This window comes from Nuphar pumila, chromosome 11 (genome assembly GCF_984573655.1).
Source record: "Nuphar pumila chromosome 11, dmNupPumi1.hap1.1, whole genome shotgun sequence".
In the NCBI taxonomy this organism is placed as follows: domain Eukaryota; kingdom Viridiplantae; phylum Streptophyta; class Magnoliopsida; order Nymphaeales; family Nymphaeaceae; genus Nuphar; species Nuphar pumila.
The window spans coordinates 37,602,903-37,747,081 of record NC_143259.1 but is presented as its reverse complement, the minus strand read 5'-3'; the positions used below and the strand labels follow the sequence as shown (position 1 = coordinate 37,747,081).

Here is a 144,179-nt window from a genome sequence, read left to right as displayed (position 1 = left end):
TGGAATCCATACTCGATTTTCATTTCTAAACCATTTTTTTTGAAGGATTTTTCCAAAGAACAACGTTAAAACTCTTGAAAAACCCTTCTTCTGTAAATATTTTCAAATTTTACAAAATATTTCAAAAATCCTTTTGTTTTCTCATAAATTTCAGAGTTTTATCTTGAAAACACCAAAAAAATAGGAAAATGCCAAAAGAAAATCCAAAAATTAGAAAATGTGAAGTTCAAAACCTCTTTTTGAAGCTTGTTTCGCTAAAAACCTCATTTTGAAAACCATTCCATGAAAAATCTTTTTGAAGAAGTCTCTTTTTAGGAAATCAATTTTTTTTTCTTCGCACGCAAGTTTTCCAAAGTTATATTTTAAATGCACAAAGAATCAGGCATGTGCTATGAATTTTCAGAAAATGCACATTTTGAAAACATGATGTTTGCTTTGAATGATTGAAATATTTAGAAAATGTAAATCTTGAAAAATCATGAATTGGGATTTGAAATGTACTTCTGAGAGAAGTAAAAATCAATTTCTGAAGAAATGTAAGGATTTTGTGAAAATCGATTTTGAGAAATATGAAATAACTTTGGAAAACTTGATTTCTTTGAATTCAAACTTTGAAATTGAAAATATAACTTGGAAAATCGAATTTGGAACTTGGGAAATACTTGAAATATCGACGAAAGCAAAATGCAAGAATGAAAGAGTGATGGCCTTGTCGCTCTTAAGGGGCTGATGAGCTGGTTGCTTTATCTTCTTCTTTGCCTTCTACAAGGATATTTTTATCGATATAGTCTTGAATAATATTCCTGAGAACGAAACAGTACTCGGTATCATGCCCCATGGCCCGATAAAACTTACAGAATTGATCTTTAAATCTTCCCCTAGTGATAGAAGGATTATCGACTCTTGGGAGCTTAATCATCTCTTTGGCCAACATATATTCAAGGATTTCTTCACGCGGTTGATCTAGGGGAGTAAAGTCACGTTTAAAACTCCAGTTGTTGTGCTTCGACTTTTCTTGAGGTCTCGACCCTTGCTCAAAAGATCGCTGAGGTTGCTTATCATACTGGGGAATCGACTCACCTTTTTGCTCATTTTTGTTGGGGTTTGGTCCCCCTGGGCCAGAGCTGTGATCTTTCACATTTCCCTTATAATGGTTCTTGTTGTTGCTGGTAGAGTAGGTAAAATGGGTTTTCTTGTTAGATTCCTGCTGACTGCTGCTTTTGGTGAATATGAAACCTTCATAAGATCCATTTTCCATACTCAACTCAATCCATTCAGCTCGTTCTGTCAGTTCTATGAAGCTCTTCGATGGAGATGTAGAAATCAGTCCCCTCAGGGGTTGCGAGAAGTTGCTCAGGATCAAAGATAGTGCGTGTCCTTCTGCTATTGGCTCACGCATCTTATTGCAAGCGGATCTCCATCTGTGAATGAAATCCCTGGCCTTCTCGTTTTCCTTCTGCCTCAGACTGCAGAGATGACTGAGAGTCGGGAGTGCTTCAACATTGAATAAAAAGCGCTCAATAAACAATTTGACCACTTTATCAAACTCTTTCAGCTCTATGGGATTAATATGCTCTGAATACCATTTTGCTGCAATACCCTCCAGACTGCGAGGGAAACAAAGAAATAAGGCTTGGTTATTCCTCCTGAACTTGGAACACTCTGCAAAGAAAAGGGCGAGGTGTGACTTTGGGTCACCCGAACCATCAAACTTAATGAATTTCTTGGGGAGGTTATCGAGATCATCATCCCCATCCAGTGCATCATAGAAGTCTTCACTTGTAAAGACTCTTTTGCCCTTGTCACGAGCTTGAAGATCCTTAACCATCTTCATCACATCTTTCAGTTGTGACTGCGTAGGGTCATCAACAGACTGATTCTTGGATTTGTAGGCCGACCCCTGCCCCTGAGTCGACCTTTTGAATTCTTGCTTGTTTTCATACTCTTTGTCAGTATCATCTGCTGATTCTGACTCATCAGACATTTCCTCATGGCGATTCTGCTTTTTAATGATTTTCACATTCTTGGTTGTGTGATCCCTATCCTTCTGTTTGATCTGAGTTTGTTCAACACTGGCTTCAGCTTGCTCTGCCAGCATCTTGGTCATCTTTTTTTTGAACATGACGTACATTTGGGGATCGATGCCATCATCCTCTGCTTGCTGACCCTGACTACGGGGTGAGTCCATTTCCTCTTCTGATGCGACTGAGTACGCGATGCCTTCAACTGATGTGGTTTTCTTTCTGGATCTTGTATGAACCATCGGGTATCACAAATGTTCTCTTGGATGTTGCTGATGCTCTCTGCAAGGTAGGATTGATGGTTAGGCTTCTGAAGGAAGTTTGGTTGGAGGAAAATATTTGTTGAGAATTTTGGTAGACAATTGAAATAATATCCCATTACTAGGGATTGAGTCATCGCTGGAGTTACGACAATTGCGTTGCTATTCTTTGCAAAATAAACAACTGGAAGTATGCCTTGTTACCTAGGCGAGGTCGTCAAACCGAAGTGAAATGTAAAATAAAGGAATTTTATTGAGGGGGAAAAACATGATTTTATCAATAATACACTTGACAGAGGGGAGGGGGACAGACAATTTTCCACCACTCCGGATAATCAGAAGATACACGAGGACCAGGAAAAATAGTAAGACTGACAAAGGAATCTCAGCCATGTCTGGCAGAATGGTATGCTCCGGACCACTGATCTGATGCGAGATCGAATTCTGGCAGAACCCCGGCTAGTGGACGAATCTCTACGCGCTTCTGCCTCTGAGAGAATTGCCTGACACACCACTCTGGATGATAGTATGCGCAGAAGAATGGGCCAAGTAGCCTGAATCGCTTGCCATATGCATAAGTATATCTGGTTGGTGATTCCTGGCGATCAAAGTAGTCCCATACGACCTCTTCCTCCTGAAGGTTGTCGATCAAGAACCGGTATCGCGCAACTGGAAGAAGCTTTTCACCATTGTATCTGAAGGAACTGGCTCGGACTGGCACATGTCGGAGGAACCAAGACTGCAAGGCATAGGTGCACCCTTCGACTAGGATCGACTCTCCGAGTACGAAACGAGTCAACCCTCGGTATAGAAAAGCGAGTGCGGCCATGGCAATGGAGAGGCGGCTGGTTTGTCGACTTCCCCATCTCCTTAGAAGCTGGACTATTCTGATATCCATGTAATTTCGTCCATCTGGAAAGAAAGCTAATCCTACCGTGCACAGAACCATCGCGTGCTGGATTCTCTCTCGAACTGTCCTGGACAATGAGCTGACCTCTGCAAATGTTTCATACTGTTTGTAGATTTCGATCAGGTTCACGTATTCATTTCCATCTTCTTCGATCAGTGGCCAAGACTTACGCCCTATCATGCGAGCTACGGCATCCTTAGGGTCCAGACCCTTAACATTAATCAGAAACTGTTTCTCCAATGGATCTTCAGGCTGACCGGCTGGCTCGGGCAATCCCATAATCTCTGAAAATTCATCCATTAGTACTGTCATCTCGCCCCACGGGAACCAGAAGGTAGAAGTGCTCGGATTCCACCGCTCTGCTAGTGCATGAATCAAGTTGTTGTTGACTGTCTGCTTTCCCACTGCGGACGCCAGTTCCAATCCACACTCGTCCAGATGGTCCGGAAACATACGAGAAAAGTTCTTGAACCATGAATAGTACCACCGGGGAAAGAAGGATCTAGTGATGAGGACTCGATGTTCGGGAAGACTTTGTCGCACCTCGTAGGAGATGTGACCCTCTGGGAAGACTGAATCAAGCTGACTAGATGCCATCGGACTGGAAGACATGGAAATTGGAATAAGACTTGGAAAATACAGGAATTTTGAGGAAAATGCAGGCATGATAAAAATAAAGCAGGAAATTCGAGATCCAGAATATAGGAAAGATGGGAAATCACCTGGAGTTTTGAAGGAAATTAAGGGAAATTTGGAAAATCGTCCAGGGTTTGATGAAATATGGAAAATGAAGTATTTGGAAAATCGTCCAAAGTTTAAAACAGTACATGGACATAGATTGGGGAATTTTAAGAAAACCGTCCAGTATTTTTAGAAAATTGGGGAAAATATGGAAAATAAAAAGGAAATAACATATTCAATCAAATTCTGCATAAACAAGTATGCACAAACAGCATTCCCTAAAAGCTGACTCTAGATGCACAAATTTTAAAATAGCTGTAGGATCTTAATCCTAACTCTAAGTTTCAGATCAACTGTATTCAATCCAGTTATGCCTATATACTCAAGCCAAGGCTCGATGTACGTGGCATAAAATCAATTTCTCTGGTTCTAGGTTCAAGTTTTCCAACATCCTTGAGCACCTGCCGATATACGTTGGACTATGGCCCTTGGTACGTGGCAGGGGGGTTTTCACCCAAATAGGTGGCCCAGTTGTGAGGCTCTGTCCCGAACTATGGTTCTGGAAGAGAGCCCAGCAACGTGAAGACCGGGACAATATAGGTAGGGTGATTTTTGAAATATGAGCACATGCAAGAAAATAGAAGGCTCTAAGTCCTAAAGAGATAGATTTTTGAAATATTTGAAGAAGCAAGCATTGTTTTCATACAATTCCTAAATTAAGGAGTGTTGTATTAGACCTAAGTCTATGTGAGCATGAATAATTCTCCTCAATATGGTCCTACCAAACCATGCCTAGTCTATATGCATTCCATGTCAGCTGGATTCAGGTCTAGGCTCCTAGGTTCACATGATATCATAAAGCAAAGCTGACATTCCATGGAAATCGATTTTGACAATTTGAACTAAGTAGAGCATTAAATTGATCAGGCGAAGACAGGTCCCATCACGGTCGCCAAACCTGTTATCATCGCAAAAATTTTAACTTTTGCAAGTCAAACTGACCTTTGAAAAAAAATTTGAAAATAACTCGCCTCCGTTTTTAAAATGCGGGATAATTCCGAAGAATGGGACTCGTCTGTCGGTACGAGGTTCAACCGTTCCTGCCACCTTTAACAGGGGTAATTGAACCAAGGATCAATCTTATGCTTTACTCTATTCAACTTGTCTAAATCATATTCTAATTTCTAAATGCACAAAGAATCAGGCATGTGCTATGAATTTTCAGAAAATGCACATTTTGAAAACATGATGTTTGCTTTGAATGATTGAAATATTTAGAAAATGTAAATCTTGAAAAATCGTGAATTGGGATTTGAAATGTACTTCTGAGAGAAGTAAAAATCAATTTCTGAAGAAATGTAAGGATTTTGTGAAAATCGATTTTGAGAAATATGAAATAACTTTGGAAAACTTGATTTCTTTGAATTCAAACTTTGAAATTGAAAATATAACTTGGAAAATCGAATTTGAAACTTGGGAAATACTTGAAATATCATTGGCAAATCCATATTTTTGAGAAAATCGATTTTGAATAAGACTTAGGAAATTTTGAAGAATTTGATTCCTTTGACTTGGAATTTGAATTGGAATTGGAAAATTCATGAAATGAATGAATATGATTTTGAGGAATTGGGAAAAACTCTTTGTATTTTTGAGAAATGCAGTGCATTTTGAAATTAGCCTAAGAGTGTAGGCTGAATGTGGCTAATGTGAAGATCATAAATCTGAGTATCATTTGTATTCTGACTATGGCCATAAATACAAATTTTACCAAGTTTATAAACTTCATAGAAGCTAGTGCATGTGCCATTCATGTAGACCATGGTGAATTTGTAAAAATATGCATGAATCATCATCCATCACACATTAAAATTATAAACATAAACTATATGCAATGCTGCCTAAGCTAAGCAGGAAATGTAAATTCTTATTCCAAAGTTTAATTACATCACTATTGAAATTTAAATACATGAAAAATAAAGTCTTCAATGTACCTGCAAAACTAGAAAACTTGGTTAATGAATATATGTTGGCTTTTCTAGATTTATCCAACAATATCAGGAAATTGTTGGATTTTGCTAGATATAAGCCTTTTTGCAATGATTCCCTTATATCAAAATGATAAAATATGAAGAAATAATAAAGGTAAAATATGAAATTTCGAAATTGGGGTCAAAATAACCAAAATACCCCTAATAACAAGACTATGGCCTTGAAATTAGGGTTTTTAGAAAGATATTTTGATAAAATGCAAGTTTTGAAATTTGAATGGAATAAACTAAGCTAAATATGATGTGACATGCTTAAAAATATGAAATTAGGGTTAGGAATTTCGAAATTTAGGTCAAATGACCAAATTGCCCCCGATAACAAAACTATGGCCTTGAAATCAGGGTTTTCAGAAAGAGATTTTGGTAAAAATTTGGGTTTTATGACCTAAATGAAATCAAATAACTACAAAATTAAACCTAAAGTATCCTAAGATGCTTATGAACATAATTACACCCTAAAAATATATGCTTATGCACGAAAATCCAATAATATCACAAAAACTGTGATTTTAGCAGTGTTTTTGGATCTTTCAAGAACTCAGTTTTGCAATTTGCTTAATTCAGCCATCAAATGGATTCTAAAATCCATAAAAATTGGTACCTGAACTTTTTATAACCCTAATGTCGAATTGAAATTATAAAAATAATTTTTTGACATTAAATTAATCCGAAAATTGCATTAAACCCTAAAAATATGCTATTTTTGACCTAATTCACCAACCAGTTTCAATCCAAGACCTGAACCAGGGGACAAATCTCCATGGAAATTTATGAAATTTTACAGAGACTAACTAAGAAGAAGAACAGAGATTTCCCAATTTACAGATCGGAAAAAGCATCTCCGGTTAGGGAGAAACCCTTCCGGCAATCTGAGCTAAAATATATCACTTTTAACAGGGATTAAAACGGCTACTTCAGATTGAAAATACAGGAATAAATAGCAATCCTAAACAAAAAATTCTGAAATTTTAGTGGTGAACAGTAGACAAAAAAATAATAATACTCACTTTTTACAGATCATGAATCAGATCTGTGGTTTGGGATTTATGGCTAACACGAGTCTGATTAGGGTTTTGGTAAACCCTAACGAGTTTTAAATTTAAAAACAGATTCTCTGAAATAGGAAAACTACTAAACAGTAATCAAAAAATCTGAAAATTTCACATCAGACAGATCTACTCAATGTGAATCCATAGCACTTTATAGATCTAAAATTGGATATAAGATGAGAGAAATATCATAACAGCAAGTTACCTTCTTGATTTTAACCACGATTTTAAAACTTTAAAAACCCGATTTGATGTCTGATTTTTTTGACAGGGTTCCCGAGATCCAAAACCTCTGATTTTTCTACAGTAACTCAATAACTCATGCATTCATCACATATAAAAAAATCAGAAATAAACAATGAGTACTTCAATCCGAAATAACATTATCTTTACTGTTCTAAACCTAAAACACACAGAAATGTAAGAAACTTGACAAACCATGCATTAACTAATGTAAATCAATAAAATAAACCATAAAACAGTAAATAAAAATTATTTCTATGCTATAGAACGTAAAACAAACTTGAATAAACCATGAAAATAAAATAAAAACAGGGAATCAATGGCTGAAATTTGATATCACCTTTAAAACATAGATTTAACCCATTAAAAGGGTAAATCATATATTTTATTGATTAATAATGTAAAGAATCATATTAAAATCAATTCTAATGGATTAAAATCCCTGTAAATCATCCAAAACAGGGTTAGATCACCTTCTTGGATCGTTCTTGCTGATTCTTGATGGTTCTTGAGGTTGAATCCATGGTTTAATCCATGAAGGTGATGGTACCAATGGCTAAATCATGCTTAAAACAATGAAAAATATTAAATAAAAACTAAAAATTAGAGAAAATAATTACCTTGAGGTTGCTGCAATGGAGGAAGGACTGAATAGGAGAGAGAAGCTCCAAGAATCCAATAGGAGAGAGATGGAAAAATCGACCCCCCTTATGCATCTATTTATAATAAAAAATTAGGTTTAAAAATTGACAATTTTGAAAATTTTGGATTCTAAAGGGGGGGGCGATTTTTGGGTGAAGTTACCTATATGCCCTTGACCTAAATTATCCTAATTAATCCCTAATTAACCCCTAGCTAAACCTAAGAATCCCCCAAATGTGGCGCCACTTGGCGTTTTTCTACATTGGGTTTTTAAAACACCTTTAAAAACCTTTAAAAACACTAGTTTTAAAAACTAACTTTCAAAAATGAGTTTTTCAAAATGGTTTTGACTCTTCTAAACCTCTAACACTAACCAAGACATCAACTAACCCTAGTCTAGCCCTGACTGACTCGAATATGGCACCACCCCGAGTGGGCCCTACTTGAGTTTTTTACAAAAAGATGATTTTGACACTTGAAATTGAAGGAGTTTTCAAAAGGATTTTCAAAAGTAATCTTAAAATTAGGATTTTTGAAATGGCATAAGGTTCTAACTGAATTAGAATTCCTCTGGATATGGTGCCAACTGAGTGGGTCCACATCGAGTTTTAGAAATTTTGAAATAAACACTGAAAATGGCTTTGAAAAGGGGTTAAAATCGATATTTGAAATTCAAGATCTTTGAAAATAGGGTCTCAAGCGAACTGGAACTCCGGGTTAGAGTCTTGAACTCTTAGGAATCTGAGATTTTAGATTTTAAAAGCCAAATGAAAGAATTTTCAAAAGATTTTATCAAGAAATGATGAAATAAGTCAGAAAACACAGTCAGGGTTAGACTCCTAACTCGACCGAACTCTAAAATAGAATCCTGAACTAACTGGACTATGTAAAATGACCTAAATTTTGAAAATAATCAAAAAAGATTGAAAATGGAAGTAAAACAGACTTAAAAACCAGACTCCTGACCGGATTAGGACTCTGAGACAGAGTCCTGATCGAACTGAAACTTTCAAAAATTTGAGAAATTTGATGAATAGAGGAATTCAGAAGCGACACCACCTCAATGGGTCTCATCTGTGAATTGAAATCGATTAAAATTTGAATTTGAAATGAATCCAGATTGTTTTCTGAGAAAATATTTCGAAATATAAAGTCCTGGGGTTGGAAAATGACAGAGTATTGAATAAAAACCCAGGTTTTGAAATTGATTTTGAAATAAAGCTTTAAAATTCAAATCTGGATTGAATGTTTTGAAATAGGAGTGTTGGATCTCGAAAATGCTATGTAATGCTATGCAGAATACATGCAATGATCTGTAATGACTTATGAAATGGACAAACACTGGATGAGGGTGAAAATTTGGGGTGTTTACAAGCCTTCACAAACCTTCTCCAGAACCTTCCTCCTCCATGTGCGACCTCCTCGACCACCGTTGATCTTCAACGAACACCTCTTCCTCTCTCCATCGCCCTCCATCTTCCGAAGCCTTCCTCCGCCATCGAAGCCTAACGGCACCCTCCTCCTCCAGCCGCTCATCTTCAACAAACATCCCTCTCGATCCTTCCTTCCCTCCCTTTAAAAAGATCACGCATGTCTCTCCTCAAGCCATCCAGCTTCTACCTCTCCATGTGCTTCTTCTCCTTCGACGATCATATTCACCCCTCCATCTCGACACTTATTTTTCCTCTGCTTCTTTCTTCTTTCTCCCCTTTTCCTCTTCTTCTTTCTCTTCTGATTTCTCTGGTTTTTCACTCATTTGGCTGAAGGAAGCCGATCATCCTGGCAGCAAGACTACGTCTCCTTCTTCTTCGTTAAATCCCACAGCAAAGCTCTCAGTTGCCCCCTCTTGATTCCTCGGAATTGGCCAAAGCAAGGTGATTATCCCTGCAGCGAGACCACAAATTTATCTTTTGATCGACCGAAGGGTCTTCAGCTCCGGCAATACAAGCCAACCAGGTAAGAATTTCTTCTCCCTTTGATTTTGATCCTTCCTTTTGATTTTCTTGCTTTATACCCATTAACGCACCATGAATGGCATTGGGTTGCCTGTAGCAATCCCAATACATCTCTGTGCCACAACAAATGGAATTCTATGTTCGAACATATTTTCGTTTCTCTTCTTCTTTCTTTTCTCTTTATTTTATTTCTTTTTAATTTGTTGTTTTATTCCGATTTGTAGTCAATCTATCTCTAATTTTCATTCGTTGTTCCTTGTTTACATTGGAATCTCTCCTCTTCATCCGGTTTATCTCGATTTTGTTTGCTTCTTTATCCTCATGTTCTGTGGTGAGCTTCTTCTTGTCTTTCTTCTATTTTAGTTAGAGGACAATCACCCAGATCCACTCGGATCTATTACGATTTCCTCCCTATGGTTATCTGTCAAACCAGTTTCCCTCTATGTTTTGCTATTTAATTTAAATCTTGCATTCTGGTTTATGATTGAATTTTTATTTTTGTTGCACTTATCGTAGTTTCCATTTTTTCATTTAATTATTATTTTCCTTTTGCTGATTCTGGTTCACTGATTGTCGTCAAGAGATCACCTCGTGTTCAACTGTGAAATTTAATACCAGTGATCCATTATAGCAGTTAGTAATCTGGGTTTGCTGAACAAACGGTTCTGCGCCAATTTACATTTGATCTCGCTCAAACCTTCATAAGCAGTCAAAAAAAAAAGGGAAACAAATAAATCTCAGTTGTTGAGGACGATTTCACTCATAATGGCTCAGATATACCCCAATTTGTTGTAAGAGCCGTTTCATTGATGGTGAGTTCCCCTGTTAATGCCCATGCCTGTGCAATATTACTGGAACACATATATTCCTGTATTTCTCTGTTCATAGCTTGTCTTAAACTCCTTTAGTTTATGCAGTTTAATCATCCCATATATGTATATCGTGAACCACTGTACTTTCTAACTCACATTCCATTTATTGTTCTATGTTCACATCTGATCATCCCTCCCCTAATTGCATTTCGTGATTTTCTTTATCTAGCTATCCTCTGTTTCATTAAAATTTCATGAAGGTTTTCTCCTTTCCACAAGCGTTGATCCCCTCTCCCTGTGTGTTAGTTTCCCCTTTGTCACTGCCCCTGTACATCGTGTTGTTGTGGCAGCGGTACACACATCATCGAAAAACCCTTGAAATGCCCTCAGTCTGTGCCTTCATCATGTTGATTTTCTGTACATCCCCATTTATACTCCTGAATTCCGATAGGAGTTCATTGCACTTACGTTGTAATGTCTGCTGACATCTGCGTCAATCACATCTTCATTTCCTGGTTAATACTTCCCACATTCCTTCTTTTTATTTCTTCAGATCCATTTCTGAGTTGCTTTGATTTACATATACTTGATCATATCAAATTTGATGTCGGATGATATCTCTTTAGACCTTTTTTTTCTTTTCTCTATTATTTTTTTTTTATCTTTATTTCCTTTGAAGCTTCAATTTACTGTTTATCGTTGTAAATCCCTTTTGATTTGTTGCTAATTTTATGCATCATCATCATTTTTTGTAATGCTGTATTAACTTTCTGCAATTTTCCTTTTATGAATGATGTATAGCAAATTTTTTTTTACCACCATTGTTCCATCAGATTAAATGTTGATCTTTGTGGCATTCATTACTTTTCATTACATAGTTCTGTCTAACTATTTTATATATTGTATAGAATTCAAGTTCTATGAGGCCGGTTTGCCTCTACCTTGTCACCCTTACGTGTAATCACAAACAAGTTACATCAATAAGATATTAAAGCCCTTGAGTTGAACGAATCCATTCTGCATAACTAGTCAATTTTAACCCCTCAAGCTCTGCTAAGGATCGACAAGGGGCTGTATTTTAAATCTGGGTCGAATTCATTGTATTTTCAGCAATCTATGTCATCTGTATCAATGTTTACTCGGCCCATAATCGGTGTTTCTGTGAAACTGGATTTTTGTTCTCTCTATTTTTGTTTCCTTTATTTCATTATACTAGTTAGGTTATTCTGGATCATCAAACATCTTTGAAGTCATATCCTACCCTTTTTAGCACATAGATTTTTCTGTATTGCTATGGACTGCCCGAGATCCCTGTACCTGTGCTAAATTTTTTTTTATGAAAATATTGGTTGTGAGCATTCTTTTCTTATGTTGTTTGAGGTAAAGTGACTGGACCAGTGACTTAGAATATGAGGCTCTGGGTCTTCCAAAAAAAATCAATGCTAAGCAAGGTACCTTTATGTTTGCAGAAACCTATGTAACTAAATCAGATTCATCCATATGTAGTGTTGGAGTCTCCGTCTTTACACAGTTTATGTCTTACATTGACTATATTTCTGTGTTGCATGTGTTAGTTTACCTTCATTGCACCTACTGCGTATCTTACACTTGTATATTACACAGCTACCTATACACCTCTTGGGTTGCTGTGATTTCTTGCAAAATCCCTTCTCCAGCATCTTACTTTCCCTACATCATAACAACATTGCTTACACTTGCACAGTCACTACTGTCATTACCACATGTTCCCTGTCACATTATACTCCTCTTCAACACAGCCCATGATCAATTACCTCTTCATCTGCATACACTCACAGGTATCCAATCCATTACACCACTCGTGTGACATGCCTCTTCACTACCCTATACAGCTCACTTATCTGTTATAATTGCAGCAATAATCACTTCACCTCACTATGGTACATTCAATATAGTTGCTGATTATGTTGAGGCACCCTACAGCACCTGTCATCATAAATCAACATCCACAATCATTACATTTGCACTCCCTTCCACATCACTACCCATCTACTATACCATCTTCATCTTTATACCTCATCATTTCAGATGTCCTCAACTACCTACAATCACCACTTCCACTCTTCAAACCCAGTTGGACCCGTTGCTCTTACAGTATCCGTATATCCTCTGTTCTACTCGCTGCAATTGCAGCAACACCAACACTTCATCACACACTGCTCCACTTCATCCAGCTACTAACATCATGCTCATGGCCAATTACGCTTGCATCGGCCACTTTGCCTTATACAACACAACCTCACTGTTGTAGCTGCATCCTTACCACTCTGCATCCTCCAACACAGCCACCTACCACTGTGTTGAACCTTGTTGTAGCCAGCTGCCTTTCCCGCACCACTACTTCACCAAGTCACCAACAGCATAGCTCCATTGAACCCCACGGTGGCTCCAAGTTTTCTGCAAATCCAACTATTCATCCAGCCTTCATTTACAACCCCTCTTTTTCCCAAAATTTTTTGTATTCTTCACTGCTGCCTATTATACCCATTGTCATTGTTGTTCCAGCATCCACCTTGCACCAAATTCCATTTAACTCTTATCATTTCCAGCCACCATCTGTATTAAACACCATATCTTAGCACCTATTACCAATATCCATTTATCACCTTCATCATCATTTTATAACCTCACCTTCACAGCCATATCTGCAATCATAATCACAGCACCACCTGCACTACTTACAACAGCAGCTTGTTGTGCCCTCCATTCTATTCCATCTATGCAGCATTTTGCCATTGTATTCCACCTCCCTTCTCTGATTTGCTTCCAGCATATGTTACACCCACACCTTATACTTCCTTTCACCTGTTACAGCTACAGCTACAACTATTAAACTTCTGTAGTCATCATCAAAAACGCACTTGCATTTCACCATGAATTGGTTACCAGCTAACATGTCATCATTTAGTGTATAGAAGCATGTTCCGACCTATGTTTTCTCGCAAGTTCAAGGCTTCGTATATGCCTTTTAACTGATTAAACTTAGGATATCATATACATCTCACACGTCTGTTAGGGGTTTTATATATAATCATCATTCATATGCTTTTCATTGTTTTTTGGATCGTATACTAACCATGTTTTCGCAGGGATACATGGAAGAGGTTGCTCTTCCTTTTAGTTTAAAGAATTTTTTACTTTAATTCTAATATTGCAATAGCTAGATTGTAACAAGAAATTTACATTTCTTACATTAGAGTAGAAATGTATGGGCATATAGATATTATACATTATTTGTTCCATGTCATATCATTCTTTTATCTGCAAAATTCCACAAATGGGCACACGAATGGCACGTGCACCATTTCATAAAAGGCGATTAATCCTAAGTTGATGATTTACATCAATGGCCATAGTCAGGATGTAAACAAAACTTAGGATTTTCATCTTTTATGAAATAACATTGATCCACACCGGATTTCTTTCTAAAATCATCATATTTTTAAATATTTTCTTCTTTTATCAGAGTTTAACTTTAAATTAACTCAATACATATATCAATGGCCATAGTTAGGATATATTGAGAATTAATTTTATTTTAAACTCTATAAAAGCACCAAAATGTGTTTTTACCTGAATTTAAATATAGATTATTATATAATACATTTAATGACCATAGTCAAGGATGTATTATATCTTCAATCTTATTTTAATTCATTTAAAGAATAAAATAAGGTTTTCGAATCCAATTTCCAAATTCTTTAAATTCATTCATCATATAAGATAGAGCAGCATCATATTTTTAAAAAAAAATCAAAATCCAAGTAATCTCAAATATCTTTCTTCAATCTCTATTTTAATTCATTCTTCTAACTCATTTCAAAGATTTAAATTTCAATTTCAAAATCCAATTTGACTTTGAAATTTCAAAATTCAATCTTTATATTCTTGATTCATTTCAAATTCAAGCTCCAAATTCAAAATCCAATTTGACTTTGAAATCCATTTGTATATTCAAAATTCAATTCTCAAATCAACTTTGAAATTCCAAGTTCATTTTCGAGATTCAAATTCAAATTCAAAACTTCAAAGTTCAATTTAATTTTGAAGTTTCTGATTTATCTTCTTATCTTCAGATTCAAAATCCAAATTTGAGATTGATTCTGAGTCTCAAAACTTGATCCTTCTTAAAATTCAATCTGGGTTTTCAAAAAACCCAGATCCATCTTCGAAAGTCCCATTTAGACTTTCAAAATCCAAATCCATTTTAGGATCCAGAATTCAATTTCCACTTTGGATCTCAGATTTTAGATCCAAATCCATTTTAGGATCCAGAATCCAACTTCATCTTGGATCTCAGACTTCAGATCCAAAAACCCGTTTTAGGATCCAGAATCCAATTTCATCTTGGATCTCAGACTTTAGATCCAAATTTCATTTTAGGATCCAGATCCAAATTCCATTTTAGGATCCAGAATCCAATTCCATCTTGGATCTCAGACTTCATATCCAAAATCCATTTTAGGATCTGGAATCCAATTCCATCTTGGATCTTAGACTTCAGATCCAAATTCCATTTTAGGATCCAGAATCCAATTCCATCTTGGATCTCAGACTTCCGATCTAAATCTCATTTAAGATCCAAAACTCAAATTTCATTTCAAATCCCAGATCTATTTCCATCTCAGATATCAGATCAAGGTTCCATTTCAAATCTAAACTCATCTTCTATTCTCAAAACCAATTTCAAATTTATTTCTCAAGTCTAAATTCGAATTCCTATATCGAATTCAAAATCGATCCTTGAAAATCGATTATGATTCAAAGTCCATCATGACTTTGAAAACCTCAATTCTAAATTCCTCTTTCCATAGATTTATCTCTCCTAAATCCAAGTTCAAAGTTCAAGTTTAAAGTCAATTTCTGACTTTAAAAATTCCTTTCCTTTCCTTTTATCTCATCTTCAAATCATTCTTTTCAAATTCAAAGATTTATTTTTCCAACTCTGATTATTTCGAAAACTTAGAACTTCAAATTAATTTTCCTGATCTATCTCAAGTTCTAAGTCAGATTCAACCATTTTTTCACTCCACTATCAAGTCCATCTCAGGAAAAACTTAGAAATTTTTAAATCATCTTTTTCAAAAGAGCATACATCTTCGCATTGCACAAGCATGATTCTTTATGCATTCTTAGACTTAAAATAAATTCTTAGATAATCTTAAGGCAAAGCAAAAGGCATAAATTCGATCATTGGTTTGATTACCCCTGGTAAAGGCGTCAGGAACGGTCGAACCTCGTACCGACGAGCGAATCCCGTCTCCCAATTTTCCCGCAAATATTTCAAAATGGAGGCGAGTAATCTTTTCAAAAATTAAGGTCAAGTGAGACCTTCGCAAAAGAGTTCCTCTCTCTCTTCTTTTCTTTTCTCTTCTCTTCTCTCTTCTTTTTCTGTCTTTTATTTTTCTCCCTTCAAAAAGGAGGAAAATAGAGGTTAGAAAAGAAAAAGAGAAGGAAGAGAGAGAAAATACTAAGAGAGGAAAATTTTTGCAATGATCACAATGACCTTTTTGCCTCTGGCCCCATTTTCTGAGAAAATAAAAGCAATTTCAAAGCCAAAATTCAGTTATTCTTCAGATTTTCTGAAATAAATTCTATGTTGATGTATCCAACTTGATTTCGGATCTGGATCCAGTGTCAAAACCCAAATCTGAGCCTCGTTATCCAAATTTTCAAATTAAAATTTTAAAATATCAAAAGTAAATTTTGAAAAGCTCATACAGTCCATCTGGTATCCTGTTGGATCCATAACCCTGTATTTCTCAATTCGAGGTTTTAAACCTCGAATATTTCCTAAAAAACTGGATATAAACCCATTTTCTAAAGAAATTTCCCTGAAATAACCTTGAATTCTCAGAAAAACTCTCTTTCGTAAATATTTCGCAAAAATACAAAAAAAATAGTTTTTAATCTTTGTTTTCTCGTAAAATTTTAGAATTTTATTCCAAAAATACAAAAAATAGAAAAACAATACAAAACCAAAAGAATTGGAAAAACTATGCAAAAAATGAATGGTTTTAAGATTTTTAAAATTTGTTTTGCTAAAAACCTCATTTGAGAAAACCACTTTATAAAAAGTTTTTTTTTCAAAAGGACCTCCTTTTTGAAAAAGGAAAATTTTGCAACGGTCTCGCTCTGGCACGCTCTCTCGCCTCAGCCATTGATCATTAATTGCCTTCTTCCAGAATCCTCCTATTCCCCTTTAAAAGGAGGGACGCAGGAAACTCCAGGGATCATCCATTTTTCTTCACATCATCCATCATCGTTAGGCATTTTTTTTTATATCCAAGATCCATTTTCCATCCCGACCTCCACACAGTATCTCCTCTACAGGAGTCTAAAGGAAATCAATCTCACCATAATTGGAAGTAAGCGCCTCATCCACTTCTTTCTTCTTCTTTTTCATCGCTCATTTCTTTTTCGTTACTGCATTTCTCTTTTGTTTTGTTTCATTCCCCTTTCTTTCTCTTTTCAACATTTTCCCCTCTATGTTTTATTTCGTGTCCATTGATGCACACTTTGTAACATCAGCTTATAGATAACAAACTGAGTTACAAATAAGCAAAATCAAAGGGGAACAATCCTGTTCCAACATTCTTTTCACATTTTTTGTTTCTTTTACGATTTCATTTTGTTGAGTTCAGAATATCGGATTCAGTAATTTATGTTTATGCTAATCCCAGTTCAACCTGTCAACTGATCCTTAGTTTTATTTTTTTCTTCTTTCTTTCGTTTTGATTAATTACCTTTTTTTCTTACATCTCTCATGCTTATACCTGATTTTCACTTGTTACCTTGATTCTCTGATTGCGTCAGAATCTGAATCCCATCGCTATGGATCGACTGGGACTTCGATTCTTGAGTTTGTATTTTACTATTTCTATGGGTCGTAATCAGCTATGTATATAGGTGAATTATTTTTTTTACATCCTTAGTATACATTTTCGTCTTTTGTTCGTAATACCTTATCTCTTTTAATCGTATCTGGGTGTCATTTGGTATGCATTACTAGTCAGCATCATCTTGTTCCTTTGGTTTCGTTTATCCATTTTCCAGTGCTTTTCTTTTTTTTATGTTTTTCTCATTCATGATATGGATCTGTATCTTTTGGCTATTGTTAATTCGCTTGTATCCTTTTCCGTCATTTTGTATATATTCTTTTACTATAATATCATAGCATCCCAATCCTGGCACCATGATCGTATGGATTTTATGTAACACTCGGTTCTGCAACTGAATCCTGGCCATCATCTGCAATTGTGTGAATGTTGTTAGGTGATTCATATCTAGGTAATGCTTTTTCTCATTTAGCTCAATGGCCACTGACCTGCCTTACATCATATATAATAAGGTTCTCACACCTTCGGACTACTTTTATATATATCATCAATTGAGATTTTATGGCTCGGCTAAAAAAAGAGAAATACAATAATAAATACAATTGATAGGAAAAGGGAAAAATCCATTTCCCTTAAAGACAGAGCCCTCATTCATTTTCTACTTTATTTTCACTGATATCTTGATTGACATGCGTGGAGTATTCCTGATTCATGGGTTTGATTTTAGAAAGCCAGTATGTTCTTATTTGCAGTATGTGAATAAGTTCCAGTTATCTCAAGAGAAAATGCAGTAAACTTAGGCACCTTCAGTGTTGAGAGATATTTGCTTTCTTGGTCCAGCGAGTTCTCCTGGGAAAATGAAGGATGACACCCCTTTGGGGTTTGAGAAGACCGGATATCCTATCGACTGGGGTCACTGGATCACCTTTTTCTTTTTTCTTTTTTTTTCTTTCTTCAGAAGTTATGCCTAAACACAGATTACCCTGTAGTTATTCCTAAAACTAGACAAATCAGGGAGTAATCCATTAACTAATGGAACCCCACGCTGGCTGGTATGGACGATGAGGTTGCCAATGTCCATTCATTAGAAAGATAAACATTCCTATGGCTATTCATTGACATCTTTTTTCAGGTTTTGGCGTAGTTTGTACCAGGTATTCAGGTTGATTATGGAGAGGGCTCGTGATAAGCTGTAGCATTTAAATCTGGTTTATTGAGAAGGCAAATATTCAATCCAACTTGTTGCAATAGCATGTTCAGTTTGTTGAAGAATTTACTCTGAACTGCGGGTTTAATTCATTGAGTGAATGGGTTGGAATGACAGGCCTGGATTACAGTGAGAAGGTTCATTGATAGCTTCCTTATGTTCATCGTCACTCATTTACATGTACATTTATTCATCATATTTTCTTAATGCATCCATTTCCCTGTTTCATTCCTTGTGCACTATCATTACATTGTTGATCACCCATTCCACTGTATACACTCATTGCCAACTGTACTTTATTGCCATTAGCAAGTAGACATCGGATCCAACAGCAAAACAGAGATTTTGGTGTTTAAGTTACCAAGGTAAATTCAGTCTCTCTGCTGACAGAGGTGGAGGCAGGGAATGAATACTGCCTCTTGGTTTGTCCACTAGAAGGGGGTTCACTGTAGCTCTTTGACATCTATACTGCTGTGAATTTTTTTTTTAACAGGTATATTTTCATTAAGCATTTACAAACCATGTTAAAAACACAACTTTCTCGGTTTGCTGTAAATCATTTCTTTAGCCTATTCCACTAAATTAGGAATCACTTAGGTTGTCTTCTATTGTATTTTAATATACCTACAGCACTGTCTTGTATCTTACCTACATCTCAGCACTCACAAATGCACGCACCTCCTTCATCCCAGCATCATCTCCATCATTAGCATTCACTTTTCCCATTACATCAACCATCTTAGCTTCCCAGACTCTGTAAAATGTAAATCTCCACCTGTACAGCCACATGAGTTATTAAAGTTCAAAATCTATTCATGGACCGTGTATAGCAGCATCCCTGCAGGTGACTGGTGATGGTTGTTCAGTGGATGAATAATTCACCATGAACACAAACTTTTCCCCAGCTGTTATCCCTGATAATCACTACCCAACATCTCTCGGTGGGTTGTCCTTACTAAATTACTGGGCAATGATTAGAGTAGAAGTTGTGAGCAGTCTTTTTGTATAAATTCATAATGGAAGGTTTTTGCAGTTTTCATGATACAGGTGTCCATCACATTCATTTGTCCCTTCATTACCATGGATTTATGCTTTATAAACACTTGACACAGTGTTTCTCTCTTGTTTTCATACCATGCCACCGCAGCCATGGCTGGTGGGGGGGTCTGACATGAACACGGCTTCTCTACAACAACTTTCCTCTGTTGTATTCCTTTTCCCAAACACCTGTAAATAGCATTGCAATATATCAATAGCACCTCTTCCCAGACTGTAGATGCCAGCATCACTCTCATCCATCTATGTTGCATGTATGTCACCTGTGGTGTGTGTGTTGAAAGTGCACTAGGATCGAGGCAACGAGCACTAGAGGGGGGGAATAGTGCTTTTAACATTTTCTTGCGGAATATAGAATGATTCTGCAAATCTCAAAGCAAACACACAAAGAACACAAGATTTTATCCTGGTTCGGTCTAACCCGACCTACATCCAGTCCCCAAGCAAAACTCGCTTGAGATTTTCCACTATCAACCTTGTAAACTACAAGATCACACAGACAATAATTGGTCTCACTTTCAGTAACAACCCTACTGAAAGCAAACAACTCCTTTAAACCAAGGAGTCCTTCTTTTTACAGAAAAGAAATAACAACTTACAAAACAACCTATGAGCCTTCCTTTTGAATGCAAATGAGATGCAATTGGCTTTTGAGGTTGTTGAAACACTCTACTCACGAATTCACTATCTCTCAAAGTGATTTGAGTGAAAAACTGAAGTGAAAATATCATGTGAGTGAGAAAACAAATACTTGAATGAATAGGAGTGAAAAGCAATAAGTAAATGATTCAAATCGATTGAATTCTTGTTGTTTTTTTGAGTGTACAATGCACTCATATTTATAGTTAAAGTTTTCCATACGTTGAGGGTATGAAAGGGTGTCAAAACTGTCCATTTCGAATGATCAAAACGTTTGAAAAATGAAAAGACATGCATTTTTGAAGTTTCAGGAAAACAACAAAATTAGTCGACTGAAACATCAGTTAGTCGACTAATAGTTAGTTATTAGTAGACTGACCGTTATCGTCCGTCGACTGATCTATTAATCAAGCCGTTTGAAAATCTGAACTTCTGAAACTTAGTCGACTTGAGAAAAGTTAGTCGACTGATAATATCATCAGTAGACTGAAAAATCTTTTAGTCGACTGCTGCTAAAATCTTCTGAAAAACAAACATTCTGTTCGGTCGACTGATAAAAAGCATTAGTCGACTGCTGCTAAATTTTTAGAAAACACATGTTCTGTTCAGTCGACTGATAAAACCATTAGTCGACTGCTGCTAATTTTCCAGAAAACAAACATTCTGTCCAGTCGACTGATAAAACCTTCGGTCGACTAATTTGACAAAAATAACTTTTTAGAAAATATGGCGCGAAAGGATTAGTCGACTGGTAAGACTATTGGTCGACTAATAAACATGAAAATTTAAGAAAAGAGTTTTCAAAAAAGATTTTCATGAGGGTTCTTTTTAGAAAAGTTTTTCTAAAGACTTTTAAGGTGAAATGCAACCTAAATATGCACTCTAAGTAAGGCTCTTACAAGAATCTAAGACTTTTAATGAAATAAACATTTGCACACTAGTCTTCAAAGATTCTTCACTGAATTCTTCAATTTCTTCATAGCTTTAGCTGAAATGCAATTGATTCCACTTGCTCATCATCAAAACCTTCTACTTGAAGTATCATGTATGGCTTCATTGTCGTAACAATCTCTCCCTTTTTGATGATGACAAACTTAATCAAAGATAAAGCATTTAGATGCATAGATGGAGATTTTACTCCCCCTATCAATATGCTGCAAAACATTAAAAGTTAGCACATTTAAAGCACATATATCACATATTGATTGGTTTGCATTTCCATTCATCATTTCTTCATGCATTTAGAAATACATTCATTCAAAGCTTTCTTTTTCTCTTAATTTTGCATTTCTCATGCAAGATCTCCTGTAATGTAATTGCTATCATCTTTTTCTCCCCCTTTGTCAGAATCAAAAAAGAGTAAGGGCAGAAATAGCATAAGCAAAATAGAGATACAAGTTTAAAATATTACAACCCATAAAGTATGAAAGTTCAGACAACAAAGATTAGAAAAGTGAGTTGAGCAAATCCTTGATTGAAGTAATCTTAGTGAAAAACCATGTCTTGAAGAAGGTGTAGGAAGAGGAGAACCTAAACCTTTTGCAGATGCAGACTTCGTACGAGGCATGGTTAAAAAAAATAGAGTTACCAAAAACAATGACGACTTCCAAATGATTTTCGGCAGAAGTAGAACGTTGTCCGGCGATGTGAAACAAAACCAGAGGAGGATACAATGGCTGACGGTGAGTGAGAAGTCGGCCACAAGGGGATTCCGGCAATGCACTGTCACACAAGAGGGTTCCGGCGTGTTTTGAAGATGCGCCAGTTACTACAGGAGGATTTCAGTGTTTCAAGATCACGGCCAGAAGATTCCGGCGTCTCCTTGTCACGGCAAGAAAATCCCGGTGAAGATGGAATCGAACGGCACTTCGAGGGTTTTTCGGAAGAGAGAGAGGCAAAAGAGAAAGAGGGGTTTTTGGTTTAAGGGTTTCATTTTTTTTTTTTTAAGAAAAAAAAAAACGAAAAGGTACGAAGTGAAACGATGCCTAAAAAAACGTTTTTTTTAAAACAAATCCAAGGGGTGTCGGGTCCCTTCATTTAAAAATTTAGTTTAAAAAAAAATTAGTCGACTAAAACTTTATCGGTCGACTAAAAAGTGCGACTTATTCTAAAAATATCATCAGTCGACTAGAAATATATCGGTCGACTAATATGGTGCGATACATTTTAAAAACACCAGTCGGCTAGAATTTTATCGGTCGACTAATATAGTGCGATTTTGAGATTTTGTTCAAAAATCAGCATTTTTTATAAATCCAAAAATGAGCAAATACCTAGTTCTCTCCTAATTCTCATAAAATCTTCATTTTTAAGAGGTTTAGTGAAGATATCGGCATGTTGTTCTTTAGTGGAAATAAAATTTAACGAAATATCTCCTTTTAACACATGATCTCTTAAAAAATGATGTCTAACTTCAATATGCTTAGTTTTTGAGTGCTGAATAGGATTTTTCGAAAGATTTATAGCACTAGTGTTATCACAATAAATAGTTGTTGTGGAGTAATTCAAACCAAAATCTTTTAAGGTCTGTTTCATCCAAAGTACTTGTGAACATGCTAAACTAGCCGCTATATATTCTGCTTCAGTTGTTGAGAGTGATACTGAATTTTGCTTTTTACTAAACCAAGAGACTAAGAAATTTCCTAAGAAATGACAAGTTTCACTAGTACTCTTGCGATCAGATTTACTTCCTGCAAAATCTGCATCACTATATGAAACTAAATCAAAGGAAGATGATTTTGGGTAAAACAATCCGAAATCTGAAGTATCTTTCAAATAACGAAGAATTTGTTTTACTGCAGTTAAATGAGATTCCTTTGGATTAGCTTGAAATCTTGCACACATACAAACACTAAACATAATATCAGGTCGACTAGCAGTTAAGTATAATAGAGATCCGATCATACCTCTGTAGAGCTTAGTATCTACACTTTTACCATTTTCATCTTTATCAAGAGAAGTAGTTGTACTCATAGGATTCCTTCTTGATTTCGATGAGTCGATCCCAAATCTCTTGAGAAGTTCTTTTGTATACTTAGCCTGATTGATGAAGATTCCTTCTTCAGTTTGCTTTATTTGAAGTTCAAGGAAGTAGTTTAATTCGCCCATCAAGCTCATTTCAAACTCTTCCTGCATAGCCTTAGCAAATTCTTTACAAAGAGAATCATTAGTAGAACCAAATATTATGTCATCAACATAAATTTGCACAATAAGAATATCTGAATTAAGATTTTTAATAAATAAAGTGGAGTCTACCCGACCAATGGAAAAACCAGATTGTTCTAGAAAATTTCGTAGTCTTTCATACCACGCTCTTGGTGCTTGTTTGAGTCCATACAAAGCTCTTTTCAATTTGTAGACTTTTTCTAGATATTTCTCATTTTCAAAGCCTCGAGGTTGCTCTACATAAACTTTTTCATTGATGTGTCCATTTAAGAATGCACTCTTAACATCAATTTGATATAACTTGAAGTTCATGTAACTAGCAAATGCAAGCATCATTCGAATTGACTCTAATCGAGCCACTGGTGCATAGGTTTCATCAAAATCTATGCCTTCTTATTGATTATAGCCTTGTGCTACTAGCCTTGCTTTGTTACGAATGACTTCACCATTTTCATCCAGCTTATTTCGGAAGACCCATCTTGTTCCAATTACCGGATGATCCTTTGGTCTATCAACTAGATCCCAAACATCATTCCTAGTAAATTGGTTAAGTTCTTCAGACATGGCCAAAAGCCAAAATTCATCAACACAAGCCTCATTGATATTCTTTGGTTCTAATTTAGATATGAAAACAACATTTGCAATATATTTTTCTAATTGCCTTCTAGTTTGGACACCACTCTTTATTTCACCAATAACTTGTTCATGTGGATGATTAAGAACTTCTTTCCAAACTGGTTGAAGAGGAATATTTTCTTGAAAAGTATTCTCTATCAAGGGTTCTTCTTGAAGTATCGCTTCTTCTTCTTCGCTTAGAGGTATAACCTGCTCACAATTCTCATCAAATGCAACATGTAAAGATTCTTCAATACAAGATGTTCTTTTATTGAAAATACGATATGCTTTACTTCTAGAAGAATATCCAAGAAATATTGATTCATCTGATTTTGAATCAAACTTATCAAGATTATCTTTGGTATTTAACAAGAAACATTTACTACCAAAAATTTTGAAATATGAGATCTTGGTATACGATCATAATACAATTCAAAACATGTTTTATGTAAAATTGGTCGAATAAGAACACGGTTTAGAACATAACATGTTGTATTAATTGCTTCAGCCTAAAAGTATTTTGGTAAATTTTTATTTTGAAGCATGGTTCTAGCACATTCTTGCAAAGTTCTATTCTTTTTTTCAACAACTCCATTTTGTGGAGCTGCTCTAGAAAAAGCAAAGTTGTGAGATATACCATGTAAATCACAAAACTTTAGAAAAGATTCATTTTCAAATTCACCACCATGATCATTACGAATTTTAATAATGGATGTAAATTTTTCATTTGTAATTCTTCTACAAAGTTTAGAAAATTCTGAAAAAGCATCATTTTTGCTTTTTAGAAAAATCACCCATGTAAACCGAGAATAATCATCTACTATAACAAAAGCATACTTGCTACCATTCAAACTTTGAATTCTAGATGGTCCAAATAGATCTAAATGTAAAAGTTCAAGAGGACGTTTTGTTGAAACTATATCTTTAGCTTTAAAAGAACTCTTGATTTGTTTACCTCTTTGACAAGCATCACATAAGTGATCCTTTTTATATGGTATTCTTGGTAGGCCTCTTACAAGATCATTCTTGGATAATTTTGAAATAATTTTAAAGTTAACATGTCCAAGTCTTTTGTGCCATAACCATTGAATTTTATTTGAAAAAATAAGACATTTTTCATTAAAAGAGGATAATTCATCTAGATATAGTTCATACACATTGTTTCTTCTTTTACCTTTAAAAATGATCTTTTTAGATTGAAAATCAGAAATTAAGCATAAATCATTTTCAAAAGAAACATGAAAACCTTTATCACATAATTGACTGATAGATATTAAATTACGCATTAAACCATCTACTAAAAGAACATTTTCTATCAAGGGAAATTTTGGATTACCAATATTACCAATACCTATCACTTTTCCCTTGTTATTGTCATCAAAGGTGACGGTTCCTCCATCCTTATTTTGGAGGGTGGAAAATAACTCCGGCCTTCCAGTCATATGTTTGGAATAGCCGATGTCCAATATCCATTTGCTCCTTATGTTGTGTACCTACAACAAAATCAGAAAACAGAGCATTTGACCCCTTTCAATTTTTGGGTCCATGAGAGTTAGTCTTAGGAACCCACATCCATTTGGATTTTGGTTTCCTTTGATAATAAATATTCTTTCTATAAAAGGATTTAGAATAAACATGTCTAGAATAATCATATATAGATGCATTTCTAGAAAGTTTAGTTTTATGAACAAAAGGTTGAGAATAATGTCTTTGATTTTTCACCACATAGTTTGGTCTATTTTGAGTATCAAAGAAGCTATATCCCAATCCGGTTTTATTAACCGAGCATCTTTGAGAACCAAAAAGTTTTTCTAGATTCTTTTGATCATTTGTGAATTTGGTCACTACAGAAAGAAGATCATTTGACTTTTCTTTAAGACTAGATATTTCTTTTTGTAAGAGATTGGTTCTAACTCCAATTTCTTTTATCTCAAGTGCTTGGCAAGAATTTTCCTTCTTGAGATCTTCTATTTCTTGAAGTAACACTTTATTTTGAGAGTCAAGAGTTAAATTTTCAGTTTTTAACTCTTTATTTTTAGAACTAAGACTCTTAAATTTAGCATATAAATCATTAAATGCTTTAAATAACTCATCATAGTCAAATTGACTTACCGAATTTTCTTGTGCTACAAAACACATGTTGGCGACTTCTTCATTTGATTCTTCTACCTTTGACGTACCTTCGTGTGTCACGAGAAGAGTATGCCAGATTTCATTTGATGTAGAGCATTGAGAGATGCGATTGAATTCTACCTTGTCAACGCCACAATATAATGCATTCATGGCTTTGGCATTTAGTGAAGCAGTCTTCTTTTCATCATCGGTCCATCGACTGAAATCAGTTGATGGAGTTTGGTACTTTTCTGAAACAACTCTCCAGATTTCGAGATCCATGGATTGCAAGAATATTGTCATTCTTACATTCCAGTATCCATAGTTTGTTCGGTCGAAGAGAGGAGGACGAACAGAGGAGCTTCCTTATTTGTGCTGAGATGTTGTAGTTGTCATGCTAGATGATGGTCAAATCAAAGTAATAGCAAACTTGTGCTCTGATACCAAATGAAAGTGCACTAGGATCGAGGCAACGAGCACTAGAGGGGGGGAATAGTGCTTTTAACATTTTCTTGCGGAATATAGAATGATTCTGCAAATCTCAAAGCAAACACACAAAGAACACAAGATTTTATCCTGGTTCGGTCTAACCCGACCTACATCCAGTCCCCAAGCAAAACTCGCTTGAGATTTTCCACTATCAACCTTGTAAACTACAAGATCACACAGACAATAATTGGTCTCACTTTCAGTAACAACCCTACTGAAAGCAAACAACTCCTTTAAACCAAGGAGTCCTTCTTTTTACAGAAAAGAAATAACAACTTACAAAACAACCTATGAGCCTTCCTTTTGAATGCAAATGAGATGCAATTGGCTTTTGAGGTTGTTGAAACACTCTACTCACGAATTCACTATCTCTCAAAGTGATTTGAGTGAAAAACTGAAGTGAAAATATCACGTGAGTGAGAAAACAAATACTTGAATGAATAGGAAAGAAAAGCATTAAGTAAATGATTCAAATCGATTGAATTCTTGTTGTTGTTTTTAGTGTACAATGCACTCATATTTATAATTAAAGTTTTTTATACGTTGAGGGTATGAAAGGGTGTCAAAACTGTCCATTTCGAACGATCAAAACGTTTGAAAAATGAAAAGACAGGCATTTTTGAAGTTTCAGAAAAATGGCAAAATTAGTCGACTGAAACATCAGTTAGTCGACTAATAGTTATTAGTAGACTGACAGTTATCGTCGGTCGACTGATCTGTTAATCGAGCCGTTTGAAAATCTAAAGTTTTGAAACTTAGTCGACTTGAGAAAAGTTAGTCAACTGATAATATCATCAGTAGACTGAAAAACCTTTTAGTCGACTGCTGCTAAAAACTTCTGAAAAACAAACTTTCTGTTCGGTCGACTGATAAAAAGCATTAGTCGACTGCTGCTAAATTTTTTCAGAAAACACATGTTCTGTTCAGTCGACTGATAAAACCATTAGTCGACTGCTGCTAATTTTCCAGAAAACAGACATTATGTCCAGTCGACTGATAAACCTTCGGTCGACTAATTTGACAAAAATGACTTTTTAGAAAATATGGCGCGAAAGGATTAGTCGACTGGTAAGACTATTGATCGACTAATAAACATGAAAATTTAAGAAAAGAGTTTTCAAAAAAGATTTTCATGAGGGTTCTTTTTAGAAAAGTTTTTCTAAAGACTTTTAAGGTGAAATGCAACCTAAATATGCACTCTAAGTAAGGCTCTTACAAGAATCTAAGACTTTTAATGAAATAAACATTTGCACACTAGTCTTTAAAGATTCTTCACTGAATTCTTTAATTTCTTCATGGCCTTAGCTGAAATGCAGTTGATTTCACTTGCTCATCATCAAAACCTTGTACTTGAAGTATCATGTATGGCTTCATTGTCGTAACATGTGTGTGTGTATATATATATATATATATATATATATATAGGTATGTACGTATGTATATGTATATAGGTATGTATATCATTTTTTATCTTTTCATCATAAAAATCTTGACATATGAGCATTTCACCATTGGCATTTTGAAATCCATATGATATGAGCAATTCTCTTCTATTCTTTTTCCTTTTTTACTAACCAAGTGTTTTACAGGGAATATGTGGAAAATGTCATTTCCTAAGAGTTGTATTTTCAATTTTAAACATTGTAATAAGTTAGGTCTTAATGAGAATTTACATTTCCAACTTTTAGATAGAATGAATGAGCATTGTAAATATCATAAAATTGCTTATTTTCATGCTTTTTATCTTTATTTTCCAAAATCTCACAATGGTGAAACACGAATGGCACGTGCACCATTTCATAAAAGGTAATTAATCCTAAGTTGATGATTTACATCAATGGCCATAGTCAGGATGTAAACAAAACTTAGGATTTTCATCTTTTATAGAATAACCCTGGATCCACACTGCATCCTTTTCAAAAATCATCATATTTTCCTAAATTTTTTTCTCTTTTATGAGAGTTTAGTTTAAAATTAATTCAATACATATATCAATGGCCATAGTCAGGATATATTGAGAGTTAATTTCATTCTAAAAACTCTATAAAAGCACCAAAATATGTTTGATTCTTCACCTGAATTTAAATGTGATTATTATATAATGCATTCAATGACCATAGTCAAGAGTGTATTATATCATCAATCTTATTTACATTCATTTATAGAATGAAATATGATTTTCAAAATCCAATTTCAAAAATTCTTTAAATTCATTCATCATTTAGGATAGAATTGCATCATATTTTCAAAAACCCAAGTGATTTTGAATATCTTTCTTCAAATTTCTATTTCAAATCCAAATTCTATCTCATTTTCAAGATTCAGAATTCAAATTTTAAAGTCCAAATCGACTTTGAAATTTCCAATTCATGTTAGATTCAAAACTTCAATCACAATTCAAACTTCAAAGTTCAGAAGTTTCTGATTCATCTTCAAAATCAAAACCAAGTTTACCTTCTTATCTTCAAATTCAAAATCAAAGTTTGAGATTGATTCTGAATCTCAAAATTTAAAATCTTCCTAAGTTTTAAATTCAATCTGGGTTTTCAAAACCCAGACCCATCTTCTAAAGTCCCATTGGGACTTTCAAAATCCAAATCCAAAGTTTAGAACCCCATCCCAATTTGGATCTAGATTTCCAAATGCAATCTCCACTTTTTTTGGATCTCAGACTCCAGATCCAAACTCCATTTTACGATCCAGAATCCAATTCCATCTTGGATTTCAGATTTCAGATCCAAACTTCATTTTAGGATCCAGAATCCAATTCCATCTTGGATCTCAGATTTCATATCCAAACTTCATTTTAGGATCCAGAATCCAATTCCATCTTGGATCTCAGACTTCAAACTCCATTTTAGGATCCAGAATCCAAATTCATCTTGGATCTTAGACTTCAGATCCAAATTCCATTTTAAGATCCAGAATCCAATTCCATCTTGGATCTCAGACTTCATTCCATCTTGATTTCCAGACCTTGGATCCAATTCCATTTAAGATTCAGAATTCAACTTTTTCATTGGATCTCAGATTTCAGATCCAATTCCCATTTAGGATTCTAAATCCAGCATTCAATCTCATCTTGGATCTCAATTCTATTTAGGATCCAAACTTGGGATTCGAATTTCATCCTGAATTCCAAAATTCAAATCAAATTCTATTCCCAATTCCAACTTTCAAATCTAATTTCATTTTTTTATTCAAAATCCAAGTTTATCTTGATTCTCAAAATTCCAAAAACCAATTCTGTTTCTTAATTCTATTTGGATTTCTCAAAACTCATTCTGATCCCAAACTTCAAATCTGGAATTCAATTCTATTTTTTTAGCATTCATCCAGGTGAAAAATTCTAATTCAAAGTCTATTTATGACTTTGAAAATCCCTTCTCCTTTTATCTCAACTTCAAAAAATGTTCCTTTCGAGGTCCAGATTTATTTTTCCAAACTCTGATTGTTCCAAAACTTGGAACTTTAACTCTTAAGTTCTAAGTTAAAAACCATTTCTTCACTCTATTCATCATAAACACTTGGAGATTTCCAAAATCATTTTCTGAAGAGCATACATCCTTGCATTGCACAAGCATGATTCTTTGTGCATGTAGACTTAGAATAAATTCTTAGATAAATCCTTTAGCAAAGCAAAGAGGCATAAAATTCGACCCTTGGTTCGATTACCCTTGGTAAAGGCGTCAGGAACGGTTGAACCTCGTACCGACGAGCGAATCCCGTCTCCCAATTTTCCCGCAAATATTTTTAAAATGGAGGCGAGTAATTTTCTAAATATCTTCAAAATTAAGGTCAAGTGAGACCCCGCAAAAGAGTTCCTCTTCTCTTCTTTTTCTTTTCTTTTCTCTTCTCTCTTCTTTTTTGTCTTTTATTTTCTCCCTTCAAAAAAGGAGGAAATAGAGGCTGGAAAGGAAAAGAGAGAATATTATGAGAGAAGAAATTTTGCGATGATCACACTTGGCCACTTGGGAACGTTCTCTTATGGTTCCCACCATTGATTACAGGCCTTTTTGCCATAACTCCTTTGGATCGCTCCTAATTCACGTGAATTTTTTAAGTTGCCGCCACTGCAGCTTGAAAGGTTGAGGGCATGCTTGTTATAACTCGAGACCGCAACCCTTTCCGTAGATCATTGAAATACTTGTCGGCTCTCTCTTGGTCTGTCTCAAACAACAGAAAGCAGTATTGCTCTAGGTTTTGGAATTTGGTGGTATAGTCGATCAGACTCATACCACTCTGCTCTAACTCTAGAAACTCCATCTTTTCCTTGTTTCTGGAATGTAATGGAAAGTAGTTATCCATAAAAATTCTCCAGAAGTCCTTCCAAGGAACAACTTCGAGTTGTGAGAACTGGATCAACTTAGTGGTATCCCACCACTTTCGTGCATTGTCCTTCAGTCTATACGTGCCAAAGTTTGTCTTTTTCTCTTCTGATACTCTCAATATCAGGAAGGCATGTTCTGACTCCTCGATCCAGCTTTCTGCAAGCTCTGGGTCGGCTTTGTCAACGAAAACTGGTGGGTCAAGTTTGAGAAACTTCTCATAAGTTATTTCTCCCAGGTTCTCGTTGCGAGGTATGACTGGTTCTTGTCTCGTCTCACAGATGGTTGTAATTAGGTTGTTGAGCATCTCCAGCAGAAATCCTTGTATATGGGACTCCTCACTCGACTTGGTTCTTTTCGTCATAGAAGTCATTTATCTATTCACACACAAGCACTTGTTTTTAGTTTCTTAATATATATAGGAAAGTAAAACTTTATTTACTTATATGCATTCCATTACACAAACATCGCTTTATATACAAGTGTCATGTCACACTGGTAGACATAGGCGATGAGAAACTATATACATGAGTCTATTGACTTCGAAATATAACCAGTTCTTTAAGAACTGGATTTCTTCGATGTGTGTGAGATCATAAAAGTCCATTGGTTGCCACATCACCTTGGTTTAGGCACAACTAGAGTTTTCTTGGGCGGCACTTCCGCACTCTCAAGCGAATCCTGAAGAGAGATGAGGGATGCTGGTCCACTCTCCCAAACAGTAGTATTAAGACTCGGGGAGTCTGAAATTATGATTGGCGAATAAAAGGAATCTCTTCTTTCATTCGGATCATTCAAGCTCGGCATGTGTGAAGCCGGGTGGTAGCTTGGTGAGCGATTGACTTACCCAAGGAAGTTCAAATCAAAGTCTTTCAATCTTGGTGATTCATCAGAAGTTGTTGGGGTACTGTTACTCTTAATACTTGAGTGATGCAGTCCACTGATGCGCGAAGTCTCATCCTTAAGACTATTTGATGCCTGCCGACCCATATCAGCGGTATATCTCTTTTGGCAATCGTTGGCGGAATGCCCCTCTTCGCCATAATGCTGGCAGTCTTGGACCTCATATGGGCATATCCACTCATCGTGCATAAACTTGCAACGATAGCAATAACCGTGCGAGTCATGAGTTTCCATCTATACAAAAATGCACTCAAATTAGTAAGTTTAAGGAAGAGATTTATACTTACAGTGCGATATCGCAAACATGACAGATCTTGAACCAGGTTTCTCAGACACAGGCTCTGATACCAATTTTGTAACGCCCCGGATTTTCAAAACAAAGCTAAGTTAAAATTTTCATGAATTTCTTTTTTTTTCTTTGCAGCGAAACTTAGAAAAGTTTTTAGCAGTTTTTTTTCTTTGCAGCGGAACTTAGAAAAGTTTTTAGCAGCGGAATCAGACGATAATGAGTCGTCAGTTTTAAAAAACTTCCGGCACATTACAGGTATATAGTCAAGCAACTCATTGACCACCAAAGTGTTCCATTTTATCGAAAACCACATGTTTATTACAACATCACTGCTTGAAAAAGCAGTATAGGTTCAATAAAAGAAGCAGTACAACTCTTTCTAGAGAAACCCTAGAACTGGATATTGCCTTGCTCCGCATATCGGAACGCAAGTCCAACATCTGAAATCCCCATAAAACAGGGTCAGAACCACTGATTGTCTGGTAAGCAAGCAATCACACATCCATTCAACTCAAGTAAATACATTGACCACTCAGGGTCGCAGTTCGCAATAATGATGCTCAAGTCTCCATGACTTAGCGCAAGCCTCTTTCAGGTTGAATGTCGTGCTCAAGTCTTTAGACTTAGCACAACTGTATCTCACGCATCTAAGGCCAGCTCCTCGAGCTTCGCTTAATCGTGTGGATACAACATGGGTCTTTGCTCTATCAGTCCAGTCATATACTGATTATGCCACATTTACAAAGGTTAGGTAGGACTGACTCAATGGTGTTCATTCACTCATACATTCAAGCATCGTTGAACCTAAGCTAATGCTTTGTTTCGATAATTAACCCCTTTCTCTGGACTTAAGGGAGGTATATCTGAGCATCAATGCGACAATCTGGGGGTTGAATATTCTATGTATTTTTAGATACCCCAGAGGCCTGTTGACCCCATCCCCCTAGTAGGACGGTACATCGTACCGGAAGAAGTCTCTACTAGGTATTCGGATGCATCCTGTCACTCTAGGAGTTGGGTTCAATCCTTAGATATTTAAGGATAACCACGACCTTCATACCTCTGAGTGACAGAGGTCATCATGAACTCTATCAAATTCGAAGGTAATATATGTCACTCAAGGTTGCACCATCACCGTCTTCCTCGATAAAAAATTCTGAAGAGGTTTGTCGGTCTGACAAGCTACTTAATGCATGCCTATAGAGCAGCTGTTGAGGAGTATGTACCTGTGAACACCCCAAATTTTTCAAAATTTTGTAAATATTCCCTTTTTGCCCCTAGACTCCATTTTCTAAGGAAATTGAGTCAATTTCAATATAAATTTCAGTTATTCTTCGAATTTTCTGGAGTAAACTCCATTTATATATATCTGACTCGATTTCGGATCCAGATCCGGTATTAAAATCCAAATCTAAGTCTCGTTATACAATTTTCAAACTAAAATTACAAAAATGCCAAAAATAATTTCTAAAAGGCTCAGACAGTCCGTCCGGTATCCATTTGGATCCAGTTACCTACATTTTTCAATTTAAGGTCCAAAAACTCAAATATTTCCTCAAAATTTGGATCTAAACCCATTTTTTTGAAGAAATTTCTAAAAATCAAACTTGAATTCTTTCTTTTGTAAATATTTTTGAATTTTGCAAAATTAGCTTAAATCCTGTAGTTTTCAAAGTTTTTATTTCAAAAACACCAAAAAATATAGAAAGCACAAAGAAAAGAGCAAAAAAAATAAAAAAATAAGAAAATAGAAAAGAAAAATAAAAAAAATTGATCGAGTAAGCCCCTTTTTTATAAAAATTGTTTTTAGTGAAGCCCCTTTTTAGAAATTTTTTTATAAAAGAGCCATTTCTTTGATTTTTATTAAAGTTTCTCAGATTTTTTGGAAAAACCTCCTTCTCGACGTTTCTTCCCCTTTTATAAAAATGGGTACAGGGGAAGGGGTCGGGCACCACCTCTTCACCCCCGCACCCCTCTTCTCTCTCAAGGACCGCTTCTCACCTGGCCACCATTCCCATTTCACGAATACACCTTCTCTCTCTCTGGTATCTCCTGCAAATCGATAAAGGGATCCATCCCACCGCTATCAAGAGAGAAATATTGAAAATCCATCGATCTGATTTTTCCTCTCGATCCAAGTTTAGCCACGAAGAGGACCAATTGTACAAACATAGATCCAAAAGAGGCATCATCCTCTTTCGATGGATCTGTAGCAGGTACCCTTCCTCCTCTTTTCCATTTTCGGTAAGCATCTCTTTCCCTTTACTTTCCGCATTTCTTCATTTCTATTTCTTTTCTTTTTTTTTTGTTCTTCATTTCTTTTCTTTCGTTTACATTGTAAGGCACAACATGTGGGAATCGACCTGCATATAGCCGGATCGACCCACCTGTCGCTATAGCAATGGAATCTTTGATTTCAATACTTGTTCTGCTTCCTTTAACAAATTTTCCTTCGTTCAAGCGATTGGGATATTAATTAATTTGGTGTATCCCTATATTCAGATCTCATTTTCCCCTTTTTTTTCTTTCTTATTTCGATTTTGCTTTTCTTATTTTCCATGATTATTTGTTTATATCGTATTCTTGATTTTATCTCATATACGGATCTATATGCTGGTAGCCGGTGATGCCTCGCAATGGCATCACCGATTCACCCGGATCTAATATATTCCAATAGGCTTTCAGGGATTTATGTTCGTCTCTTTTCCTTTTCCCTTTTTTTTTTGCCTCGTGATTTCCCTGTTGATTCTCGGTCTTTTGTTTATAGTCTAAGTTCTCCCCTAGTTTCTTGATCTCTTGTTTACACTATTAGTTGCATTCATTTTCTATGCTCCTTTGATAATTTCATTTGATTTCCTCTCTTATTCCTCATAGCATTCACCATGAATCCATTGGGTTTAATGGCCTGCATCCCAGTAATGAGACTAGATTCTAGCCTGTGTTGAATTTGATCGATGGCATATGTACACCGATTGTGTTGGTAATATCATTGGCCTAACATCCCCTTCCATATCCAGCCAATCGAGAAAGATGAGAGAAAGTGAGAGGAAAGGCAGATCATGTAATTCCCATCTATATCATCAATGAGCAGTGCTTCATTGTAAAGCTCAAAGCTCTGGGAATGTTGAGGCAAATCCACTTTCAAGTTGGTTGGATTCCTTGGTTTCTCCCAACTTTGGAACAACTCTTTTGATGTTGGTTCTGTCAAATTGCCTTGCTCTGCATCTCTTAAATAGTACGAGCATTTTAAGATGTGATCTCGGTGCAATTGGCGATCCAGAAGCTTTAGCTGCTACACAGGGCAAAGTAGACAACTGGGCATTGCCAAATTTGTTTTAGTTTGATTTATCTTAATACTCACAAGGTATTTTCTTAGCTCATTTCTTAAGCTTAGCCCCTATAGCATAGCGTGCTTATCTATGTTTGCACTCTTTCCTATTATTGTGTATCTTATTTTCATTGATGGTATTTCAAAATTTTGATTTGTATCCATGTTGTGACATCGCCTTCACCTCTTGTATCCCTTGGTATATACATATATGCACTGCGTACCTGTTCATCATTCTGGCAAACTGATATTGTATTTTCATAAGGTTTGGTGGAGAAGACATGCTCCAAGTTCTTTTCATTCGTTACATTAGTACTTGATCCATCCCAGCACCTGACTTAAGCACACAGTCTGTCAGGACTTGTTTGTTTTGGAGTTAGCTTTGAAGACATCTCGTTGGGGGAGTGTCAACAGAGGTATATCGAGTAACCTTTTCATTAGGATTGCGCCTCAACACTCTTATTGGATATCTTGGAGTTTGCTGGTAGATCAAGCTCATATTTTATGCCTCAGGGTGACGGAGTGCGAAAAGGGCCTTCTTATAAAGACAATTCCTCATCCTGGTCGGAATCAAATTCTAGTAAGAATATCCTGTCCACTCCATAAGATGAGATTATCTCGTATGATTTTCAAATTGATGATGCTATCCCTATTAAGATTTATTTATTTATTTTCTTTTGAAAAGAGTTTCGTCGTATAATATATATTCACTTGTTGTATGATACATTGATCACCTGATTCAATAAGGTTTCAAAACCTGATCTTGGGTTTCGCTGAAAACACATTGAAATTATTAGCTTCAAACTTGGTTTTAACGTATCATCAGATATGTTTTGATGATTAAAGTTTCGGGTTGTCATGTACTGCATCTCCCGTGTGTTCATTGTATAAGGCATATCAGTTCGCAACCCAGTCGCTAACCTCCAGCATCCTGTACCTATGTGCCCATTATCTGTAACACCTATCACTAGCCCTCACAAATGCTTAGCTTCAGCCTTTACCTGACTCCCTGCAAAACCCCTTTTCCAGCTTTCTACCTTTCCCACCATGTACCATATATGCATAATACTACTTCACAACCCTCTTTACCGGTCGCACTCACATCCACCACAACCATTTGCAGCCACCACCTGCAAATGGCACTATTCACCAACATTTGGGCACACATCTGTATTTCTACATCACCACACACCTAGGGATGTCAGTCCATTTCATCTCAGCATCATCTCTGTTCATCAGCACAAGCACATGTGCTTTCAGTTTCATAGTTACCCCTTGACATCACCTAATATTGTTTGATAATATCATTTAACATCGGCATCTCTCCTCTTTGGCAGAGAAATTGTTACGCTTAACTACGGAATGGATGTACATCGTTGTGCGTACTTTGCATCTATCACAGTTGATTGGAACCTTGGGTCATAGCCAGGCCATACGCAAATGGCTTAATCTTTACGAAAATGCAGTTTTGCATAAAAAATTGAAGCCTTTCTAATAGAGGCTTCTTTCGACAAGCAGAATCTTGAATGAGGAGCGGTAAAGGAATTGCATCGGCGATTTGGAGTTGATCTCCATTTGAACGCTCATTTATGCACCATATATGTAATATAAGAAGAAGCCTATGCTTTATATGACGACGGCGTAAAGGAAATGCATATACTTATTGTTTGGGGTGTGTAACCAAACGAAATATTCTACATATATATTTACAGAAAGCAGGATCCTTGGCATCATTCAACGCGATGGCGTAAGTAAATGCATAATCAGAAATTGCAGAATTGAAAATGCATAATCGGAAATTGCATAAAGTAGGGAGCCTTGGCATCATACGATGCGATGGCGAATGGTAAATTACACAAGCCTTGGCGATATAAGATATGACGGCCATATCCAGACGATATACACCAAGTTCGATATCCAACGATAGTGATAAGGCGAACGAGTGAATACTGAAGTGTTCTAAAGTGCTCAACTAGAAACTAGAGTGAGATACCATTTTTAAAAATGCATATATTACGTATTCAAACATATATATCCGACAATAGTTACGAGGCGAGCGGTTGAACACTGAAGTGTCCTAAAGGGCTCAACCCAGAACTAGGGCCAGATACTACTTCAGAAAGTATATGCTACATACAAACAAGCAAATACTTGAGAGAGATGAATCAACAAAGGGAACTTACTTCAAATTGTGGAGGAAACGGCTCCGGAAGGCTTCAACTGCTTTGAAGACTTTGATCCTCCTTTGGAATGGTCAAACTAGGTCAGATGAGGTCAACCTAGTTGAGAAAGACGTAGAGCAGGTCAAGCTGCTTAATCCAAGTGGCTTGAACCAAACTGGGTTCAATCCCAATCAACTGGGTTCAGCAGGTTCGATCTTAGCCCAAGCAGGCTAAGTCTGGGTTCAGAAAATGAAACCAGAATCTGAGACCAAAAAGGACCTTGACTTTGACTTCAAGCCAAACCGGGTTCAAGTCAAGTCAAGTGGGTTTAGACCAGGTCAAGTAGGCTAAGACCAGATCAGACAGGGTCAAACCAGGTTAGGCAGGCTCAGGTGGGCTAGGCTAGGTGGGGGAGGTTTAGGAGAGAGAAGAGGATAGAGAAGAGGAGAGAGGGATTGACAATTTTTCAAGGAGGGGGGCTCCTCTATTTATAGGCCAAGGAAGGCAAAGTTTCCTTGGCTTTCTAAAGGATAAGCTTTATCCTTTAAAAGGATAAGGTTTAGCCTATTTACTAAACCACCCCTTGCTTTAAAATAAAGACAAGAGGTTCCCTTGGGTGTGGGGCCCACATGGAAATTCTATGAGATATTTTTGTGGGTCACACCAGATATTTTTTGAGGAATATTTTTGTGGGTCCCATCAACATTTTCGTGGGTCCCACAAAAATTTTGGGTTTTCGGCGATTTTTTTTTCGAAAAATTCTCAGTACGCCATTCTCTTCGTATTGATGTAACTAAGAAAGTTGGCTCATGAAAATCTCTTGATTTTGTTTAGGTAGAAAGTTATGACTTTCAGAGTGTTTGAGCATATATTCGTAAAGCAACGAATATCCTAAGTATATCTGGTTCATGGAAATTGATTCATTTTGCATTTCGAGTATAAATGTTAGTTTCACCGGTAAATACTTCATGAATTTTATTCAGAAATTATACTGAAAAATTGTGGGTCTTACATATTCTATTCTGAAACTCTGAAACTCTACATTCATTTCTCAAAGTCATACATCAATATTTAACAACATTTTATATGCAGTAATGAAATAATTATTTCCATACAGGATACATTCATAATTTAAATTATGTTATAAATCAAGAAACATGTAACATGTATCATCATATTGAACATCAAGGTTATGAATTCCTAATCATGCTAAACAGTTGTTCTATCCAAAATAAAATAAAACTAGTATACTTAAAATACATGGAATCATATTGTAGGATGCCTAAACTAACCAACATATATTTTATTTAACTAAGGAAAAATTTGCAAATGTTAACTTACCTGAAACGCCTAACTTCAAAATCTAAGAAATAACCTCAGTATTCTCGCAAGTTCTAATCTGAAATAGACAATAATTTTGTAGCACCATTTAAAGTTTCGTCTTTGTGAAAATTTATGAAAATACCTTTAGGTTGTAATGCCAAACTCTGACTCTGTTTTCTCAGACTTTGGCATCATATCCTCTGCTAATGGATCCTCCTCAAAGAGAAGAATCCAAGAATCCAAAAATCACTTTAATCCAATATTGGGGTGAAAAGTTACTTGACTGGATCCTGGATCCGGTGCGATCAATCCAAACCTTTTCGTAATAACTTTAGCATATATGTAGCGTCAATGATGAAAAGGACTTGGATTTGAACTAAACTCAACTAGTTCTAATTAGTTTTTATATATACAAGATCTAATCTGGGTTTGAATCCAATTTGGATCCAAACCCGAATCTGACTTGTATTGGGAAAATCAAGGTCTTCACCTTTTCGATTTTTACCCTGTCTCATATACATGTCCATATCCACTTGCATACATGTATATATATACTTATATTCTCATATATATATATATATATATATATATATATATATATATATATATATATATATATATAATTCTCTTCTTCTACTTTTTATAACACATGGCCGACCCGTTCTAGACCGAGTCGGTCTGTCCCGACTCGGTCTGGACCAAGACGGTTTAACCCAAATGTTGGCCCGACTCGATATGGACTGAGTCAGTCTGCCAACAGCAAACCCGACTCGATATGGACCTCATCGGTCTGCCGAAAGCAAACCCGACTTGGTCTGTCCATACCGAGTCGGTCTGCCACAAATATAGATCTGGCTCAGTTTGTCCAGACTGATCCTATCTGCTAAAGAAGACAGACCAGACTCGGTTTGTCAAAATAAATCAAACCCGACTCGGTCTGTTCAGATCAAGTCGGTATGTCAAAACAAGTCAGGCCCAACTCAGTCTATCGTAATAAGTCACACCCGACTCTATCTGTCTTTTAAGATTTTTTTTTCTGGCTCGGTCTGTTCACGCCCAGACTGAGTCAACCCGATGCTTGGGGTCGAGATAAAGTTTTGGATTCTCTGTCTCCCCCTTCTCTGTTGTGTAGTTTCCTTCGGCAACCTCACGGTTGGCGGTGGTTGCTACATGCACCTCCCCCTGTCATGCACATGAATGTGGCAGCACCGCCGACAATCGTTGATTGCTAGCGGTTGTCCGCCCACTGTTCTATTTTTTTTTTTTAAATTGTAGGCCACCGGCAACTAGGTTGCCGGCAATAAGGGCAGAGGGGATGTACCCCTCTGCACCTCCCCAATAAGAACAGCAGGTGGCAGGGTTCATCCCATGTCCCTATCATTTTCTTTTTTCGTCGCCAGCAATCTACCGGCTGTAAGGACAGAGGGAAACCCCTCTAAGCCTCACCATCTTTTTGAGCGACAGGGACAAGGTCGCCTCACTGTCTCTGCGCCTCTGCAATCGCCAACAACCGCTCGATTGTCGGGTCCCTTTTTTCTGTTCAAAAGAATGGGAAAAAGGAAGGTGACTTACCTGACCGACATTGGCGCTCCTTGCCAACCCTGCTCTTTCTCCTCTCCTCCTCTTCCCTCCTTCTCTCAATCTCTCCCTTTCTCTCTGTGTGTCCCCTCTATCTTTCCCCTCTTTGCCAAAATCGACAGGTAGAAAAAGAGGGCACCCATGGCTTTTATAGCCATGGCACCCCCTTGCCTTATTGAGAGAGGTGTTTACCCCCTGCCTCTCCCCCACTTTCCATACGAGGGAGAGGGGGTAACCAGTCTCTACCGGCATTACATCGAAGTTCCAATTCAGGTTGAATTGGGTAACTGACACAGATCCAACCTATTGAAAGGCATAAGCCTGACCCAGCTAACAAGACACATGGGATCAGGTCCTGGTCCCAAGCATGTTACGACCCAGGCTCAGCCCGATGCTTTGACTGCTTCCAAGTTCAAAAGCCTAATAATCATGTGAACTTAGATCCTACTAAACAAACCATGTAGATCACATCACTGCAACGTGCGATCTAAAAAAAAGAGTAACTTCTACTAGGTGGTTATGAACAATTAGTAGAAGATATTTAGCCTTTTGATGCGTGACAACTGATTCCACAAATCAAGCCAGGAGGAGAATAAGACTTAGGCAATACAATATCTAAATGAGCGGAAAACAATATGGAACCCTCATTTTACTCCTACATTTGTATCATGTCTTGGCGTGGTTTTTGTTTGTTAGCTCCTGTCCTCTGTCATCTTTGTAAGGTAGATCCCTCAAAAGGGTTTATTAGGCTCCAATGGATACGTGCACTAAGAGTCAAACCCAAAAACAGTTAGAACGGCAGATTTTGTTCTTTTACTTTTAACGGGGATTCAATGTCATTGCGCATTTCTTGAGTTCTTTACCCTCTGCACATCCCTCACACCTTCAAAGGCCTGTTTGTTTCATACCATTTTCATGGGAAAGTGCCACACTGCAACTCCCTCCCCAGTTCCTACCCCGGAAGAAAGAAACACAAACGCTACACAGGAAAGTTTCACGCTGGACCAAGCAAGTCCCAGCACTTCTCGCTTTCTCATTTCATATGAAAACTTCACCATGTGAAAAGGGCATTTTCAAAGAAAAGCTGAGCTGGCAGAATTTTATAGAAGATCAAGCCCTTTTCTGTGGAAGGCATTCCCCCTCCATAGGAATGAAACAACCGGGCCATTCAGTATGGAGATCCATCCATGTCACAGCCTGTTTTCATCATGAAACATTTAAGCAGTCATAGCTACATCGTGTCTATTTCCCACGCACGCGTGCACACACACACACACACACACACACACACACACACACACACACACACACACACACAGATCATTCTGAGACATTTTCTTGCCCATCTCAAACTGGGAAAAAATAACATCAACTCTATATATACAACAAGCCTCAGAGGGCGACCGAATGTAAAACCCAAAGGGGTTTCCGATGAGAGGGGCCAGACGCCTGCCGGAAAGTGTGTTGGTTTCTGGGGAGGAAGCCTCCCTAAACACATCCCTCACATCACCTGTTTTCTAGGGCAGCCCTGAAAGAAGTTCTCAGGCACCCTTTTTCTCAAGACCTTTAAGCAGCTACAAGTGAGGGAAGGGCTTGGCTTTCATGACAAATCTACAACGGCCAAAAAAAATTAGATAAGATATCAGGTATCATCATCAACTGCCCCAACATAAGTGAGATCTGTCCTCCTCACTCTCACTGCCCCTCTGAGCCAACTACAGGCCTTTAAATTAGAGTTTTCCCCGCCTGCACCCACATTACCATTACTGGTTGCTGGCCAGGACCCAGTCCCATCCTCGAGCAATGTCCAGGGGTCAATCTCCATTTCAGAGTCTTGCGAAGGAGGAGGTAACTTTGGTTTCCCAGCAATACTGGAGCTCATAGACCGGGAAGCAGAAAACTGGTTCCTTTGATGGACTGTGTTTGCCGGCAGAATACCTGAAATTGGGGTGCTAGGTTGTAATGGAAGGCATGCAGCAGGTGACACAACTGGAGGCTGAGATGAAATACAAATAGGGAGAGACGATGGAAGCATCAGCATTGCAGCTTGGAGACGCAAGCGGACAGCTGGTGGCAATTGCATATTATCCAAATCAGCCTGTCAACATTCAGAGAAAACCATCCTGTCATTATATCAAAAGTGTATCGGACAAACCCATAGTCAAGGCAGTTGAACAAGAACCAGTATATAAAAGCCAAAATGGTTACCAGTGAGAATCTATGTTGCTATAACTAAAATGTTAATATGTGAACTGTGAAAACCGTATAAATTCATGTGTATTTGTAAAACCTCTTATAGTAAAAGTCATTATTCAAATCCATCAAGAAATATAAAGCCATGCAAAGTGTAAACCATGCGTATTTGTAAAACCTCTTAAACTAAAAGTGTAAACCATGGTCATTATTCAAATCCATCAAGAAATATAAAGCCAAGCAAAGTACCACATGAAGAGCAGAAACAACAAAATTGGACAGAGCACCGTCCTTAACCAACACATTTTGACTGCAACAATGAAGCATAGCCATTATGAACTCTTTTGGGATTAGTACTGAAACCAGGATGGGAGGCTAAGTGAGATCAAAGTGGCAGGTGTGAGAGTAACCAAAATTAATCCAGGAATATCTTGGGTTTTCATGCAAAATCACTCCATTTGCAGTACTTCAATCTTCGTTCTTTTGTATCTTCTTCTTGTGGATAAGGGCGCTAGTACAACAATAGTACTGTTATACTCATGGTCATGGTATTTAAACAAGGGCACCGGCGCAGAGAATATAATACAATCTATACATGGCACAATGCTGACCTTACATTGGCAAAAAGAAATGGTATGGAGGCTTTACCAAATACCAGCAGGATTGCTTTCACCCAGTAGTAAATAACATTGACATACAACATACATTTTCTTGACGTTGTAGCCATTAAAATTTAAGAGTTGCACATAAAGAGAACGTGTGAACTAAAATAGAGCATGGGCACTGGTGAACCTCCCTTTTAAGTCACTATCAAGTAGTACCGAATACGCGAATATGCTGTAATTTCAACAAAAAGATCAAAAAGGAATAAATTGGTAATGACGTTCAAAGCAAACCTGCATGCTTTCAGCCACTTCACGGTCAAATGCTGAAACATCACGTGGAGAGTTAGCAGTTGACATGGAGGCAGGCTTAGGCTTCAGCCAGCTTGGTTTGTAACTACTTAGCAATCCATGAAGCACACACAAAAAGCAGTCAAAAAGACTTCCCCCAGTGAGCGCCACAAATGTAGCCATTGATGGTTCTGGTGATGATTCTGACTCTCTCTTAAGCAAAAAAATCCTCTGCATGTTTGTGAAATAAAAATCTGCATCCTCGTGAACTACTCTGGCTCCTAACAGACGGAGTAGAACTGATGCAAGCATGTGCCTCATATTACGATTGGACGGTTCCCTACAAGTCCATGCTCAATTCAGTAACAGAAATATGAACAAAATAATGATACAGACAAACATGTCAAAAGTGGAGAAACATGAACAAGAGAAAATATGAGATTAGTAATAAGAAAAGAGTCCTGCTCTAAGAACCTTCATTCTACTGTATTGTGAAGTGCAAATCCATAAAATTTAGTACTATACAATCAAACGAAAGGAGTAAGAAGCAACAACTGAGGGCCATATAAATTAATACAGGCGGTGCATTTTCAAGCTCATTTAACACATGAACAATAATTTGCTTATGGCCTCTCTTGATGTGTGAAAGCGTGTGTGTGTGTACAACGTATTACTCAAACCAACCCTCAAAGTTCAAATGAAAAAGGTCATTATGCTTTTTAATATTAGAAACATTAAGACAACGTATATTAGTGAGGCATTAGAGAGAGAGAGATGCAAAAAATGTCCTTTTTGCTCACTAACCCCACATTAAACATGGGAGTGGCTGTTTGAGATTATACACATAAAATCAAGGTGATTACTTGTAACTTCGGAAGCAAAGCCGTGTCTTTGAAAATACATCAAATGCCAGGCACCTTTTCCTAAATTGTTCATGAAGTTTTTTTTTCTGTTTCTCGATAAAGGAAGAACACAACTTTTTCCCCTTTAAAATAGGTCTCTCTCTCATTCCCAAGGACCATGCATGCAACTCCCTGTAATTAAGTGCCAAATGAGTGAGGCGATATCTCCAAGAGCAAGCATGAAAGCACGCACATACACAAAAGGCACTAATGGGCAAGATTGCAACAAACCACAAAAATGGTAAAACACACAAAATAAGGTGAAAAAATATATTTCACTCACATAAGGCTTCACAAGAAGCTTAAAGAATACATGAGGCCAAGCCCCTTATTTATACACACTAAAGGACCCAAGGAGTCCATATATTTCACTCCCATAGAGTCGTTGGAGCCCCTCCAACGGTCATATTTATGACCGTTGAAGGGGTCCAACGACTCTTTGTGGACCTCTCTCAACCAATAAAGAAAGAAAAGAAAAAAGGTAAAAAGGAAAAAAAGAAAAGAGAAAAAGAGCATATCTTTTAAGATATGTGTTTACAATGTGAAAAGACTAATTTGCCCCTATTGGGTATTACAAAAGAAATATAGTAGATAGACACATAGACATATATATATATATATATATATATATATATATATATGTATAACATATTTTAACACTCCCCCCTCAAACACATAGTGAGATCACCGAGAGTTTGCTAAGGAGAAAGTAGAAACGAGGCGATGGCAAAGCTTTGGTGAAAAAGTCCGACAACTGATACTCGGTAGGAACATATGTCAGGTGAATGGTGTCCCGTAAGAACTCATCACGAACATAATGACAGTCCATCTCAATGTGCTTTGTTCGTTCATGAAAGGTGTGATTTTTGGCAATGTAGATAGAACTCTTGTTGTCGCAGCACAGCTTCGAAGGAATTGAGAATGAGACGCCCATATCTTTAAGCAAGCTTCTTAACCATACAATCTCAGTGGTGGTAGTGGTCATCGCACGATACTCTGCTTCAGTAGAAGAGAGAAACTTTATGTTGTTTCTTACACCTCCATGAAATAAGTGACTCTCCAAGAAACACACAATAACCTGTGTTAGAAATATGATCATCGGGGTTACCCTCCCAATCAGAGTCAGTATAAGCAAGTAAAGTAAGAGGTGAAGAAGAGGGTAAGAATAATCCTTTAGTTATGGTGTTTTTCAAATATCTAATAATCCTCATGACTGCGGCCATGTGAATGATAGAAAGAGCAGTCTGAAATGGGTTTGCACTATGAACCGCATGAGAAATATAGAGCCTGGTGATAGATAAATATGTTAGTGACCCAATCAACTAACGATAAGGTGTGGGATCTGCTAAAGGAGTGTCATCACTGGCTCTCATCTTGGCGTTGATCACTTCTGGAGTCTCTACCTTCTTGTCATCTGTCAGCCCAGACCGGGCAATAATGTCGGAAGCAAGCTTCATCTGAGAGAGTATGCAACTTCAATTCCTAAAAAATACCTTAGAAAATCAAGGTCAGACAAATCAAAATTTTCTTTGAGAATATTTTTAATAAGGTCAACATATCGCAACAAAATTGTTATGTACTCATTAGAAGTTTTAACAAACAAAGCAGTATAAGTATAACACGAGAAAAAACCATTATCGAGAACTACTTTGCTAAAAAGATCATACCAAGCTTTTGGTGCTTGTTTAAGACCATATAAGGCTTTATTTAACTTTAGAATATTTTCTTTACCAATTTCAAGACCTGGCGGAGGATCCATAAGAACTTCTTCACATAGAGTTTCATTTAAAAACGCATTTTTAACATCAAGTTGATATATCGGCCATTGCTTAATGGAGGCTAAGGCAATTAATGTTCGCACACTAGGCATTCTAGCTACTGAAGCAAAGGTTTCTTCATAATCAATCACATATTCTTAGGCGTAGCCTTTTGCAACCAAACGAGCTTTGTATCTTTCTAGATATCCATCACATTTGGTTTTGACTTTATATACCCATCTACACCCAATTACTTTTTTTCTTAATGGTTGACGAATAATGCTCCAAGTTTGGGCTTTGTTAAGATCCTCTAATTCAATTTTCATAGCTTCAATCCAATGTGGATGATTTTTATCTTCTTTAAATGAAGTAGGCTCATGATACGAATGTATTAACATGAGACAAGTCCTATAATTAGGTGAAAAAGATTCATAAGACAAATTTTTGTGGTGGCCTACTATTACGAGAAGATCTCCTAGGTGGATCAATAGGTTCTTCTAAAGAGAAGTCTTGAGAATATCTCTCAAGAGCAGGTTGATGTTCATTTTCCAACCGCCGAGTATATACATTTATATCATTAAGGTTCTCATTTTGAGAAACATTACCATGTTGTGGTATATCATTATGACGTAAAATGCCATCACAAGTATGATCGCAAATAATTGCATCAGAGGACTCAATTCTAGGAGCTAAGTCAATGTCTTCTCCAGATGGGTGGATATCAAAACCATTTTGTTCTTCAAGAAAGTTTACATTTCTTGACACATAGAGTTTATTGTTTCGAATATCATAGCATCCATAGCCTTTTTTATTTTCACCATAGCCAATGAACACACATTCAAGAGCTTTGGGTGATAATTTATCTTGTCCTTGAACATGCACAAAGCATTTACATCCAAATATTCTTAGTCTATTAAAATCTGAAGTAATTTTAAAAAAAAATTCAAAAGGTGATACATTTTTTAAAGAAAAAGAGGGTATACGATTGATAAGATATGTTGCGGTATCGGTCCAAAAGTTTTTAGGAACATTTTTAGAGACAAGAAGTGTTCTTGTAATTTCAATTAAATGTTTATGTTTCCTTTCCGCAAGGCCATTTTGTTGCAGAGATTTAGGACAAGATCGTTGGTGCAAAATTTCATTTATTTTGAAATAATTTTGAAAATCTTTAGACATGTACACACCTCCAGAATCGAATATAAATATAGTTATATTGTTTTGAAATTGATTTTGAATAATAACATGGAATTCTTTAAAATTAGTGAAGACATCCAATTTGTTTTTAATAATGTATGCCCATGTATATCTAGTAAAGTCATCAATAAAAGTAACATAGTAGGAATATCCCTCTTTGAACATAACGGGTGTCGGCCCCCATACATCAGAATGCACAAATTCAAAAGGTCTTTTTGACACAAAATAACTATGCGAATACGAAAGCAAATGAATCTTTCCAAGAATACAATCATTGCATGTAAATGTATTTGTATTACAAAATTTTTCCAAAAAAAAAAAAGAGATACAACTTGAAAATACTAGGATGTCCAAGTCTCTTATCTCAAGTCTCAATATCTTTGGATTGAACATGATTACAAAATGGTTTGGATGGTAAAGACAAAAAATCCATATAATAAAGATCCCCTCTTCTATGGCCTTGCCCAATCCGCTTCCTGGACCAGAGATCCTGCACATCGCAATGGGTAGATGAAAAAGTGACATCACATTCAAAATCGGTAATTTGAGAAACGAAAAAAAAAATTTAAATTAAGTTTTGGAATAATTCGGATTTTGGGAACAAAAAAATCTTTGTTTTGGTCATAAGTTTTCTCAAGATTTTCAATGCCTTCAACATCCAAGGATGTTCCATCGGCGGTGAAAATATATGATTTGAATTTATTGAGACTTGGTTTTGACAAAAGTGATGCATTTAGAGTCATATGAAAGTGAAAGTTTTCCTTTACGATGAAAGCTTTTCTTCACGCTGCACCTGCGATGAGAAAGAGAAGAGAGAGAGAGAGGGAGAGAGAGCAGTTACGGCTGTCACGATTTCAGTAATGAAATCGTGACCTAAACTTAGATATTTAAGTTACATTACAGTATGGGTTCGGGTCTGGTGTATCCAGACCCGATAAATGAAAAACAAAAGTTACATGGTTACGTTACATGTTACATGGATTGGGTACATGGATCGGGTCAGATCCTATGTACCTTTTTCACCCCCCCTCAAGTTGATTATGGTTTTGAACCATGAACAACTTGCTTTTAAGCATCCAAAAGCGGTCCTTGGTTAACCCTTTGGTAAATATGTCTGCAACCTGTCTTTCAGTGCTGACAAACTCAGGCTCAATCTCTTTTTCTTCAACCTTCTGTCTCACAAAGTGTTGGTCGATCTCAATGTGCTTGGCACGACTGTGATGTACGGGATTGAAAGACATGTTGATTGCACTTTGATTGTCACAGAGCAAGGTAGTGTGGGAGATCTTTTCTCCTACTTCAGTAAGAAGATGCCTGATCCATGTGACTTCGGCAGTGGCAGCAGCCATGGATCTATATTCAGCCTCAGTGCTTGATCTAGCGATAGCTTTTTGTTTTCTACTGCTCCAAGAGACTAAATTTCTTCCAATGAAGGCACAATATCCTGATGTAGATCTTCGTTCGTCAGGATCCCCTGCCCAGTCTGCATCACAATATACAGTAATTTGGTGCTCGTCTTGGCCATATGACTGTGGTAAATATATCAATCCATCTCCAATAGTGCCTTTCAGATATCGAAGGATCCTCTTGACTGCTTCCATATGTCCAGTACGTGGCGCATGCATAAATTGAGACACTTGATTGACTGAATAAACAATATCAGGTCTAGTGAATGTGAGATATTGTAACATTCCTATTATGCTACGATACCTGGTGGGGTCATCACACAGATCTCCATCATGAGCGCTAAGTTTTTGGTGAAGTACACTCGGAGTTCCTAGAGGTTTGCAGTCTTTCATGCCTGCCTTGCTGAGAACGTCAACGGTGTACTTGTGTTGAGTGAGTGTCAAGCCATGAGCCTGGTTATCAACTTCTACACCAAGAAAATAGCGTAGAATTCCAAGATCTTTCATTTTGAACCTTTGACCTAATAAGTCTTTTATTTCTTGGATGTAGTCCGCAGAGTTTCCTGTGATGATAATATCATCGACATAAATTAATAATAGAGTGGTCACAAGCGGGCTTTTAAAAATAAATAATGAGTGGTCCAGCATGGAACGTGAAAATCCATGTTTCTGAATCTCCAACGAGAAGCTATCAAACCAAGAGCGAGATGCTTGCTTCAGGCCGTAGATGGCTCTTTTTAGCTTGCATACATGGGTTTTACAATTTTGTTCTTGATATCCAGGGGGTTGTTCCATGTATACTTCTTCCTTCAAATTCCCATGTAAGAATGCATTTTTTACATCAAGCTGACTCAAATTCCATCCATGTTCAACAGCCAGGGAGATGATGATTCGAATTGTTCTCATTCTTACAACCAGACTAAAAGTCTCATCATAGTCTTGCCCAGCTTCTTGAGTGAATCCTTTTGCTACAAGCCTTGCCTTATATCGTTCAATTGTTCCATCTGGCTTGTACTTGATTTTGTAGACCCATTTGCATCCGACAACATTTTTATCAGGTGGTCTGGGAACAACTTCCCATGTTCCACATTCATGCAAGGCTTGCATTTCATCATTCATGGCTTCTACCCATTTCATAGAAGCGGCTGCCTGATAATACATGATGGGCTCTTCGTCCTTATTGATGGCAGTTAAAAACAGTTGAAGATCCAAGGAGAAGTTGTTATAACTGACCCACCTGTCAATAGGATGTCATATGCGGTTTGATTTTCTGGCTGCAAGAGTATGAGAAGGCACAGGATTGGCGACTGAGACATGATCTGAATGGCTTGATATTGTCGGCCTCTGTCTAGAATAGACAATACCTTTGTATTTGCCCGGTATTTGTATTTCTTCTGCATTCTGTGACTCCGACGTCCCAGTGTTCTCAAACACCTCTCCTTCTTGTTGCACACAATCTGAGGAACATGCTTCATTGGAACCAGCAAAAAGTTCTGAGCTCAGCCAAGGATAATAAATTTCAGTTGGCATATTCGTTGTGTCAGCTCTGTGATCAAAATTTTGTTCATCAAAGACAACGTTTCTTGAGGTTCTGATGCGTTTGTTGGTGGGATCATAACACCTATATCCTTTGTAGTCATCTGCATATCCCACAAATCTGCACTTTTGGGCCTTGTCTTGAAACTTGTTTCTCAGGGACGGATCGATATGTACATAGCAGACACAACCAAAAACACGCAGATCATAATAACTAGGATGAGTTCCAAAAAGGCAGTGATAAGGAGACTTATTTTCCAGAACAACCATAGGCAGTCTATTTATCACATGCACGGCAGAATGAAAAGCTTTTGTCCATAAGTTGATGGGAAGATTGCTGTCATGGAGCATACTCATGGCACTTTCAACGATATGCCTGTGTTTTCGTTCAGCAATTCCATTTTGTTGAGGGGTGTGAGGACAGGACACCCTTCTTCCTATACCGTTATTTTGAAGAAAAGAAATAAAATCACGGGATGAGAATTCCCCACCTCCATCACATTGGAAAAATTGAACGGACTCAGAAAATTGATTTTTGACAAGGGAAAGAAAATTTTGAAACAAAGAGAAGACTTCCGACTTATTTTTTATGAAATATATCCAAGTGTATCGAGAATAGTTATCGACAAATATTAGATAGTATTTGCTTCCAGATCCAGAGGCAATTGGAGCGGGTCCCCATACATCAGAACAGATTATCTCAAAAGGTTTTGAAGCTCTCTTATTAATGGAATGAAAAGGCAATACATGACTCTTGCAGGAAAGACAACTGGAACATTTGTGACTTTTCTCATCCCTATTGAGACTTTCTTTTGGAATGAGATTATTAGATACAAGTTTCTCAATAAAATGACTCCCACAATGTGCTAACCGACTATGCCATAAGAATGGCTTATTACATTCAGAAATACTAAAAACATTAGCAAAAGAGGATGAACACGACTTTAATGAGGGCTTTGAATTCAGGTGAACTGGACGAACAGCATGACAAGGAGCTTCTTCAAAGACATACATATTGCCTCGTCTCTTTCCTTCAGCGAATGTTTCCCTCGTGCGTAGGTCCTTGACCTGCACAGAGAAGGGAGTGAATTCAACTGAAGCATTATTATCATCAATAAGTTTGGAAACAGAGACAATATTTTTCTTAATGTCAGGAGCATGAAGAACGTTTGAAAGAGTAAGAGTGGAATATGACATAGGAATGACAGTTTTTCCGACATGAGAAACAGGATGGTGGGATCCATCTCCAGTGACAATCTTACTTTTTCCAAAATAAGGAATGGGATTAGAAATCTTACCTGCATCACCTGTCACATGAGTCGCTGCTCCTGAGTCGACAAACCAAGTACCTTCATCACTCTGCTTCAATTTCAACTCTGACAAGGCAGATATTAGCAGATCTTTAATCTCTACACTATTTGATAACTTCCTTTTGTTTTCTATTTGTGGACCCTTTCCTTTATTCTCTGGATTATGCCAACAATTCGCCTTGATATGCCCCTTTTTGTTACAAAGAAAGCAAGTAGGAATGGTTCTTGATCCCTGCGCATGAGCTGACGTATTTGGAGTGGGAAGCAGACCACGCCCTCCGTGTCCACTGCGCCCTTGTCCTCCTCGTCCTCGTCCTCTACCATAAGTTACTCCTGTGGCAAAAACTTCTTGGGAATTTGTGTGAATGTGAGATTCCTCAGAGAACCCTTTCAGAGTCATCTCATACTGAATCAATTTTGCTCGCAACTCATCAAAGGTAGGAAGGGCAGGGAGACACAATAGTGAAGTGACGATCATATTGTAGTCGGATCCCAATCCACTCACCGCGCATCCTATAACTGCAAGTTGGTCTGTGATAGTCTTCATCTTGTTTAGATATTCCATGATGGTCATGGAATCTTTTCTCAGCATTTGAAATTCCCTCTTGAGAAAAACCATTCGTGCCTGTGAAACTTGTGAATATGTTTGAACCAATTTTTCCCAAAGTTGCAAAGCAGTACAATTGTCGGGAATTGCAACAAGGACCTCTTGGGACAAGGTGGAAGTGATATATGCAACCACCGACTGATCTTTCCTTTCCCAGTTGAGGTACTCTACATTCTTGACATACACAATTGAACTTACTCCTTTGTCATCTTTTTCTTCTCTCGTAACAAATTCGAGTGGAGCGAGAGTGGTTCCATCAAGGTGACCTAAGAGACCTTGACTCCTTATAAAAGGAATGATTTATCTCTTCCAAATCAAGAAGTTTGAGGTAGTTAACTTTTCAGAAACGAGTTGAGTGAGAAAACTTGAAGAAAGATTGGATGAAGAGGAATGAAGATCCATGAAGAAGAGTTTTAACAAGAAAAAGAACCCCTTTTTGTGTTACCAGAGTACCCACAGAATGCTCAGTCTGCAGCCAGAAAGATTTGCCTTTTTTTTTTTACGACGACTGAGAAACTCGAAAATTGGTGACCAGAGGCTGTCAAAAGAAATGCAGACTGTATTCCAAGACTGAGTTTTTTTTTTTTGTAAGGTCGGATATTTAAGCAATGAAAAGAAATTCAGACTGTAATTTTAACGTGGAAGCAATGAGGAACGAAAGAAAAAGAAGAGAAACAAAATCCAGACTGTATTTTCAATGTGAATCCCACTGGTAACAGTCAAAAGGAATGTAATACGAGAAAGGGGTTCTGAGAGTCGACTCAAAAGAAGTTATCACACAAACAGCAGGCTGGACATCAAAGGGATTTAGAATCCCAGATTTGATGTCGCAGATCTGTGCCGAAAGCACGATCAGACTGCGGATCCAGCCCAGTAGAAGAAGAAAAGACTGAAGAGATTTCACGTGATTCCCTTACGTGAACAGCTTAGGGATTCACGTGAGGTGTGAATCCACTAAACAGGAGAAGAAAAGACTGAAGAGAAACAGAAAAAAAAGGAAAAAAAACGAGAGATAGAAAGGGAAAACGATAGATAGAAATTGGGGATGGAGGTAGAGAAAAAAATCTGAAGAAGAAAGGAAGATGGGAGATGAACGACCTCAAACCTTTGATCTGTCGCACCTTTGGAATCCCCTTCGACCCCTAGATGGATCTAATGCTCTGATACCATGAAAGTTTTCCTTTACGATGAAAGCTTTTCTTCACGCTGCACTTGCGATGAGAAAGAGAAGAGAGAGAGAGAGAGAGGGAGAGAGAGCTGTCACGATTTCAGTAATGAAATCGTGACCTAAACTTAGATATTTAAGTTACATTACAGTATGGGTCCGGGTCTGGTGTATCCAGACCCGATAAATGAAAAACAAAAGTTACATGGTTACGTTACATGTTACATGGATTGGGTACATGGATCGGGTCAGATCCTATGTACCTTTTTCAGAAAGGAGGCACCCGATTCAAGAATCCAAGAGGTCATACCTAGAAAAGAGGGGATGGCGACACCGAAAGTGGAGGGTGGGGAGGAGGATGTAGAGGAATTGATCTTTATAAATTGTTGAAGAGTTTCGGTAAGATGAGTGATGGACTCATTTATGTCTTCATCCTTCTTTGAATCTTCATTTGTGTTTGGAGGAATTTCACCAACGGAAGCCCCATTCTTCTTGAATTTGGGGCAATCCAGACGAATATGGCCCAGTTCATTATAATTATGACATAATTTTTCTTCCTCCACCATCATTATTCTTCCAAAGATGGGGTGGTTTATATGATCTTACATTGTTGCCGGGTCTAGACACGGCATGAACTTCATCAACATCTCTTTTAAAGGCCAAACGAGTTTTCTTCTTGACATAAGTCGACCAAAATGTCACTTAGAGGAGTAGAAGACCTATGAAGAAGGGATCCTCTAAGTTGTTCAAATTCGGGATGAAGTCCATGAATAAATTGGAAAAACCTCTATTTTTCCATTTGTTCTTGCCTCATGGCAATAGCACTACCTTCCCATTGAGGTTCGAGAAGAACAAGTTCATCCCATAAAGAAGATAAGGCACTATAATAATCCCTAATACTCATATCACCTTACTTGGTAGCTCTTACCTTTTCTTGTAGAAATGCCTAGCAAGGTCTCTTTGAGTGTACATGCCTTTCATAAAGAACCAAGCTTCATTAGCCTTCTTGAACTTTGCAAGATTTGCATAAATCTTTAATTCGACATTATTTATGAACCATGCTAGAATTTTAGCATGCTCACTTTCCCAATCTTCCATTTTTAAAGAGAAGTCAATAATAGCCTTCTCTTTTTCCTCTTCGTTTAATGTTTTTTCCTCATTTCCTTCAAACTTAGTTAACTTCAATTGTGGTTCTGGAATGGTTCCACACATAACCCCAAAGTTTTTTACCTTTGAGGTTATTTTCCATAGCGGCCGCCCACATTTGGTAATTGGTCCCATCCAATTTGAACGAGAAGTCGATTTTTGCATCCTTGTTGGCCATTTATAGAAAAAGAGTTTGAAAGCAAGAAATATGAGTGATATTACTTGTCAAGAGAGGATCTGATGAAGCTTTCTCAACCTTGCTATGATACCATGTAATGAAGTGTCAAATGAGTGAGGCGATATCTCCAAGAGCAAGCACGAAAGCACGCACATACACAAGAAGCCACTAATGGGCAAGATTGCAACAAACCACAAAAGTGGTAAAACACACAAAATAAGGTGAAAAAATATATTCCACTCACATAAGGCTTCACAAGAAGCTTAAAGAATACATGGGGCCAAGCCCCTTATTTATACACACTAAGGGACCCAAGGAGAGGCGCCCATAGAGTCGTTGGAGCCCCTCCAACGGTCATATTTATGACCGTTGGAGGGGTCCAACGACTCTTTGTGGACCCCTCTCAACCAATAAAAAAAGAAAAGAAAAAGGAAAAAAAAGAAAAGAGAAAAAGGGCATATCTTTTAGGATATGCATGTACAATGTGAAAAGACTAATTTACCCCTATTTTTGGGTATTACAAAAGAAATATATATATTTATATATGTAGATAGACACAGACATATATATGTAATATATATATATGTGTATGTGTCGTAATCTATATATATAGATATATATATGTATAACATATTTTAACACTCCCATAATCCAAATGAATAAACTACATGGCACTAAAATCAAATCAAATTAAATGTGCACCCCATCCTGTGTACATTTCTATTCTAATAAGTGTCACCGACTCACCATACACATGATTATCTATCCCATGCTAATCTTTCCATCATCCACATTCATTTATTGGAGGAAGCTTCCAAACCATATTTGTAAAATTGGTTATCCATAAAACATATAGAAAAAGTTCCCCAAAAAAGAGAAACATATCCTGGGTCTCCCCAAAGCACACTCATCATATCATTATGAATATCCCAGTCAAGAAATGATTGCACCTTACTGACTCTTTCCCTAGAACCAATTATAAGTTCCACTATATGTATTTTGTTACAAACTGGTAATAGAACACCTTTCAAGTTATAGGAATTGGAAGACAACGAACCCTAAGGACTCTTCAGAAGCTTCAGTGCTTCCTCTACATCAAGTGATTTGATAACAAAAGAGCTCTCCAGCCATTCCCATTAGACATTCCTACCAGCATGGCCTTTGTGTGTGCATGTGTGCATATGGAGAGAAGGGAGATAGACCTTGAAAAAAAAAATTCTCGCAAGAGTTTTCATAAAGAGAATTAAAAAGGACTTTCTAGAAAACCACCCCAAAGCCTAAGAAAAAGGAAAACAAAACTATATTAGAAAACCACAAAAAAACTAAAAAAAGAAACGAGTTAATGTTTTTATTCTATAATTTTCAAAATCCTAAAAAATTGGGTATTATAAAAAAAAAATACAGTTAAGATACCTTTTTTAATGTATTACTGGCATGATACAATCATTTAGATTTTTTCCAAATCATCACATTATTTCAGAGATTTTATTGTTTTTGAAAGGAATCCTTTAAAATTCAATAAATTGAATGAAATATGTAGAGAGAGAGAGAGAGCTTAACATGAATTGGACTTGATGCAGCTATGCATGAAAACTACCCCAAAACCAGATACGGTATTCAAGACTTAGAACATCCAAGTGGGAAATAGAACATGCTACACATATCCTAATTGTTATATCTAGTCTTTGACAATCTAATCTACCCAAATGCAAGGGATATGTGATAAAAATATCTTGCTTAAACACAAAAACAGACACATCAATGTTATAAATGTGGAATCATATCATACACTACAATACATCACAATTTCGTGTATACAAGATTACTACACACTCCACACATTTGGAAAATGGGTTATAATGCACTGTATTGGCTTGTATTAGTCGACACAAGCCCGTACTATACTATATCACATGACATAACCTGTATGGCAAGACAAAACTTACCAGCACAGAGATGTTATAGTTTTTTTCTTTTTTGCCATTTTTTGCTATACCCAAAACAAGAGAGGAGATTTTATCAACATCACAAAGGTAGAGCCTTCTTGTAATTTTCCCTAATGCAAACCTTAGAGACCTTATTGATGCAAAAAGCAGCTAGATCCATATGTATTGAAGAGGTGAAAACCATAAGGATGGTTAAAAGAAGGTTTCTATAAAACTAACGATTTGTTATCAAAATTGAGTTATAGAAACCCATCTTAGGATCATTGTGTTCTCGTATATATGAACAATCAGTTAATTTTCCAATGTAAATATTGATAGAATAAGTCACATGGAAAACAACCGAATTAAAACACCATTTAACTAGTACACGGAAGAATGTGACCCTGTGCTCTTAGATTCATCACAATGTCTTGATATTATTGTGAAACTCATAAAGAAAAAAAAAATACAGGATGTTATAGTGTTGAAGCTGGAGATAGTATAAAAAACGGTAGAGCTAGTGGTAATGATGCCATCATGTTCTCCATTAAATTCGTTCAAGATGAGAGATTAGAAAAAGATGTTTGAGAACAATGGAGGATCCAATCCAAGTTCTAAAAGTGCAAAAAAATATTCATTTTAAGTGAAGCAAAGCCAGCATTACACTAGCAGTCACCTAGTACTATATACAAGATGAAGAAAAAACCAGAGAAGAAAGATAACAAGCAATTGTAAGTAAAAGAATCTAGCCTAGAAACTTGATACATATGTAAGGCAGGAAAAAACAACCATGTGGTTTGGTTACTTTGGCTCAAATAACCAAGGTTAGAGACCCAGCATAGATTTGAATAAACAATCCCAAGCTAAGAAATCTTAGGTAGTGCAGCCCCTAAAATAGATGTATACAATTCAGAAACATGTCTTAACATGCCCCCAGAAATGAAATTCATGAACTGATTTGGGATGAATCTGAATTAAAGGAGATAATAGTTGCATGTACTAGACATCTCTGTGGCCATAAACAGATTTATCATTAACACAATAATGTTGTTACTTCACTACGAATGGTATGTCGGATCAACCAAAAACAAAAAAGGTAAAAGAAGCTGCATTCAACAGAACAAACAAAAAATACAAGTGTCCAGCATTCAATCATATCCCATGATTTCATGTTAACAAGAAAATATCCAAAAGGTGTAGAGATCAAGTAAATACTTGTCCGCATAAATGATTGGAAGTAGTCTCAAGAGGAACTGCATCCTCAAACGCATTGATGCCCGTAGTGAAGCTGCAGAGGATGGTGAAGCATCTACAGCCCCTGCTGAGCGCCTCCCCAGTCCAGGGCTACCTCCTCTCATACCTTTCCGTGCATTCCCTTTACTGCTACCACCTTCAGCACCACTAGTAGAGCCTGAAACCTGCTTTCCAGCACCTCGTGAGAGCAGAACAATTTGCTGCTCAATAGTATTCATCTGCTTGATCAAATCAATTGCAAATGAGTTGCGAAATTCAACAGAACTATGATCAAGACAAGGAAGCATCAGTTCTGCAAGAGCCTTCTCAGTTGCAAACTGTTGAGATGGATGGAAGCTTTCAAAATGAACTCCTTGGGAAGTCTGTTTTACATGCTTTTTCATGTCCATAGCTTCATCAACAACCTCCCCTTCTTCAAGAGAAGTAGCTTCCAGCTTTCTCTTATCACTGCCTGCTGCCTCACTACTGCAACTCAACCAACCCCATGGTTTCCAAAACTGCACTTTAGTTGATAACCCCTTATTCTCAGCAATAGATTTAAGGCGCTGCCTGATGGACTTGCGACCCAAAAGAACATCGTTGCCTCCTAAAAACCATTTTGCATTTATAAGCAGTGACTCCTCCAATGATTTGCCAAGTAAGTGAACTACTTCTGAAAAGAGGGGTGCCGCATCAGGCCTAACAAGCAATCTAGTCAAAACTATTTCTGTAAAATTATCTTCGTTCTCGGAACGAGAGCAATTATCTGCATTAGGAGAAAGATACCGGATCGCTTCAGCTAGTGACAAATTATGGGACTCAATCTTCTCGATGAGGACTTGTTCATTCAAAAGAAGTCTCAACTCAACCCACTGCCAGTGAAATTTTGCAGGTTGTAAAGTATCCAACACATGAACTAGCTGGTTCAGGAGCTTCACCTCATTTTCAGCATGCAACTTTGGTTCTCCATACCCACGAGACCAAGTACCACCATCCTGCAAATTTGCAATTTGTGGCATTTTGCAATCAAGAATTGCATTTAGGAACAGCCTTGCCCTAAGAGGAACAAATGCCATTCTTCTCAACTGTTTGTCCAAGTTCTGCAGTTCCAGCATCGCTGCAAACTCAGAATCACTTGTATCAGAAGATAAAAGTGCATAGAGAGAATGGGTATCTCGTAAACATGCATCACGAAGGGGCTGATGTCTTATAGCATCGCCTATGGCCAACGATAATGATTGATACAGTTGAATGTCTTCACGAGTTGCTATACTAGTATTAAGAATATAAGGCCTCCAAATTACCATTGCAAAAATCGAATAGGCAGGAGGAAAGACTAGGTTAAGTGGAAGCATACGTTGCATCCTTGAGAGAGCTAAAACAGATGATTCACCAAGAAATTCTGCAATCAGTCCATCCAAAACTGTTCGACAGTTACCAATCAGAAGCCTGAACCAGTGCAAACAAATTTCAATATTGTCCACCTTAAGAACACCCATTGAACGAGAAATCCCATTGGAGCCAGTTCTCACATTTTTTATAAACTGTATAACATCTAATCGCTCCTTTATTTTTATAGCTGACACCATCCTTTCCAAACTGGTAATACCATGAACTACAAGACCAATAAGCAGTGCAGATACAGCTGCTGCAGCCTTGGTAGGCCTTCCAAGAAATGATTTGGTTGAATTGTTTATTTCATTTGGCAAATTTGAATTGCTATCAGCAGTTTCAGAAGAGTGTTGAAATTGGCTGCGGGAAGCCTTTCCTGCCAAAAGTTCTGCAATAGTAACAGATGCTTCTGTAGCTAGGGCTGACTCAAATACACGGGTGTGCCGCTCACCCAAAGCATCCTTCAAGAGGCAGAGGCAGCTAATATGAACCTGTATGACACGCCGAACACAGTTTAGTGAGAAGAAGCTCATTGCTGAACCAGAAGCAGGGTTGTTACTGTTAGTTGCTTCCAGTATATTAACTGCAGCAAGCCCCACACTACCAACCAAGGCAGACACAGCAGCAGCCACCAGAGCAGGGTCCCCTTCCTGAGTTGCACCACCATTCTGACGAATGCAGTCCATCAAACTTGAGACAATATGCTGAACTGTTTGATACACATCATCCCATCTTTCTAATGCAGAACCCCTTGCAGATCCAGGAGCAAGAAGCCGCCTTTCTTTTCCATAAATATAGTTCACAACTTCTCCAATATGTCTTTGAACTATTTCTTTCATACCTGGGCTCACCCTTGATAGCCTTCCACTAACCTTTTGACGAAAATAATCATCAAAATCCTCCACACCTGCTGGCATCCCAACAACTGCAAACCCAAGGTCAGCACTATCAACTGATCGACCAGATTCAAGTTCACTGAGGAGTCGCTGGTCACATGTTACTTTGAAATTATTTTCCCACTTTGAGACAATGGCGAGAGAACCATATTTCTTCAAGAGATTTCGTGCATAAACAAAAGAAGCTGAGCTGGAAATCCTCCCACTAGAAGGCATAGACGTCATAGCCCGTCGCATTGCAACACTAAGCGCCTCTGGAAGTAGATCAGCAGCTACGAGTACATTCTCATACCTGAAACGAACTCTGTTAGGAGAACAAGAGAAATCATTGTGGCAGACTGATTGCAAAGAGCCAAAAGGCCTAGTCAAGATCATGTGGGGTACAAGCAACAAAAAAGTTTGCAAGTCATAGCATCATAAACCAGATTCCTAGCTGCACATGTCACATTCATGAATGTGCGGATGCAGGTATGGATGTGGGGTGCAAAGGGCGGAAGACGGAAATTTCAAAAAACTTGGGTGCAGGGTGTGGATATATACAAATATATATAAAATAATATATATATATATACATACATACATACATACATATGTGTGTGTGTATGTGTGTACGTATATATGTATTTATTTATGTGATATAGATAAAGCTGGACTTGGTTAGGGTTAATGCAGTCCAGCTTCGAAAAGAAATGGACCCTATGTATGTACCCTATATATACAGTAGAGATTCCTAGCTACCCAATATTGTTAACTGCACCTGGAATCATGTCCAAGTGTCGCACACTCACCAACACAGGTGCATTACCCTTTTAGAAGTGTCAATGTTACATAGCGGCACATTGTTTTCATTTTTTGAACATAACAGCAAATTTATTGCATGAAGTGAAGTTGACATGCAGACAGCAGAAACAAGCATGGATATTTTCATACACAGGCAGGCATGTGTGGGTGCATACATGCACAAGTATGCACACATAAAGTCACCAATTACCTTTGAAGACATAACAGTAGAAATCCTTCTCCCACTTCACAAGAAGCACCCTTACTCTTAGGTAAAGTAGATGTGTTTCTCCCACCATAAACTGCTGAATTTGGACCAAATGAAGCTTTTGGAAGCAACCATAACAGCAACCTTACAATTGAAATCAAGTCAGAAGAAACATCTAACAAGTACACTATGTTAGATAACTCATCTTCACTGAGCTTCCACCGAAAAGCATTTTTATCATTGCTTGAAGAAGAAAATGACCCTGCACCAGAGTCAACTTTGGCAGCAATCTTTTCACCTCCATCAGTTAGCTCTCTGATTACAGCAGTTAACCAGCTTGTGATAGCCCATTTCTCTAGCAGGCGTAGCTGTTTCAAAGTTTTGCCTATTGTAACTGTATCATAAACATGATTTTTCAATGCCCCTTCCCTTGAGAGCTCACTTTCCATGACATTCCTGTGGTGTAGGCAGCTTATTTTATGATCACATACATGGCTGGAAGATGCACCCTGACTTCCCTCAATCCTGGCAGCTGCTAACTGGGCTAAACTTTGGGTTTTACGTACAATCTTTTGTCTTCCTCTAGAAGACTGTTTTATGGACTTGAGAGGCTGATCGATTTTGTTAGACTCTAATAACTTAGTTCCTTTCCGTACCCACCATGTCTCTTCATCATCTGATACATAGGATGAAAGTCCATGAACATGTGGATTCCTCTCCTCATTCAGTTTCTGCCTCTTCAACCTTCTACATTCATCACAGCCAGGTGTTCCTTCCCCCACATCATTTTTTGTGTGAAGTGAACCAAAAGCCCACTCATTATAACCCTCAGAATTAACAGCATGTGTACTTTGCGTCTTGTCCATGAATGTGATGCAGGAATCTGGGAGACGCAGTAAGACAGAAATAGCTTCTTTCAGCTCTGGAACTTTGGCCCTGATTTCAGTACGTCTGATGAATGAAGAGTTGAGCCTTGCTTGAGAATTTCCCCACTGATCAAAAGGTGTGGACATCACACCATCCCTTCCAGTAGTTGAATTGATTTTTTGCTGATGCTGAAACAGATTTATTGCAACATCACCTGAAGTTCTGCAATTCCTGGGTACTCCACTCATAAGCCCATGAAGCACAAGGTGACGCTCATTTGAGTAGATATTTACTGCTTCAGCAAGTATAGGCATTTCAGCAATCTTAGATTCTTTCAAGGCATAAATCAAGTAAGGTGCAGGCAGCTGCTTCAAGATTCTGGTGTGTCTTTTTTGATTGGCAGCATACACTGAAGTCAAATTTCTGTCCATGATTCCACTCACTATAAGCTGCCTTACATAAGCTTGGGGATAAAACATCCCACAACGGATGAGTTCCATGATGAGAACTTGGGTACGCTTAGTACCTTCACCCTTGCATATTTCATGCTGATCTAGCCATGCAACCACTATATCATGCAATGGACCAGGACTTACGAAAATATCTGAGTCAGTGTTTTGTGGAGTAAAATAGGTTAGTGTTGCTCTGCTTGAAAGGTTTTCATGCCGCCTAGAATTCTTTTCTGAAATGTCATCGTCAACCATACATTCACTCTTAATTTTTGATGAGCCTTTCATATCTTCCATCTTTAATCTCAAAACTGAAACAGCAAAATAGATCTGAGACAAATCCTTTGTACCAGAAAATTTTCCATCCAATGGTAAGGAACTGCGAGAATCTCTAAAATCACAGGTTGCCCACTCAAAAAGGAAAAAGACAGCACAAATCTCTGGCATGCTTGCAGTCCCAATCAACTTCAAGCATGACCTTAGACATGGGCTGACTTCTGCGATCCATCCTTCTGCAACACCTTCATTACACAAATTTTCAAAAAGGAAGTTATAAGCACCTCTCACATCCCCTGTCATCACAGCTGTGTCTAATGCTTGTGCAACTCTAGCTTCACCATGACCCAAAAAATCAGGACCAGAACCCTTTGCAAGATCGGCAGCACGCTTTTGGATAGAAGAAACCACATGATGAAAGGACAAGAAGCGGTGATAAGCATCTTCCATTTCCATGTAATTTTTAGCACCAGACTGGAGACTTTCTACATTCTCGGATGATAGAAGCATGGAAGAGCTATCACTTTTTAGATCCATAAATACACAAGATGGAAGAGGAAAGTAATCCAAAGAAACAAAGGTATCAGGTACAGTGAGTATCAAATACCGAAGCAACTCAACCAACATAGATGCAATACAAGCTTTTTGAGAACCTCCTGCAAGAGATGAACCACTTGCTGGATATTCCCGTAAAAAGCGTATAGCAATGTCCCCAAACATCCTCACATAGGATTGTGATAATGCAATGCTCTCTATCAAGTCAAATACAATAGGCAAAAGCAGTTGCAATGCCTCAAGTGACTCCTTTTCCTGCAAGCATATACATATAAATCAGCATATGCAAGTCCCACCAAGACAATAGTATCTAACCTCACATCAAATCATATATCAAAAACATTTAGTCAACTTGCAATCATTTGCTTTATAAGAAAAAATTCAATTAAAGACCAGGAAGGAGGGATGAACAACCTGAAGTTGATTGAGAACCCACTCAATAAGGTGAGATGGAAGCAGCAGACCTTCTGAATAGTGCCAGCGAATGATACGCACCATATACCACCATTTAAACTGCAGAGAAGGTTCCTCCCCATCAGGAGTAACTTGTATTGACTCAATACCTTTTTGCTGTACAAAGCCACCCAGCAGTATCTGTGGTGACCGATCCCTCCCATGAGGCATCGAGTTGTGAACCTCATTGTGCAATAACTCATCCAAAAGATACTGCAAATATTCAATCACATCCTTCATCCATAATTCGGTGCGTGTTAATTGTGGTCTGTCTGTCCCTCCAGGCAAAACTACATTAGGAACAGGCCGGACCTGGGACACAAACAAATTTCCAAATTTTACTTTAAATGACATCAGGTCTATTTATGGAACCAGTAATGTAGACTAGAGAAGCCAAATATGATTCTATGGCAAAAGTCACAGTGTCACACCTGGTTTAGGTAAGTAACTTTGATAAACCAAGTCGCCCTCAAAAGAGGAACATTATGCTTGACCAAAACTTCAAACAGAGATTTCCTCCTATAACCATGTGGGACATGGTCAGCCAATAAGCGAAGTCGCTTATGCTGCTGTGACAAACCCTGCACAACAGAAGACAAATAACCAGTGGTTGGCGAATGCTATATAAAACCATTCAATAATTTTCATAAGTAAACTGCAATTTCATCACCCGAAGATAGAAAGAGTCAACACCTATGCAGATGCACTGGATATGAGATTGTCAAAACAAAGAACAAAAAGAAACTTCTTGATTAAAGTGCATGAGCTTAAACAAGGAAAAGATAATCAAGATATTGCAACATGTCAGTGAAACCAGGGTTACCGGAAGTGCCATAGGGCATGGGGAAGCATGCTTCCCCGGGAAGCGTGTTTCAAAAGCGCGAAACGTGGCGCTTCACAAACATGCTGGGAAGGCCAAAAAAAATTGGGAAGTGTGCTTCCCATTTAGGGGAAGCTCCTTCTTTTCTTTTCTTTTCTTTTCTTTTCTTTTCTTTTCTTTTCTTTTCTTTTTGTGTTTTTATTTTTATTTTTCTTTCTTTTTTTTGCTTCCCCTCGCTTCCTAGACGATTCCCGAGTGGCGTCTAAGTTGTCCCGCACTTCTTGCTTCCTAAAAATTTTTAAAGTGCCTCGCTTCCGCTTCCCGCATCGCTTTCTGCTCCCGCTTCCCCGACTGGCAACTCTGGGTGAAGCACGGACACTAACGAATCTTGTCCAAAAATTTTAGAATTTAAAGGCATGAAGTAAATAGAAGTTCCTCTTATTATTCAACTTAAAGTTAAGAAAAAACAAAATGAAAGCAATACATGAAATGCACATCTGCAAGACCTTTAGCTTTTCAATGGTAATTATATGCTACTGCAAAGCTAATGATAGCACAACACAGACCTCAATCCATTTCTTTCGGAAGTCTTCCCCACATGCCCGTTGTTCTGGAAAAACACCAGACTTGACTAACAGTGACCCAGAAAGGGGAACTCCATACACTTGACCAGCCTGTTGCATAACAAAAATAATGGTTTAACTTCAAGGAAGCATGAAATTTTGATGGAAAGGGAGAAAATATCGAAGGAAAAACCCCTAAATAATGAAGTATATCATGATACTAAATTACCTTACGCTTTAGCACTCGAGATTCATTGATAGCCCTCAGACGCCTCCGAATTGACTGGCCGAAAACAAGAAAGATGAAAAACCAATGTGAAGACCACAAATTCCAAAAGCCCAAGCCAAACACTTCTTCATAATCCAAAAAAGCAGCAGATTGATTTTATGTGACACAAATATGCATTTATTAAGACAAGCCAAATGAAGTGAAATCTTTCTCAGGGTTGTAAGCTTCCATAAAGAGCACACTGGATCATGTAAGCATGACTTTAACTAAGTATGTTACATGGAATCCACCTTCTAAAAATAGTGCATAGGGCAAACATTTCAATTATGGGCCAATTAGTGGTTATTGAATCTTTACTTTTGGTCATGATTTGCAACCTGCAACCTGAATGTTGTGCTCTAGCCTGCTAGTGCCCTAGTTTTTCATATGCGGTGACCCTGATGGCTCAAGTCACACAAGAACCAAAAATTTGTTTATATTTAGATGTCTCAGTATTTGTGAGCATGGAGTGCCTCTCTCTGCAAGAAACTGCTCGATAGAACGATGCATTGGGATGCTATCCTTTGTGGTTGAGGGCTTTTAAGTGCCCAATAACAACAGCTAGCAACCTACAATGGTCGACGAATAATCAATAATCCTTTTTCTGGATGACACATACAAGGAGACCTGTTGACGTCCAGAAAATTAATTAGGGAACCTCTAAGACCAGGTCAAACAGATCAAGCACTATTGTGTCATCTGGCTAGCATGAAAGGGCACCAACATCAAACATAGCTCCATTAATAGCTAATGGCAGCAAGTGACTAATGGAGTCAATGTTAGGATTAGGGCAGAAACTCCACCCTTAGTGACCATGGACCGAACAAATAAAAGGCCTAAGTGGAATGGTCCAGCACCCTGTATGGAATCTAAGAGGGGCAGCATCATAACATGATTAGGCTTTTATTTAGAGCAACATTCTACCAGAAATGACAGAAATAGCATAAGTTTTGATTCAAAGCGACATTCTACCAAGAAATAAACGAAATTCTAGCTAACAGACAAAAAGAATATTTCACATAAAATTCACCACACACGGCAGAAAAGTGAGATCACATATAGCTCAATAAAATTAAAATGAACAGTAGAACACTGATTCAGAAAGCCGCAAGATCTGGCATGAAAGCATGAAGATAAAAACATTACAAAATGATGATGTTCCTCCAGGAGTAGAGAAGAAGAAACCCTAGAAGAAAGTATATGCTTTCATATTTGCAATCAAAGAACAAGGAAAGGTCCATGTATGCCATAACAGGACAGTGTCTGGAGTCACAGTACGGTTATGTCTTCAATCTCTCAACAACAGATGCTAGAACTTTATATCTTTATTTATATAAATAAAATACATAATTAAAAGTACCAAAAAGGAAAAATTTGTCTTAGATATGGAAAAAATACATGATTACAAAAATAAGTAATTTCTAATCAGTTAATAAAAAAATTGGAACTTGAAAAAACTAATGCCAAAAGGCACATAAGCATAATTGTTGAATCCAATGCTAGAATGATCTACACTACAAAAGAAGTTAATCAAACTCCAAGCTGAAAATTCCTTATTAAACACACTTAATAGTTTTGCATGGCATCAACATTAAACAATAGACTGTTAATAATAATGATTCTTCCAAACAAGTACATTTCCATGAGAAAATAAACATGAAAAAGAATGCCAAAGAAATCATAAGAAGCATATATGAATTGCAACCTTGTTGAAGGTGTCACATGGAAGTTTCAAAATTAAATATATAACAAAGCATTAATAAATGGTCATTTATCAATATAAGTCCTAATGTCTATATAGCATTCCTATTTCCCATTTAATAATGCAATCACAAGACTCACAACTCATAAAGATTAAAAAAACAAAGTGTCAAAAGTGAAAACCGATACCCATGCCATGCAAAATGCACAAAAAGGCTAAACAAAAAAAGAGCAAAAGCAGCTCATCCTATCAATCTAGGACTCTAAGATATATGGCCATTGTTATCTTCATCAACACCAAATATCAAATTCACCATCTGTCATTGGTAATATGCACTAGTTTCGATAAATCAATCTCTTGATTACAGGAATCCTATGGAATTTATTCTAGAGGTTCAGAACAATGTGACAAAGAATCTCTCTCTCTCTCTCTCTCTCTCTCTCTCTCTCTCTCTCTCTCTCTCTCTCTCTCTCTCTCTCTCTCTCACACACACACACACACAATTGAAAAGTGAGATCACATATAGCTCAATAAAATTAAAATGAACAGTAGAACACTGATTCAGAAAGCCGCAAGATCTGGCATGAAAGCATGAAGATAAAAACATTACAAAATGATGATGTTCCTCCAGGAGTAGAGAAGAAGAAACCCTAGAAGAAAGTATATGCTTTCATGTTTGCAATCAAAGAACAAGGAAAGGTCCATGTATGCCATAACAGGACAGTGTCTGGAGTCACAGTACGGTTATGTCTTCAATCTCTCAACAACAGATGCTTCAATTTCCTTGTGAGTTGTGAAGTCGAGCAAAAGATGCAGATAAGTGCGTCTAAAAAGAAAAGTATATATATGAAATACAAGAAGCTCAATTAGCTTTCAATCACCAAAAAAGAAGTAACAATTAGGTTGTAAGATCCATAGTAAGCAGAAGGTTGAAAGGGGTCCAAAGAAAAGTCAGGTTAATAAAAATACAAATAAATAAATAAGAAGAAAAAGAAAAAGCAATGCAACAAAAGTAATTTTATTATACTCCACATTCAAAGTGATCATGTATCCAAGAAGCACGAGGAAATAAAATTGATGGCTAATAAATTTTGAACTTTTGTCATTACCTCTTTGCAACGTAAGACAACATGCTTTGGGAAATTCTGAACAAGAGTGGCAGAGATATCTCGACTTTCCTGATTAATTTGCAACAAGATAACAGTTAAGAAATCAGAACAAGCGTGCTCCCTAGAAAAGTGAAAATAAAGCAAATATAGAAAGAAAGATAAAAAGAACACAAACATGCCCATCTGGAGGTGCAATGCATGCTTAACTTTTTCATAATCATTTTCCAAACTAAAATTCTTTAAAAATGAAAACGCTTCTACATGAATGTCTGCACTAAACAAGTGAAGAAAGAGAAGAAAAACACATATATAGAGGTATAAAATGTTCATAAATGTATGCATTTGACAAATGTGAAAGGCTTCAATAGTCATCAATTGTAACCATTTTGGAATCTGTCTCAGGACTAACAAAAGGTCATAGTAATGATGCATAAGTACAATCTTTTTAGAAGTTCATTCATTTAGTTTTTTGAAGTGTTTGCATTGGGTATTTTGTGCACAAAAACAATGCACTACATTCTGACTGATGACTAAGTTAAATAAATGCAAACTCTACTTTCAAATTAACAGTAAAGTGCTGCATAGTTAGGTCCTGTATATAACACCAGCATACTGAAATCCCAACCTAGGCCTATATTTTGGCCCATCACAGGCTTAGCTGCAGAACCTGCAGCAGAAACCAGAGAGAATAGAACTTGCACATATGCTAGTATAAAACAATCCTGAACACCGTACTGAACAGAGAGAATATATGCCCTGGAATAAATGTCTGCACTTTAAGATATCGAAAGTATGAACAAGATCATATACCTCAAGTCCATCAACAGTCTCCTTGTATCCAGATTGCAAAACCTCCTTGTTGAGAGCTTCTTCAGGACAATTTGGAGTTTGTGGGTAAAAGTCAGGTGGACCAAGTCTGAAAAATAACAACCAGCTATAAGAAACATGTGAACAATATCTTCTGTAGATGACAAGCATAACCATTACCCTAAACCAGATATTTGCATTGCATAAAGTTTCCCTTCAAATTGTGACTGGAGGGAAAATGAACATAGCTAGAACATGAGTCTGTTCTTTATAGGATAGCTCATTTGGCAATATTGATATCCACATCCAGAAATGAAACTAAGGAATAAAATTGTTAATGAAGTTGAATGAAAAGTAAAAAAAAAACTAACCAACAAAGTTAACCAATAATACAGATCGGATTGGGTGGGTGTGGGATCAGATGAATGGAACTTCCCAACTATTAAGATTTAGTAATTGTAATGGGAGAGTGGTGGAGGTGGTGGCGAAGATGACGATGATGATGATAAGAACAACAACGACAACATTAACCGTTTTATAATGATAATGATGCATGTTCCAAGAGAGTAATTTTTATCTCTGAAATTAATGTGTTGGGACACAATAAGAATGAGAAGAAATATCTCTGATATTAAGGGGTCACTTGAATACCTTGTTTCTCAGAACCAATGATTGATTTTGGGATGGGCCATGGTGAGAACTGAGGTACTCCATTGAATATGAAAGCAACAGATTCCACATGCATGGATCTCCGAACCCTGCGGCCGGGTGGGGGAGTGGGAGGGGGGATGAGGATACATGTATCTCTGGTTCTTGGAACTCAGATCTGAGCAGTCAAACATGTTAAAGATAAGTCGACCACTTTAAAGCAAAGTTTATTTAGTCTTAAGGTTGCTTTTGGTATTTTAAACATAATAAGGGACTCTAATGTAATGTTGTTATCTTGGCTAATCTCTATTTAAACTTAAGGAGATTAGACCTAAAAAAATAAACTGAGTTCTTTCTTTTCTCTTTCTCTTTCTCTTTCTCTTTCTGTGCATCCTCTGAGCCTTAACGTCTACATGGTATCAAAGCCATCGATCTGGGGAGGGTGATCTCAAGTTCTGCGTCACAGTTCGAGTGAAGGGTTTTAGTTCACGTGAAGAAGATAAAAAAAAAAAAAGGTTCACGTGAAAAGATCAAGAAAAAGGTGTGTCGTTCTTTTCCTTTCTTGAGTGGTACAAATCTGAGATCTGACAAAAGTCATGACTCAGATCTAAAAGTTGTGTGTGTTATGGGTCTCTGTCGACCAAACTGAATGGATACAAGTATGGGTTCTGTGCTGAAGTCGTAAAGGGGTTGACGGTAATTTTTTTTTTGTATCATGGAGTTTCTGAAGACCGTAGGCTTTCGGTATCTCAGATCTAATCAAAAATCTGAATGTAGTGGGGATTAAATATGTTTTTTCAGTCGTGGACATGTACATTTTGGTTGGGTTCGTTCAAATCTAGTTGGTGTGAAGAATATTCACATTAAATAGTCGTGAATCTGCAACTTTTTCAGAGATCTGATCACAGATCTGAGTGTGGTGAAGATTTAAAATTTCTGTCATGGACTTGCGTACTTCTGTTACTCTATATTAAATTGTCGTGGTTTTTTTTTTTGGATCTGATTATAGATCTGACTCATCTGAGTGTGGTGAAGACTTCTCTTTTTTGGTTCACTCATAACAGGTTGCTGTGAAGAACATGTTATCTTCAATAGTCATTTTTCTTTAATTGTCTGGTTGGTTCAGATCTGATTGCAGATCTATTGTCGTGGTGAAAACTTATTATAGTAGTGGATTTGCACAGTGTGGAAGTTTATTGCAGCAGCACTATTCGTGGTGACTACTGAGGAAGTGATATTCAGTATGGGTGACGTCTCGAAATCTGATTTCAAGAATGAGGCTATTGGGGAATATAAAGCCTTTGCAAATCCTTTCTCCTATGGTTCTTCTGTAAAATTAAATGAAACTAATTATGCACGGTGGTCTAGAACTTTTATGATGTCGGTGTCTGGACATCGTAGAAAACATATACTGCTGGAATCAGAACCCGATGATAAAACAGAAAAATATAATACTTGGGACGAAGATAATGACATTGTTATGTCATGGATCATGAATAGCATTGAATCTCATATTGCAGATGGCTTAATTTATTACAATACAGCTAAATAGATGTGGGACACTCTTCGAGATACGTACTCTCAAGAGACCAACGTGAGTCGTACTCTACAAATTGAACAGGAAATATATAATTTACAGCAAGGTGATTAATCGTTGGCCCAGTAGTATGCCTCTGTTAAGGCAGGCTTTGAAAGACTTAATGCTGACAGGCCTCTGTGTTGCTCAAAACAGAAGGATCATCAAAAACAGACTATGGTTGCTCGGTTCCTCATAGGTCTATCATCAGAGTTCTCAGTTGCAAAAGTTCAAATGTTGATCGGGTCAGATGTTCTTACTCTCGCTAATACTTGTCATCTCTCTTCCACAATCTCAACCTGCATCTCAGTCATCTGCTTTGGTTGTACCATCTAGTTATGGACGAGGAAATACTATGCATGTTAGAAGCAGAGGTCATGGAAGAGGTATGGGAGGTAGAGGCAAACTCCAATGTACCTATTGTGGAAAATCAAGACATTTAGAAGATCGTTGCTGGGATAAACATGGACAACCAGCTTTTTCTCCATTGAAGCCAAATGTTCCAAAAGCTAATGTTACAAAACTAGAGGTGGAGTGTGAAACCAATTCTCCTAGTGAATCTATCACTCTTAGCCGTGCAGAATATGAGGAACTAGTGTCTCATCGTCCTTCAAGTTTCTCTTCTCTTGTTGTTGGTGTGGCCTACTCTACTGTAGACAATCTTTCTCCCCATGATAGTAAGTGGATTATTGACTCTGGTGCATCTAGACATCTATGTGAAAACTCTCATAAAATTTCAGATCTAAAGGCTATTATTGCACATCGGGGAGTCTCATTAGCTGATGGGAGTTCCTCTCCGGTTATTGGTCAGGGAAATGTCTCTATATACTCTTCCTTGCAGTTGAAAAATGTCCTTCATGCTCCTTCATTTCCTCAAAGTTTATTATCAATGAGTTGCCTTACAAAAAAGTTAAACTGTAGAGTGATATTTGATCTTATGTGCTGTCATTTTCAGGATTTACTGACGGGGAAGAAGATTGGTGGAGGCCTATAAAGAAAATGGAGTCTACTATCTACATCATCTTGTGAGAAACATTTATGTTGCATTCGATTCTTCCTTGAGTCCTGTTCAGTGGCATCGTCGTCTCAGACATCCTTCATTGTCGAAGCTTCGTCGTGTCATTCCTCAAATTCTGTCTACTACATCATTCCAGTGTGAAGCACGTCAATTGGGCAAGCATCATCGGAGTTCGTTTCCTTCTAGTCAGATTCAGTCCAGTCATAAGGTTTTTGAACTTCTTTATGCGGATGTATAGGGTCCCAGTAAAATTCCTACCAGGACCCAATGTCGTTATTACCTTGTTATTGTTGATGATTTTCTAAGTTGTCTTGGGTGTTCTTAATAAAAGAAAGATCTGAAATTCTTAGTATCCTCAAATCATTAGTTATTGAAATAAAAACTCAGTTTGAATCTGTATCCTCTACGTGTATGTTTATATGCTATCCAAAGAATCAAAAGGGGTATCGATGTTATGATCCGATTTCCCGTCGGGAGTATGTCAGTGCAGATGTATCTTTCTTGGAGTCTATTCCATATTATTCCAGTACTGGTGCTCAGTTGCAAACCAATCAAGATGACTCATTTCCTCTTCTGGTTCCTCCTTTTCCTTTGGAATTGGTGCCCCCATTACCGAATCCAACTCCACCTTCAACTCCACCTACCTCACGGTTTTACAATCATCCATTGGTGTATGTGCGTAGACCAGGGTTACCGGAAGCGCCTAGCTAAAAGGGGAAGTGCGCTTCCCCGAAGCGCGCTTCCCCGAAGCGCGCTTCCCCGAAGCGCGCTTCGGAAGCGCGGAACGTCGCGCTTCTGAAGCGTGGGGGGAAGCGTCCCCCTTTTTTGGGAAGCGTGTTTCCCTTTAATGGGGGACGTGTTTCCCTTTAATGGGGGACGCGCTTCCCTTTAATGGGAAGCGCGCTTCCCATCACGCTTCCCCACGCTTCCCCTCGCTTCCCTTGTTTTTTTCAAAATTTTTTATTTTTTATTTTTTATTTTTATTTTTTCGCTTCCCCCTCGCTTCCGAGACGCTTCCTAGGTCGCTTCCGAGACGCTTCCTAGGTCGCTTCCGAGACACTTCCCGAATCGCTCCTAAGTGGTCCCACGCTTCCCCGCTTCCTAAAATTTTGAAAGTGCCTCGCTTCCCGCTCCCGCTTCCCGTATCGCTTCCCGCTCCCGCTTCCCGTATCGCTTCCCGCTCCCGCTTCCTCAACTGGCAACCATGGCGTAGACCTCCACCTCCTCCAAAGCCTTCATCCTCTTCTTCTCCTGAGGTAAGTGTTCCTGATAGCAATGACATTCATGTTGATGATAACAGGTCAATAGCTCTACGAAAGGGGACACGACAATGTACCTTATATCCTATATCTCAGTTTGTGTCAGATGTCAGAATTGGTAATCAGATGAAAGCATTTATCTCAGCCCTATCTGCTGAAACTATTCCTCTGAGTTATCAAACGGTCGTTCTCGATAGCAGGTGGAAGGAGGCTATGCAACATGAAATGGACGTTTTACTATCTCAACAGACATGGGACCTTGTTGATCCCCCAGTGGATGCGAACATCGTTGGATGCAAATGGGTATATACCATTAAGTACAACTTAGATGGTTCAATTGAAAGATATAAGGCCAAGTTAGTAGCAAAAGGTTATACTCAGACATATGGTGTTGATTTATTTGAGACATTTTCTCCTGTCGCACGGATGAGCACCATCCGTCATGGAGTTTGTGTCAACTAGATGTGAAAAATGACTTCCTATATGGGGATCTGTCTGAGACAGTATACATGCAACAACCTCCTGCGTTCGAGGTTGAGGGAGAGTGTCAGAAGGTGTGCAGATTAAGAAAGGCAATATATGGGCTGAAGCAAAGTCCACGTGCATGGTTTCAAAAGTTGTTTGATGTGATGTCAAAGTTTGGTTTTGATAGGTTAGCGTCAGATCACTCATTATTTATTAAAAAAACTAACTCAGGCCTAGTCGTTATAGTGGTATATGTGGATGACACCATCCTTACAGGAGATAACATGAAAGAGATTTCAGCTACAAAGGCTTACCAAAGACCTTGGTCCACTTAGATACTTTCTGGGCATAGAAGTGGCCAGGAGCAGTGAGGGAGTGGTTTTGTCTCAACGGAAGTATGTGCTTGATCTATTAAAAGAGACAGGAATGTTGGGAGCTAAACCCGCAAATATTCCCATGGATCACAAAGTTCATTTATTTGATAAGGGGTCAAAACCCGTCAATAGCAGGAAGTATCGCTCGTTGGTAGGGGAAGTTACTGTATGTGACAGTTTCTAGACCTGATATTGCTCTGGCTATAAGCAAGGTTAGCCAATTCATAGACAAACCGGCAGAGATACACTGGAATGCTACAATGATGATACTCAGGTACTTAAAATATTCTCTTGGAAAAGGGTTATTATTCAAGAAAGGGGGTACCCTGGAGGTAGTTGCTTACTTTAATGCTGATTATGTTGGGTCTGTAGAGGATAAGAAATCTACCACAGGATTCTGTGTGTTTGTAGGAGGTAACCTAATCTCTTGGAGAAGCAAGAAGCAAATCGTGGTTGCTAGATCGAGTGTTGAATCAGAATATAGGACTATGACCCAAAACAGCAGCTGAATTAATGTGGGTTCAAATTGTATTGGTCGATCTTCAAGTAAAGGTTTCATCGCCTATGGTGATGATGTGTGATAACAAGGCAGCTACATATATAGCCAATAATCCTGTATTTCATGAGAGGACAAAACATATTGAAGTTGATTGTCACTATATAAGAGATATGGTTCAAGCTGGACATATCTCCACCAAGCATGTAATATCTGAGGATCAAGTTGCAGATATTTTTACAAAGCCTCTTGCCAGGCCCAGTTTCTCAAAATGCTGTGGCAAGCTGAGCCTGATTGATATCTATGCTCCGGCTTGAGGGAGAGTGTTAAAGATAAGTCGACCACTTTAAAGCAAAGTTTATTTAGTCTTAAGGTTGCTTTTGGTATTTTATACATAATAAGGGACTCTAATGTAATTTTGTTATCTTGGCTAATCTCTATTTAAACTTAAGGAGATTAGACCTAAAAAAAATAAACACAGTTCTTTATTTTCTCTTTCTTGTTTTATGTGCATCCTTTGAGCCTTAATGTCTACAAAACACCCTCTAAGCACCCCCAAAATATTGGCAACCCAAATTCACATGTTTGCAAATGGTTCCCTTAAGTAACTAATTGTTCATCCCTTTTTTGGTAATGAACATTTAACATTTTAGTATCATCATAGAATCACAAAAGAACAAGAGCTAATGAGTGTACAAGGATGAAATTCTACACATGAAGATACTTAACAACCTCCTACAAGAAAACCATAAAATTTCAGCATTATTCACAGAGGTTTACCGACTAAAGAATACGATAACATGTATCATGTATGCAGCTCAATGTCATCACACACTTTGATGTTCTTATTTTTTCTTTCCATCCCCGTAATGTTCATTTTCTCCCCTTTTAGTAATGAAAAACCTGACCCCACACACACAAGCATCAGATAGGGATGTACGTGTTTGCAGATTCATTTAACAGCAAGGGGCTCTCCAAACTCTTAAAACCACTAAAAACCCTCAATACTTATTGTGTTCAGTTACTAACTAAACCAGCTACATATTTGACTTAACAAACCGTACAGCCTGTTATGTCTCTCCGGTCCAATGGCCTTTCCAATTAACCTCCCCTTGACCCTTTGGCCCATCAATACTTTTCTTTTTACATTTTCAAGAGGAGAGTGGGGGAAACTAGAAAAAGTAAAAAGATTCTATGTCAAGGTTAAGCATTAGATGATTACCTACAACTTAAAGGCTCTTTGTCACACTTAAGCTTGTATGCAGCTAGCAGTTGAGGTCGCCTGCAAGAAAACAAAATTCATCAACAACCAAAATCCAACTGGAAGCAAAATATGCAATAAGGAGAGAATTAATGAAGAGCATTAAACATATCTCAACTAATGAAAATAAATGCACTTTATGCTACTCACACTACCATTCATTATTCATCTTTACATTGAAGGGATCTTTTAAAAGAGAATATAGGACAGATTCAAAACCCCAATAAGCTACCTACACAACCAAGTTCTGTGGACAAAGAGCATGCACAAATTGCTTGAAATAAGTTCTTCAAAAATTTCAAAGGATTCATCAAAATTAATAAATTAGAATAGATCCACATAACGCAAACAACCAAAGGAAGGTCCCTTCCAAACCACTTTCAAAGTTCAATTTTAGAAATGTTTTTGGCGAATCTGATCATTCAGATACAATCTCCATGGTCAAAAGCCGAAGAACTATGTCACATGGGTGCGGGTGCGGGTGCTGCATTTTCAAAAAACTTGAGTGCGGGGGTGCTGCAAAAATATAAAAAATTATATATATATATATATATATATATATATATATATATATATATATATATATAATTTTTATGTTTTAAAAGAAAAAATAAATGTCGTGATGTTTCGGAAAACCCTACCCCTGTAAAACCCAAAATTTAAAAAAAATGGGTCGGACCAGGGTCGGGTCTGAACCCAACCCAGACCCAAACTCAATACCCTACCCCCGTGCTTTTATAAAGCAATAGAGGGGTTAGGGTTTTCTCATTCGAGAAAACCCTCCCCACATCCGTCGCCTGCCCTGGTCTCTCCTCCCATCCGACCTCCGGCCGACGGCTCGCCGGAGCGCCGACCGATAGCCTACCCCCCGCCCCCCTGTGCTCGTCCCTCTCCCTCTCTCTGTTACCCTCTCCTCCCCCTCGGTTTCCCTCCCTCTCGAGCTCCCTCAGTCACCGAAACCCCGACGAGCCCCACCGCTCGTTTCTCCCTCTCTCTCTCTCACGATGTTTTTTCGACAGTCGGCCCTCCTCCCGCGGGCACCTTGTTCGCCGGCGACTTCAGCGCCCTCCGCGGCCTTCTCAGGTAAATCCCCCTTCCCCTGAGTCTTCTTCTCTCTTCTCCTTCCCCCGAGTCTTCTTCTCTCTTCTCTTTCTCCCTCGACCCTCCCGCGGGCACCCTATTCGCCGGCAAACTTGGGAGCATTTTTTGGGGGTTAAAAAAATGGATACAAATGACCCTGGGTGCAGTCCCAGGGTCCCGTTGACCGCACCGGGTGCCGCACCCGCACGCGCACCTGTGTCAGGTTGCGTCGATGCGGGTGCGGCACCCAGTTTGCCGAGTCCATGTGACTTAGCCGAAGAACTGGCTCTTCTAGCAAATTTTTTTGACGTGTACATAGGATTTTATAATGTACTAAAAGTCAATGGTGTGAAATTTTATACATAAAAAAATGTAATAACAATCCGTTCTTAGGCTTTTGATCATGAAAATCACACCCTTAAGGTCAGATCTACCAAAAATGCTTTTAAATATGATTTTTAAAAGTGATTTGGATGGTTTGTACCTTTCTTTGGTTGGATGGTCAATTGGTCACCCTTCCCTATATATTGATGCCCCTCATTAGTTCTAAACCCCCTAGTAAATAACTTTAATTTCTTTGTTATTATTATTTTTTAAACATTTAACCCTCTGAATGTCACTACATATTTGGTTTAATAGAAACTGGCCCTTGGATCAAGTTTTCCAGACGTGCAATATCCGGCAAAAAAATATGATCCAAGAGTTGATAACCACTATTTTGATCATGTTGAACTATGTCACAGGGATTCGGCTAGCAGGGTGCCGCACCCGCGTCGACGCGACTCGACGTGGGTGCGTGTGCAGGTGCGGCACCGGGTGCGGTCAACCCTATCCTGGGTGCGCCAGGATCATTTAAGTCTATTCTTGTTTTGGATTTTTTTTTTTTAAATTGCCCAAATGGGCTGCGAATTTTTTTTTAAAAAAAGTAATGCTGACAGCAGCTGACAGACAGCTGCTTGTTACGACAATGAAGCCATACATGATACTTCAAGTACAAGGTTTTGAGGATGAGCAAGTGGAATCAACTGTATTTCAGCTAAGGCTATTGAAGAATTCAGTGAAGAATCCTTGAAGACTAGTGTGCAAATGTTTAATTCATTAAAAGTCTTAGATTCTTATAAGAGCCCTACTTAGAGTGCATAATTAGGTTGCATTTCACCTTAAAAGTCTTTAGAAAAACTTTTCTAAAAGAAACTCTTTTGAAAATCTTTTTAGAAAACTCTTTTCTTAAATTTTCATGTTTATTAGTCGACCAATAGACTTATCAGTCGACTAATCCTTTCGCGCCATATTTTCTAAAAAATCATTCTTGTCAAATTAGTCGACCGAAGGTTTTATCAGTCGACTGGACAGAATGTCTGTTTTCTGAAAAATTAGCAGCAGTCGACTAATGGTTTTTCAGTCGACTGAACAGAACATGTGTTTTCTGAAAAATTTAGCAGCAGTCGACTAATGCTTTTTATCAGTCGACCGAACAGAATGTTTGTTTTTCAGAAGTTTTTAGCAGCAGTCGACTAAAAGGTTTTTCAGTCTACTGATGATATTATCAGTCGACTAACTTTTCTTAAGTCGACTAAGTTTCAAAAGTTCAGATTTTCAAACGGCTCGATTAAATATCAGTCGACCGACGATAACTGTCAGTCTACTAATAACTAACTATTAGTCGACTAACTGATGTTTCAGTCGACTAATTTTGTCGTTTTCCTGAAACTTCAAAAAGGTGTGTCTTTTCATTTTTCAAACGTTTTTTATCGTTCAAAATGGACAGTTTTGACACCCTTTCATACTCTCAACGTATGGAATCTTTTAACTATAAATATGAGTGCATTTTACACTCAAAAACAACAATTCAATCGATTTGAATCTTGTTTTTCACTATTATTCAGTCAAGTATTTGTTTTCCCACTCACGTGATATTTTCACTTCAGTTTTTCACTCAAATCACTTTGAGAGATAGTGAATTCGTGAGTAGAGTGTTTCAACAACCTCAAAAGCCAATTGCATTTCATTTGCATTCAAAAGGAAGGCTCATAAGTTGTATTGTAAGTTGTTATTTCTTTTGTGTAAAAAGAAGGACTCCTTGGTGTAAAGGAGTTGTTTGCTTTCAGTAGGATTGTTACTGAAAGTGGGACCGGTTATGGTCTGTGTGATCTTGTAGTTTACAAGGTTGATAGTGAAAAATCTCAAGCGGGTTTTGCTTGGGGACTGGATGTAGGTCGGGTTTGACCGAACCAGGATAAAATCTTGTGTTCTTTGTGTGTTTGCTTTGAGATTTGCAAAATTCTTCAATATTCCGCAGAAAGTTTTAAAAGCACTATTCACCCCCCCTCTAGTGCTCGTTGCCTCGATCCTAGTGCACTTTCATTTGGTATCAGAGCACAGGTTTGCTATTACTTTGATTTGACCATCATCTAGCATGGCAACTACAACATCTCAGCACAAAGAAGGAAGTTCCTTTGTTCGTCCTCCTCTCTTCGATGGAACAAACTATGGATACTGGAAAGTAAGAATGACAATATTCCTGCAATCCATAGATCTCGATATCTGGAGAGTTGTTTCAGAAAAGTACCAAACTCCATCAACTGATTTCAGCCGATGGACCGATGATGAAAAGAAGACTGCTTCACTTAATGCCAAGGCAATGAATGCCTTATATTGTGGCGTTGACAAGGTAGAGTTCAATCGCATTTCTCAATGCTCTACAGCTAATGAAAACTGGCATACTCTTCTCGTAACACACGAAGGTACGTCAAAGGTAAAGGAATCTAAAATTGCTTCTTTAGTTCATAAATTTGAATTGTTCAAAATGAAGCAAAATGAATCTATATCGGACATGGTAACTAGAATGACCGATATAACTAACACTTTGAAATCCCTTGGAAAAGAATATTCACAAGTGGATTTAGTCAGAAAAATTCTAAGGTGTTTAACTCCTGAATGGGAGAGAAAAACCATTGCTATTGAAGAAGCAAATGATCTCAATACTCTCACTCTTGAAGACTTAGTTGGTAACCTAATGGCATATGAGGTCCAACTTCAAGACAGACAAGAAGAAGAGCCTAAAAAGAAATCTCTTGCTTTTAAGGCTACTTCTGACTCAGAAGATTCTAAAGAAGATGAAGATGAAGATATTGCCCTCATCACAAGGCAATTCAGAAGATTCATCAAAAAGGAAAGATTTCAAAGAAAGGCAAAGAAAGCATATTCTTCCATTCCCAATGAAGTAAAGTGCTTTAACTGCAAAAAGGCAGGACATATCAAGAAAGATTGTCCTCTTCTCAAATTCAAGCCCAAGGACCAATTCAAGAAGAAAAAGGCATTTCAAGCCTGTTGGGATAATAGTGACTCCTCTTCCGATGAAGAATCAAATGAAGAAGTCGCCAACATGTGTTTTGTAGCACAAGAAGATTCGGTAAGTCAATTTGACTATGATGAGTTATTTGAAGCATTTAATGATTTATATGCTAAATTTAAGAGTCTTAGTTCTAAAAATAAAGAGTTAAAAACTGAAAATTTACCTCTTGACTCTCAAAATAAAGTGTTACTTCAAGAAATAGAAGATCTCAAGAAGGAAAATTGTTGCCAAGCACTTGAGATAAAAGAAATTGGAGTTAGAACCAATCTCTTACAAAAAGAAATATCTAGTCTTAAAGAAAAGTCAAATGATCTTCTTTCTATAGTGACCAAATTTACAAATGGTCAAGAGAATCTAGAAAAACTTCTTGGTTCTCAAAGATGCTCGGTTAATAAAACCGGATTGGGATATAGCTTCTTTGATACTCAAAATAGACCAAACTATGTGGTGAAAAATCAAAGACATTATTCTCAATCTTTTGTTCATAAAACTAAAACTTCTAGTTCTAATAGAAATGCATCTAGAAATGATTATTCTAGAAATGTTTATTCTAAATCCTTTTATAGAAAGAATACTTATTATCAAAGGAAACCAAAATCCAAATGGATATGGGTTCCTAAGACTAACTCTCATGGACCCGAAAATAGAAAGGGGTCAAATGCTCTGTTTTCTGATTTTGTTGTAGGTACACAACATAAGAAGCAAATGGATATTGGACAGCGGTTGTTCCAAACATATGACTGGAAGGCCGGAGTTATTTTCCTCCCTCCAAAATAAGGATGGAGGAACCGTCACCTTTGGTGACAATAACAAGGGAAAAGTGATAGGTATTGGTAATATTGGTAATCCAAAATTTCCCTTGATAGAAAATGTTCTTTTAGTAGATGGTTTAATGCATAATTTAATATCTATTAGTCAATTATGTGATAAAGGTTTTCATGTTTCTTTTGAAAATGATTTATGCTTAATTTCTGATTTTCAATCTAAAAAGATCATTTTTAAAGGTAAAAGAAGAAACAATGTGTATGAACTATATCTAGATGAATTACCCTCTTTTAATGAAAAATGTCTTATTGTTTCAAATGAAATTCAATGGTTATGGCACAAGAGACTTGGACATGTTAATTTTAAAATTATTTCAAAATTATCCAAGAATGATCTTGTAAGAGGCCTACCTAGAATACCATATCTAGTCTTAAAGAAAAGTCAAATGATCTTCTTTCTATAGTGACCAAATTTACAAATGGTCAAGAGAATCTAGAAAAACTTCTTGGTTCTCAAAGATGCTCGGTTAATAAAACTGGATTGGGATATAGCTTCTTTGATACTCAAAATAGACCAAACTATGTGGTGAAAAATCAAAGACATTATTCTCAATCTTTTGTTCATAAAACTAAAACTTCTAGTTCTAATAGAAATGCATCTAGAAATGATTATTCTAGAAATGTTTATTCTAAATCCTTTTATAGAAAGAATACTTATTATCAAAGGAAACCAAAATCCAAATGGATATGGGTTCCTAAGACTAACTCTCATGGACCCGAAAATAGAAAGGGGTCAAATGCTCTGTTTTCTGATTTTGTTGTAGGTACACAACATAAGGAGCAAATGGATATTGGACAGCGGTTGTTCCAAACATATGACTGGAAGGCCGGAGTTATTTTCCTCCCTCCAAAATAAGGATGGAGGAACCGTCACCTTTGGTGACAATAACAAGGGAAAAGTGATAGGTATTGGTAATATTGGTAATCCAAAATTTCCCTTGATAGAAAATGTTCTTTTAGTAGATGGTTTAATGCATAATTTAATATCTATTAGTCAATTATGTGATAAAGGTTTTCATGTTTCTTTTGAAAATGATTTATGCTTAATTTCTGATTTTCAATCTAAAAAGATCATTTTTAAAGGTAAAAGAAGAAACAATGTGTATGAACTATATCTAGATGAATTACCCTCTTTTAATGAAAAATGTCTTATTGTTTCAAATGAAATTCAATGGTTATGGCACAAGAGACTTGGACATGTTAATTTTAAAATTATTTCAAAATTATCCAAGAATGATCTTGTAAGAGGCCTACCTAGAATACCATATAAAAAGGATCACTTATGTGATGCTTGTCAAAGGGGTAAACAAATCAAGAGTTCTTTTAAAGCTAAAGATATAGTTTCAACAAAACGTCCTCTTGAACTTTTACATTTAGATCTTTTTGGACCATCTAGAATTCAAAGTTTGAATGGTAGCAAGTATGCTTTTGTTATAGTAGATGATTATTTTCGGTTTACATGGGTGATTTTTCTAAAAAGCAAAAATGATGCTTTTTCAGAATTTTCTAAACTTTGTAGAAGAATTACAAATGAAAAATCTACATCTATTATTAAAATTCGTAGTGATCATGGTGGTGAATTTGAAAATGAATCTTTTCTAAAGTTTTGTGATTTACATGGTATATCTCACAACTTTGCTTTTCCTAGAGCGGCTCCACAAAATGGAAAAGAAAGAATAGAACTTTGCAAGAATGTGCTAGAACCATGCTTCAAGATAAAAATTTACCAAAATATTTTTGGGCTGAAGCAATTAATACAGCATGTTATGTCTTAAATCGTGTTCTTATTCGACCAATTTTACATAAAACATGTTTTGAATTGTATTATGATCGTATACCAAAGATCTCATATTTCAAAATTTTTGGTAGTAAATGTTTCTTGTTAAATACCAAAGATAATCTTGATAAGTTTAATTCAAAATCAGATGAATCAATATTTTTTGGATATTCTTCTAGAAGTAAAGCATATCGTATTTTCAATAAAAGAACATCTTGTATTGAAGAATCTTTACATGTTGCATTTGATGAGAATTGTGAGCAGGTTATACCTCTAAGCGAAGAAGAAGAAGCAATACTTCAAGAAGAACCCTTGATAAAGAGTACTTCTCAAGAAAATATTCCTCTTCAACCGGTTTGGAAAGAAGTTCCTAATCATCCACATGAACAAGTTATTGGTGAAATAAAGAGTGGTGTCCAAACTAGAAGGCAGTTAGAAAAATATATTGCAAATGTTGCTTTCATATCTAAATTAGAACCAAAGAATATCAATGAGGCATGTGATGATGAATTTTGGCTTTTAGCCATGTCTGAAGAACTTAACCAATTTACTATGAATGATGTTTGGGATCCAGTTGATAGACCAAAGGATCATCCAGTAATTGGAACAAGATGGGTCTTCCGAAATAAGCTGGATGAAAATGGTGAAGTCATTCGTAACAAAGCAAGGCTAGTGGCACAAGGCTATAATCAAGAAGAAGGCATAGATTTTGATGAAACCTATGCACCAGTGGCTCGATTAGAGTCAATTCGTATGATGCTTGCTTTTGCCAGTTACATGAACTTCAAGTTATATTAAATTGATGTTAAGAGTGCATTCTTAAATGGACACATCAATGAAGAAGTTTATGTAGAGCAACCTCCAGGCTTTGAAAATGAGAAATATCAAGAAAAGGTCTACAAATTGAAAAGAGCTTTGTATGGACTTAAACAAGCACCAAAAGCGTGGTATGAAAGACTACGAAATTTTCTAGAACAATCTGGTTTTTTCATTGGTCGGGTAGACTCCACTTTATTTATTAAACATTTTAATTCAGATATTCTTATTGTGCAAATTTATGTTGATGACATAATATTTGGTTCTACTAATGATTCTCTTTGTAAAGAATTTGCTAAGGCTATGCAGGAAGAGTTTGAAATGAGCTTGATGGGCGAATTAAACTACTTCCTTGGACTTTAAATAAAGCAAACTGAAGAAGGAATCTTCATCAATCAGTCTAAGTATACAAAAGAACTTCTCAAGAGATTTGGGATGGACTCATCGAAATCAAGAAGGAATCCTATGAGTACAACAACTTCTCTTGATAAAGATGAAAATGGTAAAAGTGTAGATACTAAGCTCTACAGAGGTATAATCGGATCTCTATTATACTTAACTGCTAGTCGACCTGATATTATGTTTAGTGTTTGTATGTGTGCAAGATTTCAAGCTAATCCAAAGGAATCTCATTTAACTGCAGTAAAACAAATTCTTCGTTATTTGAAAGATACTTCAGATTTCGGTTTGTTTTACCCAAAATCATCTTCCTTTGATTTAGTTTCATATAGTGATGCAGATTTTGCAGGAAGTAAATCTGATCGCAAGAGTACTAGTGGAACTTGTCATTTCTTGGGAAATTCCTTAGTCTCTTGGTTTATTAAAAAGCAAAATTCAGTATCACTCTCAGCAACTGAAGCTGAATATATAGCGGCTAGTTTAGCATGTTCACAAGTACTTTGGATGAAACAGACCTTAAAAGATTTTGGTTTGAATTACTCCACAACTATTTATTGTGATAACACTAGTGCTATAAATCTTTCGAAAAATCCTATTCAGCACTCAAGAACTAAGCATATTGAAGTTAGACATCATTTTTTAAGAGATCATGTGTTAAAAGGAGATATTTCGTTAAATTTTATTTCCACTAAAGAACAACATGCCGATATCTTCACTAAACCTCTTAAAAATGAAGATTTTATGAGAATTAGGAGAGAACTAGGTATTTGCTCGTTTTTGGATTTATAAAAATGCTGATTTTTTAACAAAATCTCAAAATCGCACTATATTAGTCGACCGATAAAATTCTAGTCGACTGGTGTCTTTATATTTTGGAATGTATCGCATCATATTAGTCGACCGATATAGTTCTAGTCGACTGATGATATTTTTTAAAATAAGTCGCACTTTTTTTAAGTCGACCGATAAAGTTTTAGTCGACTAAATTTTTTTTAAAAAAAAATTTAAGTGAAGGGACTCGACACCCCTTGGATTTGTTTTTAAAACCCGTTTTTTTTTTTAAAAGAGGCATCGTTTCACTTCGTACCTTTTCGTTTTTCTTAAAAACGAAACCCTTTAAACCAAAAACCCCTCTTTCTCTTTTGTCTCTCTCTCTCTTCCGAAAAACCCTCGGAGTACCGTTCGACTCCATCATCGTCGGGATTTTCTTACCGTAACAGGGAGACGCCGGAAACTTGTGGCCGTAATCTTCAAACGCCGGAATCCTCTTGTAGTGACTGGCGCATCTTCAAAAACACGCCGGAACTCTCTTGCCGTGACAGTGCATTGCCGGAATCCCTTTTGGCCGACCTCTCCTCACCGTCAGCCACCGCATCGTCCTTTGTTTTTGAACGCCGGAAAGTTTTTTTTTCCCTTGCAGGACGTTATTTGGAAGCCGACATTTTGGTAACCATGCCTCGCACGAAGTCTGCATCTGCAAAAGGTTTAGGTTCTCCTCCTCCTACACCTACTTCAAGACATGGTTTTTCACTAAGATTACTTCGCAACCCTCTTCTCTATGACACTTTTGGATCAATTTTTGCACTACCTATTTTACCAGGCCGAAATGTTCTATTTCACTTATTTTCTCGTTACAAAATAAGAGAATTATTTCCTGGTATTTCACATCTTTTTTATGCTTGTGCAGATACCCTTCACTATCATTTTCTTATTCACTTGTTTTACACAAATTTACAAATGAATCATGAAACTGAGTTTTATCTTCTCTTGTTCGTGATGTTGAAATCGAGTTTGATTCGAAATTGCTTGGAGAAATTCTTGAAATTCCACCTTCAGACACTCTTTTCAACACTATTAAATTGAATGATGAAAGAGTTTTTGAACAAATTCTTCTTCCAGAAGCACCTCACTGCCCTCCTTTCAAAAATACTAATCTTCAAACTCGTGCACGCATTGCTGGACGAATCCTTGCCCACAATGTTCTACCCAAAACTGGTTATTTTGATTATTATTCCACAGATCTATCTACGGCTCTTTATGTTTTATTTGGGAATATTTCTGTCAACTGGGCCAATGTGTATTTTACAAACTTGTGGAAACAAAAACCATTTCTTCCTTATGGTTGTCTTTTAACCCGTATTTTTAGACATTTTAAAGTTCTTTTAACAAATGAAAAATACATTGAGCAAAAAGAGTTCTTTGATCAAACAATTTTTAAAAGAATGAAAATTAAATATCTGCCTCCCTTAAATGTTGATCAAACTGAACCATCTGATCCTAATGAACCATCTATTTCTGAACCTTCACCTTCTGCAACACCTTCATCTTATGCAAAAAGAAAGAAATTTTCGACAAATCAAGACCATGATGAAGTTATGCAGAGACTGGAAGCTTTGGAGCTGCATCAACACACCTTTCGTGAAGATGTGACTCAACAACTTGCTTCAATTCAGAAGGATGTAACTGCCATTAAGGATTTGCTAAACTCTCTTTTCTGATCTTTGATCTTTGAAAAACATACTTTATGGGTTGTAATATTTTAAACTCATCTCTATTTCTGCTTATGTTATTTTTGCCCTTACTCTTTTTTATTCTGACAAAGGGGGAGAAAAAGATAAAGATAGCATTACTTTGAAATTGCAGAGAAATCTTGAGAAAAAGATGATAGCAATTACATTACAGGAGATTTTGCATGAGAAATGCAAAATTAAGAGAAAAAGAAAGCTTTGAATGAATGTATTTCTAAATGCATGAAGAAATGATGAATGGAAATGCAAACCAATCAATATGTATTATATGTGCTTTAAATGTGCTAACTTTTAATGTTTTGCAGCATATTGATAGGGGGAGTAAAATCTCCATCTATGCATCTAAATGCTTCATCTTTGATTAAGTTTGTCATCATCAAAAAGGGAGAGATTGTTACGACAATGAAGCCATACATGATACTTCAAGTACAAGGTTTTGAGGATGAGCAAGTGGAATCAACTGTATTTCAGCTAAGGCTATTGAAGAATTCAGTGAAGAATCCTTGAAGACTAGTGTGCAAATGTTTAATTCATTAAAAGTCTTAGATTCTTGTAAGAGCCCTACTTAGAGTGCATAATTAGGTTGCATTTCACCTTAAAAGTCTTTAGAAAAACTTTTCTAAAAGAAACTCTTTTGAAAATCTTTTTAGAAAACTCTTTTCTTAAATTTTCATGTTTATTAGTCGACCAATAGACTTATCAGTCGACTAATCCTTTCGCGCCATATTTTCTAAAAAATCATTCTTGTCAAATTAGTCGACCGAAGGTTTTATCAGTCGACTGGACAGAATGTCTGTTTTCTGAAAAATTAGCAGCAGTCGACTAATGGTTTTTCAGTCGACTGAACAGAACATGTGTTTTCTGAAAAATTTAGCAGCAGTCGACTAATGTTTTTTATCAGTCGACCGAACAGAATGTTTGTTTTTCAGAAGTTTTTAGCAGCAGTCGACTAAAAGGTTTTTCAGTCTACTGATGATATTATCAGTCGACTAACTTTTCTTAAGTCGACTAAGTTTCAAAAGTTCAGATTTTCAAACGGCTCGATTAACAGATCAGTCGACCGACGATAACTGTCAGTCTACTAATAACTAACTATTAGTCGACTAACTGATGTTTCAGTCGACTAATTTTGCCGTTTTCCTGAAACTTCAAAAAGGTGTGTCTTTTCATTTTTCAAACATTTTTTATCGTTCAAAATGGACAGTTTTGACACCCTTTCATACTCTCAACGTATGGAATCTTTTAACTATAAATATGAGTGCATTTTACACTCAAAAACAACAATTCAATCGATTTGAATCTTGCTTTTCACTATTATTCAGTCAAGTATTTGTTTTCTCACTCACGTGATATTTTCACTTCAGTTTTTCACTCAAATCACTTTGAGAGATAGTGAATTCGTGAGTAGAGTGTTTCAACAACCTCAAAAGTCAATTGCATTTCATTTGCATTCAAAAGGAAGGCTCATAGGTTGTATTGTAAGTTGTTATTTCTTTTGTGTAAAAAGAAGGACTCCTTGGTGTAAAGGAGTTGTTTGCTTTCAGTAGGATTGTTACTGAAAGTGGAACCGGTTATGGTCTGTGTGATCTTGTAGTTTACAAGGTTGATAGTGGAAAATCTCAAGCGGGTTTTGCTTGGGGACTGGATGTAGGTCGGGTTTGACCGAACCAGGATAAAATATTGTGTTCTTTGTGTGTTTGCTTTGAGATTTGCAAAATCCTTCAATATTCCGCAGAAAGTTTTAAAAGCACTATTCACCCCCCCTCTAGTGCTCGTTGCCTCGATCCTAGTGCACTTTCACTGCTGACCCCCTTTATATATATATATATATATATATATATATATATATATATATATATATATATATATATATATATATGTATATATATATGTATATATATTACATTTTTGCCCCTGCCGCACCCCCGCACCCAGGTTTTTTGGAAGTGCCGAATCCCCGCAACCATAGTCACAGGCAATATTTTCAAAATATCGTGATATTATCGTTGTATTTTCAGCAAACAACATTATAGGTAAAATATCACGATATTTTAAAAATATCGCCAATTTGATAACATCATGATATTATCAATTATTGATATTGTTTTTATTTATTTTCTACATCTTAAATATGTTTTTCTTCTTTATTTTGCATTTTTTTACTTTTTTATTATATATATTTTATTATCTAAACATGATATTTTCTTACTTATTTTTTATTATTTTTATATATTTTTATTTTTAAGCCCCAAGATTTTCCCGAGATTTATCACCAAACCTATAACATCCCGAGATATAGCCGATACTGATATTTGTGACTATGGTTTCAACTAGTGGGGCTGGAATGCATGAGGTTCTCTCTCTCTCTCTCTCTCTCTCTCTCTCTCTCTCTCTCTCTCTATATATATATATATATATATATATATATATATATATGTGTGTGTGTGTGTAAGTGTGTGTGTGTGTCTATGGATTTTGGACTTCTTCAAACAATTCGATATTATATACATATTTATTCATGTATACAAACACACACCCTCCCAGACAGTCATGTGGCAATGATGATGCCAGAAACAGCAGAGTCAGAATCTCAGTGAAGGGCGCCACACCATCTATCAATATCCAGCCTTCTTGCAGCCAGTAGCATACTTATTCACGCCAGCACACTTGGTACGAATAACCCCTTCAATCTTAAACCTAATTTGACAACAAAAAAAGGCCCATTGACCACAGCATACCAATCAATCTAACTCCTGATGATTTCAGAAAATAGTGGAATGCTAAGAAGTACACCTCAAGTCTATTGAAGCTACCCGCTTCCCCCACTACGCATGCGTGTTCTTTTTCTATAGCCAAATAAAATTTTCTCTTCCTCTTCTCTTAGTTTTTCAAAAACTTTCAGTTTTCGTATAAATTATAATCATTTTGCATTTTTTGCCATGCAGCAAAACTTTTTGCATGTTTCACCCTTCTTATGTTTAGGACATAATTTTTAAAACATTGAAGAAGAGCAAAAGCTTGTAGATGTGTATGATAAGTACAGGACAATAAAGAAATATTTTTCTTGAAATGTATTGGTTTATATAGTTTAAAAAGATCTATAACTACATGCCCACACAATGAATCTCGTGATTCTATATTAACAATGAATAACATATGAAGCATGATAATAAAAATAAAGCTAATTAGAACTCATAAATACACAAAAGCTATTTAGTCAGATTTGTTAAAAGAACAAACATTTGATCAATCATCTAAAAGTACATACACAATATACAGCTGAACCACATAACAAGAAAAAAACATTAATCATCAAGGTATCAAATATCCAGAGAAATAATATGTCAGGAGCAGAATTCTGTATTTCATTTTTCTTCTTGAATACACAAAATAGGATCAACAGGATGCTAATAGAACCTATTTATGGAAAAGGATCTACCAAAATGAAGCAAATTTTGAAAAAATTTATTGGAAAGCACTGTTTACAATGACCAATACAAACCAACACAGTGACCCCTTATTAAAGTCTTCTACCGTATCTCTTAGCCTACGAGACAGAAATATGAAACAGAAATAAATTGCATCTATGTTGTCAGATACAATATGTTTTTCACAACATTGGTCCTTCCTTTACATTCAATTCTATTATAAAAGTTTCTTCCAGATCGCATTCATTACTTCTGTATCAAAGTTTAATTTCTTTTTCCAAAAACTAACATATCATGTCCTAACACTAAATTTTGTTGTATCTTGCCCCACACTAGTCCACATCTACAGATCAATCACACCTGAAATCAGACTAACTTTGCTGTATATGTCTGTGAGTGTATCAGATGGACAAAGTACAGGCACACAGTATGACATGGGTGTGTTTCAAAAAGGTGCACGAGTATGGCTGAAGATATAATACATACATGTGTATCTGTGTCTACAAACGTACATACATAAATAATTAAATAGATAGATAGATATAGAGAGAGAGAGAGGAGAGAACATGAGGGAACCAATGGTACCAATGGTCCCAACCTGAACTGAGACTAACTTTGTTATACATGTCTGGAGTATATTAGATGGACGAAGTACGGACACATAGTATGACACAGTTGTATTTCATAAAGATGCATGAGTATGGCTGTATATAATACATACATATGTATAAATATAAATATAAATATAGAGAGAGAGTGATGAAAACATGCTAAATGGGTTTTGCGGTGCTTTTTTGGTAATTCAACCCTGTAGATGTGCTCGGCATGGTCAATTTACTAGGAATCCGCACCTGGATCATGTTTTTTTAATGAAAAAAAAAAAACAATATTTGGAACATTGGAATTTTACAAAGATTTTGGGTTGTTGCCATGAATCAAATTCGAACACCCCAAGAGCTGATCCCCATAAAATCAAGCACATAGATCACATCTGTATGGTTAGAATTTAAAAATAAAACAAAAAAGCCCAGAAAACACATTTAGCATGTTTTTAACTTTTTATCCATCTCTCTCTCCATATATATATACACGGTTAACATTTGGTCAGGTTGCCATTAAGTACAAACTAGTTTTCTTTCCATTTTTTTTTCATGAAACTAACATTACAATACAGATGTGATCCATATGTCTAAGTTAGTGGGGACTGGCTCTTAGATCATCTGATTACGATGTGTAGGCATGATTTTATAAGCCTCAATGGCCTACAATGTGTGATAGTTTCTAAGCCCATAACGATCCAACATTTGATCGCTAGCATTTGGACCATGCTGAATTCATCTATGAGGTCTGATTGGGTCCAAATGACCTGCACCTATGAATTTCAGCTCATTCAGATGGTCATGTCACCATGACCAAATGTTACACACACACACACACACACACACACACACACACACACACACACACACACACACACACACACACACATACATATATATATATAAGTCTTTGGTGTGGATGTGCATACAGTATCAATGAGTTGAAACTAATAGGTGCAAATTGTTTTGACTCAATCTAATCATACAAATGTATTCACATAGTCAATTTGTTAGAAATCAACCCTTGAGTCATGCTTTTTTGACAAAAAAAAACCTTTTTCAAGTCATGAAAATTTAATGCATTTACGGCCATTGATTTTTGAATCACTAAAAAAAACTTGTACACATTAGATTTTGGTGATTCAAAAGTCAATCTCCACCAAACAGACCATGTATATCAAATCTGTATGCTTAGTATCACTTAAAAAACATGAGCAGTAAGATATTGCTCGTTCCAAATCATTGATATTGTATGCACATCTGCACCAGAGACTTATCCTATATGTATATATATAGGAGGGAGAGAGAGGAGGGACGTGAGGGACCAATATTAGACTCAAACCATCCATATTTTAATCAGCTTCATGTCTGCTTCTTCATGGGAATTGAACCAATTCAACCTGACTAGTTTTCATTCTTTTATTCATGCTTGCTTATACATAGGGAAAAAGTGGATAAGATTTTTAATACAACAGACCTAGTCTGGACTTCTAGAAATGGTAGCTTCGTTAATATCCAGGTCAAGGTCTGGTTTTATCAGGCCTGGCTCCCATTATGCATGACACAATCCAAGCATAGATTCAAGAAACCAATCAAGATCCAACCCAAACATGGAATGGCTTCTAGATCCATATTCAAAAAGGTGGGATCAAAATGAGTTGGATCAGTTGGATAACTAATCCATTTTAACGTACCTTACAAAAACATGCTCTTCGAGGCAAGAACGATGTCTCACAGTTCATGGCGCTTGGTATTGTTAAAAATGTTACAAAATAACTTAAAAATAGAAAAATACAGCTGTGAATGAAGGCCTAAGGGATGAGTTAGAAGTTTAGGGGGTGAAGGTAAGGGTGTACCTATATTTTAGAAAGTTCTTATGTATTATGATTTTTCTTCATATATTTATTCATTTTATCATGTACTTATACTTGCTTAGTAGAGTGTGTAAACTGTAAAGGTGGTAACATAAATTGTCATCAAAAGCAATAAGGAATCAAAAAAACCAGCCTACACTTTAAGAATGAAAACATACACCACTGATATTATTTTGATAGCCTCCACAGTATCTCAACAAGAACCAAACTACTTAAGCAAAAATGGCAGTGCCATATCCATAACAGGTTAAACAGAGTTCTCTAGAATTTTAAAATATGTGGGATTAGACATGCCATATTCAAATGATAGACTTTCTCCACTCATAAATAACTATATTATTAATTTTAATTGCAAATTTAAATGCATTATTTTGTACATGGAATTATAACTTGTCCTTCATAGACACAACAGTAGGCAGCAGCACCAAGTAAATGTAAATATAAAAGCCATACCTTGAATTCAGCAGGAAGTTTGAAGGTGAAAAAGATGAATCTGTTCTGCCAGCATCCTTAGACGATCCCCCACCAACGGAACTGTTGCTAACTCCACCACCGCAGCTGGCAGCAGATGGCTTTTGCATCTCTCCTCACACTCACCGGCATACTGCCTCCAGCCTCAACACCACTAGGATTGACATAAGTTGTCCTCCATCAAACCCTACTCTACTGGCTAAGTTGTATTGTATCCAATCATGAGTCATTGAAGGCCCAGCAGAGGATAAATAAAGCTCTCAACGCATCATCAGCATGACAATGACCAACGTCACCAGAACTGATTGCACAGAAAGTAGACAGCTTCTCTCTACAGCTATTAGAAATATAAATATCTTGGATAAAAGGGAGAAACCGGAAAGCAGTCCAGCTGACAAAATCACCAATAAGTTATCCAGCATACGCTACAATCCCTAATTCATTTTAAACAGCCTATTAGTTATTCCAGAACACCCAGTAACCTCTATTTGATGAAATGTAACTCCCATTTAGTCCAGCACTTCCTGCAATTCCTAGCTCATAATTGAATCCACGTACCCTGGTACAACATGGAAATATCTTGGATAAAAAGGAGAAACCGGAAAGCACTCCAGCTGGCAAAATCACCTATAAGCTATCCAGCATCCGCTACAATCCCTAATTCATTCTAAACAGCCTATTAGTTATTCCAGAACACCCAGTAAGCTCTATTTGATGAAATGTAACTCCCAGTTAGTCCAGCACTTCCTGCAATTCCTAGCTCATAACTGAATCCGCGTACCCTGGTACAACACGGACATCCAACTAACGAAGTGCACTTTATTTTTTCAGATATGCTGCAACCACATAATTACACCTATGTGCACCAAGATAATTTACACCAACCATGCACCCGTGCAGTCTCGCCCACTACCAACAACTACGTGATGTTCAACGCAAGTAATATCCAACTATTTCCAAGCCTACTAAAGATCAGCTGAATTACGTTAATAATACAGAAGCCCTCCTACAGAAACTTCACCTCACACCGGAAACAGACGAAACCCCAAGTCCCGATCGCACAAAACAGGATCAGAAAATGCCCCAGGCTTTCGAGACAATTCACAGAGTTGTGCCTGAGATGAAGTAGCAACATATTACACCACATAAGTCAAACAAACCCCAATCACAAACGTACTATACAACAAGCGGCAAAACTCAAAATTCCCGATACAGCACAACAAGATCAATGCTAAAACCACATAACACCAAGAAAAAAACACGAGAAAATAGCTGAACATTTATATAGTATCAAACGGAATCAACATCAAGCCTAATAGAATCACGAGCATAAACCCATTCATGTAGTCCCAAACTAATCCCGAAATCCACGAAGGATCAAAATCCCAAGAACCCAAAGATCGACATAAAGCGCCCCCCCCCCCAAACCGAAACGAACAAAATCCCCATCCCTCACCTTAGAAAGATGGAATCTTTCCTCCAAATCAACCACAAACAACAACAATCACGCAAAAACTCCAGCTCGATCCCCGACGCCGAAAACGATTCGACCCAGAAATAAGATTAGTTCTTCCGCACAAAAGAAACGCGAGCTTCCCGGAGCTGGATGGAGCCGGTCTCGGAAACGGGAGGACCGGGGAGGGAGCTAGGGTTCCCAACGGTCCTTTGGGACTACGAAAACGGAAGGAAGGCGAGGAGTCTCGGAGAGTTAGGGTTTTCTAACGGCTAGAAATTCAGTAAACCCAATATCCTGAATCAAGGAGTTAGGAAGGAAGGAGAGAGAGAGAAACAGAGATAGAGAGAGGCGTACCTGAATCAATCCAATCGTTGGTGAAAGAGAGAAAGCCCCACTTTGACTAATGCTGAGGATGATGACGATCCCTCTTCCAACTTTTCTGTGTCTCTCTCCCCGCCTCGCTATTTGTTGCGTCCCGTGCGAGGAAAAGGTGAGGAGAATTCTAAAATATTCAATTTGATGTAGTCTTTGCCACTGGTTTCGCAGAATACTACTATCCTGCCATTACCACAAACTTGGATCACGTTTGGCTCACAACTCACAATGACTCCTCATAATTTATTAAGTCCTATGTCAGGCTTATTATATACACTTAGAAGCACTCCTATAGATTTACGATTAGGACTTGGGAGTTTCCATTAGCGGAAAGCGCACTTAATGAGAAGCGCACGTACCATTCGCTTCTCGATCACTTTCTATTTATTTCCAAATTGCTCTAATGTCGAATTCTATTTTTTATGTTATTATATGTCGTTTTTTACTACAATAAGTCTTTTTATTTGAATTTACCTCATTTCCACTTTGCCTCTTATTTGTTTGTATCTTATTTCTTATTCAATTTTACTTTAGCTTACACATTGCTTATTGCACCATTCTTTTTATTGCTTATCAAACTTTTCCACAACGCTTCACGAACGTTTCACGTTTTGTCATGCCCACTTTCCATTCTAGTAAACATGTTGTGTTTGCATAGAGTTATTGTTGATGCGGAACTGTAAAATAGTCGCAATCACTTACGTCCTTTTAGCTGCATTTGTAACGCAGCTAATGTTGTTGTACCTTTGAGGATTTAGGAAGGGCTTGGGCAGATTGGTGTGCTCACTTTCTAAGTTAGGACGGTCGTTGCATTAAATGATGAGATGGAATGTAGCTCAAAGCAAGCTTAACCTTTGCTAAATAGGCACGAGCGACTCAATTTGGATAAAACAGGTTTGTTTTTTATTTTTATTTTTATTTTTATTTTTATTTTTATTTTTATTTTATTTTTGGATAGTCAAGAGTTGTCCTTTGGTAATGTTCGAGCTAGAGATCCGTTAGCCAAAATACTAAGACACTAAGAAATGAGGTCAATTATTCAAATAAAATAAATAGTCAAGAGGCGAGTTTTACTTCGCAATGAGGTGAGCCCATTAAGTGACCGTTTTTTCATGAGGGTTCCTTTAAGATATATATGTTGACATATTCTCAAAATCAAAACCAAAATGCAAATTCAAGATATACTAGTCGACGTCATGCTTGATGCGTTTTAGCCTATTGATGCCCATGATGAGCTTAGGCCTTCAAGTCGATGATGAGCAAGACCCTAAACCCAAATAGGAATTATAAGAATACGAGCAATAAGCTTCAGTGGGCTAGAGGCTACTCTCATCATGTAGCCAAGCCTATTTATAACGGAGGATAAAGGGGTGGTTACCCCTTCACATTCATGTAACCCCTACCCACTAATTTTCATTAACTGCCCACTAACCCTTTCATTAGTGTCAAACCGAGTTACACTATGGGTTGGATCCAAACTCAAATGTTCAATTATATATATATATATATATATATATATATATATATATATATTTTTTTTTTTTTTTATTTATTTATTGGTAGCTCACATTGGGTATTAAATGGGTTTTTCTATTTTTTTTTGCAGTTCCAACCCCATAAATGTGTTGGGCATGGTTGATTTGCGAGAAACCCGTACCTGGATCATGTGTTTTTTAAGAAAAAATTGACATTTAGAACCTCAAAATTTTACAAAGATTTTAGACCCTTGAATTTTTTAACTTTATAAAAACCCACCCATGTATCATAATTGAATGCTTCAAGAGCTGATCCCTATAAAATCAACTACATATATCACATTTGTACGTCAAAATTTATAAAAAAAAAAAACTGAAAACCCTATTTAACATGCTCATTTGGCACCAAAGGTATGAGCAGCTATCAATCACTCATATATATATATATATATAACCAATCCAACAAGTGTTGCCAGCTCTTAAATATAACTATAGGCACAGCAAAAAATATCAACAATATTTCAAAAAAAATGATATTTTATTAAAGCTATTGAACTTCATTTTGATACTTTGCACTTTAAAAAATTATCTTCAAAAACTTGTTTCCTTCGCCAAGAAATTCTAGAGAACAAGATTTGTAACATTGGTTACAAATCAAAGAGTGGGAAGCTCCACGTGCTTATCTACATTTGAGGTCCAAAACCTAGGTCAGCTAGACCAACCCCAACCAACTACGATAGCGGCATCACCTAGTGCCCAAATTATCATTACCCAAACCTTTGGGGCTTAGTCTTTAATCTTAAGTGTTGCTTGTAGTTTGAAACTAATTCATAACGGTAAAAAATTGGTCAGTTTGAAACTAATTCATAAGGGTAAATTGGTCATTTTCTTAATATGAAAAAGACCACCCGATTCGACTTTAGAACCAAGCAATGACACTTAGACAAGCAGGGGCTTTTCCGTAATTTCATTGTGCCACAATCTGAGCACGAGAATGCAAGTGCTGTGGACGGTCGGTTACCGGTGTGGGATCACGTGAGTGCAACAGCAAGCGGTGGGCCTTGATCGCCAAGAAATTAAGGTAGCGGACGTTTTCTTTATGGAATATTCTAAAACCCTAATGACCTTAAGGATGGACAGCACACCCCCTCATATATATTTTGTTCAAAAGTTGTTATGATGCACAGGGAATATTTAATATCAAGGTGGTCATTAGCCATCAATACATTTATGATCCAAAAGTAGAAAGGCTTGATTACCCCTTTGTGCTTATCCATAAAATATTTTCAAAGCACTTTGACGTTTGAAAGCAACGAAAATTCTCATAAAAAAAATTGCTTATAAAAAAATTTGATATGATAACTTTTTACTTTTTGTGTAGTACGAGAAAATTAGAATGAAAAAAAAGGAAAAGAAAGGAGTCTATCAGCCCCTTAAGAGAGAGAAAGAGACCTGAAAATAAGGGTGAGTAGAAGAAAGATGAAGATGAAGATGAAGGAAGCTCTTTTTGTGGCAACCCCTATAGAATGAGATGTGAAGTAATTTGACAGAATTTTTGATAGGAAACTTTTTTTTTCAAAAATTCACACTTTTTACAAAAAAAAAAAAATCATTTGGAATGGTGGAAAAAATTGTTATTTTTTCTTTCCTACTTAGCATGTTTTTTTTCCATTTTCTCACTTTCAAACTTTTCCCTAAGATATGAGTGCATTCATATTTGAGATCTTATGATTCCATATCTATGGATTTTTTGTCCGATCCTTCTCAAATTGGAGTAAAAATCCATGGATTTTTCTTGTTTTAGGAATCTTATATCATCCATTCGAGTTTCGAGGTAGGTTTGGTCTAACATGAGTCTCATTCCTTGATTGGTGTGTTTGTGGATCTCTCGTTAAGATTTGTGGCATTCAACCACTCCTTGTTCAGCGATTTTAATCATCGCTGGACTACCATACTTACTCAACCCGTGCATTTGCCAAAGCCCGGTCTAATCATTGTTTTTTTGTAATAGTTGATTTATTATAACAATTGACTTTGTTCATGAACTTGCAAATGTGTTTCTTACCTAAACTATGCTATGATTTTAACCAGTGATGTACTAAAATGCATGACTTGGACTAGGCGCAAGCTTAGCCAAGGCTGGTGGGAGTTTTTTTTTAAATTTATAACCTGAAAAAACTGCACCTAACACTAAGACCGGGTTGCATTAGCTAAGTCTACCATACCTATGATCGTCATGACGGCAGCGTAAAACTATGATGCTAAGACCCTCACTCCCAAGGCCTATGCTAAGCATTGACTTGCACAGAAGGGCAATAGCTATGAGATTCAAACCTTGACTGGCCGTCTAGCAGCCAAAGTTTCGCCCCACTACGCCAACCCCGTGAGGCAGGATGGTGGGAGATCAAAGTAAGTTAGAGAGAGTAGTTGGTGGAGCTAGGAATTTAAACTATGGTGAGCACAAATATATAGTAAAAAAAATACTAAGAAATTAGAATAATAATATATTTCAAAAAAAATCAAACAATTATTCTAAAATATACTTTTTACAATTGACATCATCAATTTTTTATATTTGAAAAATAATTCATAATTGATTCATTGCTAATTGTAAAACAAAATCGCAATTGACAAAATTCATGGATCTCTAATTTAAGATAATCGATATGAAAACAAAAAAAGCAAAATCCTTAATATTCTAACCAAAATCAAACGTTCATTATTCATGGATTCATGCTTAATGCTAATTGAGAAAGAAAAACACATAAAAATCTTAAAACCATAATTAAACGTTCATAAAAATTTATTACTCTAATTCATACATCATAAATTATGGATTTATGCTTATTGATAGAAAAAACTTAATATTTTACTAAAAAAAGCATTTATGATTTATACATGCATTCATTGTGGTAGTTTTAAATAAACTAACAAAGCATTTATGTTAATATGAAAAGAACTAAATCAAAACCTAAAATCATAACAAAAACCATTCATATATATGTTATTTGAAAAAAAATAAACTATCTCAAATTTTAACCAAAATCAAGCATGCATTCATGGAATCATGTTTAATGTTGATTGAAAAAAAACACGAAAATGCCTAATTAAATAGTCATTTCATTTCAAAAATTAAAATGAAAAATTTAAATCTTAACAAAAATCATAGATTTAGGTGTTTGATAAGTGGTAACTAAAACCAAGCATTCCATTAATGGAATCATAATTAATGATAATTAAAAAAAAACTAAACCTGTAACGACCCCAACTCATAACCGTGAAAAAGTGGTATTTTTTTTTAAACAAATGCGAAAACATTCCCAGAGATCCAGGACCTTTACAGTTAAACGCAACCACCACCACACTGGATCTTATACTCATCTTTCATACCAAACCAAACTTTATTTATTCAAATATAAAGAGTTTGAGACATAAGTAATTAAGAGTAAAGAAAGATAAAAAGAAAGAGTCACGCCGTCCCAAGAATCTTCCCTGCAGTCGTGTAGTCCTCTCGTGACCCTTCTCAAAAGCAAATCCTCTCCACCAGGCATCTGAGGTTGTGAAAAACTCAAAAAGTAGAGTGTCAGAATCCAAAGAATCCTACGTACAGGTCTCTCTAATGAAACAAATAAGAACAAAAAACATAAATAAGATTCATGCACTATTTTAGAGGGATATAAATATAACACATTCATAATTCAATTAATCATTCATGCAATAGAGAATAATTATTAAACATGAGGGAACAACTAAATAACAACAGAGATCACAGTTTAAGCATTAAAGACATTTATCGTGTATTAAAGAACAACATCATGCACTCACCATATATCACAGTTAAGAGAACAAATTAATATGCATAATGTAATGTATAACAAGAATATGCATGATTTAGTACAATGCATGAATAATTTATTATTTTAAATCAAGTCATCTTTTATATACATGTCTCTATTAGGATACACACACATTTAAGTTCCTCTTTTTAACTATCATTGCCCGCGAATACTCAAAACGGGTAAAATCCCCGAGGTCAAATTAGGTTTCTAGGGTAACTTAGCACACAAGTTGTATTTTATTTCTGGATTCCAAACTTAGTCCTCGACCAATATCAGGAAACAACATCATCCATCGAAACATTGAAAATCAGCATCCAATGTCGGGGACACCGTGAAAATCAGCATTCATTGGCGCCACTTTCTTGGTATACGAAAACAATAGTTGTATCTACACACCATTTCAGGCAAAGTGACAGACTTTTTCTAAAACCGTGGTCAGGAGACGAATCTCAATATCGGGTTCAGGGGCAACAACAACACACACAGAGTTTTAGTATCCTCACAGTCCCTAAACCATTAAGCCCAAGATTACCTTTTCGCAAAAGGAACATCAAGAGAACGTTAATTACATTGTTCTCTTTCTTATCTTGTTGTTAATATCAATTTCATAAATTTGCAAATCAACATGCAAACATAAGCCCGCAAATCAGCATGCGCAACTCTTCACGGCCTACCACCTGTGATGACAATAGAATAATGCAATTAAAACCACAATGTCAAATATGATCTTTACAATGCATAAGCAAGTAAAGCAACGAGCACACCAGCTCAAGGCATCCCATAGCCCATGATGATCCACTTTGATCACCCATGCATTCATATGAGAAAATCATTAGGAATATGTCAATGCATTCATTTCATCTCACATGCTTTTCAATGCAGAATCATGCATGTTAATTAAGAGATGTGCATGAAACAACAATATTCAAATGCATGTGTTTACATGATCATGCCAATGCATACTTTCATCCATGAACCAATTCAAGTATATATGAGAACCAATGCATACTTTTATTCATGAATCGATTCAACTAAACATGTGAACATTCATGTCATTAACTACATGCAAGCACTTGTCAATTTTATGTATGCACATGCACATAAAACAACTGCACATTACTATTACAAACATGCATCCCCTGACAAGCATAAGAATGCAAGAAAATATCATTCTTTTGCATGCATAAAACCAGAACCATTGTCATAAGTAAAAAACTGAAAATTTATGCATCAAGCTGAATTTCTATTCATGTTTAACTAGGCATACCCAATATGCATGAATCAAAACTTTAGCCATATATAAATCTGAATATCCGTTAGGCATAATTCTGATCATGTAATTGGAATCCAATGGATGAATAGTATAGGAAAAATCTGTACATTTCAGCAGGTAGAACAACAAGCATTAAACTCATAGTTCAATAACCAACTATATATATATATATATATTGACTAGATGACTTAGCCGACCCAGTCGACTGGGTCTAATACGTTGTCTATACTCTGCCAACCAACTCGGCCAGCTGGGTCAGGCCCCAACCTAGCCGAGTCAGTCTATTGGGGTTGGCTGCACATGACTCAAAGTCTTCTTCTCTTTTTTTTGAAATCAAAGTTTCTTGTGGATCTAAAGGAATAAGCTGAACATGCAAAATAAATTTTTTTTGTGGGCTATGGCCATCTATTGGTACGCTGCATGCCCGACCCAAACAGTGTAGCTCTCTTTTTATATTAATTGAAGTCTTGTTCATAAGATCATATGTAATGGCCGATGTTATAAATATTTATCATTGCAATACTTTGTCTTGCAAAGACGTGTTTGAGATTCTTTTTTGCGGTATTGTTGGTTATGACTCAATTGTCAGTTCGATTATATATTTTTTTCTCTTCATTACTCACGGGTTTGGGATAAGGGTGAGTTTAGTATGAAACATGCATAAACTAACTCACTGTATTGTGATATTTATTTATCTTGGTTGAAGCTTGGGATAATTTTGTCCTAAAAGTAAGGGTATTTGATGCCTTGGAAGTTTAAGTTCACAACTCACCTAATAGCCTAGAGAAATTGACACAACACATCAGTACATTTATCTGTAATAGTCAAACTTTTGATCGTAATACATTTTGGAGCTCTTTGTTACAACCAAAAGTTTTCAGTGCCTTAAATGAATGACACATATAGGGAATCAGAATTGGCTCAAGTTGGAGGAACTAAATGGGTATATGAATTTAGATTATGTTGACCTGGGTTTGAGTCGTTTGAGCATGTTGGTCATTTGAGTCTTGGATATGAAAGCCTAAATAATTCATGAGCCTGGTTATTTGAGTCTAAAAATGAACTGGACCCATTATCATAAGATACATAGACCTCAGGTCAATGTGGTACATCTTTGCAAATCTTTGTAGCCATCTCCATCATCTAGAAACTAGTCTCTTGCCTACCAATCTTTATAATGGTTCTTTAGATACTCGACTTTAATAAATTTTCTGACTATAGTGTGAAAAGTGATGATGCCCCATTTATGTTATGCCTTTTCATTTTCTTATATGATGTTTTAAAGTCATCATATGGTTTTTCAATCTCAAGGTGACTTTCGATTTGTAGTTTAGCCATCCAGGCGTCGTCCATATGAAACAACACTTTATATATATACATATATATATATATATATATATATATATATATATATATATATATATCCCCAAAATACATTTTGAGAAAGAAGAAAATACATAAATCTTAGCCATAGATCTTAGAGTAAATAATTTGGTTTACTCTTTCTTATGGATTTTCATAGAAAATATTGCATGAAATACAAATTCTTGCTCTTTTTCTCATTCGAAACAAGAGAAAGACCCGTACCATGAATCTGAGATAAATTAAACGATGATAAATATTGAAAACGTGGGTAAATGGTTGGAGATGGCCCAAACTTCTCCTCTTCTTCCTCCTTTTTTCTCTCTTTTTCTTATTTTATCTCTCCTCTTTTTTTTTCCTTCTCTTTCTCTTTTCTCTCTCTTTTTTGGGGTCTTTTTATAGGCCCCATAGAGGAGGTCACCCCTCCTTCTCCAGCTCCTTCTAAAATGGGCTAGCTCCTTCTAAAATGGGTTGGAGAGAGCGCCTTCCTTTATTATGACTCTCTCTCTCTTTTGTTTTCAAAATTTTTAAAACTCTCTAGGTTTGACTTTTCAAAACTTGGTTTAAAAAGGGACTCTAAGTCTCTCAACCTTCCTAGATGTTTCTAAAAATGGTTAAGGGCTCTTTCAAGAGTCCTAAACAAACATAAAAATACAAATTTTGGAATTACATTAAATTAATTAATTAATTAATTAATTAATTAATTAATATTAAATTATAAATAAATTTCTGGAAGTTTTCAAAAATTACCAAAATAATGTGGGAGGTTTTGCATAATTAAACTCCAATTTAAAGGTTTTATATGAATTTAAAGTTGAAAAAATCGTTGGGCACGGATTTAGATCTAGATCCAGATCCAAGACCCAAATCTATCTCCAAAATCCAAATGGGTTTTGAACTGGATCAAACCCAAATTAATATGGGTCTTGGATAGGGTCCAAATTCATATTAATTTTGATCAGATCCCTCAGATCTAGTCCGATCCAAATCCGGATACGACCCGATAAACTACTCAATTTTTAGAAAAAATGCAATTTTTGGGCCAACCGTAGCCTGAATTTAAAAAAGTAAAATATCGTTACGCTTAAAATTTTGAGATGCATCCAACGACATATTACACGAATATCAAATTCTAAATTTTGCTCAAAAATAACCCAAATTTTACTCGAATTTTGCTTGAATTTAAAGGTCAAAAAGTAAAACTTTTTCTCACGTTTCGATTGGGTCATTTAGACCTAGTTGATGAGACTTAGGTCAAACCCAGACTCAAAAACATCAATCTAAAATCGAGGTTCAAACAATTTTTCTCCCAGACTTAGTCACATTTTTTAAAATCTCAAATTTAACTAAGTGTGAAAATACGTGACATTACATCTCTATCCCCTTAAAAGAATTTTGTCCTCGAAATTAGAATGTACTGAATAAGTGTAGATATATATTTAAAATATGATTTTTTTAGAAAAGTTATACCCTGATCGATCTTACCCTCTTAGGATTGATCTCGTACATTTACAATAAATACTATTATTACACGAACATCAACATTTCTAAATTCATATCATAAAATTAAGAATCAAATCATGAATGCATAAGAAATTTGCATACTTTCATAAAAGTACCTCATAGCCTTACTAGTGAAGGAGACTGCTCCGGAGCACGATACATGACTTGGTGACATTTTGGACTTGGCTCACTTACCAAAATAAAAATTTTGGTATGAAAAGATGATAAAATATAAGATTTTGTGGTGGACCATGATACCAAACATGTAACGACCCCAACTCATACCAGTGAAAAAGTGGTAATTTTTTTTTAAAACAAGTGCGGAAACAATCCCAGAGATCCGAGGCCTTTACAGTTAAATACAACCACCACCACAAGGGATCTTATACTCATCTTTCATACAAAACCAAACTTTATTTATTCAAATGTAAAGAGTTTGAGACATAAGTAATTAAGAGTAAAGAAAGCCAAAAAGAAAGAGTCACATCGTCCCAATAATCTGCCCTGCAATCGTGTAGTCCTCTCGTGACCCTTCTCAAAAGCAAGTCCTCCCCACCAGACATCTGAGGCTGGGAAAAACTCAAAAAGTAGGGTGTCAGAATCAAAAGAATCCTACATACAGGTTTCTCTAATGAAACAAATAAGAACAAAAAACATAAATAAGATTCATGCAATATTTTAGAGGGATATAAATATAACATATTCATAATTCAATTAATCATTCATGCAATAGAGAATAATTATTAAACATGAGAGAATAATTGAATAACAACAGAGATCACAGTTTAAGCATTAAAGGCATTTATCATGTATTAAAGAACAACATCATGCATTCACCATATATCACAGTTAAGAGAACAAGTTAATATGCATGATGTAATGTATAACAAGAATATGCATGATTCAGTGCAATGCATGAATAATTTATTATCTTAAATCAAGTCCTCTTTCATATACATGCCCTTATTAGGATGCACAAACATTTAAGTTTCTCTTTTTAACTACCATTGCCCGCGAATACTCAAAACGGGTAAAATCTCTGAGGTCAAGTTAGGTTTTCAGGATAACTTAACACACAAGTTGTATTTTATTATTGGATTCCAAACTTAGTCCTCGACCGATATCAGGAAACAGCATCATCTATCGAAACATTGGAAATCAACATCCAATGTTGACGACACCGTGAAAATCAGCATCCATTGACGCCACTTTCTTGGTATACCAAAACAATAGTTGTGTCTACACACCACCCCAGGCAAAGTGACAGACTCTCCCTAAAACCGTGGCCAGGAAAAAAATCTTAATATTGGGTTCAGAGGCAACAACAACACACACAAAGTTTTAGTATCCTCACAGTTCGTAAACCGTTAACCCCAAGATTACCTTTTCACAAAAGGAACATCAAGAGAACGTTAATTACATTGTTCTCTTTCTTATCTTGTTGTTAATATCAATCCCATAAATTTGCAAATCAACATGCAAACATAAGCCCGCAAATCAGCATGTGCAACTCTTCACAACCTACCACCTGTGATGACAATAGAATAATGCAATTAAAACCACAATGTCAAATATGATCTTTACAATGCATAAGCAAGTAAAGCAACGAGCACACCAACTCAAGGCATCCCATAGCTCATGATGATCCACTTTGATCACCCATGCATTCATATGAGAAAATCATTAGGAATATGCCAATGCATTCATTTCATCTCACATGCTTTTCAATGCAGAATCATGCATGTCAATTCAGAGATGTGCATGAAACAACAGTATTCAAACAACAATATGCATTCATTGAATTTATATTATGTTGACCTGGGTTTAGCCATTTGAGCATGTTGGTCATTTGAGTCTTGGATATGAAAGCCTAAATAATTCACGAGCCTCGTTATTTGAGTCTAAAAATGAACTACACCCATTATCACAAGATATATAGACCCCAGGTCAATGTGGTACATCTGTGTAAATCTCTGTAGCCGTCTCCATCATCTAGAAACTAATCTCTTGCTTACCAAGCTTTATAATGGTTCTTTAGATACTCGACTTTAATAAATTCTCTGACTATAGTGCGAAAAGTGATGATGCCCCATTTATGTTATGCCTTTTTTTTTTCTTATATGATGTTTTTAAGTCATCATATGGTTTTTCAATCTCAAGGTGACTTTCGATTTGCAGTTTAGCCATTCAGGTGTCGGTCATATGAAACAACACTTTGTTTATATATATATATATATATACTCAAAATAAATTTTAAGAAAGAAGAAAATACATAAATCTTTGCCGTGGATCTTAGAGTAAATAATTAGGTTTACTCTTCCTAATGGATTTTCATAGAAAATATTGCATGGAATACAAATTCGTTTTTTTTTCTCATTCGAAACAAGAAAAAGACCTGTACCATGAATCCAAGATGAAGAAAACGATGATAGATATTGAAAAATGTGGGTAAATGGTTGGAGATGGCCCAAACTCCTCCTCTTCTTCCTCCTTTTTCCTCTTTTTTTCTTACTTTATCTCTCTTCTTTTTCCCCTTCTTTTTCTCTCTCTTTTTTGTGGTCTTTTTATAGGCTCTATAGGGGAGGTCACCCCTCCTTCTCCAGCTCCTTCTAAAATGGGCTGGAGATAGAACCTTCCTTGATTATGACTCTCTCTCTCTCTCTCTTTTGTTTCTAGTTTTTTTTAAAACTCTCCAAGTTTGACTTTTCAAAACTTAGTTTAAAAAAGGTCTCTAAGTCTCTTAACCTTCCTAGTTGTTTCTAGAGATGGTTAAGGGCTCTTGCAAGACTCCTAAACAAACATAAAAATACAAATTTTGGAATTATATTAAATTAATTATTTAATATTAAATTATAAACAAATTTTTGGAAGTTTCCAAAAATTATCAAAATAATGTGGGAGGCTTTTTAATATAATTAAACTCCAATTTAAAGGTTTTAGATAGATTTAAAGTTGAAAAAATTATTGGGCATGGATTTGGATTTGGATTCGGATCCAAGATCTAAATCCATCTCTGAAATCCAAATAGGTTTTGAACTAGATCAAACCCAGATTAATATGGGTCTTGGATAGGGTCCAAATTCTTATTATTTTGGATCAGATTCATCAGATTTGGTCTGATTTAAATATGGATCTGACTCGACAAACTGCTCAATTTTTTGAAAAACGCTATTTTTGGGCCAACCACAGCCCGCATTTAGAAAAGTAAAAAATTAATGCGCTCAGAATTCTGAGACGCATCCAACGACATATTACACGAATATCAAATTCTGAATTTTGCCTGAAAATAACTCAATTTTTACTTAAATTTTGCTTAAATTTAAAGGTAAAAAATAAAACTTTTTCTCACGTTTCGATTGGCTCGTTTAGACCTAGTTGATGAGACCTCGGTCAAACCCAGACTCAAAAACATCAATCTAAAATCAAGGTTCAAACAATTTTTCTCCCAGACTTAGCTAAATTTTCGAAAATCTCAAATTTAACTAAGTGTGAAAATACGTGACATTACAAAACCCTAATAAAACTTTCATGTCATTTGGGAAAAAAATCCAAAATCAATACCCTAAGTCCTAAAACAGTCATAGATTTATGCTAATTGAAAAAGAAAAGAAAAACCTTTAATATTCTAATAAAAATAAAGCATTCATTACATGCCTAATCTTAATTAAAAAACACAAAAACCTTAAAATCCTAATTAAACATTCATGTTATTTATAAATACAACTAAATAAAGACCTAGGCTCTAATAAACATCATGCATTATGAGTATTGAAAAAAATAAAAAAAACCATTAAAATCAAAACCATGTAAAGCATTCATTCATGATTTATGAAATAATTTGAAAAAAAAATAAAAGTAAAGAAGAAGAAGATGATGATGAGAAATAAGAATAAGATAACCCAATGGTCAGCCACCAAGGGCATGCACCAGAGTGGCTCGTTGAATGACAAACTCTAGAAAAGTTGAGAGAGAGAGAGGAATTGGGGTAAAAAAGAGGCCACAAAAAAGAGGTTATAGTGGGTAGTGCCCACCCTAATCCGATCTCTCATTAAAAAGAGAGGAATTGTCGATTGTGGTTCTGCTGATCAGCCTTACAAATATATTTCAAGTATTTATATTACTTTCTAAACCTCTATCATACCTTATGATCCGTTTCTTACACATACCCTAATCATACCTAAACATATAGACCCCTTAAGGATATTTCTAGATGTGCTACACAACCCTTGGAACTGATCTCATCCTTAGCTAAGACCCTACCCACGTTCAGAACCTGAAATACCAAAATTTCACTCTACCAATTCGATAGAATGTGTAGCTTTTACCATTGGAGCATTTCAGCCACCCAACAACCTATTTTACCAATTTATGACCTACAAAAACCTTTCGTAACCCCGACACATGTCTCTAGGTGTTCAACAAGCCTTTCATTCAATCCATATCAGATCTGAACTGGAATTCTTTCTTGATTAGCCTCCAGGGCCATTTTTTTGCTCATTCGATTTTGACTTTGATTAAACCTAGACCTAATTGAGCCCACCTAAGCCCAACACTTAACCTAGGCACATCTAGAATACAAGAATTGACAACATTGAGCTACTCATAGCAAATGGTGAAAATCCTGTTGGCAAGCTTGATATATGTTGTGTGACACAAAAATGTGTGATATCAAAGGTGAAGCAACAATGTTGACAAAATATTCTCTTTATAATTTGTTTTCTTAAAGTGCTATAACATTTCATGGATAATTCATGAAACCTAAGTTCTATTTTGCCCTTACCGTATGAAAAGTGTCACTTACACCCTAAAATTTATTGCATGTCCATGCCCTTATACACGTTGCCTACACAACCCCTGAAATGACACATACCTTCTTGAATCTATCTATCCGAGCAATTTCTACAATATTATTTAAGTGCCAATCATATAGATGGAGCAAATTAATATATGAAAAATGACCATACTGACATTGCAAAATGGTGTATTTATTGAAAAACCTAGCAATTTGACAAAATCATTTACATATCCAAAATTTAGATTCCTATTTTTTAAGACACTTTTACCCCTTCACAAATACAAGGATAAATTTTAAATACAAACCGGACTTTTTGCTCTAATTCTTATGTCCACCAAACTTTTGGAGGTTTTCAATTAGGCACCTAAGGTTTCTCACTGTTAATAAAATGCCCCCATTCCTAAACTGCTGGTTAGCTTGCCCTTGAGTTAGCACTAACTATTGTTTTAAAGTTACTATTTTGCCCTTGCAACAATTGAACCGTATGTCTAGGTTTTTTTTATGCTTATGCTAACTCAATCTAACTTAAAAAAAAGGATTTGGTTATTGAATCTGACTAATCAGATTTGGATTCGGCGAATGTCGGGTTACAACCGACCCGTTGACATCCTTAATAGTAAGCGTTTTTTTTACCATTGGATTTGGTTTATAGTTTAAGTAGTTATATTTTCTTATACACTTTTTTCAAATAAGCATCTTGTTTTAAATGTATACTGAATTTTATGTTTTTATTGATTTTTATTTTTGTCATAATCAAAATTTTAATTTAAACCTCATTTATCTATGGTTGGCATTAATCCATCCTAATGTGGATAAAATCAGTTTGGATATAAATTAGGTTTGGGTTGGTAAGAAAAATCCATACGTACAGTTCAATTGTTGTAAGGGAAAACTAATAATTAGTGCTACATCAAGGGCAAGTTAACAACAATTTAAAAATTGGGGCATTTGATTAACAATGAGAAACCATTGGTGCCTAATTAAAAACCTCTAAAAGTTTGGTGGACATATGAATTAGTGCCAAAAGTTTGGTTTGTATTTGAAAATTGACCTTTACAACTCTTGTGAATATCTCCAAAATGTACAAATCTTCATTAAAAAATAGCATATACAAGAGGGCATTCACAAATGCAGTATGACATTTGCAAGTTGTACTGCATTTGTGAATGTCCTCCTGCTTGTGCCATTTTTTTATGGAGGACATTCTTAAATGTGTGAGGACATTTGGCCTTTAGCGGTGCTTTCAAATGCTGCTAAAATCAATTGAAAAAATAACGAGCACATCCCTCCATGGGATTTTAATGAAATTTTGAAGGACCTTTAGTAACACTTCAAAAGTGCCACAACAACATTTTTTGTGTTTTAAAGTGCTTTTGCACTTTTTTTTTTGCACATTTTTGCGAAGATCCCCAAAATGTGCAAACATCCATTAACTAAATACTCTCATATTTATGAATGTCCTGGCATTTGCACGCGAATCTCCCCACATATTTGTGAACATCCTTGTAAAAAAAATGATATTTGAAGGTCATACTGTATTTGCGAAAGAGAAAAAATGTTCTAACAAAAAGTAAGAATAATTTTTTTTGATATAAGTGATTTTTTCAAATTTCTAGGTATTTTAGGTAACACACCATTTTTAAGGACAATATAATCATTTTCTCATTAATATATTAGTGGTGTTATCTATTGTTAATTAATATGATAATTAACATGTAAGTATGTAGATTATGTATATTTACTCATAATCAATGATTATTGTGTTGGATTGTAACCTTTAAAGTTATGAAAATGATCGTACTATATGACAAATTTGACGTGTTTTCTCAAATGCCAACAAATTTCAAAATTTGCCTGTTGTTCAATTTCGTAGTTTCTCAACTTTTTTAGGATCTTTTTACCCTTAACACAAATTGATCTCTTGATTTTGTGTGTTACATCGCAACACTCTTCCACTCGCTAAAACTCACTAAGAATGAAATTCACATGATATTTTGTAGAAATCACGAATTTCATACAATATACGATGCAAAAATGACCACTTCACATTCCAACAAAGTAGATTTACATAATGAACGGGCACATCTTCTTCGCCTTGCAACCCCATGCAAAATTCCTCCTCGCTTCTTTCGCAATACCCATGCAGAATTATGAATTTTGCAACACTACTTCCGAAAATCCCTTGTGAATTTTACAAGAGTTTTGCATTGCTTGTTGTGAAAGTCTACTTTCAATGCATAATTCATGAAAACTTTGCAGAATTTACGAACTTTTGCATGTTGTTGAATTTACTTGTATATATAAGTGCTTAGAGTGTGAATTTTATCATGAGTTTTGCATTGGTGATTGCAAAATTTCTAAAATATTTGTAGAATTTCTCAATGGTTTGTGGAAATCGTGAAGTTTCGCATGAAGTGATACAAAATTCCTTTTCAGCATAAGAATTTCACAAGCATTAAAAGCAACGTTTTATTTTTTAAAACCTTTTATGCACAACCTAGGGCTATTTTTGCTTTGCATAACCTAGGGTTCTTGTGGTCCCCAAACCTCTTCCTTCTGAACAACTATTTTTGGCAAAACATTTAGAAGAAATTCATATTATTCAATATTCAATTCAAGCGCATTTCAAACAGAATTTTTTCTGTTATTACACAATTCAATCCTTAATTCAAACACACTTTAAACTTTATTTCAAACTGAGAATTTTCCCGTTATATATAAAATTCAAACTTTATTTCAACATAGTCACATGTTATATATATAATTTAATTTTTATTTCAAACTTCTACATAACACAATCATCTCTTATATATACAATTCAATCATTAATTCAACAAAGTGCTACCTATTATATACAAAATTCAATCTTCAATTTAAACACATTTTAAACTTTATTTCAATAAAGTGCTACATGTTATATATGTAGTTCAATCTTCAATTCAAACGCATTTCAAACTTCATTTCAAATTATATATACAATTCAATCTTCATTTCAAACACATTTCAAACTTCAATTCAACAAAGTGCCGCCTGCGTGCTATATACACAATTCCATCTTCAATTCAAACACATTTCAAACTTTATTTTAACAAAGTACCACCTGTTATATATACAATTCAATCTTCAGTTCAAATACATTTTAAAATTTATTTCAACATGATCACCTGTTATATATATAATTCAATATTCATTTTAAATTTCAATTTAATAAAGTATCACATGTTATATACACAATTTAATCTTCATTTCAAATACACAAGCATATATTAAACAATAATTAAATTATAACTTCATTTATAATAATATACATAATAAATTTTAAAGTTGTTTCTATTTTATAAAGTTGTACAAAATATGCAATCACTGCTCATATTGCATAAGGCACGACAATAACTCCTTGTTGACCTTTTTAATGTTTTCGATAAAGCCAATTTGACTTTGTAACATGACTTCCTTTGCTTTAAGCAACTTTCTTAGCCTGCCAACTTTCCTTAAAAGGGTCACATCTACATTAGCTCATGTAGCACTTTTTCTTGCATGCTTTAGACTCCTTGCCCTAACTTCCTCCTCCACGGATAAGTTGTCGATGTCTTCTACACCGTCATACCAGTCATCAAGTTTGAATTCAAATAATGTCAGGTAATCCTTCTTTCAATCCTTTAATATTCTATGGATGATTTTGCTTACTACACTATGGCAATGAGGTGATTGTTGAACAAAACCAAATTGTCAGACCACTCGATTGACTAGTTTTTACTCAACTTCATTCATGTTGTAAAACCAAATATCCAATCCTTTATTGCCACAACCATATCTTGTTTATCCTCATCCACCGCGTCTACATAGAGACACTACATTACCTATGATAACATTTTATTTGTGATTGGTCCTAATCACATTATAATAAAAAAATAGAAGAATTTGTTTCAAGAATACTTACATGTGTTGTGGTCATCTTGCGTAATTTTGTAATATAGACTTCCCTGTTGATATGAGGACCCAACTCTTTGATCATTTTGACCATCATCGTTATGTAACTGTCTCTACATAGCAATACGAGAAAATAAAAAAAAAATGTCATGTCTCAGGGGCCTTTCAATTGCTATGTTCTTCTACATTCAAACTTGCAAGGATTAATACAATGAGCTTAGATCGTCAGGTGAAAAAGATAGTTTTCCAACTCTGTGGCTTTGGAAGCAAGCTCTTCAAAAGTGAGGGGCCCTGCTGCCATGTCCGGTCGAAGGTTATTGATGCACATGTGAACTGCTTCTGACTCAATAATTAATACAAATTAACACACAATATAGTATATCAACAATTTCTACATAATCCTTGAGTTTAAATCAAAAGTTAAGAAAACTATAAAAGAATGAATACCTCCAACAATACCAGCATTACAATGATGTTTTTTCTGTCATTCTTGCACTCATTCAAACTTGCATATTGTAACGCCCCTAAAAAATCCATTTTTTTAAAACTTTTCTAAACCAATTTTTTTTTTAAAAATTAAAACTTTTTATTCATTATAAAGTTTCGTATGATTTTCAAAAGTAAAATGTCAACAAGTTCATCTATGACCACATTTCAACCATTTCAAATACTGAATGACCCACATGAGCGCAAGCGCACGCCTATATTAGCCTCCCAGTATTAGATTTAGTACAATATCATCCACAAACACAATTCGATTGAGGTTATTACTCTAAGGATTCTAACACGTAAGAAATACAAAAGACAAAATTTATTTGAGGTTTAAGACAATTGAGGAGTTACGTAAAGATTTACATTTGAAAATCATACACACAACCATTGTATAATTTTATTCTAAAATATTATAAGTCTTTAAACATAAAGATTTAGAAATAACAAGGTTAAATCGTTACATGTTTATAACTATCAAAATTGTCTGGATCCCCTAGGAATCATAGTAGGTAAGAGTGGAGTCTTTACCTGCGCAACAACTCGCACTTCGCTTCAATCCTCTAGGAAGTTACTGTAATGTTGTAGGGCATCAACCACTTGCCTATAGTAAACCCAAAACTAAACTTGAAGAATACATATCATGCTTGTAATAACACAATCAGAGTATGATTTCCTTCATTTACAAAAATGAAGGTTAAGGGAATTCACATCCAAACATTCGCATAACATTCAATCATATTTATAACTATTCATTCTATAACATTTATAATTGCATAAGTTGCATCCATAACATTCAAAATCATATTCATTCTCATTCATGGCATTAAATGCTTCATTGATTTATATTCATGGCAGGTATTCACAAAAATGAATGATAATATATAATTTATATACATTTGCATAAACATAATAGGCAAAATCTTATTTGACCATGTCCAGCGTGAAACATAAGCATATGCTTTACAAACAACTTAGGATATCAGAGTCTCTCACAAACATAGCATATGCTTCTAAAAGGACGCATATGACCAATAGGTCGAAATCCCATTCAACCATCACAATGTACTTGATATATGCATGCTTTCAAGTGCAACAAGACAACAATCTATAAAAAATGTACTTTCACATTATTTCTTCTTCAAAAGAGCATACTCATGTCCAACTCATGACTATGATATGCATTATCTAAATTATCATTTCTCATGTTCATTCTCAAAACATTAATGCACCTTTGCATTCAGATATCTAAAGAACAAACCCTAATTTGACCTTTTTTGTGCGTCTCACACACACAAGCACCTCATGTGCAACAAACAAGCTCATGACTTATATCAAAAAGTCAATCGCATGACCATAAACACATCTTTTTCATTCACATGTGAAATTCATTTGCAATGACATATGCAAACCTTGTTACGACAATGAAGCCATACATGATACTTCAAGTACAAGGTTTTGATGATGAGCAAGTAGAATCAGCTGCATTTCAGCTAAGACTATGAAGAAATTGAAGAATTCAGTGAAGAATCCTTGAAGACTAGTGTGCAAATGTTTAATTCATTAAAAGTCTTAGATTCTTGTAAGAGCCTTACTTAGAGTGCATATTTAGGTTGCATTTCACCTTAAAAGTCTTTAGAAAAACTTTTCTAAAAGAAACTCTTTTGAAAATCTTTTTAGAAAACTCTTTTCTTAAATTTTCATGTTTATTAGTCGACCAATAGACTTATCAGTCGACTAATCCTTTCGCGCCATATTTTCTAAAAAGTCATTCTTGTCAAATTAGTTGACCGAAGGTTTTATCAGTCGACTGGACAGAATGTCTGTTTTCTGGAAAATTAGCAGCAGTCGACTAATGGTTTTATCAGTCGACTGAACAGAACATGTGTTTTCTGAAAAAATTTAGCAGCAGTCGACTAATGCTTTTTATCAGTCGACCGAACAGAAAGTTTGTTTTTCAGAAGTTTTTAGCAGCAGTCGACTAAAAGGTTTTTCAGTCTACTGATGATATTATCAGTCGACTAACTTTTCTCAAGTCGACTAAGTTTCAAAAGTTCAGATTTTCAAACGGCTCGATTAACAGATCAGTCGACCGACGATAACTGTCAGTCTACTAATAACTAACTATTAGTCGACTAACTGATGTTTCAGTCGACTAATTTTGCCGTTTTCCTGAAACTTCAAAAAGGCGTGTCTTTTCATTTTTCAAACGTTTTGATCGTTCGAAATAGACCGTTTTGACACCCTTTCATACTCTCAACGTATGGAATCTTTTAACTATAAATATGAGTGCATTTTACACTCAAAAACAACAATTCAATCGATTTGAATCTTGCTTTTCACTCTTATTCAGTCAAGTATTGATTTTCTCACTCACGTGATATTTTCACCTTAGTTTTTCACTCAAATCACTTTGAGAGATAGTGAATTTGTGAGTAGAGTGTTTCAACAACCTCAGAAGCCAATAGCATCTCATTTGCATTCAAAATGAAGGCTCATAGGTTGTATTGTAAGTTGTTATTTCTTTTGTGTAAAAAGAAGGACTCTTTGGTGTAAAGGAGTTGTTTGCTTTCAGTGGGATTGTTACTGAAAGTGGGACCGATTATGGTCTGTGTGATCTTGTAGTTTACAAGGTTGATAGTGGAAAATCTCAAGCGGGTTTTGCTTGGGGACTAGATGTAGGTCGAGTTTGACCGAACCAGGATAAAATCTTGTGTTCTTTGTGTGTTTGCTTTGAGATTTGCAAAATCCTTCAATATTCCGCAGAAAGTTTTAAAAGCACTATTCACCCCCCTCTAGTGCTCGTTGCCTCGATCCTAATGCACTTTCATTTGGTATCAGAGCACAGGTTTGCTATTACTTTGATTTGACCATCATCTAGCATGACAACTACAACATCTCAGCATAAAGAAGGAAGCTCCTCTATTCGTCCTCCTCTCTTCAATGGAACAAACTATGGATACTGGAAAGTAAGAATGACAATATTCCTGCAATCCATGGATCTCGATATCTGGAGAGTTGTTTCAGAAAAGTACCAAACTCCATCAACTGATTTCAGCCGATGGACCAATGAAGAAAAGAAGACTGCTTCACTTAATGCCAAGGCAATGAATGCCTTATATTGTGGCGTTGACAAGGTAGAGTTCAATCACATCTCTCAATGCTCTACAGCTAATAAAATCTGGCATACTCTTCTCGTAACACACGAAGGTACGTCAAAGGTAAAGGAATCTAAAATTGCTTCTTTAGTTCATAAATTTGAATTGTTCAAAATGAAGCAAAATGAATCTATATCGGACATGGTAACTAGAATGACATATATAACTAACACTTTGAAATCCCTTGAAAAAGAATATTCACAAGTGGATTTAGTCAGAAAGATTCTAAGGTGTTTAACTCCTGAATGGGAGAGAAAAACCACTGCTATTGAAGAAGCAAATGATTTCAATACTCTCACTCTTGAAGACTTAGTTGGTAACCTAATGGCATATGAGGTCCAACTTCAAGACAGACAAGAAGAAGAGCCTAAAAAGAAATCTCTTGCTTTTAAGGCTACTTCTGACTCAGAAGATTCTGAAGAAGATGAAGATGAAGATATTGCCCTCATCACAAGGCAATTCAGAAGATTCATCAAAAAGGGAAGATTTCAAAGAAAGGCAAAGAAAGCAGATTCTTCCATTCCCAATGAAGTAAAGTGCTTTAACTGCAAAAAGGCAGGACATATCAAGAAAGATTGTCCTCTTCTCAAATTCAAGCCCAAGGACCAATTCAAGAAAAAAAGGCATTTCAAGCATGTTGGGATGATAGTGACTCCTCTTCCGATGAAGAATCAAATGAAGAAGTCGCCAACATGTGTTTTGTAGCACAAGAAGATTCGGTACACAACATAAGGAGAAAATGGATATTGGACAACGGCTGTTCCAAACATATGACTGGAAGGCCGGAGTTATTTTCAACCCTCCAAAATAAGGATGGAGGAACCGTCACCTTTGGTGACAATAACAAGGGAAAAGTGGTAGGTATTGGTAATATTGGTAATCCAAAATTTCCCTTGATAGAAAATGTTCTTTTAGTAGATGGTTTAATGCATAATTTAATATCTATTAGTCAATTATGTGATAAAGGTTTTCATGTTTCTTTTAAAAATGATTTATGCTTAATTTCTGATTTTCAATCTAAAAAGATCATTTTTAAAGGTAAAAGAAGAAACAATGTGTATGAACTATATCTAGATGAATTACCCTCTTTTAATGAAAAATGTCTTATTGTTTCAAATGAAATTCAATGGTTATGGCACAAGAGACTTGGACATGTTAATTTTAAAATTATTTCAAAATTATCCAAGAATGATCTTGTAAGAGGCCTACCTAGAATACCATATAAAAAGGATCACTTATGTGATGCTTGTCAAAGGGGTAAACAAATCAAGAGTTCTTTTAAAGCTAAAGATATAGTTTCAACAAAACGTCCTCTTGAACTTTTACATTTAGATCTTTTTGGACCATCTAGAATTCAAAGTTTGAATGGTAGCAAGTATGCTTTTGTTATAGTAGATGATTATTCTCGGTTTACATGGGTGATTTTTCTAAAAAGCAAAAATGATGCTTTTTCAGAATTTTTTAAACTTTGTAGAAGAATTACAAATGAAAAATCTACATCTATTATTAAAATTCGTAGTGATCATGATGGTGAATTTGAAAATGAATCTTTTCTAAAGTTTTGTGATTTACATGGTATATCTCACAACTTTGCTTTTCCTAGAGCGACTCCACAAAATGGAGTTGTTGAAAGAAAGAATAGAACCTTGCAAGAATGTGCTAGAACCATGCTTCAAGATAAAAATTTACCAAAATATTTTTGGGCTGAAGCAATTAATACAGCATGTTATGTCTTAAATCGTGTTCTTATTCGACCAATTTTACATAAAACATGTTTTGAATTGTATTATGATCGTATACCAAAGATCTCATATTTCAAAATTTTTGGTAGTAAATGTTTCTTGTTAAATACCAAAGATAATCTTGATAAGTTTGATTCAAAATCAGATGAATCAATATTTCTTGGATATTCTTCTAGAAGTAAAGCATATCGTATTTTCAATAAAAGAACATCTTGTATTGAAGAATCTTTACATGTTGCATTTGATGAGAATTGTGAGTAGGTTATACCTCTAAGCGAAGAAGAAGAAGCAATACTTCAAGAAGAACCCTTGATAGAGAGTACTTTTCAAGAAAATATTCCTCTTCAACCGGTTTGGAAATAAGTTCCTAATCATCCACATGAACAAGTTATTGGTGAAATAAAGAGTGGTGTCCAAACTAGAAGGCAGTTAGAAAAATATATTGCAAATGTTGCTTTTATATCTAAATTAGAACCAAAGAATATCAATGAGGCATGTAATGATGAAAGAGTTTTTGAACAAATTCTTCTTCCAGAAGCACCTCACTGCCCTCCTTTCAAAAATACTAATCTTCAAACTCGTGCACGCATTGCTGGACGAATCCTTGCCCACAATGTTCTACCCAAAACTGGTTATTTTGATTATTATTCCACAGATCTATCTACGGCTCTTTATGTTTTATTTGGGAATATTTCTGTCAACTGGGCCAATGTGTATTTTACAAACTTGTGGAAACAAAAACCATTTCTTCCTTATGGTTGTCTTTTAACCCGTATTTTTAGACATTTTAAAGTTCTTTTAACAAATGAAAAATACATTGAGCAAAAAGAGTTCTTTGATCAAACAATTTTTAAAAGAATGAAAATTAAATATCTGCCTCCCTTAAATGTTGATCAAACTGAACCATCTGATCCTAATGAACCATCTATTTCTGAACCTTCACCTTCTGCAACACCTTCATCTTATGCAAAAAGAAAGAAATTTTCGACAAATCAAGACCATGATGAAGTTATGCAGAGACTGGAAGCTTTGGAGCTGCATCAACACACCTTTCGTGAAGATGTGACTCAACAACTTGCTTCAATTCAGAAGGATGTAACTGCCATTAAGGATTTGCTAAACTCTCTTTTCTGATCTTTGATCTTTGAAAAACATACTTTATGGGTTGTAATATTTTAAACTCATCTCTATTTCTGCTTATGCTATTTTTGCCCTTACTCTTTTTGATTCTGACAAAGGGGGAGAAAAAGATAAAAATAGCATTACTTTGAAATTGCAGGGAGATCTTGAGAAAAAGATGATAACAATTACATTACAGGAGATCTTGCATGAGAAATGCAAAATTAAGAGAAAAAAAAAGCTTTGAATGAATGTATTTCTAAATGCATGAAGAAATGATGAATGGAAATGCAAACCAATCAATATGTGATATATGTGCTTTAAATGTGCTAACTTTTAATGTTTTGCAGCATATTGATAGAAGGAGTAAAATCTCCATCTATGCATTTAAATGCTTCATCTTTGATTAAGTTTGTCATCATCAAAAAGGGGGAGATTGTTACGACAATGAAGCCATACATGATACTTCAAGTACAAGGTTTTGATGATGAGCAAGTAGAATCAACTGCATTTCAGCTAAGGCTATGAAGAAATTGAAGAATTCAGTGAAGAATCCTTGAAGACTAGTGTGCAAATGTTTAATTCATTAAAAGTCTTAGATTCTTGTAAGAGCCTTACTTAGAGTGCATATTTAGGTTGCATTTCACCTTAAAAGTCTTTAGAAAAACTTTTCTAAAAGAAACTCTTTTGAAAATCTTTTTAGAAAACTCTTTTCTTAAATTTTCATGTTTATTAGTCGACCAATAGACTTATCAGTCGACTAATCCTTTCGCGCCATATTTTCTAAAAAGTCATTCTTGTCAAATTAGTCGACCGAAGGTTTTATCAGTCGACTGGACAGAATGTCTGTTTTCTGGAAAATTAGCAGCAGTCGACTAATGGTTTTATCAGTCGACTGAACAGAACATGTGTTTTCTGAAAAAATTTAGCAGCAGTCGACTAATGCTTTTTATCAGTCGACCGAACAGAAAGTTTGTTTTTCAGAAGTTTTTAGCAGCAGTCGACTAAAAGGTTTTTCAGTCTACTGATGATATTATCAGTCGACTAACTTTTCTCAAGTCGACTAAGTTTCAAAAGTTCAGATTTTCAAACGGCTCGATTAATAGATCAGTCGACCGACGATAACTGTCAGTCTACTAATAACTAACTATTAGTCGACTAACTGATGTTTCAGTCGACTAATTTTGCCGTTTTCCTGAAACTTCAAAAAGGCGTGTCTTTTCATTTTTCAAATGTTTTGATCGTTTGAAATAGACCGTTTTGACACCCTTTCATACTCTCAACGTATGGAATCTTTTAACTATAAATATGAGTGCATTTTACACTCAAAAACAACAATTCAATCGATTTGAATCTTGCTTTTCACTCTTATTCAGTCAAGTATTGATTTTCTCACTCACATGATATTTTCACCTCAGTTTTTCACTCAAATCACTTTGAGAGATAGTGAATTCGTGAGTAGAGTGTTTCAACAACCTCAGAAGCCAATAGCATCTCATTTGCATTCAAAAGGAAGGCTCATAGGTTGTATTGTAAGTTGTTATTTCTTTTGTGTAAAAAGAAGGACTCCTTGGTGTAAAGGAGTTGTTTGCTTTCAGTGGGATTGTTACTGAAAGTGGGACCGGTTATGGTCTGTGTGATATTGTAGTTTACAAGGTTGATAGTGGAAAATCTCAAGCGGGTTTTGCTTGGGGACTGGATGTAGGTCGAGTTTGACCGAACCAGGATAAAATCTTGTGTTCTTTGTGTGTTTGCTTTGAGATTTGCAAAATCCTTCAATATTCCGCAGAAAGTTTTAAAAGCACTATTCACCCCCCCTCTAGTGCTCGTTGCCTCGATCCTAGTGCACTTTCAAACCTTAGTAGTCTCTACATGTTTACATCTATATATTCATGCACATGATAGTAGTGATTCTAAAAATTTAATTTATTGTTTCTCTTATTTATTCAGACCTATCTAGTACAAAAGTGGGTGTAGACATCTAAAAACAATTATAGGAGTATTTATTATTATATGTATTTTATTTACCCTCTAATGACTAAACTGGTTCTTTCTTAAGCAATGCTACGTTGCAATGTAGCAGTTGGGAGAACATACCTATGGTCCCAGGTCTTGGCTTATGCCAAACCAAAATCGTAGGCAAAAAATTGAGTATGCTTTTCTAACTTTGTAGAGGTGTGGTACTACCACTTAGGACTCATTGATAGATTTGTCTTCTAACCTCCATGGGACAGGGTTAAGAGGCACCTTCAGTCATCAAAAACTCAAAATATCTCACGAGGCTTTTACCGCCCTTCCCTCTCCTGTGAGGACAAAGAGATCAGAACAGACCCAAACATCTCATGAGATCGAGACTGATGCCTCAAATGGACCCATGGTGCAGGGTTATCTTTATTTTTAAGTCATGCGTCACATTCAAGTATCATTATCTCATCAGATAACCATCTCATGCCCGCATGCATGATATCAATGGTTCATGCCCTCACGCATGACTAAACAATCCATGCCATATACATGACTTAAACTTATATGCTCTCATGTATGTTATATGATATCTTATAACTATGCTTTCATGCATACTACATGATGTATTAATATTTGCTTTCATGCATGATCCTATTATGACATGATTCATTTACACATGCTTTCATATATGATTCAAATACGATATGCCTTATGCATGATTCTATTATAGGTCTTTTTATGCATAAAATATGCCATAGATGATTCAATTTTTTATGCATAATATATATCACATCATAATTCAATACACAAATAAGATAAATCATAGAACTTATTCATATTCACATACATGATTCATTCATTTCAATGCATACATCCACAATTAATACTTTACATACATGACATGCTTTACAAAATTATCATTTCATATAAGCATTCACAATAGACATGTCAATCACATCAATCATGCAACATTTATTTTACACAATGAATGCTCAAATATGTACCTACAACAAATACACTCCATATTCCATTATCTAAAATCATGACGAGCATGATTTTCTGAACCACAACAAGAAAGACACTTTTATTCTCATATATTCAAATCATACTCAATATGATCTTCGAACTACAATCATAATAGTCTTAGATATTTACAACTAAGTGGCGTGTGTAAGTATAAAAGTGATGTATACAATAAAATAAATTTATTGTGTGATGCATTTGCAACACATACTTACCACAGGTATTTACCTAATTTGTATTTTGCATTATTTTCAATGCGTGTGACTTTTCTAGCCCTAAGCAATACTTAGCACTAAGTATTCATTAATTTTCTTTTTTGTACCTGCAAATCAATTAGCACAATGCAATATATATAACTCTAAACATTTATGCTATTAAAATTAAAATTGATAATCACTTATAAGCACATTTCATTTGCAAACACAAACTAGTCACGTGCATGCGTGAAGACCGCATCAACAATGTGCGTGTTAACATGCTTAATTGCACACATTCACACACTCTAAAGTGCATGTTTATGACACAAATTATTGCCTCCTACCATTCACAAAGGCTATGAAAAATGGGTATTCATGTCACCTTTTCGTAGCCACTTCACCCATATTTTTTGCCTCTAATGGCATTCCACCATTTTTTTTTATCAAGACAATCTCATGCGTTGTATCGTTAAAAGCCAGAGATGGGTAGTTCATTTTATTTTACACATGAAGGAGCTTTAAAAACTCACCTATTTCAAAATTTTATTTGCAAAATCCTTTTAATTTTTTTTCCAAAACTCTTGGAAGATTTTATTATTCCAAGAAAAATCAAATTCTTTCTTAATCATTTATCTCCTTTTATGCATGGTTCCATAGCATGGATGAAACAAAAAAATCATTAAAATTCAAAATTCTGAAAGAAAATCATGAAAAATCTTGGAAAAACTAAAAATTTAATGAAAAATCTTTGAAAATCAGGAGTGCATAACTCATCTAAAATTCTTGAAAATTTTGATAACATCAAGGAAAATTCCCTCTTTGAATCATCAAAATTCAAAATAATAATTCAAGAATCATCAAATTCAGAATTTCTTGGCAAAAATTCCATCACGGGTCATAAGAAATCATTGAAAAATCACCAAAGAGCATGAAAAATCAAGGAAAACATACCAACATGAAATTTTTTAAAGAAGATTACAAAATCCTTGAAATTTTCATAAGAATTCATAAACTTATTGCATCCCATCCCAATTGCTTTAAGTGTAAAAAAATCAATAATCAATTATACTGGATTAAGTTTTAAGCATAAATCCTCAAAATCCAATAAAACTTAAAAAACAGTCTCAGAGGCCATTGGAAATCCTTACCTTTATCCCATCATGAATTTTCCCCCAAAAAGGCTAAAAAAACCTCCACCTCCACATTCACTTTTTATTGTTTTTTGTTCCATCTGAAACATATCATAAAAAAGTGAGTAATAAAAAGGAAGTAAAAATCATTAAAAAATCTAAAAACCCCAATCATTACAAAGTCATAACAAAATTTAAAGAAAATTTCAGGAAAATCATTGAAAACCTTGGAAGCCTTAAAGTCATGATTATATCTTTGAAAAAGTTCCAAGAAATGCAAGAGAAATTTAAGAGTACATCATAAAATCCTTAGAAGATCCCCCTTCCTCGAAGGTACTTTCATTTACCTTCACAAACATGTTTGAAAAGGCATCTAGGTCTTTCAACTTTGTTCTTAGAATAAGTTATCTTATTTTAGACATGTTCAATGTCTGGCTTCTCTGTGATATAAGAACCCCTTAGCTTTAAAAGATTATCCAATAAAAGTTGCATGATTTTCAACAAAAGAAAAGAAATCCAAGTATAAAAATGCTCACCAAATTCTCCGAAATTAAAGTCTCTTCTCTTACTTGTTTCATCTTGAGACTGATAGTTGGTTGTCGACAAGACCCCTATCTCCAGGGTACCCTCGTGTGGAACAAGTTGCTTACCTTGTCCTAGCAAAGCAAACACAACAAATCATTGAGCACCAACACAAGTTCAGCAGAATCTTGGCTCAAGGTAGTTGAAACCGTCAAGTAAGGAAGCATTCAACAAAATTCTACTAATTCAACCCTACCAACTTCACATTATCTCCGTCTTTGGATTATTCTTTCATAGAGAGAATCTTTAGCTTTGATTGGATCAAATTTTGGGCGTGTCAACTTATTTGTTATCAATTGTGCTCCTCATGCTCAATAACAAAGAGGGGCATCTATTGACACCTCAAATTCTCTAGGTTCCCAACAACATAAATGTTGCCCCCTAACACTGCAGAGTCACCATGATGACTTATCAGAAATGAGATGGTTTGTTCACACTCTAAAGCTTTTGGATGTGAACTTGAAGTATCCTTGCATGCAAAGAGTGAGTGCTTTGCAAATGATCCTTTTTGCATAAGGTTGATCAGCACTTCAAGTGCAATTTCTTTGAATCATGAGAGAGAAATAACCCTTTTTAATAAAACTCCACAATGAATTCAAGCATATTTTGAAGCATTTTGGCCAAAATTCAGTTTTTGGTGTATTTGGTTTTCAAAACTACATCCTTCAAATATTTTTCATTAAAACTAGAGGTTTCAAGTTTTCCAACAAAAAAAAAATCATTCCGATTCGATGTTGGAGTGAAAAGTTATGAGAAAAACAAGATTTAGTTTCAAGAAAATGGTTTAAAAAATTAAGATCCAATTCAAGTTAATTTTTAACCAACCAAATAGACATTTTTTACCTTGATCCCATAAAAGTTCTCAAAAATAAGGATGTTATCTTTTCAACACACCAAACCGCACATCAATACGATGCACAGTTTGGGAGATTAGGCCGAAACACCGCACCCATGTGGAACATGTCATAGTCAGCCAAGGCTGGCAACAATACTGAGTATTGCCGCTGGGTACTTGATGAAAATACTAGGTATTTCCATCAGCCCCTTGTGGCAATCACCAGTCCCTCTTTGGGGTCGGCAGCAATGCCCTCTAAGGGCATGGGTAAGGTGTTTTAAGGGGCTGGGGATGTCAAAAACTTATAAATACCCCCACTGCCCCCCCCCCCCCTTCCTCCTTTGGCATCTCAAGCTCAAAGAAAGCTTTCAATATCGCTCCTAAGCACCAAAGTCCCTTCAGAATTGTCCCTTCAAAAAATTATCATTGAAACTATGGCTTTGAGATTTTGGGTGAGAAAAATTCACTTGGTTCTCAAATCTCTCTCTCTCTCTCTCATCGAAGTGTCGCCCAACCAAAGACCAACCTACACAACCTTCATCATCCAGAGAGAGGGCTCTGAGGTTACTTCAAATCTCTCTTAAATTTCTATTAAAATTTTAATTTCTACCATATTTTATTGCTCTCGGGTTCTTTTTCCCAAAATTTTGGTTTGCTTGTGCTTTTTTTCAAGAAAGCTCTTTTCTTTCATTTTTCATTTCATGATCCTTTCTTCTACCAGAGAAATTCCCTTTTTCCAAATAGGATTTCATCACAAACAAACTCAAAATGCTTCCACCATGCTAGATCATTGCGAGGAAGGTGATAGAAAGGATTTTCTTAGGTAAAAATATCAACCTTTATTGGGACATCCCTTGATATTTTGGTATAAAATACTCGATCTCGTACTGAGCGGGCAAATTCCATCACTTCTTTAAAAATAGTGGTGAGTTTTAAAATCTTTTTCTAAAGATCTTTTCAAAACATCTTTAAACCTTGTTGGTAAATTTTTTTTTATCAATAGATGCCAAGCTTGTAAGTATTCCTTCTCATTTCAAACTTTTAATTGCTTTGTCACCTCAAACAGACGAAGAGGTAGAATATATGTCAAATGTGCCTTATTGTAGTACAATTTGTAGCATTAATATATGCTATGGTGTACACACGCCTTGACATTTCACATGTATTTAGTGTAGTGAGCATATACATGTTATGTTCTGAAAAAAATCATTGGTAGGTAGTGAAATAGATTCTCAGGTATTTGAAAGGTATACCATATGATTGTTTGGAGTTTGAGAAAACTAGTGATGATCTGATTGGATATGTTGACTCATATTATGTAGGTGATGTTGATAGGAGGATATCACTTACTAGTTATGTGTTCTCTCTAGGTAATTATGCAATCACTTGGAAAACTACTTTATAGCCTACAGTTGCTTTGTCTATAATAGCGGCAGAATATATGGTAGCGAAAGAGGCTATTTGATTGAGAGGTATATTTGGCGATCTTATTTTGGTTTGAGTTTATTGTTATTTATTGTGACAATCAGAGTGCTATTCACTTGACCAATGACCCGATATACCATGAGAGGATGAAGCATATCAATGTTGATGATAAAGTCTCTCCCAATTTTCAAGTTCAAGCATTGCTTGATCTCCATTGGTGTTTATTGATAATATAGTTGAGTCTTTTAGAACTCTTATGAAGGAGTAAGTTTGTTGATTATGTGAGGATTTGATGGAATTTAAGCCGAGGTGAAGATTTGTTATGAGTGTTTTGAATTTTAAACCTGCTTCGATCCATAACCTAATTTGAAAATATTTTAGTGATCGTACAATGGGATTTCCAATGGGGGTTCGTGGTGGTAGTGGAGGGATCATACTCTTAGGCTTGAGACTGGAGCCCACCACAAACCCTTTTAAAGGGGTGCAGGGACGGAGCCCCCATGGTATGGGCCTGTCCAGTTTTGTAATTTTTTTTTGTACCAACTAGGGTTTTATGCTGTTCATCATATATATAGCCACCTCCTTTTGAGAGTTGGGCATGAGAGTTTCATATGTATTGGGGATTAGGGTTTTAAGAGCTTTGCATCTTTCCAAAGTATTTCTTCACATTTTTAGTGGATTTCTTGCTCCTTCACCAATGGACGCAGGCCTGAGTACCGAATCATGTAAATCTTGTGTCTTCTCTTTGTTCTTTTCTTCTCTTTATCTTGTGGTTTGTTCGATCTGAGAGGTGGTTTGTTATAACAAAAGGTTTATGTAGCGTTATGTCTAGATTACTACACATTTGATTGCACTTCTAAGGAATGTTTTCTCTTGGAATGAGAAGGCTGACCAAGATTTTGAAAAGCACTCAAGCAAGTCATATATGCAATGTCAGTGCTTGCCTTACCCGATCTTGTGATGTACTTTACCAAGGAAATTCATGCAATCTCAAATGGGAGTTCGTGTCATCCAAACACAAGATGGGCAAACCCATAGATTACTGCAGCAAAATTATTTTAGACCAGAATCAAGAATTCTCTACATATTAAAAAGAGTTGCTAGTGGTGGTCTAGTGGTCAATTGTTTGACAACTGGGGGGAAAATTTTATTATCAACATCGACCATCGCAACCTTTGATGCATTCTGACATAAAAATCACAACTCTAGACCAACATAGATGGATTTTTAAATAGATTAGCTACAAGTTTGAAGTTGAATACCGAAAAAAGACCACAAAAAAAGTAGCGGGGGTGAACTTTTAAGGAAAGAAGAAGAAGCTGAGCCTCTTTCCACGAGGAATCCTATTTTACATTCAGGAAATTAGAAAATAAATATGACAACAAGGGCATGCTTCGAACGATAGCCCTTTACCTGCTGCAAAGGGCATTTGCTAGTATGATGTAAATCAGCACCCCAAAACAAAACACTTTGCGTTACTTTCATGACACCTCTTTAGTAGGGCATGAAGGGTAAGCAGCTAGTCAAGGAAGTGCTGGTTTAATAGCAAGATAAGAATCCTGAAGAGGTAAGCTGACAGCTAAAAGATAAATTGCCCACAAGGGCTCTGCTCACCCAGTAGGGGTGACTTGTGAATGCCATCAAGTTGACTGGACGTTATAAGTTTGAAACCCATAGGTGGCATCCCTTGCCTTAAGGTCGAAGCTGGTCTTGGTTGACAGGGGGACCTCAAGGGTTTTACCAATCAGAGACCAACCAATGTGTGATCGGTGATGAGAGGGTTCTTCCATTGGATTATCCAAAAAAGCTAAAAATAATTAATTTCTGAGTTTCCCAATTTCTCACTTCAAGAACAACGTGAGTTTTAGAGAAAAATGATACCGATCGAAGAGCTGGCTAACACAGACTGTCATCTAACCTGTTTTGGAAAGAAAGAGCTCGCAAATTAATAAAAATAAGGAGGCAATGCACGTCTGCCATATCCTCTCTTCTACCTATTTTGATTAATTTCTTTCATAAAGAAGAGATATTTGCCAAATCCTGTTAGGTGTAAGAAGGAAGGTAGAGAGAATTCAAAGAAGAAACTGGGCTGTTTTGAAAGAGGTGGTCTTGATGAGGTGGAATAGTCCCACATTGCTTGTGCTTGAGTTTTCTGTGGGCTTTATAAGCCACTTGAGAACTCATACACTTGTTCTTGAGAACAAGAGAGTGGGATGACCACCACACACACACGCGCGCGCGCCCGCGCCCGCCCGCCGCGCCGTGTTGTGCCGAGCCGGGCCGGGCTCAGGTTCGGGTAATTGGCCCTTTAGGGCCATATACAATCAAGACAAAGTACCTTTTTACCCAAAGTTTCTTTGGATTTGGATTCGGTAACGGGTTATGGGAATGGATAACGGGTCACGATCACGACTCCTCGGATTCCGTGCCCGTTATGGAACTTCGGATTCCGTAACGGATCTAGATCTTTCGAAGTCCGTTAACGGATCACGTCCCCTCGGATTCTGTAACGGGCTCCTTCCACGTTTCATAACCGTTCGTGGGTTATAAAAGCGTGGTCAGGGGTGGGTTTACGGATATGCTGAGACAGACTTTCTGAAGAAGAGTTCTGCGATTTCTCATCTCCCTTTTTACTCTCTCTCTCTCTCTCTTTTCTGTGAGTTATCCTGAAAGGGGTTGTTCTGCAACTGTGGTTCGAAGAGGCTGTTTTCGAAGGACGATCCGCAGGAGTGCACCGTTCGGTTCGTCGGGGCTATTGTATCCTGGGGAAGGACGCCGGACCCTGATCTGCACAGTATGTGGGGGCGAATCTTCTCTAAGGGGAGTACTTTCGTACGCCTTAGCCTATTACATAAACTAAACATGTTCCTGTTGTTTTCTTTATGTTCTGTGCATATGTTTGTTTATATGCTGCCGTCTGGATTTTGGTCTGTTGCGGAAACTGACATGCCTGCACCCTGTTGTTGTTTCTGTCGTCTGTTAATCATGCTATTTACACTGTTGTATTTCATGATTTATTTCGTGTTTTATATCATGATGACGAATGTGAAACTGTGTGATCCGAAAATTGATCCAACAGTCTTAGAGAAGATTCTAAGCATGTCGACTTCTTCCGCTTTTGTACCAAAAGTGGACATGTCCGGTATGTCGGAAAAGTTTGCCGGTCAGAACTTCAAGCGTTGGCAGCAACACATGAAGATCTGGTTCACTACGATAGGGCTGTTGAATGTTCTGGAAATCGACTGCCCTTCGGTGTCTGATACTAACCCTGACCCGTCTGCAGTCACTGCGGCTGTAGAGTGGAAAAAAAAGGACAGTATATGCCGTGGTTGTATACTGTTGGCTCTGTCCAACACATTGTTTGATGTGTACTGTTCTTCTTCTACCACTGCTAAGGGTTTATGGGATCAACTTGACAAGAAGTACAATACCGAAGACCAAGGTCTTGAAAAGTACTTTGTTGCCAAGTTTCTGAAATATCAGATGGTAGAAGGCAAGTCGGTCACTGAGCAGGCACACGAGTTTCTGCTACTGCTCCATAGTTTGGCTGAGGCTGAAATGAAACTTCCTGAGAAGTTTCAAGTTATGACCATCGTAGAGAAATTTCCTAAGTCTTGGGTAGACTTCGGTATGTCTCTCAAGCACCGTAGAGGGAAAATTTACCTAGATGATCTTATGGTAGCCATTGCCATTGAAGAGGAGCATAGGAGCCAACAATAGATCGTAATGCCAACTGAACCGCCTAAGGTGAACATGATGACTGGAGCTTTTAAGGGCATAGGACAAAAATCGAAATCTGCAATGAAAAACCAGTTTAAACCTAAGGCCAAAATCCAGAAAAAGGCAAAGAACAAACCTTGCTGGAACTGTGGGCAGGTTGGGCACTGGGCTAAGGAATGTCCTTCCAAGAAGGCCAAAGCTCATGGGACCACAGACGGAACGCCTCAAGTCAACATGGTGACTGAGGTCGTTGGGACCAGTACTGGGTATGTTTCTGTTAACCCGCAAATCTATCACGTCTATGAGTCAACAGAGTGGCTGGTTGACACTGGGGCTAATGTGCACGTTTGTGCTGATAAGTCTGTCTTTATCTCATACCAGGCTGCTGCAGGCAGATCCGTGACTATGGGCAATTCAATGGCTGCAAAGGTGTTAGGGATTGGACGCGTGGATCTGAAGTTTCCTTCAGGACGAGTTCTATCTTTACACAGAGTGCACCATGTGCCTGTAGTTAGGAGGAACATTCTAAGTGGTTCATGTCTTGTTAGAGAGGGTTATGAATTTAACTTTAAATGTAATAAAGTTGTTATTTTACATTATGGAACTTTTATTGGTAAGGGGTATTTAGATGATGGTTTATTTAAACTTCGTGTTGAACATGTTTGCAGTGATAAATTAGAAAATGATGTTTCTTTTGATTCATTGTCTAATGTTGCATATAACATAGAATCATCTGACTTATGGCATAATAGATTAGGTCATGTGAATTTCAATTCTGTGAAACACATGATGAACTTGAAAATGATTCCTGAGCATTCCATTGATAAAACTAAAAAATGCGAAATTTGTGTGCAAGCAAAACAATGTAGGAAACCATTCCATACGATTGTTAGAGATTCTGAAATATTGGATCTGGTGCATACAGATATCTGTGAGTTTAATGGAGTGTTAACTAGAAATCATAAAAAGTATTTTATCACTTTTATAGATGATGGCACTAAATACTGTTATGTGTATCTGCTAAAATCAAAAGATGAAGCTTTTGATAAGTTTCTTAATTTTAAGAATGAAGCAGAAACACAAACTGGTAGAAAACTTAAAAGATTGAGGTCTGATAGAGGAGGAGAATATACCTCTAATAAACTCGATGAATATTGCAAGTCTGTTGGAATAGTTCATGAGTTTACTGCTCCATATTCTCCTCAATCCAATGGGATTGCAGAAAGAAAGAATAGAACCCTAACTGATATGATAAATACTCTACTTGGGAGTTCTGGATTACCTACCTATATGTGGGGGGATGCTCTGAATACGGCTTGCCATACTCTGAATACGGCTTGCCATATTCTGAATAGAGTACCTCAGAAGCATAAGGATAGTAGCCCTTTTGAACTCTGGAGAAATAGGAAAGCTAGCTTAAAATACCTTAAAGTGTGGGGGTGCCTAGCTAAGGTACTTGTCCCAGAACACAATAGGAAGAAGCTAGGTCCTAAAATAGTAGATGCTGTCTTTTTGGGTTATGTAGAGAACAACTATGCCTACAAGTTCTTAGTAATTAAGTCTGAGATATCTGGCATAGATGTTAACTCTATTGTAGAGCTTCGAGAAGCTACATTCTTTGAGGATGTATTTCCCATGAAAGTTGGTGTACCTCAGAATCTGTCTTCTTTAGATATACCTTCAACTTCTGGTTCCATTCCCGAACATGTGGAAAGGATGACAGATGTGGGGGTAGAACCATCTTGTTCCCATCCTAGACCCGGTGAGTCTGAGGAAGTGGTTGAACCTAGAAGGAGCAAGAGACCAAGGATTACCAAGGATTTGGGAAGCGATTTTATCACTTACCTTATCGAAGATGATCCTCCCACTTTCCGAGATGCAATGACTTCACCTGAAGCAAAGCATTGGAAATATGCCATCAAGAGTGAAATGGACTCCATTATCTCTAATGGTACTTGAGAACTGGTTGACCTCCCTCGTGGTAGTTCCACAATTGGGTGCAAATAGATCTTTAAGAAGAAGTTGAAACCAGATGGATCCATTGACAAGTACAAGGCGAGACTGGTTGCCAAGGGGTTCAAACAAAAGGAGGGAATAGACTATTTTGATACCTATTCTCCGGTTAACCGGATGACCACTATTAGGGTGCTTATTGCACTGGCTTCCATTTATGATCTCTCGGTCCATCAAATGGACGTGAAGACCGCTTTCTTGCATGGCGATCTTGAAGAAAAGATCTATATGGATCAACCTGAGGGTTATGTGGCTCCTGGTAATGAAGATAAAGTTTGTAGACTTGTTAAGTTATTATATGGACTTAAACAAGCCCCTAAACAATGGCATGAAAAGTTTGATAATATTATTTTATCATTTGGCTTTGTTGTTAATGAATCTGATAAGTGTGTTTATTGTAAAGTTAAAAGTGATGGTTGTATTATTTTATGCCTGTATATTGATGACATTCTATTGTTTGGTTCCAATATGGGAATTGTAAATAAGACAAAGTCGTTTCTTAGTAGTAAGTTTGATATGAAGGATATGGGTGTTGCAAATGTGATCTTAGGCTTAAAGCTGACTCGTTCAGCTGAAGGGTTAACCATTTCTCAATCTCATTTTGTTGAGAAAGTACTTGTGAAATTTGGCTATAACCAAGGGAGATCTGTAGCAACTCCATATGACCCTTCTATCCCTCTTCATAAGAATACGACTGGTGTTCCTGTGTCTCAATTGAAGTATTCCCAGATTATTGGAAGTTTGATGTATCTTGCAAACTGCACGAGACCAGATATTTCGTTCTCCGTGACAAAATTAAGTAGATACACAAGTTGTCCAAATCACACTCATTGGAAGGCATTGGACATGGTACTTAGATACCTGAAAGGAACTATATCCTTGAGTTTGCATTACAAGAGATTCCCTGCAGTTCTTGAGGGATATAGTGATGCGAGCGGGATAGCCATGAACTCTGGCAGTTATGGCGTGACAGGGTATGTATTTACCTTGGGTGGCGGCGCAGTCGCCTGGAGATCAGTAAAGCAGACCATCTTGTCTCGGTCTACTTTTGAGGCTGAACTCTGTGCTTTAGATGTCACAGGATTGGAAACTGAATGGTTAAAGGGACTTCTTGAGGAACTTCCTTTAATGTGCAAGCCAATTCCTGCGATATCTGTGCATTGTGACAATATAGCCACAATTGCAAAGATTAAAAGCACAAAATATAATCAAAAGCAGAGGAGACATATCCAAGTCAGAATAAAATATGTAAGGGAACTGGTGTCTCAGTTAGTGGTTGTTGTGGACTATGTTGGATCCAAAGAGAACACAACTGATCCTTTAACGAAAGGACTAGATAAGTCGTTAGTCCTAAAATCCAGAGAGGGGATGGGACTGAAACCCATCAGTAGTTCATCTGCAGTAGCAACCCAACTTATCTGAGTGGAGATCCCACAAAGTAGGTTCAATGTGGTAATAACAAGCTGTAGGGTGAACTGGATAGCACCTTATTTATATGATACTATGTATCTGTGTCTGTTCCCCTGTTTACTCTGGAAAGGTGTTGTAGCTGCAAGTTAAGGAATAGTTAAAACTCTGAATGGGTTTAAAGCCTTCAAGGCGAGATGTTAGCAGTGCATCTTTGAGAAGCCCACCTATGTGAGTGTGACTGTGTGGCCGCAGTTTAAGGAATTGGGTTATTCCTGAAGTCACTCATGAAACAGGATTCGGGCGCATGGCCATTAACGCGCCGCCCCTAAAGATTACAACCAGAACCTTTATCATGTTGTTGCTGATGGACACTCCTACACCAAAGGTTCAAGTTCAAGACTTCAGTTCACTTCGTTCCTGTGGGGGTAAAGTTAGTCAACTAAGGTAGTGGTTCAAACTGGAAGGTACCATTGCTGAAAGCATGATATGTCCTGTTGCAGATTGTCTCATCTTGCATCTTGGTTTCCTCCCGTTTCATTCTTTGAATTTGTGGGTGAATGTTAGGTGTAAGAAGAAAGGTAGAGAGAATTCAAAGGAGAAACTGGGCTGTTTTGAAAGAGGTGGTCTTGATGAGGTGGAATAGTCCCACATTGCTTGTGCTTGAGTTTTCTGTGGGCTTTATAAGCCACTTGAGAACTCATACACTTGTTCTTGAGAACAAGAGAGTGGGATGACCACCACACACACACGCCGCGCCGTGTCGTGCCGTGTCGAGCCGAGCCGAGCCGGGCTCGGGTTCGGGTTCGGGTTTGGGTAATTGGCCCTTTAGGGCCATATCCAATCAAGACAAAGTACCTTTTTACCCAAAGTTTCTTTGGATTTGGATTCGGTAACGGGTTATGGGAATGGATAACGGGTCACAATCACGACTCCTCGGATTCCGTGCCCGTTATGGAACTTCGGATTCCTTAACGGATCTAGATCTTTCGAAGTCCGTTAACGGATCACGTCCCCTCGGATTCTGTAACGGGCTCCTTCCACGTTTTATAACCGTTCGTGGGTTATAAAAGCGTGGTCAGGGGTGGGTTTACGGATATGCTGAGACAGACTTTCTGAAGAAGAGTTCTGCGATTTCCCATCTCCCTTTTTACTCTCTCTCTCTCTTTCCTGTGAGTTATCCCGAAAGGGGTTGTTCTGCAACTATGGTTCGAAGAGGCTGTTTTCGAAGGACGATCCGCCGGAGTGCACCGTTTGGTTCGTCGGGGCTATTGTATCCTGGGGAAGGACGCCGGACCCTGATCTGCACAGTATGTGGGGGCGAATCTTCTCTAACGGGAGTACTTTCGTACGCCTTAGCCTATTACATAAACTAAACATGTTCCTGTTGTTTTCTTTATGTTTTGTGCATATGTTTGTTTATATGCTACCGTCTGGATTTTGGTCTGTTGCGGAAACTGACATGCCTGCACCCTGTTGTTGTTTCTGTTGTCTGTTAATCATGCTATTTATACTGTTGTATTTCATGATTTATTTCGTGTTTTATATCATGATGACGAATGTGAAACTGTGTGATCCGAAAATTGATCCAACAAATCCTTCTCTCTAAAAAGATTTTAGTTGAAATGCCAAACTTTCAGCTAGTAAATAAAGATGGTAAATCTTACTGTTTATCAATCCTTATTTACCTTTTTTGTTATATATCTCCATTTTCTTCCTCTCATTCTATATGCACAAAGAGTTGTTTCCAAACAAGATAGAGAATTGGATAACATGAATACTTAAACAATTAAAGATGGATTCTTCCATTCTAAATCCATTTTCTCTTTATTTTCCACCAACTCATTTGTATCATTTGTGCTCATTGTTATCTCTTAAACAGAGCCTTAAAATGAAAGGAAATGATGCAATCTCTTGGCAGAGTTGCCAGGTTTGGTTCTAGTAAGGGAATGTATTTTAGGAATAAGAAGCCAATCAAAGTCTAAATGGAACATGAATTAGGAAAATATGAGTTAGTTTTCGGGAGCTCAAATCTCATTAGGTGCTCCAGGTCCTATTAACCTATTAGTGTTGTGCGAATAAGTGAAGAATTTCTAATATTTGAAACTCATAATATGAATGAAATGCAAACGAGACTCCTCCAAAGAGAAGCAAACATAGAATTAGGAAAACCATCTAATTATTTATCTATCCATCACTCTATTTCCATCAATTTTATGTGAAAATTGAATCATGCAAGTTGTGTGCTTGGCCGAATAGTGAACCACCAATTTACTTCAGTCGTGTTAAGTTAGCCGTTCAGCCTTACCTATCATTAATTCTCGATGAATTTCGCACAACACAGTTGTTTATAATCAGAATTGTAAAGGTCTACTATGAAGCTCAAATTAGATTGAACTAAGCATCAAGCCAAGTTCGAATATTTGCTGTATCAGCTACTTGAATGTAGGGATTGCACCATTATGACATGATCAATTAGGCTTACTAAAATTTTGATACTAAGTAATATCCAAATCCAAATTTGAATTAAATTGTTATTCCAAATAAAAAAGAAAAGAGATTGGATAGAACCGTTCATCTTTCAAACAGACCCATAGTATTATCTCACGATGTCACTATCCAGTCGTCGACTTCTGTCCTCGAGTTTATGAACTGAATAAACCCGATAAAGCTATACAAAGAATACGAATGTGTATATTATAGAGCGTTTCATATAACTCTATCGAATAGTTTCTTATAGAATTTAAAATATAATATTTGGACAATTAGCATGTTCTCCAAAAGATCAAGCAAATAAACTCATAACTCAGCCATAAATTAAGATGCTTGACTTGTTGATATCCTCATCAAAGTATCCAATGAGCATTTTTCAAAATCCTTACTAGTATTAAAATTCTCACTCTGAAGCAATGAAAAACAATTAGTGAGCTATAATGCTAAATAAGAAATTATTTTTAGTTATATTAATTAGAGGTTTTCAAAGAGAAATAGTTAACACGATATTTGCAATTCATAGAACAATTTATCATAAACCATTTTTTCAGAACTCCATTTGAAGTATGAAACAAACTTTTTAAAATAGATACATAGAAAACAAAGTAAAATAAGTCTTAAAAATCTTTATAGAAGACTTTTGCAAATTCATAAAACATGATTTTAAAAAATTAGTAATTATATAAATTTTTTATTTATTAAATTTTAGAACATTTTTTCTTTAAAATGTGGTTCACTTTTCATCAAAAATATGAAGAGTTGATAAATCTTAAGTTAATAAATCCCTTCACACTTCAAATGAGATTATTACAATAACTGATGGCAAGTTCTACCACTTATTGGATATTTGAAAAGCGCCAACGGATTTGCATCCCTCTAAAAAAACTCTAGCATCTGATATCCAAAAGTGGCTAATGATCCTATGTACCTCGCTAAAATTCTAATAGAATGACAACTGGTGGAGGACTCCACCTTTTTCATTTACTATGTCAAAGGACAACATGCCTAGGACCAAGTTGAATGCGCTGATAAATCCCAACAATAAGTCAAATTGGCCAATTAAGCCTCAATAATGTTGCCACGCTTAATATACCATTCAAACGGAGGTCTACTTGCATTTGTGTGAACAAACACTTTAGATCATGAATACTTTAATTTAACAAAATAACAGCGCTTCATAATCAACATTTTCAAATAATTTAAAATAAACTTTCATTAGATTTTCAATGTCAAATCTGACATTTTGAATTACAATTCTAATAAACCAAAATCAATGCATACCTACCCTTACTCTCTCTCTCTATATATAGATAGATACAGAGAGAGAGAGAGAGAAAGTACTCCATAATCAATAATTTAAAATAAACTTTCATTAGATTTCCAATGTCAAATATGATATTTTGAATCACACTTCAAATAAACCCAAAATCCATGCATACCTACCCCTTTCTCTCTCTCTTTCTCTCTATACATACATACATATATATATATATATATATATAAATTGAAATATGTTTACCAACCAAATATGTTTAATGAATTAAGATTTTCATAGTTTTTTTTGTAAATCTGACCTTGCAGATACATTTGTACTAAGAATCAACTATTGGATCATCGTAATCGGATCAAAAAATGCAATTTTTTATGCATGAATATTTATAAAAATTCTAAGCCATTGTTTTTCAACCCTTAAAAGATCCTTTTTATACATCGTAATTGGATGATCCAAGAGTCTGTTTCTATATAACCTAGTGTATAGGTCACATCCGTAAGATAATTTTTTTGAAAAAAAGTAAAAAAACCTATGAAAATTTTGGTTCATACCAGTAAACAAATTTCGTTGGTAAACATATTTCAGTTACCATATATATAGTAGAGCATAGGTGCTTGTGATACGTGCGTGATGGGTTTTTTCATCTTATTTTTGAATTCTAACAGTGCAGATGTGATCTATGTGCTTGATTTTATAGGGATCGGCTCTTGAAGTGTTCAATTCAGACACATGGGTGGGTTTTATAAGGTTTGAAAAATCAACGGTTCAAAATCTTTGTAAATTTTTGAGGTCTCAAATATCATTTTTTTCATCGAAAACACATGATCCATGTGTGGATTCCTCATAAATCGACCATGCGCAACACATTTACGAGGTCAGAATCGCAAAATAAATACCGAATAGTAGAAAAACCCATCAAGCTAGTATCACAAGCACCTAATGTTCAAGCACCTACACTCTACTATATATATATATATATATAGATATATATATATATATATATATATATATATATATATATATATATATATATATATATATATATATATATATATATATATATATATATATATCTAGAGAGAGAGAGAGAGAGAGAGAGAGAGAGAGAGAGAGAGAGAGAGAGAGAGAGAGAGAGAGAGAGAGAGAGAGAGAGTTTTAGGGTTTTTTCATTTTATTTTTAAATTTTGACTGTACAGATATGATTTATGTACTTGATTTTATAGGGATCAACTCTTGAAGTATTCAATTTCGACACATGGTGAGTTTTTATATGGTTCGAAAAACCAATGGTTCAAAATTATTGTAATTTTTTAAGGCCCTAAATATCATTTTTTTATTGAAAACACATGATCAAGGTGTGGATCCTTGTAAATTGACCATGGCCAACACATTCATGGGGTCAGAACAGCGAAAAAAAACACGGGAAGGACAAAAAAGCCATTTAGCACATATCATTTAGCATGTGTCAAATTTCGCAACTACCTATTTCTCTCTCTCTCTCTCTCTCTCTCTCTCTATATATATATATATATATATATATATATATATATATATATATATATATATAGAGGGTGGAATGTCCAAAGCCTAGTCGATACAAACCATCTAGGCTAATCCCGACTGCCTAGTTCTATTAGTCGCACAATTCAGATGCTCTCTCTCTCTCTATAAATGCCCCACCCCCTTAATGCCACCTCACCCTCTCCTATTGTAGTAACAATGTGTGACCTTCTCTACCCCATTGTTTCTCACCCATCTACCATTGATATTGTAATCAAGCAACCAACAAATAGCCGTCCATTGATAGCCCAATCTCTCTCTCTCTCCAATTGGCCATGGTTTTTTGTGAATCAGTTGCTTATCATCTATCAGCCAACCATAAATCGACCACCCATCAGTATCGACAATTTTGGATAGAATCTGTGGGGGTGTAACACCCCGATTTGGGACCTCAAGAGTCCAAGTCCAGTTGATATTACTTTCTAAAGGGAAAGCATACAAAGTTCACATAGAGAAAATATGACTATTTTTTTTCTAATAAACTTATTTTCTTTGACAAAGTTCATCATTCATAACATACAAAACAATAATTACATGAGTATTCAAACTAACAAGTACTCCACTGCACAGTCAGAGTAGTTGATCACGTCCAGCCTGCGTTAGTGTGCTTGAAACCTACAATTGTAATTATACAAGGGGTGAGTCTACAACTCAGTAAAGAATATGTATAAGCAATAAATGACTTTAACTTACAACTGTAGTGGGCTTTAAGCTCCTAATCTGAGTTTAGTTTTTGACACACCACACAAGGTTTGTATGTTTTAAAATTTTCCTTTAACTCTCTCAATCAAATATTCACTCACAACAGACTATAATACTAGGTCGGCTGTACTGATCATAGCCGTGTATGGGCATAACAACCCACATAGAATACCTCAATTCTATATTGTTGGCTAGACTATAAACCATACACTCTCAGTAATCCCTGGATCACCAGGCACTACATTGAAATAACAAGGGGGACCCCACCGGTAGCTAGCTGGGAGGTCAGGCTCAAACTCGGCATGGTTCATGATACATCCTAATCTTAATTACTTTCAACCATCCATGGTTGTCTAAAGTCTCAGATATTGTGTAAATATAAAACCCTAAGTTATATCGTAGGTTCATTACCTTAAACCTCTCAAGCTTGTGTTTCACTCATCTTTCCATGAGTACCATTATAAAATAATCATGATGTATCTCATTCTCAATCTCAAAATGGCATTTGGTTTCACACTTTATATCATACTAAGCAAGCAATGAGGTAGAGTTTCTATGTCATTAAACCATCAACGACTCACTCTTCATGGTGGCTGCACTCTCGTGCGAACCAGGTAACCCTTTCCACACATTGCACTTTCAAGATTTAAGGGGTTAAGCATGTTAATCTCAATATAAATTTAAACGACATGACCAAATTAAAGGAACTCAAAACTAACCACATATCTCATCACAATGCATGTTATTTGAAGATTATAACATAGATATGTTATCATAAAACAATTTCTTTCTAATATGCAGAACATATCACGACTGACGTATGCATATAGCCATCTCATTGCAATTAACTCATGCATGATCATTCTATTCATCTTATGTTAACACTCAAGAGCTATATTTCTAAACATGCTAATATACAACGACAATCATAACATGCAACATAATATGATTTATTCACTCTAAGATTACTTATAATATCCCTTACCTTAAATACGATTGTTGTACTTTGTTTGCAATTGAGTCTCAAGTGGATCTAACAATAGAATCTGATCATCACATAAATATGTTCATATTAATATACATACATTCTTTATATTTTGATAAAATTACCAAAATACTCCTCTCGAGTTAACTCATGAGACCTCAATTTATTTGCACCTGATTTGACTAGAACCATAAGATAAAAAGATTCATCTTAATGATACAAGTCCAACGCACTAAACCTCACTTAATTTTGAGTTCATAGTGCGAAGTTATGCTCATTTTACTTAATTGGATATTGGGTACACACAAGAGTAATTTGGTTATTTCAACTCTTATGATTTGACCTAAATTATCCTAGGTAAAAAACATGTTCTGTCTGAGTTTAGAGTAGTAGGTTTACTGAACCTAGTCTCGACCCAACTGAGTTTGGTTTGAAACTCAATTGTATTCTTAAAATTCATAATAAATTACAAACTAGATCCAGATCGAGTTCTGATCTAGATCCATAACTGTCAGACTAGATCTAGACCCAGTTCTGATATGGATCCAGAACTGATCCATCCAGCTATATGTTGGATCCAAATTCAGCTACATATTGGATCCTGAACTGTCTTGAACTGGATCCAGATCCAATTTTGACTTGGATCTAGTACTGTTCTATCTACTCCAAACCTGATCCAAAGCCAATTTTTGTTTGGATCTGGTTCAACTTGGATCGGTCCATGTCGATTGGATCTAACCAGACCCAGATTCAGTATCGTCTAGATCAAACCAGATCCAAGCAGGGAACTAAAACCCTGTTAGACTTGTCTCGGTCTGATTTTGTCAGAACCGATTTGGTCAACCAAGTCGAGTTTGAAACAATTGACCAGACTCGATCTAGATTGAACCAGACTGAATCAGTCTTGGTCAGACTCGATCCGGTCTGAGTTCACACCTAGACCTTCAATCAACTATTTTTTTACTTGGTTCGGTTTGGGTTGCACCGAGACCGACTCAGAAGTCGGGAGGGCTGGGTATAAGGCTGAAGGGGCACAACCCCTTCCTGACCTTCCTCCCCCTCTGCTGCAGAGGTTGTCATCCCTATGTCTTTGTCTTTGTCTCTCTCTCTCTCTTTCACTTGGGAACAATGATAGCAACCATGGATACCAGTTTTTATTGTCTTTTTTTTTTAACTGCAACCTACCGACAACCATGGCTACCGGCCTTCTGAAAAAAATAGGCAAGATAGGGAAGAGATATCGTAATTACCTATGGTGGTCGCCGACAGCATTCTGGCGACTGCCTTCTTCCTTCCCGATGTCTCGAGGTAAGCTCTGACTCTCTCTCTCTCTTTCACTCTCACTCTCTGAAACTCTCTTTCTCATACTCTATCTCTCTTAATTTTTTTCTTCTCAAACTCTCTCTCTTGCTCTCTATATATCGAGAGCTCTTTATAGAGCTCTCACGGTGGGTGAGGATAACCCTCACCGTCTACACACTGTTCATGGGGGGTGAGGTTTATCCTCTCCCCTTTCCACGGTGGTTCAGGGAGACAGTTGGGGAACCATCTTCCTCTTTTGCCGACCCTTTCTTCTCTATTTTTTTACCTTCCCCACCCGACAAATTCGTTGAGTGGATTTTACAATTCTATCCCCCTTAAAAGAATATTCGTCCTGAATCTTACCTGAAAATAATTATGGAAATTATGCATGGATGCTTGATTCATGCTCCCATGTGGCCTCATTTTAGTTGTGATGACCCTATCTGACCAATACTAGCGATACATTTTTGTTTTGCAGCTTCTTCACTTTTGTATCTAATATTTTTATGGGTTTCTCACTCATGCTCAGGTCATTCTGGATTTTCAATACTGACTCAACTGTATCCAATATGTGTAAGGGATCAGACACATACTTTTGCAACATTGAAATATGAAATACGTTATGAATTATGGACAAAAAAGGTGACAAAGCCAATCAGTACACTGTCTAACCAACTATCGCGAGTATTTCAAAGAGTTTAATATATCTTGAACTCAATTTTTCCCTCCGACCAAAATGCATTACTCAAGAACACATGATCACCTTGCTCAAATTCTAACTTATGACGTCTTTGGTCCGCATAACTTTTTTGTCGGCTTTGCGCTGCCACTAGATGTTTCTAAATGAATCTAACTTGGTCTGTCATACGCTGCACCAATTCAAACCCTAACATCTTCTTTCTTTGACCTCATCCCAACACAAAGATGTTTATCATCGTTGACCGTACAATGCCTTAAAGGGAGCTATTCCTATGCTTGCCTAAAAGCTATTGTTGTAGGCAAACTCCATCAGAAGCAAAATGTCATTCCATGAGTTATTACACTCTAAAGTATATGTCTTTCAGAGTCAGAATGGTTCGCTTTGACTATTTGTCTATCTAAGAGTGGAATGCCATGCTCATTTTTAATTGAGTCCCCATTGCCGCTTGAAAACTCTGCCAAAATCGTGAAGTAAACTTGGAGTCCCTATCTGAAACAATCGAATCGAGTACTCTATAAAGTCTGACAATCTCTCTGATGAAAAGTTGAGCCAACTGGTCACAAGTGTGAGTCATCTTACAATCTAAGAAGTGAGCTGACTTAGTTAGCCTATTTACAATCACCCATACTGAATCCTTCACATTACTGATCTTTGAAACTCTTGAGACAAAGTCCATAATAACATTTGCCCATTTTCACTCAGATATGAGAAGTGGTTGTAGTAGTTCTCCAAGTCGTTGGTGCTCAATCATCACTTGCTGGTATATTAGACGCTTACAAACTCAACAATGTCTCTCTTCATTCTGCTCCACTAAAAT

The 144,179-nt window shown here is 36.4% G+C and overlaps 1 protein-coding gene across 3 annotated transcripts; it reads right to left on the bottom strand.

The window, feature by feature from the left end:
* Positions 1–42,019: 42,019 nt before the first annotated feature.
* On the bottom strand, positions 42,020–95,463 carry LOC149822270 (mediator of RNA polymerase II transcription subunit 12-like). Of its 3 annotated transcripts, none has more exons than XM_089981101.1 (13): positions 95,345–95,463; positions 93,517–94,649; positions 76,345–76,404; positions 69,290–69,395; positions 68,480–68,548; positions 65,630–65,683; positions 65,404–65,511; positions 64,449–64,598; positions 63,979–64,329; positions 61,421–63,819; positions 58,124–60,721; positions 43,786–44,122; positions 42,020–42,794 (listed from the first exon to the last, which is right to left on the bottom strand). In XM_089981101.1, exons 2-13 carry the CDS (start codon positions 93,642–93,644, stop codon positions 42,339–42,341), a joined length of 6,816 nt encoding a protein of 2,271 aa, XP_089837227.1. In that variant the 5' UTR covers positions 93,645–94,649; positions 95,345–95,463; the 3' UTR covers positions 42,020–42,338. The 3 variants fall into 3 exon arrangements, with proteins under 3 accessions (XP_089837227.1, XP_089837228.1, XP_089837229.1); XM_089981102.1 differs by lacking the exon at positions 95,345–95,463 and adding an exon at positions 94,991–95,292; XM_089981103.1 differs by lacking the exons at positions 42,020–42,794; positions 43,786–44,122 and having other exon boundaries at positions 57,921–60,721.
* Positions 95,464–144,179: the final 48,716 nt, after the last annotated feature.

Bases quoted from the DNA above. Each gene is read 5' to 3' on its own strand.
- LOC149822270 (XM_089981101.1), bottom strand. From the start codon at position 93,644: ATGCAAAAGCCATCTGCTGCCAGCTGCGGTGGTGGAGTTAGCAACAGT. The intron at 65,684-68,479 runs GTAATGACAAAA...GTTTTCGGCCAG, and splicing joins TTGTCTTACGTTGCAAAGAG to TCAATTCGGAGGCGTCTGAG. The intron at 42,795-43,785 runs GTTTGCTTTGAA...GAATGTTGACAG, and splicing joins AAGTGGCTGAAAGCATGCAG to GCTGATTTGGATAATATGCA.